This window comes from Podarcis raffonei, chromosome 6 (assembly GCF_027172205.1).
Source record: "Podarcis raffonei isolate rPodRaf1 chromosome 6, rPodRaf1.pri, whole genome shotgun sequence".
NCBI lineage: Eukaryota > Metazoa > Chordata > Lepidosauria > Squamata > Lacertidae > Podarcis > Podarcis raffonei.
Genome location: NC_070607.1, coordinates 62,391,449 through 62,535,627, shown reverse-complemented (window position 1 = coordinate 62,535,627; position 144,179 = coordinate 62,391,449). Strand labels below are relative to the sequence as shown.

General features: G+C 44.0%; 3 protein-coding genes across 5 annotated transcripts; 1 reads left to right on the top strand and 2 right to left on the bottom strand.

Moving 5' to 3' along the window:
- The first annotated feature begins 30,500 nt into the window (after nucleotides 1–30,500).
- LAMB3 (laminin subunit beta 3) lies at nucleotides 30,501–81,650 on the top strand. The gene is made up of 23 exons (XM_053393455.1): nucleotides 30,501–30,618; nucleotides 32,103–32,159; nucleotides 33,553–33,707; nucleotides 49,167–49,281; nucleotides 49,546–49,619; nucleotides 51,095–51,277; nucleotides 52,301–52,364; nucleotides 53,059–53,246; nucleotides 54,818–54,938; nucleotides 55,952–56,140; nucleotides 56,735–56,890; nucleotides 60,411–60,607; nucleotides 61,556–61,667; nucleotides 61,940–62,312; nucleotides 63,802–63,962; nucleotides 65,597–65,805; nucleotides 67,197–67,400; nucleotides 68,847–68,991; nucleotides 75,990–76,197; nucleotides 77,705–77,846; nucleotides 78,696–78,872; nucleotides 79,525–79,678; nucleotides 81,312–81,650. Exons 1-23 carry the CDS (start codon nucleotides 30,570–30,572, stop codon nucleotides 81,449–81,451), a joined length of 3,573 nt encoding a protein of 1,190 aa, XP_053249430.1. The 5' UTR covers nucleotides 30,501–30,569; the 3' UTR covers nucleotides 81,452–81,650.
- A 311-nt stretch (nucleotides 81,651–81,961) lies between these two features.
- CAMK1G (calcium/calmodulin dependent protein kinase IG) lies at nucleotides 81,962–123,300 on the bottom strand. 3 transcript variants are annotated; one of them, XM_053393454.1, is made up of 13 exons: nucleotides 122,991–123,300; nucleotides 112,991–113,108; nucleotides 99,365–99,493; nucleotides 97,661–97,735; nucleotides 95,516–95,654; nucleotides 95,000–95,123; nucleotides 93,654–93,729; nucleotides 90,749–90,861; nucleotides 88,464–88,542; nucleotides 86,817–86,904; nucleotides 85,620–86,044; nucleotides 83,363–83,495; nucleotides 81,962–82,745 (listed from the first exon to the last, which is right to left on the bottom strand). In XM_053393454.1, the coding sequence occupies exons 2-12, from the start codon at nucleotides 113,080–113,082 to the stop codon at nucleotides 83,405–83,407; spliced, it is 1,431 nt and encodes a 476-aa protein (XP_053249429.1). In that variant the 5' UTR covers nucleotides 113,083–113,108; nucleotides 122,991–123,300; the 3' UTR covers nucleotides 81,962–82,745; nucleotides 83,363–83,404. The 3 variants fall into 3 exon arrangements, with proteins under 3 accessions (XP_053249429.1, XP_053249427.1, XP_053249428.1); XM_053393452.1 differs by lacking the exon at nucleotides 122,991–123,300 and adding an exon at nucleotides 119,480–119,779; XM_053393453.1 differs by lacking the exon at nucleotides 122,991–123,300 and adding an exon at nucleotides 103,531–103,682 and having other exon boundaries at nucleotides 112,991–113,097.
- A 17,536-nt stretch (nucleotides 123,301–140,836) lies between these two features.
- On the bottom strand, nucleotides 140,837–141,829 carry LOC128415134 (olfactory receptor class A-like protein 1). Its single transcript, XM_053390997.1, has one exon. It carries the CDS (start codon nucleotides 141,827–141,829, stop codon nucleotides 140,837–140,839), a length of 993 nt encoding a protein of 330 aa, XP_053246972.1.
- Nucleotides 141,830–144,179: the final 2,350 nt, after the last annotated feature.

Sequence of the window (144,179 nt, the reverse complement as noted above, 5' to 3'; positions counted from 1 at the left end):
TGTAGCTATGTGAGGCAGTTAACTGCAGTTCTCAGAATTCTTTGGGTGACCCACATGCTTCAAATATGCTTTAAATGTACAGTGTGGATGTGCCCCATGATCCTATTGTACCACTTCCTGTTCCATCATTTTGTGTGGCCATAAGACCCACTGAGGAGCAAGTGTGAACACTCAATGTATAAGAGGGAAAGATTTTGTATAGTGGCTGAAACACAATAAGAAATCTAATATATTATTACAAGCCCAGACACCTTTTTTAGCCAATCCATAGAATTGGGTTGCCTAACCATATTTCCGTTTTATTGGTTGTTGCCGATATCTTTAATTGTAGAGTTGGAAGGAACCACAAGTCTCATCTAGTGCAACCCCTGGCAATGCAGGGATCTTTTGCCCAATGTGAGGCTCAGACCCACGACCCTGAGATTAAGAGACCCATGCTGCTGTGAAGTTTCAAACAATATTACTCTGTCCTTTCCCCTTTCCTCTCTTTCTTGCATCTCTTTTTCTTCATGTTTTGGAGAGATCTGACTGAAGTGTTTAGTTATTCCTTTTCTCCAGAAGCATTCTAAAAATTCTTGTTCCCAAGCAGATTGAGTTTGATCAGTTGGAGATGTAGAGGGAGATGTGTTTTAAATCTGAATACAGACATAGGTACAGACCCACATTTATAAAATATCCCCTCCCGGCAAAACTACTATATCTGAAAAAGAACACAGCAGTGAAACTATTAAGAGGGATTTAAACTAAAATTATGCTGCATGCGACTATTTCCTTTCCCCTTTCTACAAAACTTTCCTTATGCAATGGGCTTCCCTTCTCTAATAAGGAAACTATGCAGAAACCAACTGTCCCCCAGCAGCGAGTCAGAATGACCACTCCCCACATTAAATTGGGGGGGGGGCGCCCTTTGCGTGGCCACGCGCAGCCCCGGGGACTCTATGCAGCACCATTAGCACAGGCTTGGCTTGGCCTTCCCCAGGTGAGATACCTGGAGGTCTCCGCCTACCTCAACCAGTTGCCCAATCCCGCCTGGGGAGGCGTTGCCAAGGTGATCAAGCCAGGTAGGAGGAGGGACCACCATGCCCACACAATAGGGGGAGGATCTTACCTGGGAATCCTCAGTTGGCTCCAGAGCTTCTCCCGCCCTACACACCCTCAGTTAAGACTTCTTTTGCAGGTTAACCTTTTATTCACAGGTATGTGGGTGCTGCTATGTCAGGGTCACTGTTGAAGGGCTGGACACAAATTCTACTGCATTGGCAGGTTTGCCCTTCCCGTAGCAAACCGTCACAACTTTGGCGGTATCAGGCCTTGGGTGGAATCCTTTATCTTCCCTAAATAGGGGTGGGCATGTAGGCGTGACCACGCCCCCCTCCTCTTTGCAGCGGCGATTCCAGGGTTCCCCGTTAAAGGGGTTGTTTTGAGGGGAGGCTTTAGCCATATGCCTAGAGGTTGTCATTGCTCTCCCCTGCAAAGGCGACGTAATGGGGGTGGGCTCTCTCTGCTTGAACATATGTTCTCCAGAGCCACCCCATCCCCTCCACACACTCTGGATAACCCTCATGTTTCCCAGATCCCCGGCAGGATAAACCTGGGAAGGATAAACGCCCAATGCCTGAGCCAAGGTCTACTCACACCTGAAACTTAATAAAGTTGTGGCCAATTTTAACTCCATAGCACATTGTCTTGAGTTGTTATTCCACACGGGGCCACCCAGGGTTTGGGGGACTCTGCCTGTCCACGCAAATGGAAGGGATGCACATTCTGTGAACGTGATAGTGAATCTCTCCCTGCCACTTTCACACTTCTTCACCTCCATCTCCAAATGAGCATTGCATCAGCAGCATAAAGCAGGTTACATAAACTTTGGTAATACATTCTCTAACCTCAAGCTGCTATTAACCCATTTCACATAAATAGTAAATACGTTCTATATTTTGAAAGGCTGTGTTTCTGGAGGATGGGAAAGATGCACAATCAACTCCAGTGCTGACACAAGGCATTTTCTCACAATTCCCCCCCCCCCCGATGTGACTGTCAGCATTTGTTTTAAGGGCCAAACTGGGCAAGATGCAGTTAGCATTGTGTGGATGGCTTTAAAAAACTAAATAGCAAGTGTAGGAGGAAGCACTGAATCCCTTTGATCACTGTCTCAAATAGCCAATCCACTTCTAACCCAAATGCAGCAGCTAGGTAAAAAGTGAGCACACTTCCCAGCATTCAATGTGCCCTGGTCTTGTGCTTGCCCTTTGCCCTCAACGGCTTGCACTGTTTTCAGTTGTGCTTATACACCCAGACATTTTTCCTGCGGTTGAGACAAGGATCTGATTTCAAAACAAAATTTCCTTGCTAGCCTCACAGGACTTAGCTGGGCACTCTGCCTCTTATCAGTGTGCTTGGGATGTCTAACTTTACTAATAGGGAGAGTGTTTCTACCTTGCTATTCTCAGACAGCAAAGCATTGGGGTACCTAAGGAACAGGCATATATAGAAAAATCCTTTCTCCTTGAACAGACCTTCTTAAAGAATTAGCATGGGCTTTGCCACATCAGATGGGTTACATCTCTAAACCACCTGTCTGACACTAATTATATTGTCCTCAAACTTTCCCTACTTAATTTCCTATCCCTGGAAGTTATCTTCTGTGCTAATGCTCACTTTTCAGTCCACAAAGAGGAAAATATACTTTAAACATGTTAATCGGCAGTAACCTTTGGTGTCAAATTGGAGCCCAAGATAAGAGTTTGGTTTTTTTAATCAAGCAGTCAGACCAGAAAGCTGTTTACATGCTGCAGAATGTTTCAGCTGTGTCTGGGAACCAATGTAACCAACCTGGAATTTAAAGCATTGATTGCAGCCTGTTCTATTTTAGGAGGAGTTCTCTGTTTCACACATTATCCAGCAGCAAGGGTAGGGAACCAAAGCCAGTCCTGGCCACCAGTTGCATGCACTGGAGGAGGAAGAGGAAGCGGGGGGAGCACCCCGCCCCTGGCAGCGCGATCCCGGCAGGGTGCCATCGTGGCCGCCCCTTGACCATGCTGGGTGCCATGCCCCCGCAGGTGGCACGTCCCGCCTCAGGACGTGCGCCCTGCTCCTGCAGGCAGCACACCCTGCCCCCAGGATGTGCTGCCACCCCCACCTACTCTCCGCCTCCCGGTGCTGGAGCATGAAGCTCCACCACTGGTTGCATGTACCTGCGTTGCACATCTTGTAAAACATATGCTTATTGCATCCGTATTCCAACTTTTTGCATGCACATTTTAAATACTTGAATGTGAGAAATAGCCATTGGTTTCACATCATTTCCATCTGAAGGTCCCAGGAGTGGGGAACTGATTTGGATGGTCCACCCCTAGAGACTAATGGAATATGGTAGATGCTCTGGGGAATTTCCGGATGCTCTGGGGAATTTCCCAGGAGACAGACCAGGTGCTCCATGTTTCACTGTAAAATGGCTCCCAAGGGTTCTCTTCATTGCTGCAGAGCAATGTGGATTGCTGCTTGTTCTGCTGAGGAGCTGCAGACAGTGAAGCATGCTGGAGTGCAGGTAGTGGAAAACTCACTCTGGTTTTGCTAAATATGATTAGAAAGGACCAAGAGGTTAAAGGTATATAAGTGGGAGCTAAACAGTACAAACTGAAAGCATTTGCTGATGACTTAGTATTGACTTTACAGGAGCCAGAACCTAGCACTAAAAGGGTATTGGAACTGATTCAAGAATTTGGACAGGTAGCAGGTTTTAAGTTGAATAAGATGAAAACTAAGGTTTTAGAGAAAAATTTAACTGTGAATGAGAGAGAGAAGTTTCAGGAGGAGACAGGACTAACATTGGTTAAGAAAGTGAAATATTTAGGGGTTAACATGTCTGCCAAAAATGTGAATTTATTTAAGGATAATTATGAAAAATGTTGGATTGAAGTGAAAAAGGATTTAGAAGTTATCATTGTTAGGCCGAATTGCTGTGATAAAAATGAATGTGTTGCCAAGGATGTTATTTCTGTTTCAAACATTGCAAATTTTGGATAAGATGGATTGCTTCAAGAAGTGGCAGAGAGATATTTCCAGATTTGTTTGGCAGGGCAAGAAGCCTCAAATAAAATTTAAGATATTAACTGATGCCAAAGAAAGAGGTGGATTTGCCCTGCCAGACCTTAAACTTTATTATGAATCAGCTGCTTTTTGCTGGCTGAGAGAATGGCTGCTTCTTAAAAACACTGAAGTGCTGGATCTAGAAGGTTTCAATAATGCATTTGGTTGGCATGCATATTTGTGGTACGATAAGGTAAAAGCACATAAAGCATTCAAAAATCACATTGTTAGAAAACCATTGTTTAATGTTTGGATAAGATATAAGGATTTGTTAGAAAAGAAAACCCCAAGATGGTTGTCACCAATGGAAGCGAAGGCACAGAAAAAACTCAATATGGAGGCCAAATGGCTGAAATATTGGGAAATTCTGGAACAAGATGGAGACAGAATAAAATTGCAGAGCTTTGAAAAATTGAAAAACAAAGTGCGAGATTGGCTCCATTATTATCAAATAATGGAGGCATATAAATTGGACAAAAAAGTTGGTTTCCAGGTGGAAAAATCAAAATTGGAAACAGAATTGTTAGATCCAAAAATCAAGAATTTGTCAAGAATGTATAACTTGCTGTTGAAATGGAACACTCAGGATGAAATGGTGAAATCAGTTATGATTAAATGGGCACAAGATGTTGGACATAACATAATGATGGCTGACTGGGAACAGTTATGGACCACAGGTATGAAATTCACGACATGTAATGCCCTAAGAGAAAATTTAATGAACACCAGTCAAGCTTGAAAAAAATTACCATCTGCCCGACAATAAATGTTGGAAATGTAATGAGACTGAAGGTACATTCTTTCACCTTTGGTGGACATGCCCAAGGATTAAGACATTCTGGGAGATGATTTATAATGAAATGAAAAAGGTATTTAAATATACCTTCCTGAAGAAACCAGAGGCCTTTCTCCTGGGCATGGTCGGCCAATTGGTGCTAAAGAAGGATAGAACTTTTTTTATGTATGCAACAACAGCAGCAAGAATACTCATCGCGAAGTATTGGAAGACACAAGATTTACCCACCAGGGAAGAATGGCAGATGAAGTTGATGGACTATATGGAACTGGCGGAAATGACTGGCAGAATCCGAGACCAGGGAGAAGAGTCGGTGGAAGAAGACTGGAAAAAGTTTAAAGACTATTTACAGAAACACTGTAAAATTAATGAATGTTAGAAGAATGTTGGAATGAAGTGATATGACTTTAGTAGAAATGTTATAAGGAATTAAGTATAAATAGATTAATAGAATATTAAAGGAAAAATAAGGTTAGAATGTGTTAAGATAATTATAGGATAGAATACAGAGGAAGCTGGAAAGGAATTGCTGAAACAACTAACAGAAGTGGAATACAAAAAGGGAGGTGTGAGGAGGTCGTGGAAATAAGTGAATGAAAGATAAGATACTGAAATTGTTTGATGTGTTTTAAACTGTTTGTGTTTGGTTATGTTAGTTTAATGTGTCAGTGTTATGTAGTGTTTTTGTATTGTATTGTATTGTTTCTTTTTTTTCTTTTGTAGTGTTGTGTTTAAATTGTTGGAAAAGTAATAAATATTATTTTTCAAAGGAAAACTCACTCTGAAGGTGTCTGGACACATGTTAGGTTACATATTTTTGTTTACCAATTGACAGTGAAAGCTTCAAAGGCACTTCAATGCCTTCGCTGGGTCGTACCAAAAGTGGTGGATGGGCCCCTGGAGCATAGCGCTTTGAGCATGAAGTCTCCCAGCTCCATAGTGCGTTGGATGTTCCAGAATTGTGACTCCAGTCAAGGCATCCAATGCAGCACCTTCCAACATTTTATGTTATTGAGCTCAGTTTATGAGGACTGATGACTATGGCCAGCACTGTTGCGATAATGTGGCCAGCTTCCTTGACGCCCATCCAACCCGGCTGGTAATAGCCAGCTGGATGGTCAGGGGTCTTGCTAAGGTTGGTTCAGGCAAATGCATCTCTATGTGATGGATTTGTGTCTTCTTCCACAAGAATTCTAAAACGTTCCTGTACAACTGGGCATTTGTGGGTGAGATGTTTTCAGTGTCCCTCCCTCTTAGTTTCAATGTATCTGTGTGGGTTCTCTGTTTGTTTCTATGTTGCTGTGGAGTGCCTTGGGCTAGATAGAGCGACCAACAAATGCAATAAATAAAAATAAATTAACAGCAAATTGCTTCCCCTTTGTGACAAACAAAATCTGCTGCCTTGCTCTGCCTTATCCTAGGGCCAGCTTTGGAGCTGGTAGAACACCCTTACTCTTCAGAAGACTCATTTTAAGAAAAACAGAAACATTTGGGGATCTGTTGACGTATTTCCTACATCTTATCTAGGTTGGTCCTCAAGTGTCTCATAGAATCTGAGTGACCATTTAGGCCCATTTCTGTATATACCTGCACATGAAATCCCTTCATGTTTAGGAGGCACCTGAGTACATGAGAGTTCCTGACCATAGAATCATAGAATTGTAGAGTTGGAAGAGGCCCTGTTGAGTCATGATGCTTTTTTTCTCTTCCAGTCAGACCCTTATATGGATTTTTAATATGGATAGTTAATAGGAATAAGCATTAAAGAGACACTTTGCATTGGTATCAAATACTGTACCAAATTCTAACCTAGCTAGATACAGCCAACCATTTGAGCCACAGAGTTCAGAACATAACCTGAACAACTTGCAGGGTTCAGAGAAGCATTTCTGCCAGGCTACTACAATAACTGGTGGCTGGGCAGGGTTCTAATCTCCTCCTGTGTATTTGCACCAACCATAGGGGTGTGCTTATCAGAGGATAAGGAGGCTGATGGTGGCCAGATGGCTGCTATTGTAATTGCCCACAATGTCCTGGAATGACACAGCACCTCTTTGGAGCATTGTAGGCAGTTGCCGTGGCAACCACATGGCACTCAGAACTGTGGAACAGAGAGTCAGAAGAATCTTTCTTTGCATCAGCCACTAGCCATAGCAATAAAATAAAATAAAATGTACTGAAGACAGAGGTGAAAACTTAACTATACACAATACATTCTGGAGATTTACATCAATAATTAAATAATAGATCTTATTCTAATTGCCCCGGCTAATTTTTTTTTGCAGTTTTTGCTGCCTCTTCTGGCATACAATATCAGGCCTGCTGGAGAATGCTTGTAATGTTCCAGTGTGTACTATCGGACCCAATGAATGGATGCAATATTATTGTTCACTCGATATCATGCGCAAAATGATGAGGTCAACCAAACAACAGATTCTTTGGAAAACTTACCAGACTGGCCTCCAGTATCTATAACTGAGGTCAATAACCTTATTTCACAGTTAAAAAATAATAAAGCACCAGGCCTAGGGGATCACATCAGAAATATACAAAAGGGAAAAGCGCCTCAAAGCACCAAGATTCTGACACGCTTTTTTCCCATATAAAAGGTGGCAATCACATACCATCAGCACCTGAAGTGTTTAAAGCTAAACCCCCAGCACAGTTATTGTATGGGGCTCAGATTTGGACAGGCGCTCACCTTGAATCTACAGAAACTGTTCAATCTAAAGCAATTTTTTTCTGTTCCATCCTGTGTTCCAAATGCTTCATTGCACTTGGAGGTTAATTTGTTGAATTACAGATTTGGTGTAGGATATTTAATTATTGGCTTCAGCTAAATTTAAACTCCACTGGTCTACTACCCTTAGTATCACAAGAGTTATGAGTGCGCTTGGTCTAAAATTGTCAGCTGTGGAACAGGTGGCTGAAGGCTGTGGTGTCAGCAGCACAGTGCCCTTGGCACCTGCCTGTGGATTGCCACCTGCTGTAGCTCCAGCCCTGCTTTCTGCATTAATGTGCTTTGCCAGGGAACCTCTGGGCATAGCAGAAGACTTTGTGGTTTGTTGTAGGGTGCACATAAAACCCCGGCCCGATTCCTTGGATCTCATCATTGCCTAATATGCACCAAGCATACTTACAGGAACACCACATTGCAGGGGAAGTGAGTATCAAGTTGCCTTTCAGGGGAAAGTTGCCTGCCACCACAATATTTCTTATTGAGCAAGTCTCAGGCTTCTTTGAAACATAGCCTGACCGCTGTGAGGATAAGATGCTGAAGAATTCAAGGGAGCTCATACGTAGAGTTTGTAGTCAGTTATTGGAAGTGATTTCTCTACACTCAGCCTGTTGAGTAATGCCCAGTCCTAGAAGTAACTTGTGTCAAAGCACACATGTCTGTGAGGGAGTGGGAACTCCTTTTGCTACGTGCAGTTTGGGTGCACAGGGTATGAATGACTCAGAATTTAGCAATAATTGGGAGGGTGGCTTTAAGTCATGAGAAAGATAAGACACTGGTCTTACGAAGTTTACCATGTGAAATCCTTAAAACTGCTCTGTTTGCACAGTGAAAACCCTTCTTTGCTCAACTATTACATATCGTATTCACAGAGTAGTAAACGTGTGTTTTCACACATAGTGATCTAAATGCACTTACTGTACTTTTCTCTCTGAAAATGCCTTTCTCATTAACAAAACTGTTCTCTCCATATCCCTCCAGACAGCTGTAGGTGCGTTTGGTCTTGGCTCTGGCCTATCCGCTGCCTCATGTAGCCCTTGGGTGTTCGAGTGTAGAGTCTGCTTTCAACACCAGTGATCTTACATTCAAGCTAAAGTTAGAAAGAAACATAATATGAAAGTTAATTATCCAGTGGTGGGGAGGGTAGAAATCCAAAACCTCATGCAATACACTAGTGCAAGAAGCATAATGGCTTCTGAATAGAGTTGCCAGGTCAGGAGCACCCCAGACCCTTAGGATGGCCCCCAGTGATGTTGCAGGGTGGGCCCTGGAGATGGAAGTTAATTGGGAGAAGGGAGAAGAAAAGGGAAGACCCCTCAGAACATCTATGTTATAATTTGTTGCCAGCTGTTGCTGGGCTGAAGCTTGCAAGCTACATGCACATTCGTCTTCTTTTTCTGCTTCAATACTTTATTATGAAGTTAAAACAATCCAGTAAGGAATATGAAATAAAATAAAGAAAAAAAGAGAGGAAAGTACAAACCCTTGACCATAAAAAATCAAGGTTCACAGCCAGTACATCATAAAACAAGGTACATTCTCTAGACACTGCACATTGAATTACATGTTACAACATAAACCAATCTGATGCAGGAAGAGTACAAAGGAATTTCTGCCCAAGTAATTTGGGACTGAAGTGTTCAGTCATGAACACTCAGGTTGACAGACTGTGCCTTAGTAATGAACTGGACCCCCATCATCAAACTGCCGTGAAGCCCCCCTGAAGGACTGATGCATTACCCAGTTATTCCTATTTATCAAGGGTTAAGGGCTGCACCAATTTGGGTTAATTGCCCCCTAGATACTGTCTCACCAATTGGCATTTGCAAGATTACACCAGCATGCAGGAAAAGACTTGAAGAATAAGAGAGTCCCTCAGGCTTTGTTAACAGCTTGTAGAGCATGCAATCAGCTAGGAACCTCTCATGAATATTATTAGGTTTTTCTTTTCTTGCAGAGCTAAAAAAAGTTGGAAGGCAAGGAAGCAATGGGGAGCAAGGGGTCACCAATGTGGCCCCCATGGACACCCATGTGTCTGCAGATGCCTCCACAGGGTCCCCTATGAAAGAAGAGTTATTGAAAGAAGAGTTCTGTTGTATCCAATAGAATAGGTGGCAGTGTGGGCTTGGTGGTGGTACATGTGGGAGTGCCCACCATGGTTTTTTTGATAAATCTTGGTAGTGTTATTCAGATCTGTTGCTTTCTCATTCATTACTTCCAGTGATGATACTTTTAATCTCTTCCAGTAGTCTTCCTCAATTGCAGTCCTGGTTGAGGGGCTGCACATAGTTAAAGAAGGGCATCTGACAAAGGGCATTTCAATCATAGGTTGAACACAGGATTGAATGAAGCTGAGATGACATATTAAACGTATTTATTAGGGAGCAAGTTCCATTGAATCCAGTTTTTTGAATCCAGGGCCTTACATAGCATCACACTGTCATCATGCTGTTAAGTAGGGCAAGTGATTCTCAAGTGGGGGGTGACACACAAGAGGGACGGAAATGTGCTTGTTGAAACATTAAGCAACTATGATAATGTATCAGTTGATTTATGCCTGTTGGGAAGGAGATCCCATTGATTTCCCCTTCTCTAGAAGTGGCTTACCTGGCGAGGTGGAGCATGCAGCGCATGCTTCCTGGCAGGTGAGTTGCTGCTGCTTACTGGGAATGACCAGGCAGTGGGTATGTTGCCATGGCACAGGTGCACCAGTGGAAGTGCCAGATTGACTCCACTGGTGCACCAGTGCATCCTCTCTCTTCCTTTGCCCGTCTTTTCCCCGGTAATTGACAGCCACACACCTGCCAGAAGCTAGTGTTACGGCTTTGCATCATTAGGCAAGCCACTTCTGCCTCTCTCTTAGCCCATGATATCAGAGCAAAGACTAATAAGGAAGCATTTGGGTAGAGAATCTTCATTATTGCCCAGAAAGCCCAGTCCCATTTCTGGGTGTTTGCTTACTAGAGAAAAGGGTGAGTGGAGTGCTAAGAGATTTTGATTGTGTTGTAAGGCCCGATCATTCTTCTGATATATTGTATAGCTGTTCTTCTGTATATAAGACTTGTGAGCAGGACTCAAACAAGGTAGCGAGGTAAAAAGGAGGACAGAGGTCATGTACCATTTTTGTAGTTGAAGGGGCAATTGATTCACTCAAGTGCAAATCAAGAGCTCAAGGGTAGCCAATCAAATGCAAAAAGCAATTGCAAAAGAAGTCTGAAAAATCCTGGGATAAAGGGGCAGAAGAAGTGAAATAACTACACATTGGTGAGTGTGTGTTGATCATGACTCATGAGCAGCAAGAAGCAGTGATACTGCAAAACAACCACCCAACTAAACAAAAAACCCTAATGTGGATCAGGCACTGCTGAAATTCCCTCTCTTACACAACTTTGTAAAGTACGTGACCTCTGTCCTCCTTTTCCCTGGGATGCTCAAAATCCAACTGAGTGTATCCCAAGCTTGGAAAACACAGCAGTAAATGTTCAATAAAACTGGAGTCCATTCTTGTCGCATTCACTCTTAGTTTTCAATCAGTCATAGTCTACTGTCTCATTAACTTTTGTAGCAAAGTCCTTCCCAACTTTACTATCTGCACTTCCATTTTATTGAATTGCCATTGTAGCTCTCTGAAAAGAAGAGCTACAAGGTTTTTTTTTGGTTTTTTTTAGGGCATTCTACCCAATTATTTGCGCTGAGGAGAACAGAAGTAGTGGGGGGAGAACCATAACCATTGCCACTAGTAGTAGCCATCATTAGCCCTCTCCCTCCATGAATTTGTCTAATCTTCTCTTGAAGTCACCCAAGTGGTGGTCTTCACTGCATCCTGTGGCATCAAGTTCCATAGTTTGTGTGTGGAAAAGTGCTTTCTTTTTCTCCATTCTGAATCTTCCAATGTTCAGCTTCATTGGATTGCCTTGAGTTTTAATATTATGAGAGAATCTGAGAAAAATGAATTATGGCGTCATGCGTATTATAAAAGCTTTCTGAGATGGAACAGCAAGCCAGTAAAAGATTGTGCCTCTGTGTTTTTTCTTGAAGTCTGTTCCATTGTCTCTGGGTACATGCTTGAGTGCAGAAAGAAAAGAGAGTACAATATATGAGTCTGAGAGGTTCAGGATCTGAGGATAATACTTGCCAGAAGAACATTGTGTTCTTCAATGCAGTGAACACCGAGTCACAAAAATAATCACCTGCACTGCTATCCTAAACATATTTGCATTGTTTGCAAACAGGCCTGTCATAGTAAGGTCTGCTTCTGTGCTTAGTTGTTCTGGTGTGGTGCAGTATTGCTGCAACCAACTAATGCCTGCCTTCATTCCCGCAGCTGGATCCTATGTAAGTTTACTTGGAAGTATTTCCCACTGAGTTCAGTGTATGTAAGATTGCTGCTTTACTTAGATAAACATCATTGTGAGGTTGCTGCAAGAAACAGGTAAGTAAATTTGGCTCACCAAGGGTGGCATATTTTCTCACCTTAAGAGCACAGATTAAGACAGGGTTCTCATCCCAGTTTTTGGCTGCAACCACAAGGGTGGTCATTGGGATAATAATAATAATAATAATAATAATAATAATAATAATAATAATACCCCACCCATCTGGTTGGGTTTCCCTAGCCGCTCTGGGTGGCTTCCATCACATATAAAAACATAATAAAACATCAAACATTCAAAACTTCCCTGATACAGGGCTGCCTTTAGAATATGCGTACTAGCTGCAGATGCAGTCACAATGAAAAATATTATACAAGTCATCAAAACAAAATGATTCAGTGTTTATGTTTAAAGTAGTTTATGATCAGGTTTGAGCAACTGTGGCTACAATGTTGGTGAGGTGAGCAAATTTCTTTTTGTTTGGTTGCTTATATTTTTCGTGTGGTCACAAGATACAGAAAGCTCCCTTATACTGAGTCAGACCGTTCAGTTCATGTGGCTCAGTATTTGTCCACTCAGCTTGCAGACACTCCAGAGTTTCAGGGAGGGGTCTCTCCTAATCTGGAGAAGCCAGGAATTGAACCAGGAGCCTTCTGCATATCTTCCTAAAGAAGCTAGATGAAGGGTCAGCAACATAATGCCTTCCAGAAGTTGCCCCTCACTGTGGCCTCCCATCATCCCTGACCATTCCTGGAGTCCCAAGACATTTTCGCAGTGCAGATGAACAATTGGCTCACTCTTTGAGGGCCACTTTTGATTTCAAACCACAGAATGAGGGAAGCAACATAGCAAGCCAGTATTTTATCACCAGAAATAAACCATGGAAAAATCCTCACCCTATTTAGCCTTCATATTTATCAGAAGGTTTACATCTCCACAAAAGCCAATAAATATGTACCAATCAAAACCTGATTGTGTTGAGTACTCAGGTGGCTAAATAACACAGTCAGTTTAGTGCTGGACCAGCAGTATAATGCAGGTGACTGCTGAATTTAGGGAGCTGCTCAATAGAAGGTCCTGCCTTCCCAGCTGCATCCTCTTTCTGATGTGCACATGGGCTGGTTGTTTGGAAGAGGCTTGTCTCATTGCTGAGCACAAGTTCCCAGGACTGGGATAAATGGCACAGCTCCTTATCAGCCACCTTTGCGAACAAAGGCCCGTGGTGAGGAAAGTGTCCTTCCATAATCTTTATAGCTGCAATAGGACCTGGAGCTGCTCATGTCTGCAGACCCATGAGCGGAGAGCAAGCACTTAGCTGGCTGCTGATCTGTTGTTTCATTAAGGATTTTGTGTTGTAAAGTTATATGGCCCAGCCGAGCTCCTTACTGATCTTTAGTGTTTGTAAACATTCCATAGTCTTTAGTGTAGTCCTGGTGACGTGGGGCATCCTGGTCAGGCCATCAGCCACCTTAAAGAGACATTGACAAGCATATGAGCCATGCTATGCCTTTGCTTACAGTTACAGTTACACCATGGTATTCAGTTCTCACCAGGAAGGCGTTATTTAAGGCAGGCTTAGGGGCAGACGTGGGTGGCGTTGTGGGTTAAACCATAGAGCCTAGGACTTGCTGATCAGAAGGTCGGCGGTTCGAATCCCCACGACGGGGTGAGCTCCCGTTGCTCGGTCCCTGCTCCTGCAAACCTAGCAGTTCGAAAGCACATCAAAGTGCAAGTAGATAAATAGGTACTGCTCTGGCGGGAAGGTAAACGGCGTTTCCGTGTGCTGCTCTGGTTCACCAGAAGCGGCTTAGTCATGCTGGCCACATGACCCGGAAGCTGTATGCCAGCTCCCTCGGCCAATAAAGCAAGATTAGCGCCGCAACCCCAGAGTCGGTCACGACTGGACCTAACGGTCAGGGGTCCCTTTACCCTTTACCTTTACAGGGGCAGAAGCCCTGTCAAGCAAGTGCAAGGTTACCTTTAGATGATTGGTTTGGGGTCCATCTATTCTAGAGGAATCCTTTCCCAGTTTGTGTCAGAGTCTGTAGTCAAATACCCAAGGTTCTGCAGGTGCTCATGCAGGACAGGAGGGAAGCTGTGGACAAAGGATTCCAATAGCAGAAGGATGGAGTGGGACAACCTAGGAGTATTGTGAAAAGAATTGCAGTGAGCAGAAGTCCAAAAAAGCTGTTGTTTCTCTTGGCCAGATTGAAGTAAGAATTTCAGTAGGGAAAATTCCTCAAAAACAATTATTTATGGAGGCTGCAAAAGAATAGGGAACATGAAGGGCAGAATTTCATATCTTGTCAGTGCAAGGATTTCTGCTTGTTCAGGGGGAGTTTCTCTTCTACCACTATGCATACACCCTCCCCAAATCTGCTCCAGGAGGGATGGGGGAACCTCTAGAACAGATTTGGGGGGATGTTCAGGGGGAGGATATCCTATTCTGCAGGCAGAAATCCTTGCGCTCTCAGTGCTACATTGGATACATCCTGAAATCAAGAATGCAGTGCTTTTTTTTGCTGAGCCTCAGAATATTTCCTTGTGGGATTTTCAAAGGGGTTAGCCATGGCTCAGTGGCAGAACACACATTTTGCATGCAAAAGGTCCATTCTTGGCATCTCCAAGTATAGCTGGGAGAGTCACTCATCTGAAATCCTGTTGTGCCACTGCTGATCAGTGCAGACAATACAGTGGTACCTCGGGATGCGAACGGGATCCGTTCTGGAGCCCTGTTCGCATCCTGAACACAACGTAAGCTACGACGGTGCATCTGCGTGTGCGCGGGTCACGTTTTGCTGCTTTCGTGCATGCGCATGACATCATTTTGAGCGTCTGCACACACACAAGCGGCAAAACCCGGAAGTAATGTGCTCCGTTACTTCCAGGTTGCCGCGGAGCGCATCTCAAACGCGCACAACCCAAAGCACATTCAACCCAAGGTATGACTGTACTGAGCTGGATGGATCTCCCCAACCCCCCCATAACTTTTTATTAATTTTTCAACAATAGCAAAAATAAAGCAAACAACAATAACAAATCAAAACAAAACAGTTTGACTTCTCCCTATTCCCTTTCTTAATTTCATTGTGTATCAACGTGCTGCATGCCCATTGTGAAATTTTAACCATTTGAATTACTTATTGTCAATTCATAATAAAATTACGAGTAATCTTAAAACCCTGCTAATGTATTAACCTGTATTTGCTTCTGTATATATGCAATAAAGTCCTTCATTTTCCTTAAATTCCTTGTTGTCTCTTCCTCTTAATTTCATTGTCAATTTTGCCATTTCAGCATATTCCGTTAATTTAATCTGCCAATCTTCTTTAGCTTGGGACACTTTCTTCTTTCCAATGTTGTGCTAATAATGTTCATTTGGCTGTAGTTGCATACATAAACAAATTCTTTTGTGATCTTGGTAAATCCACTCCTGTAATGCCTAGTAGGAAAGCTTCTGGTTTTTTTAAATAAAGGTTATTTGAAACATCTTCATTTCATTATAAATCATTTCCCAATATTTCTTAACAATTTTACAGTCTAACCACATATGAAAAAATGTCCCTTCTGTTGCTTTACATTTCAAACACTTACTTTCTTTAGTTTTGTACATTTTTGCTAATTTGACAGGAATTAGATACCATCTGTACATATTTTCATATAATTTTCTTTAATTGCCACACATGCATGAATTTCATCTCATTCTTCCATAGTTTTTCCCATTCCTCCATCTGGATACTGTGTCCCACATCTTCTGCCGATTTAATCACGACTGATTTAACCTGTTCATCTTTCGTTTCCCATTCCAGCAACAGATTGTACATTTTCGATATTAGTTTCTTATCATTTTCTATTATTTCTCTCTGAAAGGTTGAAATTTCATATTGAAATCCTAACTTTTTATCATTTTTAAGTATTACGTTGAGCTGGATGGAGCAATGGTCCAACTCAGTATAAGGCAGCTTCCTGTGTCTTCAGATATGCTTGGTGCCATTCCTGTGCATCTCCTAAGATCACATTGTTGGGGGCACACATTGTGTCTAGCAGCTCTTTCAGCCAGACAGCAACACTTTCCAAATATTGCACAGTGTTATTTTTACCCTTGTCTATTGACAAGGCACAAGAGATCATTGCCACATCTCCCAGTTCCACATGGTTTCAGTATGGGCAAAGGTCAGCAGTACGTGGACTTTGGTTCCTGAAGGATAATGACTTGCTGGTTACTAGCATGGAACAGAGATTACATAACACAGGTGGCTGATGCTGCAGACAAAAAATGACTGCGTTCAGAGGAGACGGGAAAAGAAAAGGACTCTGGTTATTCTGATGGTTATTGTAGGGTTACCAGACATCCCCAGTTCCCGGGGACATTCCCCAGATTTGCAATCTGTCCCTGGACAAATTCCGTCCCCAGAATGTCCCCAGATTTGCAAATCTGTCCCTGGGAAACGTGGCAGCGACAGCCTCCGCAGCCCGGAGACAGCTTGGTAGTGCAGTTGGCTCTGGATGGCTTCAGGAGCTGCTTGCTGCCGCCGCCACTGCCAAAGGGGAACCAGGGACATCTGGTGGTACAGATCTCCTGCCCACTTCCCCCTTTGTTTTGACAGATTGGGGGAGGCTTGGGAGTCACGAGTGGGTGGCTGTTGTCCAGGAGGGGCACAAGGTGCCCAGTTTCTCTGCCAGGCAAGGTGCAAAGCCCTTCTTTCGCACCTTGTGAAACATAAATGCGCAGGGTTTTTTAAAAACTGGGCAATGGCGTGCCACCCACCCACAACTCCTGAGCCTCCCCCGATCAGTCAAAACAAACGGGGGAGAGGGGAGGATATCAGGGGAGGCTCAGGAGTCACCGGTGGGTGGCACGCCATTGCCGTTTTTTTAAAACTCTGTGCATTTATGTTTCACAGGGTACGAAAGAAGGGCTTTGCACCTTTGTACAATATGCATGTGTGCTTGGGCCCAGGGTCTTTTGCCTCACCATCCCCATTACTGACTCCCTATTGCTACTCAGCTTCAAAAGGGGGGGGGGGAGTGTCCTGGGATTCATTGAAAAAAATCTGGTAACCATAGGTTATTGGGAGGGTGGACACTTAGTTCAGGGATTCTGTTTTAACCAGCCAGTGCATGCTGATGCCATCCTCCTGCAATTCTGAGGGTCTCTGGTTACCTGTTAGCTAGCATTTGAAATTCACCAGGCACCAGGTGCATTTTGCAGCTAGCTATCGACCACTTGTGACCAGGTGAAGATGCCTGGGCACCAGGATGTCGCCCAATGTCTTCACTATTTGGAGTTGCATACCTGGGGATCCTTGGATCCTGGCTCTTTTCACACACTAGCAACACATCCAGTAGAATTCTATCTGCTATATTTTATTATCTGGACAATCAGAATGAATTTCAGGAACCCAAAGGTTGTATTGAAAAATACAGTTTTCGAGCCATCTGACCCCAAAATGGCAACTAGGCCATTTGGGCAACTGTAACTCTGGTTTAAGGAGCCATTTGGCACCTAGCTTATATATATATGAGTGTCTAGCTGCATGTGGATCCTGTTAGATACCCAACCATGCTGACTGCTGGTTCCTTGCTCACAATCAGCTCCTGCATATCTTCTTACAGAAATTGAAGATATGGTTGCTTTGCAGCTGTTGAACTTCATTTCTCTAGAGATCTGAAAGAAGCTGAAAACTAGTGGGTGGGGGGACACTTGCATGCATCTCAACCATTCTTTTTCTTCTGTTGCCCAGTTTTCATTTCTCTCTGAATTCTGTCATCTTGTTTCCAGTAAATGGAATGTTGTCATTGCAGCAGACATTTAAATTCAGCAATGTCAGCCTTGGCTGTCACTCTGACTGCAATATTGGTCAATAACCCCAAACAGGAAACATTCCAGTCCTGTTTGCTTAGGGTGAGGTTTTTTTTGTGTGTGTAAATGTATAGACAAGCTCAGAATGGTGCACCCTTCTAGTCAGATGGGACTTTAACCGTGCAGCAATACATTGGTTGCCATGCAGAGTCCCATATTGCTAGACCATGGTCAGCTGATCTCCAGTAGGCGAAACTTGAGGTCATTTGTCCAGTTAAGAGGTTCACATTTTCCCTCAACACAGATGAGATGAAGCAGCAAGAGAATATTAAAAGAAAATTAGAACACATGGCAACTTGCAGAAGATCACTGCATATCCATTATAAAAATGCGTTAAAAATTGGCCAAACCCGCCCTCAAGAAAACAGCTATTTTCTGTTTTTTGTTTTTGTTTTTAATATTGATTGTGAATTGCATGGAAATTGCTGAAGGCTAAGGCACACATTTTACAAGCAAACAAACAAATAGTTCTACATTGTTGTAGCCCGGCTTCAGCTGGGGAGGGCGGGATATAAATAATTTTTTTATTATTATTATTATTATTATTATTATTATTATTATTATTATTTATTATTATTATTATTATTACAAATGAATAAATCTCCATTGCTCAGTTCAGAAGTTTTGCTTCATGATTATCTCCACCAGTAATCAAACAGTTCAGGGCAGAGGAGCCAATGAAACACCTATGATTTCCTCAAGTAGAGATGCCGCCACAAGAGAAAAGGGGTGGGGTGCCCTTAGAGGTTCTCTGCCTTCTGCATAGAGAGACCTGCATAGAATTGGACTGTTAGCAATTCAGTATATCTACAAAGAACCTGATCATACTGAAGTAGCAGTAGTTATTGTTATTATGATTATGATTATGATTATGAATATGATTTATTTATTTACTAAGTTGTAGAACTGTCTCTTCCCTCCTTACACAGCTTTAAGCGAATGCTGAAGATGAAGCCCCTTACCCTGGTTTTTGGCATTTAAGATGCACATTTTAAGGACCTGCCTTAGTCCTGTGATTGTAAGTTGTTTAAAACTCTTTTTAATATTGTCTTTTTAATGTTGTGACCCACCTTGGGACCTTAAGGAGAAGGGTGGATTACTAACAACAACAACAACAACAACAACAACACTTTCCAAGATAGCATTTGCATCCTCTTATATCTTGTACTGAAGAGGCTATATAGATGTTTTGCTTCTAAATAACGATTTAAAAAATCATGTTATTATCTTAGGTACATTCGAAAGCACGTCAAAGTGCAAGTAGATAAATAGGTACCACTCTGGTGGGAAGGTAAACAGCGTTTCTGTGTGCTGCTCTGGTTCGCCAGAAGCGGCTTAGTCATGCTGGCCACATGATCTGGAAGCTGTACGCCGGCTCCCTCGGCCAATAAAGTGAGATGAGCACCGCAACCCCAGAGTCGTCCGTGACTGGACCTAATGGTCAGGGGTCCCTTTACCTTTACATAAGGGATTCTCTTTTCTTTATGTTATATTAATCAACTGAAATGTGTCTTGCCATTTTAAGCTGCACAAATACATTTTTAAAAAAGAAACAACTCAAGCCTGCTGTGTATTATTTAACAGGCTTGTTCTGTGAATAATTGTATTGAAAGGGTTAATCTCAATACTATCTGCACCTAAGCTAACTTCTGCAGTTGTGGTTAAGCAGCTAGCAAAAAACCGCAATTGCAAGCTGGGAGCTACTTCCTCTTTCTGCCGGCTAGCAGGAAGCTGCAGAAACGCAAGAGACAAGGAGCACACAAACAAGGGAGGGAGGGGGCTTAGCTAGCTATATGCCATATTAGGGAGTAAGCTAAAACTTGCCAGCTGATTGGAGAAGGTTTTGGGGAAGCTTGGGGGAGGGAAGGGTGTTTTCAAGGTATAAGAAAGTTTGCAAATGTGAAATTGGGCGTAGCCAGTCTTTGGAGAGGACTCCACTGGCTGCCTCTGCGCAGATCTCAATAAATCTCTTTTCTCTGACCAAGAAGTCTCTGGAATTGTTTTTCCCCTCTGGCCACGGGGTTGGCGGACCGCTGGACCTCCGGGTACTGCTAATCTAAGGCTTCATTTTGGGGGCTCGTCCGGGATGGGTCCCCACCCCACGAAAGGTGGACCGAGGGGCCAGACTCGACCGGGTGAGCAACCGGGACCAGCGCTCGCAATCTCCAGCGCGCACCCTGCCAGTTTGTAGGGGGAGATCGCCACGCTGTGCCTGAGCCGAGACACCCAGTCGGGAGAGAAAAGAGGACGGCCGAAGGAGGGGTCCGCAGCGGAACAGGTAAGCCCAAGGGAAAGGGCGTGGTAGGAAGCCTGATCAGCTTCCTCTGGCTGTGAGCAGTAGAGTGCCGCCAGAAAAGGGATAAAGGGTCTGGCTGTGAGCAGTAGAGTGCCGCCAGAAAAGGGACAAAGGAACTGGCCGTGGCAATAAGGTGCCGCCCCGCCAGACAGGGACGGGAAAAGGGAAAAGGGGAAACAGAGGTGGCAGTAGAGTGCCGCCAGTAAGGTTGGGGAAAGGGGAAACAGAGGGAAAATTATTTTGGTGTGTTTTGTGTGTTGCATGTTGGAATTATATTGGGGTGTGTTTTGTGTGTTGCATGTCAGATACTCCAGTGGCTGAATTGTCAAGTGTGGGCCGGGGCTTAGCGTCCCCTTGGCCGAGCGATTGCAGGGCTGTGCATTTCTTAGCAACGAGAGTTCGCCAAGTCACAGTCTGTAGTGGTTGGTGTGTGAAAGGATCTTAAGCCCGGTTAGGAGCGGAGTATCTGAAAAAAAAAATGGGGTCTGGGGCAAGCCAACGTAGTCCTCTGAAATGCTTTTTAACCAACTGGAAAGCAGCTACGAAGCATGATGATTGGGTTCAAATTGAGAAGAGAGAGGATGAGGACATTATGTGAGGTTGATTGGCCCACCCAAGGAACTAATTGGCCCTCGGAGGGCAGATTTAATTTGCAACTAATCAACCCACTATATCAAAATATCTTGAACGTCCACCCAGACCAGATCCCTTATATTTCTACCTGGAAAACCAATGTAGAAAAGAATCCACCGTGGCTGAAAGCCTGCCGAGGCGACGCCCCACAAAATACAATTTGTGCAGTCCGACCGGCAGGGAAGTCAGAAAAGCCTCCGGTGATATCAGAGCCGGAAGGAGAGGAAGGAGAAGAGGGGGAAGTCATTAAACCGCCGCCACCCTATGCTCCACCAACTGCCCCTCTAGCGAATCCCCCAGGCCCAGGGCCCCAGGACCAGGGAGGAGCTGGCCCTCAGCCTGAACCCTCCAAGGTTGATGAATTAGAGAGCAAAGAGGAAGAGGATGATGAGGAGTTTATGAAGGGACTAATTGAGTTAGCAAAGAAAGGAAAAATGTGGACACAGTATCAGACAATTGAGATTGCAACAGTATGTACAACCCTATGCGAAAGAAGTAGATGTTAGTTCCCATTTGTTGGCAGCAGCAGGATGTTCCCCAACACAAGGGAAGAAATGGCAGAAGGAATGAATAGAAGCAGCAACCAGGGCGTCCCTCCATAAGTCCCATAAGGCACAGAAAAAGGGTGGGACTGCAATGATGCCTCTACGCAGAGTGTATGACCCACCAGCCCCCCAGGACAGGGTGGGGAAGCACCACCATGCACTTATACAGTCCAACATGTGCCTTTTTCAAGTGCTGATGTGTGCAATTGGAGAAATTAGAACCCTACCTTTGAGGAGAACCCAGATGATATTGCCAACGCCCCATTATAAAGGCTGCCTTTGTAGCTCAGGCAGCGTCCGATATTCACCAAAAGAAAAGAAAAGAAAAAAATCCAGAAGCATAAGGGGTGCATCGGCCATGGGCTGGAATAGATGTTGGAAATAGCTCAAACCACTTACAATCAGAGAGATGAGGAGGCCCAGAGAAAAAAGGAGAAGTATCAAACAAGGAAGTTGATGGCATTACAGGCCACCACACCCACCCCTCAGGAAAGAGGAAGTGCCCGGGGAGGAGGGCGAAGCCGTCTTGGACGGAATCAGTGCGCCATCTGCCGACAGGAAGGGCACTGGAAGAGAGAGAATGCCCTATTCTATTATTAGGAAGAGATTTGTTGGTAAAGTTGCAAGCCCAAATTACTTTTAAGCCATCGGGAGAAGCCACATTGTCCACTATGTCACTTGGGGAACTGGTTGTGGAGGCACCCCTGAGGGAGTACTGGCGCCTCATGATGATAAAAGAAGAGGAGGGACCCATCCCCGCCAGTATTCTGGAACAAGTGAACCCCCCAGGAATGGCAAAGAATATCCCACCAATAATTGTGAAGCCCAAGCCATTTGTCAATCCTGTTGCAGTAAATAAGTATCCCATCCCACGAAGGGCGGCTGAAGGAGTGTGGGTGCATCTAGAGCGACTGCTCCAACATAGGATCTTGAGGCAATGCCAATCACAGTGGAACACCCTTTTGTTACCAGTGAAGAAAGGAAGCAGGCTATTATCCTGATACCAGAGCCAAAGAACTGCAGAGAACTCTGTGGCTTTCTGGGGTCTGCAGGATTTTGTAGGATATGGATATTTAATTACAGCATCATTGCCAAGCCTCTACATGAGTCAACCAGAGGAACTGAGAGAGACCCCTTTGTTTGAGGCACAGAACAACAGCAAGCCTTCGTGGATTTGAAGAGGGCACTACAGCAAGCCCCAGCGCTTGGCATCCCAAACCCTGAGAAACCCTTTACTCTATTCGTGGATGAGGACCAAGGGACAGCGAAAGGGGTTTTGTGCCAAAATTGGGAAGCTGGCAACAGCCAGTGGCATACCTATCTGAGCGCCTGACGCCTACAGAACAAGGCTTACCGCCGTGCATGAGAGCAGTTGTGGCAGTAACCACCCTACTGAACAAAGCAGACAAATTTATTTTTGGCCAAGACACTGTTTGTGTGACCCCGCATGCAGCCCCAGCTCTGCTTGACATGAAGGGTACCTATTTTCTCTCCCAAGCGAAGATGAGAAAGTGCCAGATGTTACTGCTGCATCCGCGTTTGAAGTTTCAGGTCACCACCGCCCTCAACCCAGCTACCCTGTCCCCGGTAGGAGAAGATGAGGAGCAGATGCACGATTGCATTGAAGTAATGGATGAAGAATATTTTAGCAGGCCTGACCTCAAAGAGGAGGCAAACCCCTATTGGCCTTCATGGTTTGTGGATGGAAGCAGCTTTGTTAAGGCTGGACAGCGGAAAGCAGGCTATGCAGTGGTAGCCTTGGAAGACCAAGTGATCGAAGTGCAGCCACTCCCGCCTGGAACGTCGGCCCGGCTGGCATAAATAACAGCGCTCACCAGAGCCCTGACCCTAGCAAAGGGACAGAAGATAAACATTTATATTGATTCTAAGTATGCCTTTCTGACTTTACATGCCCATGGAGCCTTATGGAAGGAAAGAGGTTTGCTTACCTCCAGAGGTAACCAGGTGCCTGCTTAGGGAGATCATTCCCCGCTATGGACTACCTAGGTTAATAGAATCTGACAATGGACCAGCCTTTGTCCACTCAGTTTTGCAATAACCCCCCATGCTAGTCAAAATGTGCAGTTTGATAATTATGTGCAGTAACTCTCCCGAGATTTTGTCTCTTTCTTAACAGGTGGACCCAGGCCCACTGCTGTTACCTCACCCCTTGGGTCCACCACACTTAAGTGAAGAAGGCTATTTTAGATTGGACAGTTACACCAAATCCTGATGATCCTCTGAAGCTAACCATCTCCAGAAGAGCGCCAGACGGCTGGACAAGTGGATGGGAGGGACGCCCGCGGGCAGCGTCCCCAACGTAGAGACTTTTTTCCCCAGCAAATTTTAAGGCACCGCCAGGACTTTTGATATTGGGGTCAGAACTCTTTGATATAGTCACTCCGTATGTCAGGCCTCTGCAAGGGTGGATATATATTCCTGTGGGTATATGTTAATATATGTAGAGGGAGAAGCCCCTTTCGGATACAGTGTGTTGGGAAGAAATCATGAGAGTATTAAGCATCCACAAGGACAGGTGGGAAAATTGGTTAAGATAATAGGCTCCTCCTCAGAGAGGTGGGACACAACCTCCCAAAAAGCAAGGCAGCTGATAGAGCACGAGTATCAGTGGGCCCTTCAGCAATAAAATAGATATGTCCCAGATAATAATGTCAGCATTTCAGCCACCATTGATCACATGGAAACAATGATAGCCAGGAACCCGCTGAAAAATACAGGAGGTGATCTATGGGGTTGGTTATATTTCTGGCTGCCTCATGGCAGTTGGCTCAGGCATATTGTGGTATTATTAGCAGGGCCGCTGTTAATCCTTCTGCTTCTTTGCCTCTGTATACCCTGCTTCGTGCAATGCTTACAAGGTGTGATGCAAAAAAATAATAAAAAAATAAAAATATCATGGCCCTTATTGTTCTCCCCCAGGATTATAAACCCAAGAGACCAGGACGAACCTAGGAGATAGGTTGTCCAAAAGAAGAGGAGGGAATTGAAAGGGTTAATCTCAATACTATCTGCACCTAAGCTAACTTCTGCAGTTGTGGTTAAGCAGCTAGCAAAAAACCGCAATTGCAAGCTGGGAGCTACTTCCTCTTTCTGCCGGCTAGCAGGAAGCTGCAGAAACGCAAGAGACAAGGAGCACACAAACAAGGGAGGGAGGGGGCTTAGCTAGCTATATGCCATATTAGGGAGTAAGCTAAAACTTGCCAGCTGATTGGAGAAGGTTTTGGGGAAGCTTGGGGGAGGGAAGGGTGTTTTCAAGGTATAAGAAAGTTTGCAAATGTGAAATTGGGCGTAGCCAGTCTTTGGAGAGGACTCCACTGGCTGCCTCTGCGCAGATCTCAATAAATCTCTTTTCTCTGACCAAGAAGTCTCTGGAATTGTTTTTCCCCTCTGGCCACGGGGTTGGCGGACCGCTGGACCTCCGGGTACTGCTAATCTAAGGCTTCAGTATCAAAAGCTATGAACTTAAATAATATTGTTATTTAACTGTCTTTCTTGGTTGCTCCTTTGGGGAGGGGATTATTTCATATTCATCACCAACTGCTGGCTTTTATTACTGAAATCTGCATCCAGGGTCAGGAATATTTTTTTTTTAAAAAAACACTACACGATTGAATTAGTCCCAGAACAATTTATTTTTGAGGAGGAGGAGATGTTTGGCTCAATAACGCTTTCAAATTATTTCATGGGAAAGACTGTGGAGATGATGATGATGATGATGATGATGATGATTTTCTATACTACTTTATATTTTAAAGAAGAAAAAAACTACAAGAAAACAACCCAGAATCAAACAGTGTGAAGGAGATGAAGTGCAGAATGCACATTTAATGCAGCAAAGTTAACCCAAAAAGAAAATTAGCTATGCCTTTCAAAAGAAAACATTATTAAAGGAAGTAAAATATAAAATGCACATTTAAAATATCATAATTGGCAAGAGAATAGAAAATTATGATGTTGGCATCCGTATGTCTCAGGAGACAATGAAAGAGTGAACCTTCAGGGGCAAAGTCAAACCATTGGAGAGTTACAACGCCTGCTGTGACTGGAGAGACAGATAAGGGAGAGACATGTTTTATCACAGATGGGGCAGAAGAAGGCACCGGTTTTTTGCAGAAGCATAGAGCATATCTGCTGCTGTTGCTGCCAATCCTGCCAATAGTGGTTCATGGTGGGCAGCAGCGGTAGAAACTCAGGCTTGATGACCTGGATTTGTGCTAAGATACAGCCCAGATGGTCTTTGGCCTCTTCAGCAGCCTCAGCTTTTGTAGCTGGAGTCAGTCCTGACTCTTCCCTCCCAGGCCACATGGGAAAAAGTCTGCAAAGCAGGGAGCAGGTCTTCCATAGCCAAGATGGTACAGAATAATGCTACATTCCAGCACAAACCTAGCATCTATCAAGACTGGTTGACATAGAGCTTTAAGTGATAATAGGAACCAAAGACAAGCCCTGCTGGACCAGGCTAAAGACCCATCTAATCTATCTTCCTTTTCTCACAGTGGCCATCCTGATGCCTGTGGGAAGCTCACAAGCAGGACTTGAGAGCCACAGCACACTCCCCCCGTGGGATTTCTATCAACGGGGGTTCAGGGCCATGCTGCCTTCCTTGTGAATGGAAATGGCAGAAGGGAAGGAAGACAAAGTTGAGAATGAACTTTGACCTGCAGGTGAGTGTCTACTTAGTGCCACTGAACTGCAACAGGAGATCATTTATAGCAAGTTGGCATTTTCATGTCGGCTTATCATCTTGTGAATCTCCTTAGTGTTTGATGGCTAATTCTCAAAACAGGAAGCAATAATTTAAAAGTACTGATTCATACCCAGTGTGATCAGAAACTTGATTTCTCTCAAGGTCTTTGTTCACATGCATTGGGTTATATTTGGAAAAGTGGATTGCTGCAGGGATAAATGGGTATGATTTGTTTTTCTTAGCTCCTCCAACAGAGTCCTTAAAAAAAAAAAAAAGGCAAAACAGTTGCAAACACATGAATGACAATCTCATACTGCCCGGGTTCTGAGATCTTCTGGAGAGACCCTAGAGCATCCTATTAAATTGCAGCAGCTTAGCCTATGGGAGCTCAGCAAAGCCATGCCAAGTTTCTAGCCCATTTTGTGAATATGTATGAGATGGTGCTATGGGTTGATATGCAAGTCTGCTGTTTAGTTGCTGCTTCCGCCCTTCAGTTTCCTGTATGACTAGGTATTACAGGGAAGAGAGGCATTTTCTTATTTTGCACTGAGTTTTTGCAACTGGTGTTTGTAGATTAGATCTCTTTATTAAAATTCCTTTTCCACATGTACATCTGATATTCATGCACCAAGTTGAAAGAAAACAAGCTCCTCTCTCTCTCTCTCTCTCTCTCTCTCTCTCTCTCTCTCTCTCTCATTTTCTAACTGCTAATCTTTCCTGACAAGTTGAGAGCTGTTGACTGCAAGGTGGTTTGTTGAATCAAGATTCCACACTAAAAAATTTGGCGCCGCAGCATTAGTAATTGGAGTCTGAGCAAGCCCTACAAAAGCAGGCACACCCAGATTCTCTACCCACTTACCAGCATTCTTGCCACACCCAAGAGCAGGAGAAAACTCCCAACCAAGCCTTCAAATCTTGTAGCTTTAGGAGACAGTTCACCATCTTCCCTTTTTTTAAACCCTGGAGCTATAGATCTTGATTTTCATTGAAAATGGAGTTAGGTCAGGGTGACAAATCAATAAATGCTTGAGAAAGCACTCTGGTCCTGTACATTTTGGAAATGAGAACAGAGAATGGTTCTTATGTGCTGTAAAATGTGGCTCAGATAAAATAATACACAACAGCATCTGAGAGTAAAGCACCAGTGTTTGCTAGTTGCTGTAAATGTAGTGCTCGGGTTAGGCAATGGTCTCATATCAGGTCAGGCTCCTTGTCCATCTAGCTCAGTATTGTCAGCTCTGAGGGAAGGCAGCTCAGCTCTCCAGGCTGAGAGTCTTTTGCGTGTTTAGACCCAGAGACCTCCCCCCTAAATAAATTCACACAAATTTTAGTTTTGGTTTTTGGCAGAATTTAGGCCACAACTTTATTGATTACAGAAGGTGAGTGGTTGCACAGGCTCTGGTTCGACTAGCTCCCTGCAGCCTTGCAGGCAGCGCTGACCCAGGGCACCAGCATAGGTCAGCCAATGGTGAACACCTGTGTAGGCGAAAAGCTGGGAACAGACTATGTTCACCACCCAGATGCTCCCCTGGACTCAGGCATTGGCACAACCCCCTCTCGAGGGTTGACCAAACCAGTTGAGTCCCTGGATTCCTTTAACGGAATACCCTTCACATAGGGATGGCAAGAGCGCTCTCCCATCCCTATCACCAGAACCAGTGCCTATCCACAACCTTACAAGTTGTGACGATTTGCTACACTGCAGGCAAAACCTAAATGGCAACAGCCAATCAGCCAAGTGGGGAAATTCCTGCTGTGCCCCTGTCCCAGCGACAGACGACACATGACGGCATAGCAAGGTCAGTCGCACAATGCCCTAAAATTAGGGAGAGGTAGGTGGGTGTTCTGAATGCATGAGCTGAAAGAGGAAGCTCTGGGTCACATGCATGGGTATATATAGGTCCCTCAATCCATTTAGACTGCGCCCCATTGGCCAGATTGAACCCAACATCAAGGGACCTTCCAATCGGGTGTTGTGGCTAACCCATCCAACCCACCCACAACGCAGGAGGTCCGTCTCCAGGTCTCACCACAACACGTGCCGTCTTTTAGGGAGGACACGATCTGCCTCAGAGGTGGGAACATTTACTTTATTTCTTTTATTAGAACACCAAGATACACAAGCTAAAACTATATGCAAAAGACATCCACTTAGAATTAACAGGGTGCCTCTGAGCACATTCTGAGCCTAGAAATTTGTTTTCAGTGCCAGACCTGAATTGAACTCACAGTCTGAATTGAACATACTACTTCTTTATATATCCTCAGAGAACTAGAGGGCCGTTTGATAAGCTATTTGAAGTTCTGTTCCTATCCATGTTCTATTCCAACTGCTCATATATGGGAGGCCCTGATTTTTTTTAGAGTAGAGGTTGTTGTTGTTTGCTGGTTCTCCTCCTGTGCCTTTTTCTGTTCTGATGTGACACCCAGAAACCTAAGCAAGTACAGCTGTTTCCAGCACAAGATGGAGCAGTGGGAAAGGTTATCTTCCTATGCTTAATTTTTGCATATCCAGCAGATGCTTAAAGGCAAAGGAGCAGCGACAGTAAGAAGTCGTCAACCCTATTTGAAAGCAGAAAAATGAACTGAAATGCGGGGCTTTTCCAGACGCTGGCTTTTCAGAGGGTGGAGTGGGGAAAGGCCACACAGTCATCAGTAATCCCTCAGTTATCCTACCTGATGACCTAATAGGTGCAGCTGTTATGAGGAAATCAGAATATCCCAGCAATCGGACCACAGGGTGGCAGAGCGCAATGTTTTATAGGGAGAAGTCCCTGGTTTAATACCTGACACCTTGCTGCATGTACAAATGCTCTGACTGGGTATAGGTACCTTCCTAGGTTCCACAAAATGTAAATGTAATTGTTACAAAACAGCTGACCAGTGGCGGAGCAAGCTGATTGGGCGCCTGGGGTGGCATGTGTGCCCTGTGTCCGTGGGGGCAGGGTCAGCCACCCATGGGGTGAGCCGGGGCAGGATGCTCCAAGGGGGCCTCCAAGGAGTCCGCCTGTCTCCTCCCACTCAGCAGCCTTACAGCTGAGGGGGAGGTGGCGGGCGGACCGTTTGGGGCAGCTTGGAGCCTGCAGGCGCCCAAGCCACTGTGTCACTCCCAGGAGAGACACTTGGCTTGGGCGTGCTGCAGACCCGCGGTGAGTGCCGCCCGGCATTTTGTAACCCCCCTCAGTGGTGACACCCGGGGTGGACTGCCCCCACCGCCCCCCTTCCTCCGCCCCTGCAGCTGACCCCCTTTTTGCTCTAGAAAGCACAACTGCTCCCCATCCACCCAAAAATGCTTTTGGGTTATACAGTGCTATTTTTCTAGAAAAAGAGATGCCAGAACTCACCATATTTCTCCACAGGAGAAATAAATGCATGCTGGACACAATAGTGCTATCTGACCAACTGAATATGCAATAAGAGGCAGAGCTTCTTTTTCAAAGAGTTGTGTGCCATTAGCCTGCGTAATTCAAATGAATAAGAAATGAAATTCAGTCTAATGAATACTGAGTAAGTCACCTAAAGAAATGCACCTTTTTATTTTCACCATATCCATTGCTCTTTTCCTTGAATGAACTGGACATTTGAATGAGATTGCCAGAAAAAATGTGGCTATATATTTTATGAGCACTGTTCACATGAAATATTACTCCTAAATAAGTGAAATGTGACCCATCTCTCATTTTGGATCAAGAGTTACTTGACTCAGAGTAACCTTGTTGAGACCAAACTCCTGAGGACATAATTCCTTTTCATTTATTTCATTTTGGACCTTTCACTCAAAGGAAGAGCCTTGGATAGGGATGCACAAATCTGTCAGTTTTCTTTTCTTTCACTTTCTCATCTTTCCAGTCTTAGATTCAGTTTTGCACATTTCTGCCTCAGCTTGTGATTTTATTTTATTGAAAACTTCCCCCATCCTGAAAATTCACCAGCCTTTTTGTTCAAATTTCTCCTGTTTATACAAGCAGTTCCCCCTAATATAATGCATGTTATATATGGTTTTCACTAATATGTGCATTTTATTGTACATATTCCCCTAACAGACACATTTTTGTATAATGCAGAACTGCATTTTGAGAAGTGTGACTTTAGAAGGAAAGCTCTGCATTCTGGAAAGTGTGAATTAATCCTAACTGCACCAAATTCCTCCATCTCTTGGGTGGTTTTAGAAAATCAATATTCTTTTGAAAAGATTTACTTTGGAGTTATGGATTCCCTTACTTATGGGTACAACAAAGCAAAACCAAACTGCTCTCTTCCTGCTGTTTTAAAAGTTACTGTGACATATTTTCTTGAATTTATGTCCTTTTCTTAGTGGATGAAAAAATCCATAGTTCACATCGGTGAATAAACATGTGCTCATTGTCTAGGAGGTATAATGAGTTATATTGTAAATGGGTGTGTCTGTCTGAAGAGATCATTGAATCACTCCTTGTATCATTATTACTACACCCACAAGAGCTTACTTCCCCAGGTGAGGCGTGTTTAAAATCGGAGATTCAAAGCAGAAGAGGCCAGGTGTGGGATTCATGTTGACCCCAGCGAGCAAGAGGAGGAAAAATCCCAGAGAAGAAGCAGGTATGTTCTACAGAGTGTGGGATTGGGAGCTGTACATTATCCCACTTGGCACAGCTTCTGTGGCACAACGGAATTCTGTATTTTAGTTGAGAAACTGCTATTGTGCTTCTAGCAGGCTGTCGATTCGTGATTGTGAGGATTTAGTTACAAAGCTTGCATTGTTTAGTCAAGTTTTGAATCAGTTATTCTAGGATGCTTGCAACATTTCCAGAAAGGTTAAGGGGGATTTTGCTATCCAGAATGAAGTAGACAAAAATAAAAATAAAATAAAATAAAGATAAACGCTGGGAACAATAGCACACGCTGCAGGTAAAAGTTGAGAAAGTAGCTTGCTTGCTGTGTCGATTGACATTTAAGAGTTATCTGTTTGCCATGTGTTTGTAGACTGATTTGTAAAAGAGAGCTTCAGAGGCAGCAAATTAGTCAGTCTCTGAAAAATAAGGTTCTCCAAAGTCCATGTGGAAATTTAGGGGTTTTTTTTGTTCCCCAGAGAGAATAGAATGAAAGAACTCAGCTGCAGTTGATTAGTGCTTCGGAGAGAGTCTTATCTTTTATGTATTCAAAGAGGTTTTATGCAAATGCAAATAGGCAAAAGGTGAACTGAGAAGAAGCTATTATGTCCCTAAGCTAAAGAGGGCATCTTTGAAATAGCCACATTTTAGAACCAGTCTCTCACACAAGCAAGCTGGGCAGTGAATATTAGGCTATGCATAACTTTGGCCTAGTTTTGCATAGGGTGCACAGAAATGCAGACGTGAGCCATATGAATTGCACTGTCAGTCTTAGATGTATGTCAAAGTGCAACTGAATGCACAGTCAGCACTACAGAAAACTTTTATTACTGATCCTATTGTTCCATTTGCATCTTCAGCGTTAGGAATGAGCTGTGTCCCATAAATCATTGTTTCTGAATTTAAAGGGGGTTAATGCTGATACGTTCCCAGGCAGCTGACAGTTTTTCCATGACTGCATTTCCCCATTCACTGCCATGAAGAAGGCATTTGTGTTATATATATGTGCTTGTCTGTCTATCTGTCTATCAAGTGCTTTTTTCTGAAAAAATGTTTAGGGGTACTCTCATTTTCCTACTCATATTGAAATACTGCCCCTCAATGAGGCCAAACCCACAATATGTTTAGGGATATGCCCCCCCAAAGCACTCTATCTATCTATCTATCATCTATCATCTATCTATCTATCATCATCTATCATCTTGCACAAAGCTGTCTCCACCACTGAAGGGACTAGATAGCGGTCTTGGCTAGAGGAGGCCTGTGTGACAATGTGCATTTTACCCCTTCCATCTGCTTCCTTCTGCATTGAGTTTGCACTTCTTTACATTGCAGAAGCAACCACAGTGAAATGGCATAATTGCAAACCAGTGGTGCAAAGCTGGTAATCAGAGATAAGTTAATGGGTTGAGGGATTGTCCTTTTCTGTGTCTTCATCTGTGCCACTGAATTTATGCTTTACATTCATTTCAGGTGAATTTTTAGCGTTACGAAATCTCAGCATCATGTGGATATTTCTTTTTTTTCTGGGTAAGTGTTGGCATTCTAAGCATGCATCTACCAAAAAGAAAATGAAGTCTTTGAGATTTGTTTTTCGTGAAAAGCACAGAGGGAAAATCAGTTGTCCAAGATGGTTGGATATAATCTCTAACTGAAACTGGTTAAAAATTGTATGCATTCTACTAAAGACCACTCACAATAAGTACTTGGTGTTAAGATAGGGACAACCTCATCTTTGATATCTACCAAAATCAAAATATGCTACTGAGTAGTAGGCTGGGGCAGAAATTATAGCTGTAGCAGACTGTGTAGCAGGGCAGAGGCGCTTACCTGACCTCCTGGCAGGTGAGTTGCTGCTGCTTACCAGGAGGGGGATGCAGGTGGTGCTGTGGTCTAAACCACTGAGCCTCTTGGGTTTGCTGATCAGAAGGTCAGAGGTTTGATTCCCCGCAGCAAGGTGAGCTCCTGTTGCTCTGTCCTGCCAACCTAGCAGTTTGAAAGCATGCCAGTGCAAGTAGATAAATAGGTACTGCTGCAGCGGGAAGGTAGACGGTGTTTCCATGTGCTCTGGTTTCCACCACAGTGTTCTGTTGTGCCAGAAGCGGTTTAGTCATGCTGGCCACATGACCTGGAAAGCTGTCTGTGGACAAACACCAGCTCCCTTGGCCAGAAAGCTAGATGAGCGCCACAACCCCATAGTTGCCTTTGACTGGACTTAACCGTCCAGGGGTCCTTTACCCTTTACCTTTCATTTACCAGGAGGGGAAAGGGGGCTGTGAGGTTGCTGTGGTGAAAACACGCAAGAGAACACGCAGTCTTAGCGGAGGGATAGCTCAGTTGGTAGAGCATGAAACTATTAATCTCAGGGCCATGGGTTCAAGTGAAATATTCCTGTATTGCAGGGGTTGGACTAGATGAACTGAGGATCCCTTCCAATGCCACAATTCTATTAATCTATGAATGATCAGCATATTACTCGTATCAGTTAAAAAGATGGGTGGCTGTTTGACATAATAGCATAAATAGTGCTTTTGAATATTTAAGGTAGATACATTATCTCAGTAGTCCTTACAACAACCCTTTAAGGTGGGTCAGTATTGAAGAGACCTGCATGTATTGCAGATTAGGGGCAAATGTGTGCAGTCCTGTACATGTCTACTCAGAAGTAAGCCCTGTTTAGTCAACTGGGGCTTACTCCCAGGATGGGTGTCTGAGTGACCACCTTGATGCCATTGAGTCCACAGCAGGAAGTGAGATTTCACAGAACCGCTTCTAATTTCTAGTTAATTCACAACCATACTACACCAGCTGTTACGTTATCTCTGACGGCTTCTGGGAAACCAGCAGGTTTTACGTTGCTATGATGATTTTTAAAATCTCCTTTGTCTTTATTAACTGAAATTTTGTTCTTGTTTCATTCTAGCTTCACCACACCTCCTGGCTGCCCAGTCTACCTGCTCACATGGGGCTTGTTACCCACCTGTGCAAGACCTCCTGCTAGGAAGAATCCATCACTTGAAAGCCTCTTCCACCTGTGGACTTGTCCAACCTGAAACTTACTGCACTCCATATGGGGAAGTATGTATGGCATAAGTATCTTTTATTCACATAGGAAAGGTACACTGTCTAGCAGCACTGGCTGTTGTTTTGTGTTCGCCACTGAACAGAAATGGCAGTATTTAAACACGAAGGGGCCTCCTCAACTTCCCGGAATATGCAATGCCTGGTTGCAGAGAAGTATCAGAATTTTAATCAGGCTTAAAGGCAAGGAGTAAAAACGTTAGATATTTCCCATAGGCTTCAGTTCTCCTCCATAACACATCCGACAGGGGCCAAGTTACATGTTGCAACAAGCAATAATGTTCTGTATGCCTTTTCTGTTTTGATTGGTGCCCTTATTTGGTCAGTCCCTATGTGCCTCAGCATCAGGGGAAATTTAGGCTCCTCATGTTAACTGTATTCATATCTTTTTGTTTGTTTGTTTTGCCCTTGCTCACTGAATGTCAGAGACATTCATTTTTTACCTGTAGGAGTTTCTTGATTTAGGGCCTATGAGCACAGAGGTGTGTTTTTTAAAAAACAACAATTACGTATCCTGTACATTCCTGTACATGGATAAATTATGTACTAGGGCCCTATGTAAACAAGGCCATGCACTTGTGGAGTCTTGCACCTTCAGAAAATCAGATGATCTCACCAAGGCTATAAAACCTTTACCTGTGTTTAGGGTGTGTCCATTATATTCCCCTGCCACCACTGTTATTCCATGTCACCACTGCTAACCCAATAATTCTCTTACCTTTTATTTTGATTAAGTGCCAAACAAGTGGACAAAATGTTATTGGCGGGAAATGAAACTGTGTTGGTGGCAACTCTAGTTTTTTCTCTAAGCATGTATTGGCTTACAGGGATATATGGTTAAAAATGGATACGACAGGAAGGCAGAGTTATGAGGTGTTTCTAAGGAGGCCTGAATCAAACGTTGCAGTCATGGCCCATCTGTGGCTGAGGAGGCAAACTTGTTTTACCTTTGTGCATGAGAAGACTTTTTGCGCAGTGATACCCAGGTGGTTTACAAGGAATTTGATCACCACGGCGCAGCTGACCTGTGTTTTAGCAGTTCAGTATTGTGCTCAGGGCCGGATTTAGGTTTGACGAAGTCCTAAGCTACTGAAGGTAATGGGGCCCTTTATATATCCAGCTGTCATTTGTCAATAACAAATTGTCGCTGTTTTTTGTGTTGAATATATGCTATATGGTACCCTATATATAGAAATGAGCAAACCAGTGATATTTTAGGGAGCAGGCTAGCAGGTGGAACCCATTACTTACATCATAGGGGCCTACACAACACAAAACACTGTTGCTGTTTGTAGGTTTTATTTTATTTGTTTTTTTATCTTTGATTTTGGAAATGTGCATCCAGTTTTTTCCCCTTTAAATTTTTTTGGGGCCCCCAAGAGAGTGGGGCCCTAAGCTATAGCTTGTTTAGTTTATACGTAAATCTGGCACTGATTGCGCTCACGTTCAGCACTAAAGATGACTCATAAAAGGAACTGTCTGGATGTTACCTTCAAATTTGGTCTCCCAAACACACACACACTTTTCTGTGCTCTCAGTGAAGAAAAGTACAGTGGTACCTCGGGTTACATACGCTTCAGGTTACAGACTCCGTTAACCCAGAAATAGTACCTTGGGTTAAGAACTTTGCTTCAGGATGAGAACAGAAATCATTAGCTAAAGTGGTGCTTCAGGTTAAGAACAGTTTCATGTTAAGAACGGACCTCTGGAATGAATTAAGTACTTAACCCCGAGGTACCACTGTAGATCAATAGGAGAGAAGCCACTTTTTCCATGAAATGAAGAAGTCCATCAGGTACAATTCCACTTTGCACGCATCCAGCTTTTCTGATATGTACCAGGAGCAGCCAATGCAAAAGCATTGGGCGGAAAATGCCCAAATGAGCGTGCTTGGTTGGCTTAACCATAGAATTGGAAGCAATTTGCGTAATATTCAAATGCTGCCACCTGGATTTGGGAGGACTGGGACATGGCAACCGTCTTCCGACTTGGCATGTGCCAGTCACTTGCTCTGTATCAGCTCTGCAGCTTAATGGGTCAGTGCTGTGAAGACAAAGTGGCAACAGTTTCATCATCCATCTGCCCTTCCCCCTTGTTTTGGGCCCCAAGCTTCCTGGTGTACTGTTAATGAGGCTGTGTATCACGTTCCTCACTTTTGTGCCAAACGGTGGAAAAGTTTTAAAGTCCTTTTTTTTTTTTGTGCAACCTCTGCACAGGGTATGGGAGGAGGGGCTGCATTAGCTTACTTGCTTTCCTCACACTCTGCCCTGCTGGCCAATGTGCACTGTCTGAGTCTGGTGCCAATCAGAGAAGTGTCCCAAAGTGTGTGTTTTGTGTCCCAGAGTCTTTTGCAATCCTGGTAAGTTCCGTGCTGATGGAAGCACTCCAATCCCGAGCCTCTCGTCTGCTGCCTTTGCTTTGGCTGTGATTCCTTCTAACCTTTATACTTTGTACCCCCACAGAGGCAGCCTCTCGCCCAGGACTAGGCAAAGTGCAGCCTCCACTTCCACTATTGCAAATTATGCAAAAGGGGGCATTAATCCTGATCAGTGATTTGGAGGTGCTTGACCTCAGATTCTGGCTTGCCAAGAGATAAATCTTGGGTCCTATTAGAATCCTACATTAGTTTCCATCTCTTTCTCATCCTGGGTCAATAAAAATGGGTTGCCAGGGTTGCCACTGGTTTTCCTGGCAAGGCTGCTATGCATTTAACAGCCATGGGACAGGCAAAGGTTTAACTGGTGATGTTTTTTTCTAGCACACAGATGGAGTCATGAGGAAGTGTTCTTCAGTTGAAATTCTGTCTGTTTTGCTCCTTAATTAAGGAAAAAACCCCTTTAACTGCACTTTTTAACAAAGGTTTTTAAAGCAGTTTCTAATCTTAGAGAGTAGTAAAAACCAGTCAAATATCCAGTTTAAACGGTAGCTGGCTATAACTTAAAGTGGATTTGTTTTTATTGTGTATTATGTGTTAAATTGTTGTGACTCATCCCAATGCAATAAGGAGTGGGATAAAAATCTCCCTTATTTTATCTTCACAACAACCCTGTGAGGTAGATTTTAGGCTGAGAAGTAATGGTTGGCACAGGGGCATTCATTGTGGATTGTGGCTGAACAGGGATTTGAACACAGGTCTCCTCAGTCTCCACTCAGCACTCTTAACTACTTAGGGTTAGGGTTAAAGGGACGAGAGCCTTCCCAGAAAAAAAGTGGCAGCTCTGGGGGCAGATTATCGAGCTGACTGAAATCATATAATTAACCTCCTTCTGGTACCTGCTGTAATGGTGCCTCTGTAATAGGCATGGTGCCTCTGATTGTCTTTCAAATAGTGGTGGGAGCATTAAAATATTACAGTATGATACTATTTTGGATAGTTTCAGCGGCAGGGAGGGAAAACAGCTAAGTGGCTGGTTGAAATATTCCATTTTCAATCTTTATGTGAACTGCTTTCCACAGTTCCAGCTTTTTTATGGTGAGGCAGATAATCTTGGAGGCTTATACATGAACTCACCAGTCTAACTTTCCTCAGTGTTTATTATATGAGAAGCCTTGGATATTAAGACTGCTGTTTGCCTTAGGTCAAGGACATCAGACTCTCTCACCATTATCTTGCCTGGCAGTGAGGGGGCTATTAATGCATGATAATCACAAAGAGTGAGAAGATGCTTTTATCATCTGAGATATGGCAGGATAAGAGAACTATGTCCGTGTACACACACACACACACACACACACACACACACACACACGGTAAGCCAGGGAAAGTGTAAGGTACTGTCTGTGGGGCCTAACATACTTCAGTTACTGCTAAGGGGTCGGCAAGGTTTATCTTGCCTGGGCTGGATCGGACCTGCAGAGATCTCTCTGTGGTCCGGATTGCATGTGTGTGTGCGCACCCACGATTTCCGGCATCTGCGTAGACATGACTTCTGGCGCCGTAGAAGTGAGTCCCCATTCCGCCTTGCGCCGGTTTAGTGCAGCACGTGAGCGGGTGGCTCGGTTTGGGAGCAGCTCGTGGGCTGGTCAAACGACCTCCGTGGGCCGCTCTCAGCCCATGGACCTTAGGTTGCTGACCCCTGGTTACTGCCCTAAGCCTGCTTACTCAGAAACAAGTCCTATGGAACTCAGTGGAACCTACTTCTGAGTAAACAGGCTGAGGACAAGATTATAAATCATAAAAAGAAACAGGTGAGTTACGGCAAAAGAGTTACAGCAACTTTTCAAGACAGGTAGAGGTGGTACTATACGTAGCTATTAAGCAACTAATCATACTTGTTCTTCTTCTTCCTTGGCTTTTATCATAAGTCAGAATGGTATAGTGGTTAGATTGTTGGTCTAAGACTGGGAAGAGCTGGGTTTTGATCCCCACACAGCCATGAAGCTCAGTGGGTGACCCTAGGTCAGTCACTCTTTCTCAGCCTAACCATCTTTGCTGGGTTATTGTGAAAAGAAAACACGAGGGGGGGAGGGGAGCATGTGCACTGCCCTAAGATGCTTGAAGTAAGGGCAGAATCTAAAAAAAGTGTAATGTCAGAGCTGGGTGAAAGTGACCTCAATTTCTCCAGCCTCTCCAGAAGCCACAAATTTGTGGGTGTCAATTTTGCTGGATATTATCCAGAGATAACAAGACATTTGAAACATTCAAAACACCCACTTTTATAAAAAAACAAACAAACCTGTGTCTCATGAAACCTCATATAGGTTATTAATATTTCCATTTTATGAATATTGAACTGAGGCATGTAGATAGGGATATTCTGAAGGCCTTTTCAGGTTTCACTTGTTTTGTGGGAAAACATGGCTTCGACTGGCATACTCCAGAGCACAGAATTGGGAGCTTCCAGTAACAGCAACAAACCTTTCCACTAGGGCATTCCTTGCTTGCATCACCTTTTTACAGGGATGTGCTCTAACCTGTACAGTTCAAATCCTTGCCAGCCTTTCCTGGCCTTTCCGTTTATGTCATCTGTTAAGGCTGTTGGTCTTCTGCAGAAGCCCATAATCTTCATGTGTGTTTCTTTGCAGTGGTAAGGAGACAGCACTGTTCAGCCCAGCATTCACATAAGAATGGCTGGCTGGTGTGTTGTGGTTTCTCCAATCTGTTGCTTGAGCAGTTTCCCCAAAAAAAACTTCTTATGAAGAAGGGGGAGAAAGGGCTGAGTGAACAAGTCTCTGAGACAAGCACTTGCACGTTTGCCAAATGAAATAGGAGTTAGGGTGACTGCTTCATCAGATTCAAGTAGCACCACTCTCTAGATTTTGATTGCAACTTGCTACTAATTCTTCAGATTCTGTCCAGTCAGGGAAAATACTAGGGTACACACCAAAAAGCTGCTTTTGGCATTGGGTGGTATTTGCTGATTGGACTTACTGTGGTTGGATGTGGATGATGAGGGATTCATTGAGTGATTGATTATATATCTATGCTGCTTTTCACTCAAATGAATCCCAAAGAAGCTTACTATGTGATAGAGCACATAGGTTGTGAGCGGGGGGGGGGGGAGCACCAAGTTGGCAGCAGTGGCAGGTGCAAGGGTGCCAGAGAGTGGTCCCAGAGAGTGGCAGCACCACTGCAGCTGGAGGATGGGGCAGCGGTGATGCCTCACCTCATGCAGCGTGACTGAACCTAAGTTGATACTTTGCAGGGAACCAGGACTGCTACCTTTCTCCTTATTTAAGTCCCATGCTTTGCAGCTGTATGACTTATTTTATTTCAGATAATGCCATGCTACCTTTCAGGGCACAGCCCTTCTGAGGTGCCTCACACACCTAGCAAAGTCTTTGGGCTAAGATATGGCTGTTTTTAAGCCTGATGCCAAGCAAATTTACCTTTCGAAGTTCATACGGTGATTCTATATGCATGCACTGTTACAGTATGTACCGTGTGAGTCATTCCACTCTGGCACATCGATTAGCGGTTTACAGACACAAAGTGTGCACTGTTACTAATTTCCTGCTGCCCTCAAATGCTCCTACCTCGTATATGTTTGTTTAAGGCATATGCTGTTAACTTGATTATTAGATCAGCTGGTAATTCTGACTTTTAATCAGGGGAAAGCAGGAAACTAAATGGTATAATGCTGATTTAAACAGCTTGATTTATACAGTCCATTGCTCTTGAAAGGATGGCGCTCGTGTCCTTGCACGGCATCTCTTAAACATGTCAGCCTATAAATCGCATAACGGGGCCCTCATGGGATTGGTTCCAGATGGAGCTGAAATCATTACGGCATGCAGAGTTAAGATCAATTCCAGCATTTTTAAAGGTACTTGAGTTAAGATTACAGGCTGTTTCCCCATTCTCTGTGCAACATACTGGGAACGGGCCAAGCTCATTCTTCTAATTTAAGTGAGGTCTTGTCAACATCACTGTGTTAGAGGCAGTATCTCTAAATGGGCATGCCAAGGCTGCAAAATAAGTTTCCCACAGGCACTGTGCATGAGCGATATGTTTCAAGGTGGGGCTGAGACAAGACTGTGTGGCTACAGGTATGTGTCAGGGAGTTTAATCTTTTTGACGGAAGTGGAATAACCAAGAATGCATGGTGTATAGTTGGTGAACAGAAGAATAGCCTGCTGGATCAGGCCAGTGACCCATCTGGTCCAGCATCTTGTTCCCACAGGGGCCAAGCAGATGCCAGTGGGGCGCCTGCAAGCAGGACAACAGCGCCCTGCCCACCTGTGATTCCCAGCTGCTCATATTCAGAGGCATGGCTGCTCTGATAGTGACAACATGGAACTAGATCTAGAACTAGAGGGCAATAGGGAGCTTGTAGTCCTCCAGTTGTAGCTGGACTACATTTGTAGACCCCCTACCACCCCTGGCCATTGGCCGTGCTTGCTGGGGCTAAGGGGAGCTGGAGTCCCACAACATCTGGAAGGCCATAGGTTCTCCAAGGTTGGATCCGGGGGTCCCTCTGGACTGTTGTTTATTTGCAGGAGTATTCTGCAACATGTCATTGATAGAATGCAGCAGTGGTGGAGTGTTTAAGAGGTTCCTGTTAGAATGGTTCCTGTTCACTCACTACTTGGTTTTGCAGTTTTGGCTGACAGCAGGTGAACAAAGAAACATGGCTATACATTTTGCACAGCAATAACTGTTTCTCTCATGCTCCAACCTAAGAACTCCAGCAACTCATGATATATTTTTTTTTGGGGGGGGAGGCTTCTGCCATTTGTTATGGTGAGCTTTTAGGAATGCATGCTTATCACTGAAAGAATATTTCAAATTACTCAGTATCACTTTATAAGCACCCAGCTATATTCAGGGTTGAGCAGATATTTTAAATTCCTGGGGCTAGTATCAATTTCCTGGAAATCTTGTGTGTAATTTTCTCTCTTGTCTCTAACCATTTCATACAGTGAGAACTGCTTTTGTTGCCACATGACATTTTTCCTACAGGGATATAATTTTCTGTTCAGCGAAAAGTATGTGTGCATGATGGTACACGCGTTTTATAATAAACATGCATGCTGGGAAACTAGTTAGTACATTGACTTTTGGTTTTTTGTTTTTTTAAAGCAATGGTGGCTATGGGGAAGGAATTAATGGGATAATATAACATCATCTTTGACACCCTGGATGGCGTTCTTGGCCAACACTCCCCTTTGCTCACAGAGATGCAAAGTGTCTGAGAGCTCTATTTTTGGAGCTGTCTTGTATGATGCGACTTGATGCTATGTTTTCACCGGACTTAGGCATATAAAAAGAGCATTGTGTAACCCAGCTTTAATGGATGACCTTGCTCTGAGCTGAAATATAATTCCTCACAGTCCCGATCCTGCCAATTCTTGATAGATCTTTTCACTCTCTTTTTTTCTGAAAGTCTTAAGTAGCATCCCAGCTTCTCCCTGACACATTGAAGCCAACAGTGAACAGTTCCATTAATAGCACAAATGTAAGGCCATAGAAATATTCAACTTGAGAAGCTGGTTATTGACAGGCTGGGATTGAGAGATAAGGCCAAATACGTGACCATGAAGTGCCCCAACCAAGCACCAAAGGTTTATACATGGGCTTTCTCATGCTAGAGGAAGCAGGATGGAAGGGTAGCTTTGCTGAGATGTTGCAATTCTGCCTTTGGTTTAATATGCACCCACATGCTCCATTAACTGGAGAGGCTATACATATATTTACTCACTAAGTCAGCTTAATATTCTCTCCTTGAGGCGAATGACCTTCCTTCAGTTCCAAGGTCACTGGGATAAACAATGTGCAAGTTCATCTGAGGAAACAGGCCTCTGTGGAAGTGCACAATGTGGGTGGGGGTGAGTGTTTTTTGCTCAGCTATTTGCCTTGCATTATAATGCAAGTGATCAGCTGCAGAGAGGCACATAATGCAAAAAGCACCCAAACAGTCACACATAAAACTGCTATAAGGAGCTTGTATGAACTTTGTACTTGGGCTAAAGCTGCTTGCATTCATTCCTCCTCCTGCCTCTCTCCTCACTGCTTGACTGCATGTTTAATTAGGGTTTAATTGGGAAGAGCCCCACTTTGGTTTGGGATTCAGCCAAATTGGGGGTACAGCCCTGCTGTTTTATCCTGAGTATAGTTCTGCTGCTTCATGTCCGGCTTTCAGGAATTTCAGCTTTTCCTGAAATGTTCTTACCTTACTGGGTATTCATTTGCCACATTTTTACACAGGATGTTTGTTTGTTCTTTAAAATATGCTTTCCTCTTGGCTGCCTATTTTGCAGTACCACAGCAATTGATTTGCCAGCTAGCCAGAAAAGAACAACAACAGCAACCCTGGCCTAGTCTGTCCCTCCTGGGCTTTTTGCTGGCATCTGATATATAGAAAATCAGCCCTGGAGTCTTTTCATAGCATGGAGCTAAATATTATCACAGGCTAAATTGCTGCAGCTCAAATTGCAGTGTAAAAACTGGTAAAACCCCACAGAGCTCTCTTTCACCCCCTGCCCAATTTGTTTACATCTCAGATGCTGGGGAGCACGGCTATATGCCCCGCAGAGCCCTCCTTTTGAAAGTTCCTCTATTTGAAGGGCTGTCCAATCCATGTCCACCTTTATAGAAAAAGAACCTGAATCCTGGTCAGACCAAAGTGCTGGGGGTGAATGGGGCAAAATATGCAGCCATTCAACTTGCTCAGTGTTGAACTTGCTCTAAGACTATGTATCTTATGATGCAGTGTTATCTCAATGCAAAAGAAAAAATTAGGGGCCCAACATTCAGCTGGAAGACAAAGTAGTGAATTATGAGGGTGGAGCTGGATGAATTCCATGGATCTGTCCATGGTAATCCACTCCTTGCTGCAAGCATGATGATCTAACTGTCTTGATGGTTCTGACTCATCACCTCACAGACATTTATCTGCTCAGCTGGACATACAACCTAGAATTAAGGTACCTGCATGAACAAGAATACTTTTTCACAGTTTCCCCCCTATTCAGAAGTGGACTCTATACGTGGAATTTATAACCTTTGAAAACCAAGCCTTTTACATCACTTTCAGATCTTTAAAGCCTGGTTGTTGCCCCCCCCCCCGTACTGCAAATTAGAGCTGTGATTTGCAACTGGGGAGGTTTGGGGCCTGGGGGAAGCCCTCCTTCTCCATGCCATTTCCGTCTCCCTTCCCCTGATTGCTTTCCCTTGAATTTAGGTTCAACACTCAAGCCTGCCCTGAAAACATGGATCTAGAGTGGGTGTGGGGAACCTCACCCTCTGGGTGCTGCTGAACTACAACTCAACTGGACATACAACCTAGGGTCAAGGATGAGCATGAATACGTTTTCACCCTGGCCATGTTTGCTAGGGCTGATGGGTGTTGTAGGTCAGCAGCATCTGAAGGACCAAAGGTTCCTCACTCCTAAAAGTAGGCTGGTAGGAGGGAGTTCCTCTCCAAAACTTTGTTACTGCTAGGTCTATAAATTTGCATAGGAGAAACAAATAGCCTGGCATGAGGCTCAAGTGCACTGTGCAGTTCTTCTAATCATAGGTTAAATCTGAGATGGAGAACCTGTGGACCACAGCTCCTGTCATCCATGGCCACTGGCTGATAGGAGTTGGAGCCCAGTAACATCTGGAGGGTGTCAGGTGCCCCATCTCTGGGTTAGGCAAACACTTGGAGAGAAAATAGGCAATGTAAAGGACTGAATAGGCAATGAGTGAGATATTATATTGCACCCTTCCCATGGGATCTCTTGGTTCCAACTGGTTACCAAAGGCAACAGAATGAAAGAAGTTGACAAATGTTCCCCACTCTTCCTTATCTCCTGGTGATAGGGAAGAGTAGAGGACATTGGTTCAGGAGATCTCCACCATTTTTCTCATGAGTAGGCCCTTGCTTCTCTGTTCCTGGCAAGGGGACTAGCCGGCAGCTTCATGTCCTCTCCTTCCTGGTCAGCTGCAAGAAAAACACAACTTTCTGTGGCCTCTGTGGTTAGGCTACTGAGCCCTCCACAGTTTGAGTTGTTTCATCTCCTTGATCCTCTTGCCCTCAATTCCTGTGTCCCATAGCCTCAGTACAGTGGGAATACTGTTTCCTGAGCCTACCCTTCATATGCCTATATTCTTGATCATAGAGATTGTGCCCTGTTCATTTAGCCACAACCACACTTGACCCCGAATAAGTGGCGAGTAAGGGATTTGTGCATTTCTGTCAAATGTCAGCCTTCCCAATTGTGATGTGTCCATTATATCTGGCAGCCAAAGCGCTTGGTAGAGATCTTCCAAAGCAGGGTGACCTTCAGTTCAGCCAAAATAAAATCCATAGTTTTAGTTTCTGGGGCAGGGACCCTATCTTCCCAGAGGAACTTTGAGACACACACCTCCTCATGAAAGCTGCAGTTTCAACAATGGGCAGAAAATACCCTCCAAAGCAGTGGAAAGGTTACACAGCTTGCTCAAGAAAGCAAACGTCCCATGTGTCTGCCCCCAGTGTTAATTTTAGCCTCCCCAAATATTGAAAAAGAGCACAATTTCGACACTGTGGTGGGTTGCCACATGAAATGATTATTTCAGGGTCCAAGTGTTTCAGTGTCTGGGTGTGAAGGCATCCAAACTTGGTAGGCAGCACATCTGGCATTAGCGTGATCTTGATTTGAGGGAACGCAAGGTCCTGCTGGAATTCTAGCAAACTTTTTGCATAGTATATTGTGCTAAGCAAAAACGGGCAAGATTTTGAAGGGTTCCATCTTTCTGAGAGAGCCTGGGAGAAGGACAATCTCCCTTGGTGTTTCAGTACATACCTTATTCACGTTTCCTTGAGGGAAACTCATACAACAATGGCAGGAGCAGGGATTTAAAACTGTAAGGAGAAACCAGTGGTGGGAGCAATCTTCAGCTATTGTCCTGCTCCATTTCCTCCAGCCGGTCTGTGTTTCACCTGTGGCCAGGTGAAAGCTGCTGGCACCAGAGGAAGAGATGAAGCATTGGAGGCTGTGCTGGATGGTACCTGCACATTTCTGAGCTGATTGCACATCGTGCTGGAATGCTGGAAACAGCATACAAAACCCTGGATCATCAAGACCACGTGCAAGCTAAGAGTTGCATCCCAGCATCCTCTGTGATATTATAGGACCAGAGTAGACAACATGGTGCCCTCCACACACTGTAGAGTCCAACTCCCATCAGCTCCAGCCAGCATGGTCAGGGATGGTGGGATTTGTAGTGTGGCAGCATTTGGACAGTACTATGCTGACTATCCTTGTTGTAGGGGATGCTGGGGTATATCACCCCTAGCTAGCAAGGCCAGAGCTCAGGGATGATGGGAGTTGTAGTCCAACAACATCTGGGGACCCACAGGTTGAGAACCGCTGCTCTAGTGCATAGAATGTGGCAAAAAAATATGTTTATAGCAGATGTCCGTCTTTCCTTACAGGAAACTCCATAGTATTGTGGGACATGTCATGGGTATGGAGATCAGAGGGAACTGGGGCAGCTTTGATAGTAAATTAAAATGGATTAGGTTAGATAAGAGTATGCTAGATGAAAGGTTCCTGTCCTAAATATGAACCTTGTAACAGGTATTGCTGAGCAATGATGAATGAGCTGAGAGTCCATTATATTGAACCTCTGCACCTGTGTAAAGGCCATGGACTTCTATAACTGCACTCTCCAGGTGTTTGCCTCTGCCTCCCCTCTAAAAAAGCTCTTTTTAGAGGGGAGGCAGGGCCCACTGTGTGACTTTGGGCCAGTTTCAGTCCCTACCTCACAGGGTTGCTGTGCAAATGAAATGGGTGGAGAACTTTGAGCTCCATGGATGAAAGGTAGGATATAAAAATGTAATAATCAATAAATAGGCATCTGCTAAGTCACCAGATAGCCTGGTTTTTGTTTTTTTTAAAAAAATTCTTTAAAGAGTCAGGACTTAACCGGATCTGTCATCTTTTAGTATTTGTTTGCCAAGTTGGGACTGAAGTCTCTCTAAGCCATTTGTGCACAAAACCATTAGGGGATATCCAGGCCTGGCCTGCTTCTTGAATTACTCACTCCAGCTGAGGGATGACATTTGCTCGGCTTGACTTTCCACCTAGTAACTTTTCACCCACTGAAGCTGCCTAACCTCTGCTTGACTCTTTTTTGGGGGAGAGGGTGTTAAAGGGTCTAGTTTCAAACTATCTTGAGATTTAGATAAAGGTTCCTTTGTTTGCCCAAATGAAACATCCCACCACAAAAGCCTGACCAACCACTGCAAAGTTGGGTACTTGTGGCTAACCTGCTGCTGCATGGCAAATATTGTCACAGGGACATTTTTGGTGGTCTGAAGACTTCTCTGATTAAATTGAAGGTGCAAATTTAATCTTGTGTACCAAACAAAGGATATAAACTGGTGAGCCAGAATGTACTGTTCTCCTTTGTGTTTAGGGGGATCTGAAGTTGAGCAAATACTAAGTGGCCGCATGTGAAACTGGGGGAAAGAAGTCCATTTTCACCATAGTTGAACAGTGGGTGTTCACCCCTTGACCTGAAGCCCATTCTTTTTCTACTCTGTCATCCTTTAAACTAGGCAACTAGTAAAGTGGCTCTATAACTTCAAGGCATGTTCTGTTTTTTGTTTTAAAAAATCTGTTTCTTGACAAGTGTGACATTTCTTGACAAGCTGTCCAAATTTCAGAGTGTAGCAGTGGTTACAACCCATGTCTTTCTACCCTTTTGCTCATGCCCTTGGACCTCATTCTCTGCATCAGGGATAGGGAGCACGTGACTCCCCTGATGTTGCTGGACTACAATTCCCACATCCCTATTGGCCATGCCACCTGGGGCTGATGGGAGTTGAAGTCTAACAACACCGTGAGAGTTGCAGGCTCCCCTTCCCCGCTTTACACTCTAGAGCAGCCTTTCTCAACCTGTGGGTCCCCAGATGTTGTTGAACTACAACTCCCCTCACCCCTAGCTAGCAAGGCCAGAGCTTAGGGATGATGAGAGTTGTAGTCCAACAACATCTGGGGACCCACAGATTGAGAACCGCTGCTCTAGAGTTTCCTTTATCTCTACTGTACAGTGGGCTATAGTATATTTTTGGCCAATAAGTAACAAACCTTAACCCCCAAAGCATCCTGTAATGGTTCTAGGGGTTGCTCATGTGTAAGTTGCCGCCACTCCTGGCTGGGTTACCTGGTTGAACCCTTTCTGTCTGGACAGCCTCAGTTTCGTGGCTGTCTCTGTCACTGGCAGAATCCGTCAGTGGGCGTTTCTTGAACCTTTTCCAGCATAAAAGCTGTTTGACGCCAAGTCTCCTCCTACTCTCCCTGCGCGGAAGTCTCCTGCGCAGGGAGGGTGTGGGCAGCGGAGTACCCGTACTCTCTCCGCTGGTCTCCAGTGAGGAGTCCTGGAGCCTCCCCTCCGATTCCCCCATCTGCCCCCCTTCTCCACTGCTGTTACGCTGATTTTCTTCCCCCGCAGATGGGCTACCTCTCTCCCTGCTAGGACCCTCTCCAGCATCCCTCTGGAGCCTTCCCTCCGCCTCTAGCTCCGATGGCAGTTCCCTGACACATCCCATGAAGAAGGATGTCAAATCTATCTGGCATAGCTTCAGCTCTTAGATCTACTTAGCATTGGTCTCCTGAATCTAGAGTTCCAGTAACGCAATCTCAGAGATATTGAACAACCCAAGAAGAAGGACATAGTGCCTAATTGGTATTGATTTTTATTTTATTTAAAACATTACTATACTGCCCTTTATCAGTCAGGCAAGGATGGTATGCAAGAAGGGAAAACAGTTCCAGGAAACTCGGCTGGTTAAAATACAGTAAAAATACACGAAGCGCTAAGATCTAATAAACTAAACTCTGCTTTTCTTGAGGTTTGAGTGGCATCCTTACTTGGACTCTTGGGACACCTTTGTTATGTTCAGTTTTAAGCTTTTTTATATGGTTGTGTGCACCTCTCTCTCTGTGTGTATGTGGTCCTCAACCTTCTGTCTCCAAAGTTTGGTGAAATTTTGATTTTTAAAATGAAAAAAAAATCCAAAAGACAGACATCGCACACACCTTTGTGAATCAAGAAAACCTTTAATAAAAATACATTAAAAAAAATAATGGAGATGAAAAGGAAAAGTTTTCCACAGTGCAATAGAAGATTCCACGCTTTGCCTGCATGAAGTTCCAGGTTCAATTACTGGCATTCCCACATCAAAACAATATCTGGTATCAGAGCTAGGAAACAAACACTCCTGCTTTGCACCCTTGAGGGTCCTCAGCAGCAACAGGAGACACCACCACCACTAAGTTTATTAATTCAAATTCCCCACAAAAACCAAATGGCAGGTAAAAATGATAGAATACATGCAATTGGCAAAAATGACAGGGAGAGTTAGAGGATATTCGATGCAGAAGGTGAATAAAGAATGGATAGTATTTAAAGAGTACTTGAAAAATTGTTGTGATAACAAAAATCTCCGGGCAGACCTTGAGTGATTCTTGTAATATATTGATGACAAATAATAGAACTTTTTGTAAAGAATTGGAAAAATAAAATAATAACGCATTGTGGGTAAAATAACAAAATAATAAACAGTACAATGAGAATAATCGGAAGTATATTTTATATATTCCATCTTTTGTCTTCTATCTTTTGTTTTCTTCTTTTTCTTCTTTTTTTTGTAAAGTATGTGTATGTAGGTTGTAGGTTTTATATTATTGTGCATTGATGTGTAGGTTGATGTTGATTGTTCAATAAAGTTCTATTTATTTATTTTTTTAAAAAAGTTTATTAATACAAAGTGAACATTTTCTTCCTTTCTGAATTATTCAAGGTGCACTGTATGGCCATGCACCTGACTTCTGAATTTACTTAAATTGAAATAAAGGTTCTTATGTTTATATCCCACATTTGCTGTATCATAGAAGCCCATCACACCTCACCCCCCACAATGTCTTCTATCCAGGCATTGGCCAGACACAGACCTGCTTAGCTTTAGCAAGGTGTTGGCTTCACGGAAATCCCTTTTCCTAGGCATCCTAATCTGATAGTCACCTTTTGTTCTTTTTTAGTGGCAAATGAAATGTTGCCGATGTGATTCCAGAAAGCCTCATGTATTCAACAGTCACCGGGTAGAAAATGTCCTCTCTTCTGCAGGAAATACGCGCTGGTGGCAATCTAAGAATGGTAAGCCTCTGCCTTGCTTAGTGGGCCTTCAAGAAAACCAAACAAACAGTGTGGACGTGCTCTGAACAATGTCTTGGTTGGATAGCACAGAATAGTAATGATAAGTTGAGTGGGGCAAGGGTTGTGTAGATTCAGCAAACAGGGCTTGGGTTTCAGTGGATTAAATGCAAAGGGGAAATGGATGACCTGACTAATGGGAAAATCCATTTGCAATTTTGTTTTCACAACCTGCTATTCTAAAAACTGCTCTTTTCTTCTCTTTAGATGAGAATCCTGTCTTTCTCCAACTAGATTTGGATAAAAAGTTCCAACTTGATAGCATCCTGATGGATTTCAGGGTATGTGAATAATAACTCTTACACTACAGTGGTACCTCAGGTTACATACGCTTCAGGTTACACACGCTTCAGGTTACAGACTCTGCCAACCCAGAAATAGTGCCTCGGGTTAAGAACTTTGCTTCAGAATGAGAACAGAAATCGCGTGGCGGCGGCACAGCAGCAGTGGGAGGCCCCATTAGCTAGAGTGGTGCTTCAGGTTAAGAACAGTTTCAGGTTAAGAACGGACCTCTGGAATGAATTAAGTACGTAATCAGAGGTACCACTGTATTTACTGGGTGTATAAACTTGAATTCAGATGGCCTTTGGAAGCTTAGCTGAATATTATCAGGACTTCAGATAAGTTACATGCACCAGTGGTTTTCAACCAGTGTGCCATGGCACTCTGGAGTGCTTTGAATGGTGGTCAGGGGTGCCGCGGGCAACACTGCCCTCATTCCTTCTTTCCTTCCCTCTCTCTTCTGATGCCCTCTCGCTTCTCTGCCTACCAAAGGCTTGTGTAGCTGTTTGTTGCAGCAGCCCTGGCTACAAGCTCTGCAGGCGAATGGTGTCTCTGGGGCTGGTCAGGGGGTGCTGGTTGCCAGGAGCTGAGGCGGCATCAGAGTAAGCAAGCAAGTTGGGCAAGGGAGCCCAGCCAGCCAGTCCACCAGCCCTTGCTTTTGTGAATGGACAGACAAGTCCTATGCCCCTGTGGGGCAGTGTGAGGAGGCACATCTCTTTGGGGCAGGGAGGGATGCAACTCGGAGACCAGGGGTGGCAGCAGAGATGCCCATAGCACTCCCAAGGAGAGAGGAGAAGAGGTTGGGGGAACACCTCACAAGGGGACGGTGTTCGAAAAAGCACGAGAGGCTACCAGCTCTGCAGGCAAGGGGTGACATAACTGGGTTCCTGAGCCCCATAGGGGCACCACAGAAAGGATGTAGTTTACCAAGGGAGCTGTGGATTCAAAATGGTTGAAAACCTCTGGCATACACTATTATTGTTCTGTTGGCTTAGGCTGCATTCAATTCCAACCCATTGTTTGTTAACGTTTTCAAAAAGATACAAGGAAAGGAGGAAAAACTTACATTAAAGAAACTGCAGATTTTCAAGAAGAAAATCAATTGTTAAGTTCAGAATGAAGCACAACATTAAGCATTTTTGTTCCATGTACAATTGCACCAAGTATATTGTGATGTGTTCATTTTAATTTTATGGGGGAGGAGGCACAATAACTCTGAGGGGCACTGGAAAGACCCTTATGTCAGGTCTGACTATTTGTCCATTGAGCCCATGTCATCTGTTTCTTTGGCAGAGATCTTCCCAGTCTTTTTATGTGAGCCTTTTTAACCAGAGATGTGAACTAGGGATTTCACTTGGGATGGTTTGCATGCTCTGCCTTGGAAAAGTGGCCTGCTCCTTTGACGTATATCTTCCTCTATTTTGGCATGTCCAGTCCAGTCTGCTTTGATACCTCTTTCCCTCTGTCCCTCCAGAGTCCTCTGCCCACTGGCATGGTGATTGAGCACTCTACAGACTTTGGCAAATCCTGGAAGATTTATCAGTACTTGTCCACAGATTGTGCCACTTCGTTTCCACGGATCTCTAGAGGTCTCCCTCAGACCTGGAAGGATGTGCGTTGCCAGGACATCCAGACTCAAGTGCAGAACGGGGGGAAGGTATAGCAAATGTGATGCTTAATGGATTTCACCAGACTTAAGACTTCTAGAACCTAACTAGTTTGACAACAGCCATCCCCAGAGTGACTTTGCAGCACTGTGAAGGCACCTGCCTTCCACTCTTCCAGGTGCAGATCAACCAATGTCAGAGGGCCCAGCAAGCCCTTTTTGTGGAGAATTGGTAGCTCCTTCCAATGTAGCTGCTTTAGGGAACAGAAGGCTTCAGGTCTCTGGGGACAATTTATTAAGAGACATGCTGGAGCTCAGGAATCCACCCCCTGACTTGGAAAAACTGCCCTCTGGTGTGTGTGGGGAAGCTGTTGAGTAACATTAATGAGGTGATATTCTGTGTTAGAGATGCTTTCCCTCCAACAGCGGTTTCAATGAAAACGTTGGCGGGTGGGTGTGACAACCCACTTACCAATCATCTGACATCATAACAACATCAGGTGATTGTCAGGTAGGTCTTCCCACGTACTTATCAAAGTTGGCCTGTAGGGCAGGGACAGATCTGCCCGCCCTGGGGGTGGGGGAGGTTCCCCACCCCTGCTCTAAATCATGCAGGGAATCTACCCAGACAAGGCTTCTCACTCCAGAAGTTATCACATAATTCAGTCTGGAGGAGCTGTACAATTTTGTTTAATGTGCAGTCCCACAAGTGCTTTGTTTCAGTGCTGCTTTTCCATGTGAGTAATGCATGAAGAGGGTTTGTGTTATGGCTTTCTTTAAAAGGAAAAAAAGTATTGTGGTTTAAATCTGTTTCATGGGATTTTAATTGTTGCTGCCACTTTTTGGCAAAGAGAGGGAGGGAGGGAGGGAGAAAGTATCACACAACCCTCTTTTGGTGGGTGAAGAGACTATAGTCTTCCTTGTAGCAGTAATTCGGTGCAAAATCGCCATTTTAGTGCTAATGTAAATAAGCATTTGCCTAACTGGGAAGTGCCGTTGATAGTTTTTAGAATGACAGGATAGAAAATCCCATGCTTTGACTGCCATCATTTTTTCCTCCTCTGTTCTTCTAAGGTTGAGTTCAACCCCATTGCTCTTGCATCTGGGATGAGGACACCTCAAAGTCAAAAAATCAGCAGTATGTACATATTATTTTGTGTCTGCTGGGGTGGGGTAGGGGAAGCTTTTCAGGGAGCAGAACTTGTTTATGCACACAAGTGGATGGTTTATAAAATCCGGTGCCTGAGCTCACTTTCCTGCTCCTCCTTCCTCCTTCCCTTTCCCTTGCTTGTATTATTTTTTAGATCTTCAGCCTGAGGGCAGGTCTTAGAAATGAGCTTTGTAAGCTGCTCTGGGAGCCTTTTAAGCTAAAGAGCAGGGTGAAAATTATTTAAATAAATTTGACTCCTTCATATACCAATGGGGTCAGTGATTTAAGGTTCCTGTGTCTTTTGTGCTGATCTGCATCTGACTCCAGTCCTGACAGCCTCACTCAGACTTTGAGTGTGCTCCTCAGTGCCAGGTGGCAAGTGGTGTGAGCTTTTTAAAGGTCCACCTGGCCTGGCAGGTGCCAGTGATGTTTGGTCCTGGGAGGCCCAGGCACTTGCCCAAGGATCACAGTTGCTGATGCTGGGCTCAGTTTGTTAAATGTGGTTATTGGGACCTAACAGTTATATTGTTTGTACTTCCATGTATTAAGAGGAAAACCACATCCAACGGAGTTTGCATCTCCCTTTCTCACTTGGTCCTTGTCCCAGGAGCTAAAGGCTTTAGGTCCCATCTCACTGTGTGTGTGTGTTTTCCTTTGTTTCTCTTTCTCTTGTCTCCAAAAGATCTGGGCCAATTCACCAACTTGAGAATCAACTTCACCCAGCTGTCGCGTCCTGTGCACCAGGGGTACCGCACGCCCAGTGCCTTCTATGCCTTGAATGAGATGCAAGTGAAAGGGAGCTGCTTCTGCCACGGACATGCAGACCGCTGTGCTGCCCCGGACGCTGCTTCTGCAGGACACAATGTTATGGTGAGGGTGAGGACGGGGAAAGGTTGCTACAGATCTATGTATATCAGTTCTATTCTTCCCAGTTCTATTCTTAGATTCTCGCAGGCCTGCTCTGCAACCTGACCTCTCTCGATGGTTAAATTTGTCCTTACAGGTTTGTAGCGATACACCAGAAGCCCTCTGTGCTTTTGGAAAGCAGATAGTGTTTCCTTGTATTATGCAGAGTGCAAGTGACCGAGATGATAAAGGTCTTGCCATCTTCTCTGCCTTAGCCACAAAAAGAAGGTATTTGGCATAGCACAAAGGCCAATCAGCCTGCTTCAAATTGCATTTCTGACTATCTTTAAAAGGTCAATTACCAGCTGCCCTTGGGCTTAGTAAGGCAGCTACTAGCTTCTTTCTAACTGGGCTTCTGGGGCTGCCCAGAGGGCTGAAAGGGAGGGCAGACCAGAGAGTGGTGTACATGTTCTCCTTTGCACATCCTTCATTCTGTAGCTCATTTTCCCTCCTCATTGTAGACATCATAGCTCCTCATCATAGCTCTTGGAGAGGAGAATGGGCAGAAGCAGAGAATGGGGATGGTGGAGAAAACCATTTTGTTCACATCTTGAGGCGAACCTATCTACCATTTCACGCTTCACACCAAATCACAGCAGAACGCAGCAACCGTTTGAAACGTGCACTTCTCTGAATGTCGCAAAGCTGTTTTCCAATCAAAAACCACCTGCAAAAAGGCACATGCGAGCAGAAAGTGTGCCTCAGACTTGAACACATTAGTGAAAATAATGTACCAAAGTGCATTATTATATTAGAGAAAATGCAAGCATGTGCATTATTAGACAAAATGAGGAGAAATGCACACAAATATGTGCTTTAATTTTTGTGTGGACTTGAAAGGAAAATGCATTGTTGCAGAAATGAGGCAAACTGAACCTAAGACTGGGGAAAAAAAAGAGCAACTGAGACAGAACCACCCCTGCCTAGCAAAAAGGACTTGAGAAAGAAAATAATGCTCTGTCTCTGTGGTCCCTTCAGATGGGATATGGCTCCATTGGGTCACAGAGGAATGTGTGCAAAGGGCAGATGAGAGGGAGTTTTCTCTTGCTTTTGTGCACAGGAGAGTGCAAATAATATTAGCCAAACAAAGTGACAGGCTTCTTGCAGGGGGGAGAGGGTGGCACACCCCTACACCTCGATTTATAGGTGGTTTGCATCTAGATATAAAAGCAACATAGCTTCCTTTATTATCTGACCTGGAGCAGCTTGGAATGAACAGGAGTTTCCAGATAGGAACTTCAGAGTTAAGCCTGAACTGTGAGAAGCAGCACCCACAAAGAAGAGGGATTACACAGCATGGTTTTTTTAAAAAAATGGCAGCTGTACTCACTTTGATAATCTTCTGTTCAGCCCTGGGAGTGGCAGGGACCATCAGTATAAGGGTTTTTCTTTTGCTTCTGACATTTGGCATGAATGCAGAAGAATATGTCCCTCCCCCCAGTCAGAAGAGACACAATGTGAGAATTCATAGCATACCGTAGAAGAGCAGGCTGATCTATGACACCCGCAAACAAAGCTTTCTTTGCATCTTCTAGGTGAACGGACAGTGTGTGTGCCAGCACAACACTGCTGGAACAAACTGCGAACAGTGTGCGGCTTTCTACAATGACCATCCATGGAGAGACGCTGAAGATGGCAACCCCAACGAATGTCGCAGTACGTATGCCTCTATCCAGCTTCCTAGGGAAACAGGCCACACTTTAACTGAGCAAAGCTGTCTTGGAAAGATAACTGGAGTTTATAAAATACAGTGGAAGCTTGGTTTTCAAACGTAATCTGTTCCGGAAGTCCGTTTGACTTCTGAAACATCTGAAAACTGAGGATCAAAGGGCTGTCAGCAAGTTCAACGGGGAAAATTGAGAAACACACCTCGGAAGCCGTTCAACTTCCGAGGCGCGTTTGAAAACAGAAGCATTCACTCTCCGGGTTTTCGATGTTCGGCTTCTGAAATGTTTGGCAGCTGAGACATTCGAAAACTGAGGTTTGACTGTACATACTTTGTTCATTGTAGCCACTGGAAATATTGTGGTTTCTCCAATGCTTTTTTTTATCGGGGGGGGGGGGGATGCAGGGGTAGACATACCCCTAAACATTTTGTGAATCTTTGTACTTTTGTCCATTAACTGTATTTAGTTTTCCCGATTTGAACTGTAAAATGGTGATTTTCTTGAGTCAAAATGAGAAAAAAAAAGTCCTGGGTTTCTCATCAGTTATGGGATCTGCAGATTCCTAAAAGGGTGGAGGTGATCAGGGAAAGGGGAAGCTGAGGTAAGAAGTACAGGAAGGTGTGTTTAAAAGAATCTACTAGCAAACACTTTTAAAAAGGCTGAGGCAGATGAGAGGAGAGCTGTGATTTCCATTTGCAAAGAAGCTAACTGTTTCTTGTCAAACTTCCTCCATCAGTTTGGAGGAAACAGGCAAGTTTGGGGAAATTGCAGTGTGTGTATAGAACAGTGCTGGTGAATTGATGTTCCCTAAAGTCCTAAACCTTGCACTCTGGCTGTTTTGCATGACCCACAATGTGATAAACCTTATGGATTTATACACTTGCTGTAGAACTAACTGAAGAGGGAGGCCCAAGCGCCACCCAGTGGTGAAGTTGAAAAGTATAGGCACTATTGTTTTCCTTGAACTTCGTTTCAGAAATGGCTTTGTCTCTTTTCTCCTAGGGTGCAACTGTAATGGCCATTCTAACAAATGTCATTTTGACCCAGCTGTGTACCAAGCCAGTGGGGGTGTGAGTGGGGGCGTTTGTGAAGACTGCCAGCACAATACGGCAGGGAGGAACTGTGAACATTGCAAGACCAAGTTTTTCCGTAATAAGCGTTTTGAACTTGATCACCCAGAAGCTTGTCTCCGTAAGTGGGTGCTTAAGCATTTTCTTCATGAGTTTTTGCATAATCTTTTTTAAAAGATAATATTTGAATATGTGGTCTGCCTTATTCCAATGGTAGAGAGAATTCCCCTGTAAGATTGGTGCTCAAAAGAAACATTTTCTGTATTTTAAGTTGAATCTGAAGTGTAGATACGCCTCCAGATTCTTCACGTCCTTCCTTGTGTCCCATCTTTGGAACTCACAATTCTTTTTCTGAGTCTCTATTTTGGTAACTGGAGGAGATGACGAGGCTTTCCTCTTGCTCCCCCCTGAACTAGAATCCTCAAGTTCCAAGTGCATTTTCCTATGCATTTAAAAGGGAGGAGAGCAGTAAAGCTGCCTTGCAGCTGACCAGAGAAAAATGAACGGGCTTGTTTTCCGAAATCTTTTGTGCCAATTTCAAGTGAGAGAGAGGAATCCTGAATGGGCAACCCTGTCTGCAAATGAAGAGTGGGAGAAAGAAATGATGAGGAACAAGGCAATGCTAAACCCCTACACAAAGCTCAGGTTTTGATGACACCTTTTTGCTTTGGCCTGTACCTTTAAAATTTGTTGATTCCATGTCTTCTCTTTTTAGCTTGTGAATGTGACCCAGATGGCACTGTTCCTAACTCCAGTTGTGACCCCCAGACGGGCCGCTGTGTCTGTAAGGACAACGTGCAAGGAGGCCGTTGTCATTTGTGCAAGCCTGGATTCACCCAGTTAACCCACTCTAACCCCCAAGGTTGCAGAGGTTAGTCAAATTTCAACCATGCCAAGCTAGATGTGGGCATGGTGGAGATAGCCACCTCCTGCTGTTTATTAACAATCAAACGTTTATTTCTTTGGGAGGGCCCTTTATACACTGTGATAGAGATAGATAAATATGTAGATTAAAGCTATCTAAACTAGTAGCGATCACTACATCCCATTACAATTCATTCCATACATGAAAACTGTACAGTGGGTGAAGAAATTCTTCCCTTGTGTTTGTTTGGAACCTATAGCCATTCTCATGTTTTGAGAGACAAGCATTTCTTTCTCCACTGTTCATAATTTTATAAAGCTCTCACATGACCCCTATTTAGTTACCTCAAAGGCCCCAAATCAGTCAAACACGTGTCTTCATGGGGGATCCACCCTCTTTGGTAATCCTTTCTCTGTAACTCAGGAGACCATAATATTGGTGAAGCTCTGTTTGTGCTGTTGCACTAGTATGAATGCAGCACATAAGCTGTGAGAAGATCAATTCAATGTGAGCAAAACCTGGACCATTTTCACACAGCCACCACCAGCAAGCCAGCAGTCAATCACACTGGGCAAGTTGAGTTAACTCTTTATTAGCAAAAAAACAGGATCTGCACAGGGCTGTCAGGTCTAATGAGCATAGAAACTCATCTCTGGTAGGTCTTGCCACCTTGAAGCAGTTGCCGAAACTGCTGCCCAAGTCCCCTCCTTTCTGGGGTTTCCCCTAAGCAATCTGAGACTGCACCTGTGTGAAGCTATCTCCTGGTTCTGGGAGACCAGGGGTGGGGTAGGGGGTGGGGTGGAGCTTGTTGCAGCAGGAGGGGGAGACACTCCTGCCTCTTCACCAGCTGGAGTTCTCTCTCTCTCTTGGCCTCCCTGCTTTCCTGCTTTAGAGCCAGTGTGGTGTAGTGGTTAAGAGCGGTGGACTCGTAATCTGGTGAACCGGGTTCGCGTCCCCGCTCCTTCACATGCAGCTGCTGGGTGACCATGGGCGAGTCACACTTCTTTGAAATCTCTCAGCCCCACTCAACTCACAGAGTGTTTGTTGTGGGGGAGGAAGGGAAAGGAGAATGTTAGCCGCTTTGAGACTCCTTAGGGTAGTGATAAAGCAGGATATCAAATCCAAACTCCTCCTCCTCCTCTTCCTCCCCTGATAAAGAACTTCTCTCTGCCACAGACTCTTCCTGCTCACAAAACCCTGTTACCTCTTCACCTTCCAACACCTCCTCCTCCCAGTCTTCTTCCTCTTCTCCCTCTAACCACTCATTGTTGTCCCACCACTAGTCCCCTGGCTCTAAGCCGCCTTCCCCTGGGGGTTCCCCAGCTGATTTCTCCCATCATTTCTCTGCATTCAACCAGTCCACAACAGCATACTATGTAAGGGCAATCTAGCCTTAAAAAAATGTTTTTTTAAACAGAGCAGGTTGAAACATTCAAAACATAGCCCTAGGAAGATGGAAGAAGAGGGAAAGAGTTTTTCTTTCAATTTCACACAGATTTGAAGATCTTAACGCTTATCCTCCAGGCAGGTCCCTTGTGGCATATGGTTTCAACTGAGGCTTGGCTTACATAACCAATCTCACGTCTCTAGATCCACCTTCATTTATCCGTCGCAATCTCTTGGGCAGACCTTGCCTTGCTTTAGATTAAAATGAAATGTAGCCTCTGCAAGTGGCTATACTGATGGGTTTCAGCTGCCTCCCAGCAGGTGGCAGTAGCTGCTTTGCTAAGCTTGATCTTGGAGAACAGCCGCAGAACATAACAGCAATAGCTGGACTGAATCACCTTGGGGAAGGACCGTAGCCTAGAGGCACAGCAAATGCCTTCCATGCAGAAGGTTCCAGGTTCAGTCCCCGGCATCTCCAGCTGGGAATGTTCTCTTCATTGAACCTTGGAGAGCTACTGCCAGTCAGTGTTTGAGGTGGACTAGTTTGCTGGCTCAATAGAAGGCAGTTTTGTACGTTCCTGCCATTATTCATTAGAAGCCTAACCTCCTGTGGTCAGCTGAGGGGGGGAAGGGTCTGTGCTGAGGAAACAAATCTAAATTCATGGAACAATATCTGCTTGGATATGACTAGTATCTGGAGTGGTAATGGGCACTGTCTGTCATAGCCTCAGTTCAAAACTGTAATTGATTAGTGATGTTGCTAAAGAGTGCATGTCCTTAATTTGAAATGCAGACCTTGGTGTCTCATGATGCTCAGCTCCAGTCTGAGATGCATGCTTTGATAATTGCAATGTCTGTGGTGACATCAAGCATGAAGAGCAACCAGCCTTCATTCTTAATTTGATGCTGAATAGATTTAGTAAATTTCTATACCACCCTTCATCTAAGGCTCACAGGGGGGTTTACAATATAATAGTACAAAAATGGATAACAAATGAAAACAATACCCCATCCGTCACACAGTTTTAAAAGCCATAGATTGTTTAATTAGCCAAAGGCCTGGGAGAAGAGGAATGTTTTCCCCTGGTGCTTAAAGATGTGTAAACTAAAGATGTGTAATGAAGGCACCAGGTGAGCCTCCCTGGGGAGAGCGTTCCTCAAGTGGGGAGCCAGCACCCGCCCACTGCCGCATCTGCAGATGTAAAGGAGAAGTAGAGCTGTGTGTTGTCAGCATATTGCTGACAATGTACTCCAAAGCTCTGGGTGACCCCACCCAGCAGTTTCATGTAGATGTTAAACAGCATGGGGGATAAAATTGAACCGTGATGAACCCCACATTGAAGGCTTCATAGTGTTGAAGAGCACCACTCTCTGGAAATGTCCATCCAAGTAGGACTGGAACCACCGCAAGTGGTGCTGCCCTCAACTCAGACATCTGCCCCAGATACAGTGGCCAATGGTATTGAAAGCCCGTGAGACATCAAGGACACATTGATGAGAGGTTGAGGACATGAGGATACATTTCCCCTGTCTCTCCCCCAACAGAGGTGGTCATGAAGGGTGGCCAAAGCAGTTTCTGTGCTAAAACCAGCCCTAAACATTGACTGAAATGGTCTAGAAAATCAGTTTCCTCCAACAGCACCAGGATCTGGTCTGCAGCCAGATGGGTGGGGATCACCGACACTTCCAGGGAGATCCTTTCCTTCTTCCAGATCAATGTGTTGCAGGAAGTCTAGAGCAGAGCTGGGGACTGGAGGCGAATCTGCCCCCAACACCCCTCCCTATCTGGCCCTCTGGACGTTCCCCTTGCTTGGCTGGATGGAAGACAGAGAGGGGTATATAGAAAATAGCCTACTGCAGAAAGGTCACATTTACATTCATTGGCCCACCTTCTTTTGCCCCTGGCTCCACCTGCCATTGGCATGATTTTCAAAACCTGGAGCCAGCACTGAAGGGAAAGCATTTTAGAGCAAGACTTTGCTACTGGCGGACTGAAGGGTTTCATCAGCTTTGATTTTATCTATTTAATTCTATATCACCCTGTACCCACAGGTTCACAGGAGACCTGATACCTCCTGTGCACACCCCAGGAGCATCCCCCAGTAGTTCCGACACAAATGCTGGCTCCTTTGTTTTCCAGATTGCGCCTGCAGTGTTTTAGGCAGCCGCCGCAACGTGCCATGTGACGACGAGACGGGCCGCTGTTCTTGCCTCCCCAATGTGGTGGGAGACAAGTGTGATGAATGTGCCGCCAATCACTGGAAAATTGCAAGTGGGCAGGGCTGCCAGGCTTGCAACTGTGACCCTCAGCATTCACGCAGCCCTCAGTGTAACCAGGTACTGCCCACGAAGCAGCAGTGCAGCAGCTTACAGCTCTAGAGGTGGGCGGGAAGAGGGAAATTCTGGGCCATTGCACTTTGTAGCACCACGATCAGGGCATTGTCTTCTTAGTCCTGCAGAGAGAGGGGGAAGCTGTTTTGCTCAGTATCTAGGCTACCGTTGAGAGTACTTAGTACATTCGGTGGTATTGGGTGGTAATGCTTTCTGCAGATTTTACTAACTGAGGCTGTATATCTGGGCATGGGGGTTGCTGTTGCCTGTTTGAATTAGGGATGGAGGAAAAATTCATTTTAAAGCAAAGTGGCCTCATTTGCTGTTCCCTGATGGCCATGTGGATTAAAATGCAGCTGTCCATCAGATCACACATTTCTCTGGATTTTGCGAGGCAGTTTTTAAAAATGCACACGAAATTTATGTTTTATGGAAAAATGCACACAACAATGCATATTTGTGGGGGAGCATTAAAAAGCATACAGGACTGTGGCTGGTAACCAATTGACTTTTACTCAGAGTAGATCCATTGAGATGAATAAGCCTGAGTTGGTCATGTCCATCAATTTCAATGGGCCTCCTCTGAGTAGGAATAGCATTGGTTGCAATCCCATGTATTTAAGGGGAAGGATGAGTACAACATGTGTACCATTTAAATGTAATTTTTCTTTTGCATTAAAAAACCCCAACACTGTAAAACTTAGAATGTAACAGACCTAAAACTGAACATAATGCTCAAATACATGTGAAACTGACCTGTAATGGTAATAGACTGATTTTTCCATTCCTACCACGAATGCTTTCTCATGAAAAACAAGCAGCTGAGGCCGAAGTTGGAGCTTTTCTTTGTAAACCCCTTCTGGAACTCAATTATTCTCCAGACCAACAGGCCTAACTCTGCAGTTCTATGTCAAAGTGATTTCATCCCTGGCATCCTTCTCTCTTGTTCTGCAGTTTACAGGGCAGTGTCCATGCAGAGAAGGCTATGGGGGCCTGACATGCTCTGCTCCTGAAGTACGTGTTTGTCCGGACCAGTCTTATGGAGATGTCAGGACAGGATGTAGAGGTAAGGAATGCAGGTTGCACCCACCTGTAAACCACTGGGTATTTAAATGGTTCTTGCCATCTTGCTGTTCCATCTAACTCAGGTCTGGAGGAGCCTGTGGCCCTCCCGATATGGTTGTAGTTCATCTCCCACCTTCTCTAACAGCTGGCTGTTGGGGAGAAGAGTGAGCAGCCAGAGGGATGCACTGTGGAAATGTCAGCCTGTAACCAGCAAGTAAAGCCTGTGACTATTTTTGAGGGATCCAGACCCTTCTTGTTCTCCTCTCTCAACAGCTTGCAACTGCAACTTCCAGGGCACAGAGGAAATGGGCTGTGACAAGCTGACAGGCAGATGTCTTTGCCGTCCCGGCTTTACTGGAGACCGCTGTGACCAGTGCCAGCGGGGCTACTGTGGCAACTATGACCACTGTGAGGCATGCAACCCTTGCTTCCAGGCCTATGATGATGAGCTCCATAGGTTTGGCTTGCGCCAGGCCACCTTGAAAAATTCCACCCAGCGGCTTCCGGTGGGGACAATGAGCTCCGGCTTCAGCACCCGCCTCTTAGAAGCAGAAGGCGAAGCACAGCTCATCCAAGGGATCCTGGGAAACCCCCTCTTGACGGAGCAAGGGCTGGATCAGGTGGCCAACGCCATTGCTACGATCAGGTGAACAGGAATTGCATTCTACTTACTGGCAGCAAGCAAGCATTGTCCAAAGCATGCAGATAACAATCTCTGATGCTTTGCTTTTAAGCAGTCTCTCTTCTACTTAATGGGTAGAGCATGAGATGCTTAATCTCAGGGTTGCAGTTTCAAGCCCCACCTTGGGCCAAAGATTTCATTGCTGGGGACCTAGAGAGGGGCCCTAGTTCCTTGCCAATCCTTCCTTGGGTGCCTCCAGACTGCCACTGTTTTGTGAGAGGGATTCAAGTGCATATTGTAAATGGAGGTTTGCGAAGTTGGATTAAAGTGCTCTGTTGCTCTAGCGAGACAAATCCAACTTGAAAAAGAGTGGCTAGGAAAATGACAAGGAAATGTACTTAAAAATGTGGGTAAGACATATGAATGCCAGGCAACCAATCAGGATGAAGGCTCATTGTTACATTAAAAGGTAAAGGTAAAGGTACCCCTGCCCGTACGGGCCAGTCTTGACAGACTCTAGGGTTGTGCGCCCATTTCACTTAAGAGGCCGAGGGCCAGCGCTGTCCGGAGACACTTCCGGGTCACGTGGCCAGCGTGACAAAGCTGCATCTGGCGAGCCAGCGCAGCACACGGAAACGCTGTTTACCTTCCCGCCAGTAAGCGGTCCCTATTTATCTACTTGCACCTGAGGGTGCTTTCGAACTGCTAGGTTGGCAGGCGCTGGGACCGAGCAACGGGAGCGCACCCCGCTGTGGGGATTCGAACTGCCGACCTTTCGATCGGCAAGCCCTAGGCGCTGAGGCTTTTACCCACAGCGCCACCCGTGTCCCGCATTGTTACATTACTGCCCTGCAAACAAGATAGGAATGAATACTCAAGAAAGACCTTACATAGTCTAACCTCTGTGTAAACTTTGTGCAAACAAAGTGGAATGAATGTTCAATAAGCAGATCGTCTGCAGGAGCCCCTTGATTCACTGGCAGTCTATGAAGAAGTCAGTCTTTTAGTCTCTCATAGGGGCACAGAATACTAATGACATGCTTTCATTTGTTTCACAGTATAAAATCTGTGAAACACTGTGCACATTCAAGGTGGTATCCAGCTGCCCATTCAGTGATTATATGTTTGAATCAATTGTTTTAATTACTTCATCCACTTCAGTCCTTGTCTGTTAATTATTATAAACTGCCCTGTGATCCTCAGATGGAGGGTTGTATAGAAAATTAGCAAACAAATAATAGTATTAAATTAAAATTCTGTTCTGTCCCTTCCATTACATTTGTTGTCCTACATTTGATACCAGTAGGTACTCGGCTGCTGATATATGAGTCAGAATCTTCAAGCTTTATTTCAAAGAAGTGCCACTGATTTCATGGGCGTATGTTGGCATGAAGGTTTTAAGGGCAGTAATCACTGGATGAAAGAAAGAGAATAATTACAAGATGTAGGCGGAAACCAAAACCAACTATCCTGTTTTGTTTTGTTTTGTTTTGTTTTGTTTTGTTAATTCCAGGCAGACCATTGAAGGTTTAAGACATGAAATACCTTTCAGGGATGAAGCATCCTCTTTATCCATAGATATGGATAATCTTGATAGAAGCCTGATTCTGATCATCACTGAGTACCAAAACAAGAAGGCTCAGTTTGAAGCCAGCCGAAGCACAGATGTCTCAGGTATAATACCTGTGTTTCAACCACTACATTCATCAGTTCATACATAAGTGGCTGTATCTCCTACTGTAAATACGGACAATTATCTGATTAATGGGCGGCTTTGCCATATTGTGGATTTTGTGTCCTGCCTGAAAGAAATTGAAGAAGAGAGATCTTCAACTTAAGTCAGACTTTCGCAATCTTTCCCACTTCTCATTTTTCCTCTTCCAACCCTCCCCCCTTTGCATGTAAGAGTGGATCCAAGCACAGGAGCTTATATCAGAGACAACATTGCACTTTCACAAAAGCACATTTCCTAGTGACCCTCAGAGGAAGCTTTGGTCATTTGCACACAGCACTTTTGTTTTCAGCTGCTTAAAAATGGCAACCTACTGTGGATGGAATATATTTCTTCTTCTTCCCCCCTGTGTTAAAGGTGTTATGAAACCGGCCCCACTGCTCAGGGTGTGTAGCCTCATCCCACTAGCATATCTAGTAAACAGATTTTGCAGTGCAGTGCTTCAAAGTAACTTAACAACTCTACATCAAAAAGAATGACTTTCAGTTTGTGAATTGACCCTGGGCTCCAGTCTCGGGCAGATCTGCAAGGCGTTTCTAATTATTCTTCTCACTCACATCACACAGCCTATAGTTCTTACCAGCAAAGTGCTGCTCTGAGGCTTTCCAGACACACCCCAGTGGTATTAGTAGGCCATTTCAAGAAATGTATGTTTTGTTTCTGTTCCTGCTTGGTGATCTAATTAGAAGTGTGCAGAACATCCTCCCCTCCAGGGAATTATCACCAGTCTGATTGAAACTTTTTTTTGCTTCCCTTGAAAATCACTGGATGTTTCCCTTGATTAGGAAGCTCCAAATTAGCTTCCGGATTTTGCTGTAGGTGAAGTGTGATGGCAACTCTCGATGTACAGTGGTACCTCGGGTTAAGTACTTAATTCGTTCCGGAGGTCCGTTCTTAACCTGAAACTGTTCTTAACCTGAAGCACCACTTTAGCTAATAGGGCCTCCTGCTGCTGCTGCGCCGCCGGAGCATGATTTCTGTTCTCATCCTGAAGCAAAGTTCTTAACCTGAAGCACTATTTCTGGGTTAGTGGAGTCTGTAACCTGAAGCATATGTAACCTGAAGCGTATGTAACCCGAGGTACCACTGTAATATATTTACTCTGGAAGGCTAAGGAGGATGCAGCACTGATCCTCCAGCACTTTCTCAAACCTACATGTTCACTTACTGCAGTAGCTTCAGTTTTGCCTCCTTTTCTGAACCTTTTCTGAACCCTGATGGAAGGAAGGAGGTGTGTCGGACCACATACCTCAGCTTGCTGAGTTCTGATGTGAATCTTGGAGCTGCAGGTGGCAGAGGCACATCTCTACTATACCATGTACAGTACAGCTTAGCTTTGTATAATACATTTTCAAAACAAAACACTAATGCAAGAGAAAAACAGCCATTAAGCAGTTTCATGTGAATGGCGATTGGCAAGTGCTTTTCAGCTGGCGTCCTTGTGATTCACTGCTCTGGCAGATCCTCCTTCCTCCTTTTTTCAAGGTAGAACTCTATACCAGGAGGCCTTGGAAAGGAAAGCTGCATTGTGAGTCACTAAGCCATCTAAACATAATTTTTTCCTTTGTTTCCCTAGGAGCATTCAAGACACTCAGCTCTGCGCATCAGACATCTTCCAATGCCAGCTTGCGCATAGCTGGCTCTTCCAGGCTGCTGGCCCAGTCTGTGGAAAACAGGCAGAGTGCTGAGGAGCTAGAGCGTGATCTTGCAAGCCATGGGTCGGGACTGGAGGCTCTGCAGGCTGAAATGGCCTTCTCTCCAAACTTGACTCCTGCCATTAATAAGGTGAAGCTAGCACTTAACCTCTGCCAAAGGTGCCACTGCATAGCATCATTGCTCAATTTGCCTCATAAATTGTTACCCAGTGAACACTGCTTCCTATTGTTCTGACTGCAGCCCAATAATGGCTGCAGACTAATGAGGTGGAAGGTTGTTTGGGGCCAAAGTCTGTTATTGTTATTGGGGTTTTTTATTCCTCTTTTCTGCAGTTCTACTATTGCCATGGAGACTGATGCCAGCATCTCCAGTTTCCATGAAAAATCACCCATCTAATCTTGCTGCATTTCAGCGCAAGTGCTCTCAAATGAAATCTATGGGTGTGGAGGAGTTGGGGATATCAGGAATCTCAGCTGCCTCTGGATCTCTTTCTCTCCTGTGAACCCTACAGTTGTTCGTAGTTGGGGTGGGGAGAGGATGTCTGCTTTCCTCCTGGAGTAAGGGTGAAGGACCTCCAACCCAAATACCCAAGGCAGCACCCATTGACTCTCTGTCCCTTGAGACACTTTCCAGGCCATGTTCCTTCACCAGCCAAGAACTGCACCCCTTGAGTGCTTTGGCCTGGCCTGGCCTGCCTTTTGCTTGCCAGGATGGAGGAATATGTAGATATAGTGTGTGTGTAGAAATCTCTGGATTTTGTGTGACTGGAATGTAGTAAGCAAAGGTAGGGCTTACAACAGTTGCCCTGTCCATTTGTGGCTCCGTGGGGCTGCAAATGGTTTCTTTTAGCTTGCTGCTGTGGCAGTGCTTTTAATCCCTTTCTGGGAAATTTTACTTAATATTTATGAGAATCCAAAGCATTATTTGTGTATGAAGTATTAAAGCAGAACAGCAATGTTCAGCTCTCTCTTTGGGGCTGCCCTTGAGGTTGACCTGGAAACTGCAGCTAGTGTAAGATGTGGAGGCTGCTCTGGTCACCTTTTGCTATCATGTTACCCCGCTGCTGGAAGAATTGCACTGGCTGTCAATTAGCTGCAGGAAATTGGATGGAATGGACTTAAGAATGAGCAGGTGCAAAACGGACACAGACTGGAAAAAAGTGACCCGCCCTCCTCCCTTCATGTATCATTGTGACTCCTTTTCCCCTTCCCCATCCCACCCCCACTGACTCCCAAGCAGTCCTTTGAGCTATCTGTGTGCCCCTCCCAGTGGGAAATGTCTTCTGGGTCATCTCCAACCAGCAGTGAGCTCTCTACATGTCAAGGGCCTTGGCCTTCCCATAGAACTTTCTTCTTTGATTGCCTTTTATGTTGTCTCCATTTGGGCATCTAAAGCTGGGTGCTGTGCATCAGTGGATGTGCTGTACCATAAGTGCATGAAGATAGTAACTCCCTGAATCATTTTTGGGTTTTGTATTATTGAAGGCATAACTTAACTGATTGTGTGGCTTCTATGTTTAGATTTGCAGTGGCATTAGGTCAGAGATTTGCAGCCCTGGAGAATGTCCTGGAGAAGTATGTCCACAGCAAAACACAACTGGATGTGGCCCTGGTCGGAGCTGTACTGGAGTGTTCTCACTTTCTGGAAGTTCCATCCAAACTGCCACGAAAACCTCCCAAGATATCCACAACTTAAATATCCGACTTCAGGAGACTACACAGATGGTGTGTGTGTGTGTGTGTGTGTGTGTGTGTGTGTAGAAAGGAAAAGGAGAGCTCCTACCTTTGCTTTCTTGGGAGACAAAGAGTGAAAGCTCTTTTGCAATTGCCAAGGAAAATGCATGACTTGTGCTGTGCAGCTTTTTGTGAACATGTGAACATGTTTGTCACGACACCCAACATCAAACAGCATTCCTTCAATTTTAAACTCTGCCCAGGTAACTTTTCAGTTTGGGAGATCCACCTGGCGAATATTGCTTTGTGAGGGTGCCCTGTCTGACAGGTACACTGCACAGGGCAGGGTGTCTTCCAGAAGTTGTTGGACTCAGGCTTTCATCAGCCCTAGCCAACCTCGTTAACATTCAGGGATAATTGGAGTTGTCATTGAGAAGCACCTGGAAGGCACCAGGTTGGCTGTCTCTGCACCAGCACAACAGCAGAAAGTGAAACATCCAAGAAGCATCTTGGGTGTGTCCTCTTCCTGAACAAAAATGTGGCGTGTGGAGCAAATGAGAACCTGCTTGTGCATGTGCATAATGCATGTTGTTGTGATGCCATAGTGGGATTGTGCAGAAACAAATATCTGTGTTCTGAGTGCCTGTTGGTTGTTGCAGAGAAGGCAATGGCACCATTCATTTTCTTCCTCAATGTCTACATTTTTCACTATAAGAACACATTTTTTTGTTTCTGAAATACTAGGAAGCACTGTGTACCGTATTTTTCGCCCCATAGGATGCACCAAGTTTTTTTGGGGGGAAATAAAGAAAAAAAAAATTATTTCCCCCCCAGGCGCTTGCGGGGCAGGCAGCGGGGAGAAGCGCTCTTCTCCCCGCCGCCCGCCTGCAGACCAGGTCCGGGGACAGCGGGAAGACACGCTGCGCCTCCCAGCTGTCCCCGGAGCTTGCGGGGCAGGCAGCAGGGAGAAGCACTCTTCTCCCCACCGCCCACCTGCAGACCAGGTCCGGGGAAAGCAGGAAGACGCACTGCGCCTCCCAGCTGTCCCCGGAGCTTGCGGGGCAGGCAGCGGGGAGAAGCGCTCTTCTCCCCGCCGCCTGCCTGCAGACCAGGTCCGGGGACAGCGGGAAGACGCGCTGCGCCTCCCAGCTGTCCCCAGAGCTTGCGGGGCAGGCAGCGGGGAGAAGCACACGTCTCCCCGCCATCAGCCTCCAAACCACATCGGGAGACAGCGGGATGGCGGCGTTCCGCCTCCCCGCTGTCCCCTGACCTTGTGGGGCTGGCGCTGCGGCTCTCCAGGCTTCAGCGAAAGCCTGCATTCACCCCATAGGACGCACACACATTTCCCCTTCATTTTTGGAGGGGAAAAAGTGCGTCCTATAGGGCGAAAAATACGGTAATTAAGAAACAGGGAGATTGAAAGTATGGATGAATGACACTCTGGAACCAGTTTAGGATCTTAGAAACTGACTCTGCCTTGCATGTTGTTTGACATAGATCAGAGCTGCAGAAATAGCTGTTGGCCAAATTCAGACTAATGCCCAGAGCCTGGGAGACCAAATGACTTCAACTAGGGCCCAGATAGAGGGAGACATCCATCGCACCCAGCAGTTCATCTACCAGGTTCGCAACTTCTTGTCAGGTAAGTCTATGCATGAAACTTCTGTCTTTGATTACTTGCCATTACATTATCTTTAAAATGGTCAGCTTTCTCATAAAACACACCTACATGAAGCAAATGATCAAGTGCTATTCATTGGACCAATTCATTGATTAAAAAGTTTCTTGCTTACAGGAATATGAATAGTTCTAAAATGTATGCTAAGGTCAGATAGATAGCAGCTAGCTGTTGCTGGGGAAAGGAAAAAACATTAGATAGCAGGCAAGACTTCCTCCAAGCCCTTCAGAGACAAATATAGCAGATGAAAAGCATACAGCAAATTTGCCGCTATTCGAGGATGGCTGTTACAAAACCATTCTTCCTGCTTGTATTTTCCTTGCTCAATATCTTTTGTCGATTGTCTGTGTCTCCTGCCTGCTGGTACGGAAATAGAATCCATTGTGCATCATAGTGGTTACGCACAAAAGCTTTATCCAAATGGTTATGAGCTGGACTGCCTCCCAAGCTATGCTTAAAACATGTGGGAGTTTACTTTTGAGTAAAGGGCATGTGGTAGAAAAGTTGTACTGGCAGTGCAGGAGTGCATTTAAGAGAAAGGATATGCCAGCCCAGGATCTAGTTGCAAAAGTTTGGTCAATGGGGGCCTTACCTTCAAAGATAACGGTGGCATTCTGACATTACAGTTTCACACAACTTCGGGCAAAGCAGGAGGGTTTGACTTGATGCGCTTTGAGGTTCCTACCAATTCTAGGATGCAAATGCTGACAGTAATTCAGTGAGGTAACTGTAGACAAAGAAGGGAGCCATGCATATTTTCCCAGGGAAGCTGTTCCAGGGATCTGGGACCATCACAGAGAAGAGTCTATCCCTGGCTCTTCCTTCCCACCCACCCCTGTTCCCCAGCAACACATAGGTGCTACTAACCAATCCCATGATAAGGAAGCTGATTTGGTGCCATGGCTTATTTTTTTGTTTGGAGGTGAACATTTTCACATTTGAGCTCCTGGGTGTATGCGAGTATCTGGAATTTGTGACCTGCTAATTTGTCTTGTTTTGCTAGAAGTTCCTCTCCTGTCATCTCTAATTGACTTAGTGGTTCTTCAGTTGCCCACCCCTGAAAAAAATAAATTCAGACATGGGTATCTGCCCAGCATCTTCTTCAGGGGAGACCAATGTGTAAAGAAGAAGAAGAAGATATTAACCACTAGTCCTACTCAGACTAGGCTCACTGAAGTTAATAGGCATGACTAACTTGCGTTCATTAATTTAATTGGGTCTAATCTGATTAGGCCTTAGTTGACTTCCTCAGGCTACAAACCTATGCCAGCTAACTTCAATAGGTCTTATTCCTGAGTGGATACATATGGGATTTCACTGTTAGGCTTTAGCCCTTGGGACTCTTACTTTAGAGTAAGCTCTGCTGAATACAGTGGACTATATTTCTGAGTATTTAATCGTCCAATCATCTTCTTGGGTGATTTCTTCCTTATGCATTTTAACACATTTGTTTTTAAATTGCAGGCATTATTTAGCATGAAAATGTGCTCCCCAATCCTTTTTTTTTAAAGTCATGCGTTATCATTAGTTAATATTATTTTGTTAGAAGCCTATATATAACAACTTGCCTATTTGAATAGTGCTCTCTCTAAATCCCCATCTCTTGCTTGAGACTTCTCCCTGAGCAGTGCATACTGACAAGCATGAAGGCTGTGATTTGACAAGTATCTAGGGGAGAATACTGAGAGAGTGGGATACTTTGGTTGTGAGAATAAATCATGAAATGTTGAGACATCTCAGATATGGCAGATGCAGAGAGTGATGGACCAGTTAACTCCTGCTGCTTTGAAAAATGTCTACATGTAGAGAGAATAAGAAGTGCTGCTGACAGCTAGGGTGGCCAGATTCAAAAGGGGAATGTCTACACAACTGGAATGTTAACTAAGAGCTCTTCCAGACAACCTGTTTATTTAGAATTCACCTGGATTTTCTTGCACAAAGCTTATGCAGAGGTTAGACTCTATGCAGTCTTTACTGAGCATTTGTTCTGATTTGCGTGTGAGATGGTTATACAACATTGAGAATTTGTCCTGTGTTTATTCTGATTTGCTTGTGGGGTGTTTTTATATCCTCCTGTTAATCGTTCATTCATCCCACCCTTTTCATTGCATTTCCTTCACTTTCCAAACTGCAAAGAGGCTGATTCTTTTATAAAGTCGATTTGTTGCACTAGGGTGACAGAGTGTGTTAATCCAATTGGATTGTGTGAACTTAAATGTACAGTATGCGCTTGAAACCCTCCCGCAAAATGGTGACAGTTTGATGTCCATGCCTAGTTTCGCCCTTAACTGTTAGCTTCTGACGCTTCCTGAATTTCTTCTTAGCACCCTTATGTTCTCTCTTCAATCTGCTTGCTTGTTTTTTTGAACATTTCTGACTTTGCTAATATAAGGAACCAGTGGGAACCTACAACACATTTCCCGCCTAGTGTATCACCCACATCCTAACAGGAATGCTCCTTGTCAGTGCTTTGTACAGTCTAGAACAGGAACCCTTTGAGTGTTGGTTGGAGGTGGCAAAGGACCTACTTTTTCTTTCCACCCTCCTCTCACTGTGCTATACAGTTGCAAAGGAGTCAGGATTGATAAAGAGCTTGGAGGAGTATAAAATAGAATGGAGAGGGTCATTTCCTAATGCTGAGCTCAAGGATACTATAAACAGTTTGACACACCCACACAGGCCAATTCTCATTCTCTCCCTCCATTTCCCAGCCCATCAACATCCCATGGCTTAACTGGCCTCAGTTATGCCTTTAATTCCTAGACTCACACAAGCCCTGTTCAGGAGAAAAAACCTTTGTGTGGTTCTAATAATCACAGGAGAATGGAGCCATGCTCATTAGCCATGCTCCTTGCATTGTGTCCCCACTGCTCTCCAGGTGTCACAACTAGAAGGTCTGAATCTCAGAGTCTGCTTTATGCCTTTGGGCTCCTTGCATGATTTCAAACCCTGATCACACAGAGCTTTAGCCTGTGTCACATGTTGTGGAGGCGACATGTTGTGGAGGCTCCCTTCTCCAGACCCCTTCCTCTTCATATGATGGAAGCACAACACCTGAATAGGGTTGTGGCCTGCCTGAGTTCAGTTTCTTCAGATTGTTTTCTGAAATCCTGGGCAAATCCTGGATTTTACCATAGCCATGATTGGACAACAGTGTTTCCTTCCATCTCCAAGGAAAAAATAACAGTAAGGACAAGAGTTTGGAGTGAACATAGGTGAAGATGAGATGTGTGTGTCTTTGCACCAATATTTTATTCGGGGGGGTCAAGTTCGTCCAGGGGGTCCGGCACACTTCTCTGCGCAGCTCTGGTCTTCCCCCTTGGAACCTTTGACTCCAGCAGAGCGTAAAACACAGCGGAAGTAGAAGCTTGAACGTTCTGTCGTGTGGTAGCAATAACTCAGGCTGACACGCAGCAGTGTCCTTATCTTAAAGCTTTATTCCTTAGCAAAATACAACAGCTATAAATCTCCTGCCAGGCGAGAGTTCGCCCATGTTGCTTGCTCTCTCCTTGAAGCAAACACGCAGACTGAAAAACACACAGAGAAATCCACGCCCCTTCCGTGTTCTCTGCCCGCCCTCAGAATGTGAGGCGTCATCACTCAGAACTCTTAACCCTGTAAGTTCTGAGCCCCCTCAACACCCCCTCTCGAATCACATTCTGAGAGGACTTCTGAGTGTTCAACACCTTCCCAATTGCCTTCCGCCCCTTCCTGGCATCGTTGTTAGGCACCTGTTGAACCTCACAAACCTCAGGTTCACACTGTGCGAAACCAACCCACGCATTTGTGACCTGAAACCTCTCAGGTGGAATTCCCTTTGTTGCCCTTGAAGACCGCCTGGGCACAAACTGGGGTGCTCCTCCTGACCCACTGGGGCCAGCTTGTGCGTCTTCCTCATCAGAAGACTCCCCCTCTGACTTGACACGTCTGTGAGCTTTCTCCATTATGCGCACAGGAGATGAGGGCTCACTCTTGGACACTCCCTTAACAACCTGTGGAGACGCCCTACTCTGTTCAGGGACCTGGTCTCCACCAGCAGGTTCAGGCTCTGGCTCTCTTTCCTCCTCAGAGTCAGACAGACAATCTGAGTGAACGTCAGAGCGCACTTTGCGCTTTGCCCAGCCATCCTGTTCAAAGAACTCAGCCTGTTTACTGACCAGAAGCTTGGTCTGATCACCTTCTGGGTATGCGAATCTCCACCCCTTGGTCGCGGGTTCGTACCCACAGAAGATCATTTCCTGGTACTTTGGACCACCTTCTTGCTGCAACCACTTTGGTACAGGCACCATGGCCCTGCAACCAAAAGTGCGAAAGAAATGCACAAGCGGCTTCTGCCGATGAAGCAGGAAATACGGGGTGTCACCTACCACTGCATTGTAGCACCTGTTCATCGTGAAATTGGCCGTTTTTACCGCCTCCCCCCAAAAACTGTGAGGCAAACCAGAGTCATCCAGTAGAATCTCGGATGCTCGAACCAGGGCTTTACTCCTCAGCTCTGCCACGCCACTCTCCTGAGGAGAAGTCACCTTGTGACGTATCCCCCTCTGGCGAAAGAAACCCTTTAGAGCAGACCCAGTGACCTCAGAACCACGGTCAAACTGGAAACCTTGCACCTTGGTGGAGAACCTCTGTTCCACCTCTGCAACCCAATCTTTGATCAGTTGCGCTGCTTCCTCCTTAGCTTTCAGCGTGAAAGCCCATGCGTTCCTAGTAAAATCATCTGTCAGCACCATCAGCCACTTGGCCTTGCCCAGACTTGGCTGTGGCATACCTAAAAGGTCTGCATGCACAAGCTCAAAAGGCTTTGTGGTGACCCTCTCTACACTGGGATCATTAAATCCCTTCTTTCTGGCTTTCCTGCAAGCCTTGCAATTCAAAGGTTTACCACATTCTTTTACCTTGCAACCTTTGGTGCACTCTGATAACATCTGGACGTCCTCACAGGACCCATGTGACATCCTCTTGTGCCACACGCAAGCACACGACACATGAGTGTGGTCAGTGGCTTTCCCCTCACCCTCGAGAGGTGATTCCAGAACAAAGAGGTTGTTCTGATTTTTTCCAACACTTACGAGCTCCTTCCCATCTCTGGAAATGGTGCAAATATTTTTTTCAAAACTCACAGAATATCCCTCCTGTAAAAGAGAAGGTACAGACAGCAGGCAGTGTTTTATCTCAGGGAGAACATAAACCTTCAATTCAGCCTGTAAAAAAGAGACAAACACGTTAGAAACATGGGTTACACGCCCCTGTGCCCCTGTAGCAAAACTAACAGTTTTCTCAGTTGAAACAGCTTTGCAGTTCCACTTTTGTCCATCAGGTGGCGCTGTGACCAGATGGGCATTCGCAGCTGAGTCAACAACCCAACGTAGGACCCTCCCCCCTCTGGAGTTGTCCTTCTTTGTTGCCTTAGCAACTGACTTCCTGCTCCTCCCGACCTTGGAGCTCTCGCTGCAGGTGGTGTTGCTGTCCAGAACCGCCATCGCCGCAGACAGCTGATAAGCGCTGTCCTCCCCTTCCGGCCGACCCTGGGACTTTCCTGCCCTTTGTCTCGCTGTGGACAGCTTCGGCGCAGGTGCTCCGGAGAACCGCAAACAAAACATCTCCGAGTGGAAAACTTTTCAAACTTGCCTTTGGACGTCAGCGCCCCCCCAACCTTTCCAGCAGCCCTCCTCCTCGAGGCTTTTCTGCCGTTGGGAAAATGGCTTTTGGCTTCTGCTGTGGTTTCTCTGCAAACCCCTCTCAGCTCCTGCCAAACAGCCTGGGCACTCTCAAGACCCTTGGAATGGCCTTTCTGGCCTGCACCCCCAAACTTGGGTGCAAAGCCTCCAGAGGAACAGCTTGCCTCTGCTTTCCTCTTCCCAGCTTCCAGCAGCTTTCCAGCACACGGCTGCCTGTCTCTTTGGCGTGTCAAAGCATCGCAGCAGCTTTCAGACACGGCTCCAGCCCACTTTGGGCTTCTAGGGCGTCCCACAGCCCCTCCTTGACTCTCTGGGCGTTCCCCAGCTTCTGTGCAGCTCTTGGCCCCCTCTGGGCGTCCCTCTGGGCTTCTTGGGCATCCACCAGCCCCTCCTGGGCATGGTGCTTCCTCAGAGCAATTCTCAGCCCCCTCCAGCCTGGCTCCCACTGCTTTCTTCAGTGCCTGCCTTCTCTCGGCCCAGGGCTTGCTCCCGTCCACCTTATCAAGAGGGATTGACGACTCCTGGCTGTCTGCCATCTCTCCCCGGGGGCCCAGCTTACTTACAGGTACCTCCCGGTCCGGCAGATCCTTCCCAGCGAGCTCCCTTCGCTCCAGCTGCTCCTTAGCTGGCCTTTGGCTGCTGGCCTCTTTGCCTGCAGTTTCTCTTTCCCAGCGTCTCATCGGCTGGCCTCCTCACACGCACGAACGTTGCTTATCTTTATTGCTGATCCCCATAACCTGTTCGGGGGGGTCAAGTTCGTCCAGGGGGTCCGGCACACTTCTCTGCGCAGCTCTGGTCTTCCCCCTTGGAACCTTTGACTCCAGCAGAGCGTAAAACACAGCGGAAGTAGAAGCTTGAACGTTCTGTCGTGTGGTAGCAATAACTCAGGCTGACACGCAGCAGTGTCCTTATCTTAAAGCTTTATTCCTTAGCAAAATACAACAGCTATAAATCTCCTGCCAGGCGAGAGTTCGCCCATGTTGCTTGCTCTCTCCTTGAAGCAAACACGCAGACTGAAAAACACACAGAGAAATCCACGCCCCTTCCGTGTTCTCTGCCCGCCCTCAGAATGTGAGGCGTCATCACTCAGAACTCTTAACCCTGTAAGTTCTGAGCCCCCTCAACATATTTGTCCTGTAATTTTATTTGGAAGAGCAGCAGATCTGGCTTTCCCTAGCGACCCAGTGTTTCATTTGCTTCAAGGAAACTTCTGGTTTGTTGAATAAGATATATACTCTCACTTGGCCTCGACTTGACTTTTTTCCACTCTTATCTTTGCAGATCCAGATACTGATGCTGCTACTATCCAGCAGGTCAGCGATTACGTCCTCTCCCTTCGCCTTCCCGCTGACACTGCCACAGTCCTCAGGAAAATGAATGAGATTCAGAGCCTGGCAGCTAAGCTGCAGTGCCCTGAGACATTCATTTCCCAAACGGCTGGGGATGTTGCTAAGGCCAGACAGCTTCAGCAGCAGGCAGAAGAAGCCAGGTAAAGAGGCCTTTAGTACCGTTGGATCATGTAAGGAGAGTGAGGGAATCTGTAGTTTCAGTAGCATTTGGGCATGAGCCCACCTAAGATATTGTTCAGAAGAAGAAAGGTCCTGCCCTATAGCTAGTACAAGATTCTTTGCCTTCTTGAGGCTTCCCGGGGACATGTGCTCAAAACCTCAAGTTTTTAAACTAATGCAAAGAAGACACTATATATGTGATGTGGTTTCATTTAGCACCCACTGAGATCTGTTGGTAAAAGCATGCCAGCCACATCATTGAAGCATCACCCCACTCTATTGGTTGAATACAGGAACATTGCTCTCCTTTCTGGACAGACATTAACCCTGCACCCAATCCACCTACACTAGTGGCCAAAATTGTGGAAACCTGTTGGAAAAAGTGTATTTCCCAGGTTTGGTGGCTCTCATAACACCACTTTCTTTTAGAGTAATACCATAAAATTATTTATCGATGGAAAGATAATTTAATGAAGAATGTAATGCAACAAAGTTTGTTCAATTTTCTGTATTCTATCAAAGGTTATATAGCCAAATAACCAAAAAAGGTGGTGTTACGAGCCACCAGACCTCGAAATTACACTTTCCCCAAAAGGTTTCCACAATTTTGGCAACTAGTGTACTTGGGTTTAGTGCTTGCTGTAGCAGCATGGGGAGGTAGCTCCGAGTTCGTATTCTTCACTTAATTGCTGCTGTTGTTACTATGTGCACAATTTTTGTATTTGCACTGAATTATTTGTATAGGATTCCCCCCCTAAACTTTTCAATTACTTGGGTGGGGTCAGAGGCAGCTGAGTGAGGCACAGTGACTTGCTTCAGTGAAACTTATCCCCAGCCAGATCCAGTGAGTTAAAGGTGGTCAGTCCCCCACTTCCTCGTCCTTTTTGATATCTCTTGGCAGCAGGGAGGCTATGCTGAGAGTATCCCTGCAAGTGTGGAAGGTTAGCATCTTGCAGAAACTTATCCTTGGAATGGAGATGGGAGCCAAGGATTTCCTGGATGACAGATCATATATTGTAGCTGCTGTACATTACGTTATTAGCTCTCACCATGCTAGCATAAAGTGATGGGATCTTTTACACAGACAGCATTTTTCACTAGCACTCACTTCAGTAACCACCTAAGATTCTGAATTAAAGTTTGCTGGCTTATCTTGCTTGAACACTGCTCAAGGTTTTGTCCCTGCTGCATATATATACAATATGTCCAAAGCACCTCCAAGCATCATGGGAACTGTAGTTTACCTCTCACAGAGCTACACTTCCCAGCATTCTAAACAAACTACAGTTCCCAGGATCCTTTGAGAGTAAAATGTTCTTTACATGTATGGTGTGGATGCAGCCTTTGTTTATAGATGCTTGTTGTAGTCCATCCTCTCTGGCACTTCCGACTTCTTCCTGGCCCAGTCTGTCTATTTTTCATGTAGCAATATGTGATGGGAATTCAGAGGGGTTCTTTTTAATAAATATATATTTAACATTTTCCTAGGAATCGGGCCAATGCTATTGGGGCCAATGTGGAAGATGTGGTGGAGAATTTGAAGCAAGCAAACGCAGCACTTCAGGAGGCCGAGGACACCATCAGTGGTTCTGGCTATTCCCTCCGGCTCATCCAAGACCGCCTTAATGAGGTGAGTGATGCTTGAGTGTCTGGCTCTGAAGCCCCCAAATGAATGGTTTACTCTAAGGCAAGCCGGCAGGACTTGTGATCCTCCAGGCCCAAATACATCTTTATGGTTCTGTCGATGACTCATGTTAAAAAAAGAAGAAGTTCTGTGAAGGTGGAACACGTACACACTCCCCGACAGAAACAATAAAGCACATTACCTATTTAAAGGCATAACATTATAAAGATTGATTTCAGTCTCAGAGCATCATAACTTCCCTTCCCTTGCCCAGTCCAGGTAATGTCAACTATTCTAACCCTAAACAGTTAACATAAAAATATTCAGTCCCATTTCAAGTCTGGATAAGCTAAGTGTCTTCATTATTTCCTGCGACATGGATTGCCAACTGGGAGGACATGGGCAGTTGTTGGCCGTCTTGCATTTTTTCGTGCAAGGGAATATATTTTTGTACACACATATTTTCCCCAGTTCTGGGGAATGCTCTATTTTTATTAGACAACAACAGCATCATTTTTGTGTGTGTGTGTACATAATCAATATTGTGCAATCTCCACCATTGAGATTAGCAGGGCATGAGTGACTTCCTATGGCAAGCAGGAGGTTGTTGGGGGAGCAGGAGGCAGAAATCAGCAATGACTGGACACGCTTCAATTTTGTGTTCTGCCACATCCTTACAACCACCATTTTGGAACTAGCACCCATAGCAGTCTAAATATTTGAAGTGTGCCTGCTGGTCCAAAAAAGTTGGTGATTTCCATAGATTCTTGAGTAGAACAAAGTTTTTGCAATGAATATATTTTTTTAGGGACAAGAATTTTCATTGCTAAATGTTTCCTCTTTTGGGATGCTCAGATCCAGGCTGTCCTTAATCCAGCTGAGAAGCGTGTGCAGGACATCACTGGTCAGCTGGATGGCTTCACTGGGAGACTTGCCCAGTTACAGCTTAATGCAAAGCAGAACCTGTTGTTGGCTGCTGATGCTCAGCAAAAAGCAGGAGAAGCCAGTGAGCAAGCAAGGAGCACTCAGCAGGTATGGGAAATGGGAGCTTCCAGACACTACAATGTTTCTTCCCCCCTTCATTTTAAAGCTGTCACATTGTGATTCAAGGAAAACATATCACTGTGTTTCCTGTAGTTGTTTGCATGCTCTGGGGTGCAATATTAGTCAAGCAGCCCTGGCCAATACCTTTTGGGAGCTGCTTTGAATTCTGCTCCCAGTTTGGTGGTTATTCATGACAATGACATGCTGCCTCACTATAATATAGTGTCTATATCATACATACCTTCTCTCTTTTGCTTGTCCAGCTTTCCATGCTTGGTTCAATTATAGCCCTAAACAACAGACCACTGAGGAACTGATGGAATTCATAGAATTGGGTTGTTTAAAGAGCATTTTACATATCACATGCAGTTGTCAGCCTCAGCTCATCTTTTTTCATAATCCTTTGATCTAGTTATACAGGGGTATATTCAATGCACTTGTTCTATTAGTGCAAGGATTTGTGCTTGAGCAATGGAATTTCCCCCTTCCTCCTCTTTGCACCCTCTGCACCTTCCACAGATCTGCTCCAGAACATTGGGGGATATTGTAGTGGAGGCTGGGATATTGGAAATTCTATGGCATCCACATGATAGAGCCGTCAGATGTGTGACTTTAGCCTGTTCCCTCAATTTCTTCACAGAGATTTGAACAGGTGAGACAAAAATATGCAGAACTTAAGAGGAGGATGGGACAAGGATCAAACCTGGGGGAGCAAGGGGCTCGGATCCAAAATGCCCACAAGGAGGCCAGCACATTGTTCACAGAAGCCTTGAGTATGATGGCCAAAATGGGAGGTAAGGAGAGCATGACTTATAGCTGACCTCACAGTAATTTTCTCTGCCTTGCCTGACCACACAGGATTACAGATTTGTAAAGAACTAAAGGTTCTCTTTGGATTAATTTTATCTCTAGAATAAGTAGAATCCTACTAAAGTCAAAAGCAGTATTGAAGGTGTTTCATTTTGGGTACAAATCTGGAATGGGGAACTTTTGGCCCTTTGGATGTTGATGACATCCAACTTGCATTAGTCCTAGCTGGTGTGGCCAGTAATCGGGGTGATGGGAGTCTGCTGAAGACTATAAGGCCTTGTGAGCATGTTCTCCAAAATGGAGGCTGTGTGCATTTCTGGAGTAGCAAAATCTCTGCCAGTCCAGTTTCAGGGTTTTGTGGAAAGGTGAAACGAACGGCGACTGCAATAACCCCCATGTATCTCCACTCTTTCTTTTGATGCTATGTCCACTGAAGGGTGGGGTGGGGGTGTCATGTAAACACAGTGTCCTATAGAGCCACTCACAGGCTCGCATCTTAACAACTGGTTGCCAAGCCAAGTGCCAGATTTTTCGATGCTTCATTTGAACACTTCAGTTTGAAGCTTTCAAACCTAATGACTTTGCTCGACACGCTTTGGGAAGCAGCCAGTGCGTAGACTAAATGCCTTGGCCCCTGTAGCAGGTGGAGCATGAGTAACTGGCTGGCTCAGAGCCAGGGATGTTGCTGGAAAGGGGAGTCGGCATTGCTTCCATTGATAAAGCTGTGCCTCTAATGAATGGCTTTCATTGAAGGTGCCTCTCTGTGCCAGAGACTTGGCAGCTGGCTGCTGCCAGGCAGTTACTCCTGCTCAGAGTTTGCTAAATGCAGCAAGGAGTGTTGATATTACTAAATAGAGCAGCAGGCAATTTCCTATGCAGAACACGAAGAGCATATTTTACCAGTGTCTGCTGACGTCAATGCCAAAACTTGTTTGCCCCTAATCGGAAGGAACTGATTCAGGATGCTATGTGATAGAGCAGCAAATTTTTTTTAAAAAATTGTGGTTCAGATCCTGCCACTGTTTTAGGAAGGCTCAGTGGGGGGTGTTAAGGATAGGCAGAAAATGTGGTCTGCAAGGCATCTATGGGTGTAGACTCAAGCAAAAGTCAGCTGCTGAATTTGTCTACTAAAATAGATGTACTACTATCCAGAACTTGCAGGAATGCTTGCATCAAACTGTGGCAGCACTTAATTGATTTGTTGTGCTCAAGGTCCTTTTTCCCTCATTGAAACCTGTCTTCTGCTGTCTGCATACATATGCCTTTCCTCCTCTTGGGACTGAAGCTTGTTCTTTGCATTAGGAAGTTTAAAAGTAATGCTGAATTTGTGCACAAAGAGCTGTGCATGCTTGGTAATGCAAGCAAGGGGGAGGGTAGGATGCAAGGAATCAGCCAGTGATCTCCAGAGATAAAGTGTGACCTTGAGAGATTAACACACACTCTGCAACAGGGGGCATATTATATAACAGCTTAGTTTCACTCTGATCAGATGAATGAGAAACCCATGGCTGCTGCTGAGCAACAGCCTACACACACATATATAATGTTAAAGAACTGGAGATGAAACAAAAACCTTTCTTTTCCGTGCATGTACCCTATTTCTTTTTCAACCCACAGCTATAGAAACAGAGCTTCAAGTTAGCAACAGCGCATTTCTCCTTGAATCAGCCAAGCTGGCAGGCCTGGAAAAAAAGGTGGAAGCCATTCGCGATCATATCAGTCGTCGAGTTGAATATTACGCCACATGCACGGACTAGCACAGCCCTTCCTGTCTCCTTTCAGATGCTTTCCTCCCTCTTTACAAATAAAACAACTTTGTTCACTTTTATCAGGAGGAGAAGCTAGCTGTGAACCAAAAGAGCCCTAGCTTTTAAAGAAGTCAGTGGGTTAATTTATTTGCCTTTCAAGGTCTTTTTTCATACTTTAGAATTACCGTTTTGAATTAAAACTTGCAGATGGTTCCTTTTTATGTAGAGAGTGTGCTTATTTTGGAACTTTTGCACTACAGAAACAAGGGGGACTGAAGCTGGATTTGGATTAGGGAAGAAACACAGTCATGAATAGTGATTGTGAGCAGCAATAATGACACTGCTGTATCTTGGACTTTATATTACAAGGACATCTTGTCTTATTAGCCACCACCTGCTTTATTGACAGCATAACACTCTGCAGACGGCAGGAAGAAAATCTGCCCTTGGAGTTCAGGTGAGCGCCCTCCAGAATGAATTAACAGACCGCTTCCTTTGCCATCAATAACCAGCAAGCACTTAAAAACCAATCAGCTTTATTAAGCATGGTACATATTGTAGAATCACTGGCTTGGAAGCAGAACTTGGCTTCATCAAGAGAATAGGAATGCTATGTATGTCCCCTCTGCATCCATTGGAAGATGTACAAGGAATATGGAAGTTTTTGCCCACCTACAGCTGGAGGACATCTCGTTGGCTACCACAGCTGTAATGAAAGCTACACAAGCAAGCCAGCATAGAATGCATTCAGACTTGATCACCTTTTCCACATGGGCTCAGCACAAAAGAAGAACTCCTGGCAAGTGTTCTGTTATTCCACTGGACAGCTACAGGCTATAGATACAAAGCAAACATGCTCCCTTCTTCCCGCCCCCGCATAAAAGATAGCTTTTTGCAAGGATGTAGATAAGTACACTGAAATGACTAGCAAAAACCTGCCTTCCTTTCATATAAATGTTTTCTTGTTGGTATTAATGACCCCTCTAACATTTCAAGTCAATTGCATCACAGAAATCCTCAGGCCCAGTGCTTCCCCCCACTAGAAAAATAGGTGCCAGTACTCACCATGAAGTTGTTACAGTAAGTGCCATATTTTTTAACAACAAATAAGAGGTGCCGGTACTGGAGTACCCCCTGAAAAAACACTGCTCAGGCCTATGAATGTGTAGCACTTAAATGAACGGCCACAGACAACTGAGAACTCACTTCGGCCTGGCAGAGCTCAGACCAGGCTCCTCTTCTCTCTTCTTGCACAATTGATGTTTGATTTTGTGGCTTTGAAGAGATGAATCCAACAGCCCTTCTGAAAAGAGATGAAATATAGTTTCCCATAGTTGTAACATAGTTCCCCAAAATTTAGAAGTGCTACAGTTGTTTATCTTGTGGTTGGTGTTTTAAAAAGCTCTGCCCACTGAAACAGGGTGCTGAAATGGAGGATAGTGGTTCAGCAAAAACTACACAGTAATACCAGTGATAAAACTAAGTGTTTGTCCCCAAGAACCAAAACCGCTGCTGGATCTCAAACTGCTTTGGCAGAGATTATATACTTATTAAACATTAAGGATCTCTCAGAAGGTGGCACACTGGCCATAATCCAATATAGAGTTAAGCATGCTTTAAGGTGTGGGGATCTTTTTGATCCCAAAGGGCACATTTCCTCATGGGGAACCTCTGGGAGCTTCATGCAAGCAGTGCATGGGGCAGGCACCTTCATTCATTAGAAGTCAGAAGTTTCTCTACACCCATCTCTCTAACCACCATCCAGGTACATGCACATTTAAGCCAACTTCTCCAGCTAAACAAAGACACTTTTCACCTAAGCATTAAGCAAGAACAGGAGAGAATGGAACTGCAACTGGATCATCAAGGTTTCACCACTAGAAAGGGCCCTGCAATACGTCTGGATCTAGACACACTTACCCGGTAAATGTATGAGAAAGACTCAAATGGCTGATTTTCCAATCACATCACCAAACAAACTCCAGTTTGCCCAGTGCCAAAATAGGAGTGGTTACTGGCTTTCACTGGAACAAGGACTTCTGAGTTGAAATGACTGAGATTTGGAAGAGAACATTGAAAACAAAACAAGAGTGAATTATATGTGTGGAAGACAGCAGCAGCATTGTTTAAAAATACTTACATATGAATCAGCTCATCTATAGGTCAGCAGCTTTATGGCTCAAGGATCTATTCACCAATAAAGTGTGCAATAAGTAAACTACTGCTTTCCCCCCTGCATGATTTTGAAACTCACATCAGCATAAAATCCTTACAGCAGATTAAATGGTTAAGAATCAAGCTGACAGTCAGTTGGGGTAATAGTCTACTGCTTAACTTGCAACAATTTGGGAATCCTATCAGACACATTTCATACAAAACTGAGGTTCCGTAGAGTGTAGTAACACACTGACATCCAAATTACAGATGTATCCAGCCTGTACAAGGGAGTTTTGATGAGTGTTGCAGTTCAGATGAAGTTACACACCCATATGCTTCACTGCATACACATAAGTCACAGGTGCAGAAGCCTACCTCTGCTAATTAACTTCCCTTGCTAGATTTGGATATTTTTGGGTTGTATCCAATGTTAATCATACTTAGAGTAGACCTACTGAAATTAATAGACAAGGCTAATTTAGGTCAACTCATTTCAGTGCAAGACCATAAAGTACATTTGAACATCTCATGCACTGCTTGTTCTATGTGGGAGTCTTGTTAATCTGGGATAAAATATGGATAAATTTAATGTGAACATTCCTGTCATTATAGGCTTTATATCCACCTTATAGAGTAACCTGAGAACAAACTAATTTAAGCTTCTTAAAGCTGTCATACTTTTAGGAGTTACTGTGAATCTGATGGGTTTTCATGATTTGATGACACCAAATCGCAGCACTCTACTTTTTAAAGCCATCAGTGCATTCTGGTTTTGTCAACGCATAGCAAAGGGAATCATTTCCAGCATGGTCTCCTAACAAAAGCAAATATTTTTGTGGGGTTCTGTGTGTGAAAGCAAATTACTTCAAGCCTGATATTACACCCTCAGGAAATTTTCAAGGCAAGGGAAATTGCCTTTTCATATTTTCCTTTGAATCAGAATCCGTGAGTTTTGCAATAAATCTCAAGATACGCCAAAGAAGATAAAGCAAAAATGGTTAGAGGTACAATTGTTGCTCTGTGGGAGCACATGCCAGCATCTCATTTGGGACCTGGTGGAAAAAATGCAATGGACAAAGCAAGGCTCCCTCCTTCTGTATCCAGCTGTCCTGAACTGGTTTGGCAATCACAACCCATCTACAGCATAATGGAAAGGTTCACACAATGTATCAGGGAAGGCCGAAATGGTTGAGCACATTTAGCACCGAGGTATAATGCATACTGAATGCACACTGGATGTTCAAAACCTGACCCCACCCCCCTAACACCCTACTGGGCAGAATTACCCACAATGTGCAGGCTTTGGACTTTATTAAAGTTCTCAAAAAGTCTCTCCAAGGTTCACATGGATTAGGCAAATGTTGCCACCAGCAAAGCTGGCCATTAGAAAGAATAGGGGGGAAACTGTTGCAATGGTCTTTCTGTGACACTTCTTTTTGTACAGTTGGCTTTAATATAGTGTTCATTTTTATATTTGCATTGTGCGTAACATTGGGTGGCCTTGTAGTGCAAGAGCTAAGCCTTTGAAAAATGAATAAAAGAAGCATCTCTCTCAAACAGCTTGCCCACAGTAGACATAACAGTGGAGGAAAGCTCTACATTCCCATACCCCCCCCTTTTTGGCTTAACATTTCCCCTCCCATTGGAAACAATGGAGGGCAGGAAGTGGAGGGAGAGATGTAATCACATTCAGGAGCATAACTAAATTATTCCCCAGATAGAGGATGCATCAGAGAACTAAAGCAGTTCAGGAGCCTTTGGGTCCAAGCCCCTTCCTGGCATGTCCTTTGTGGCCATGCTGAGATTGGAGCTCTGGTGTTTGGAGGAGCCAGCAGTGAAAAAAGGGAGGATCTAACATGAGATCTCCTTCTCCTGTGTTTGAGGTCTCCAACACTGAGTAAGTTAGACCTGATCTATTCCATGACCCCTGGCATGCCCTCCCACGAACCATAAGATTGCGCCCTTACTGACAATTAGGGCCTCCTGTTCAACAATTCCATGTGGTGGAATGGACACTTACTGGGGTTTGGCACCTCTTTTGAGGAGCACTGACTCTGAGCAAAAAGCCGTCTTCACTTTCTCATGTGTTCCACATGCTGTGTTGCAGCTAAATGAAGGTCCGTTTGGAGAGCTCTGGTGGTCTTCTGTGGCTGTGCTGGAAGTGACAGGGAGGGGTGTGGTAGCCGGGTGATCCAAACACTTGCTGTCTGCCATCTTGCTTTGCTGATTAGAAAGCTCCAAAGTGTTCTGGCATGAAAGCACAGGCCCCAGCATCTTGGCCTCTTGATTTGGTTCTTCGTGGCTGGCGACTGATGGAGTATTGGGTCTTGATGCATTTTGCACTTCTATGAGTGGGAGGCTGCTTTTGGTTTTGGTATCTGGGTGGTGGCAGTTCATATGGAGCTTCTTCATGTGGTGTACGACAGCTGCAGCATTGAAGGCTTGCTAGCAAAGAAGAAGATAGCAAGTTTTGTACGAGTGCCTACCAGACTACGGAACATTAAGTCTGTTCAGATGCTACTCTGCTCTTGGAATTCTTTCTGGAGTGACATTGGAAGCAGACATCAGGTTCCTGCTCTCCCCGCCCCATTCCCTCAAGTACAGGCAGAAGTAACAGGAAAACCAGGAGATCCCATGTTTATTTGAATATGGCAGCTTTGCCAACCCAGTGCCCTCCAGATGTCTGGGCTACAGTTGCCATCAGCTCCAGCCAACAGAGTGTGGATATGGGGTCTGCCTCTCATGTTTCTTGCAAAAGTGCTCAAAGGTTTATAATGACTAAATGTTTTATCAACTGTGTTAAATAGAACAAATAAATAAAAGGTAAAGGTTACAAACCACTTTGCACAAGGGCAATGCAATCCTATGCAGACATGTTCAGAAGTGAAAAGTGCATTTTGGATGCCAATCTAAAATTGGTATATAGAGCAGCTGCCATAAAGGCCTAACACAGGGGAAAGTTAAACTCCTAAAATGAATGTCCGTCCTTTATTTCTCTGGTATGACAATTCTGCCATTAATGAGGGACATTGTACAACATGGCAGGGCCAAATCCATATTAAGTCTTCTGGTATACCAATACTAATGCTTAGGGGAGTTCCAGGAGGAGTGTCTTAGCTGGGAAATCTTTCTTTGGGGTATTTATTCATTGCTAGACACCAAACTGAATGTCCTTGGGTATCATAATATGCTTGGATAGCAGCACCAAGCAACTTACCTTCCACTTGCTCTTAGCAAAATTTTTCTGGATCTGTGCACTGACAGATGGATATATGTCACGGTGGAGAGCTGTGTTTCCATTAATCCTGCAGACAGAGGGAGAGGAATAACAGGCAGAAAGGCAGATGGTGTTTGTGAGGCATTTTGCATTCTTGCAACAGTTAGCTAATGCCTTTGTATGTTCAATCAGTAGTAATTAAACCCCAAAGGGAAAAGGCAATAGAGCACAATATAAACAAATCCTTCAGTGTTTGAGCATGGTCAGAGGAGGATGTCCCCTCCCCCTCCCTGGCTGTCCTCACAGTGAACAGCCATGCCAAATGGTAGATCTAATTCAAGGTGACCCACCTTTTCATACCAAATGGGCCACAAGAGTACTTTGACATGGAACCCATGGGCCTTGTTGCACCAGGGGATGGGGGAGCGAGGCCAAAATTTGACATGCCCTCATCCCAGTCCTTGAATTGCCTTCCTGAAGGTGGCTAAGTGAGGCACTGGGCTTTGGGAAGGAGGCGTGAAGCTCAGGCACGGTCCAAGAGCCCTCCTACCTCCTTCCCAAAGCTGGAAAACCACTAACTAGGCTTTGGGAAGAAGGACTCTATGACCCTGTCAGAGCCCTCATACCTTCTTCCCAAAGCCCAGGATCCCCCTTACCAGGCTTTGGGAAGGCAGCATGAGGGCTGGGCTGGGGGCATCAAATGTTGCTGAGGGCCACCCAAAAAAGGCCCTGAGGGCCACAAGTGACCCTTGAGTCACGCACTGGACTACCCTGATCTAACTTATAGGAACTAGAGCAGAGAATGACTGGGGCTGCTTCAGTGAAACTGTACAATCTGTGGAGCTTCTGAACTATAGAATCATAAAACCATATAATTCTTTTTCAGTTTTTGACAAACTCAGGGAGGTGCAATCAACGTACCTTATTTTGTGTGAACACGCCCCTCTCAAAGGATTTGGTTTGAGCAGGAAGCCACTCAAATGATCATTATATTCCCTTGAATTATTGTTTCATTTGTTTTTTCATGCTTTTATATTCCTGTTTTATTGGTTTTAGGTTGCATTCTTGTGTAAATTATATTGGCCTTTTTAAACGTTGTATACTGCTTAGAGGTTGTTGAAATATTAAGCTGTTTGTAAATGTTTTTAAACAAACAAAACTGCTCTTTATATTGTTCGGTACACAGGGCTGATGGAGTAATTCTTAGCTTTTTGAAAGGTCTACTTGCTTTAATGGTCATCCTGGGGAGAACTTAGAACACACCACAAGCCTGTCTGCCCCTGTGAGGCTCAGCTCAATTGCTCCCTTGCTTGAGAAGGCTCACCATAACAACCTCAACAATCTACACTAAAAGCTAACACCAGTTTTATACTATTTTAATTGCCAGAATCCTCAGAAATGAAGTTTAGTAAGGCGGTAAGAATCCTCTCCAGTTCTCACTTTACAGCACATACTGTACTACAATTCCCAAGGTACAGCATGTACATTCTTAAAGAAAAACAATTCCCTATCCATATTTTCCCACTTGCAGGTTCCGGCAAACTGAGATCTCATAGAAGGTAATTTTGTCTTATGAGCCATGACCACTACGATTTCTCTACGATATGGAGTTGCATGTTTTTATTCTACTAGCAGCACTCGTCTTACCAGGGGTGCCTGAGGGCCTTCTCACAGGTAAACCTCTCATTTGGATCCTTCTCCAGTAAGTGACAGATGAAATCCTTGGCTGTTTGGAAGGAATGAGGAGAGGCAGGGTTCAGCACAAAGGCAGGAAAGCAAAACAAAGCACCACAGAGCTCATCGTTTCAGGGTTCACCACATGTTTCATGGTTCATTTGGTTTGTAACCAAATACATGGCCTGTGTTGGATGGAATGCTAACTTAGTTGACAAATTCCTTACACGTGTAAAATATTTTATGTGAATGTCTATGAAGCTCCCTTATAACCAGTGCTTTTTTAAAAAATAAATGTTTAGGGGTACTCTCATTTTGACTCAAGAAAATCACCATTTTATAGTTCAAATCAGGAAAAATAAATACAGTAAATGGACAAAAGTAGAAAGATTCACAGAATCTTTAGGGGTATGCATCCCCCTGAGTCCCCCCTGAAAAATAGCACTGCTTATATTGATCAAACCACAGTACAATGCTGGTTTGTTTCGGTTGTCAGAACCTTTCCAGGACGTTTCTGAGCCCTGTTTCCGGAGGTCCTTCTAACTGGAGATGGCAGGGGTTGAATGTGGGACATTCGACTTACGAAACACTGAACTATGATCCTTCCACTAAATTACAGGTTATAGCAGCCAAAATGCATATATTCTTGGGGAACTATTCTATAGGCAGGCCTCCTAAGGAACTGCTGAACTCCATATCCTGGAATTGTGACCAGCTGTATCCTGAGGAAATATTTTTATTAAAGTCTTCTTCCTAGCCTACTATTTTTGAATTTGATTAATATAGGAGTGTATTTGATCTGGTGTGCCAGATCAAAAACTGGCCACTTCTCCAATGTGGCATCATATACTAATGTCAGGTGAATTGGAGCCCACCAGAAGACGACAGGCTTTGCATTTGGTACTGAATTTAAAAAGCATCAAGTGCATACCCCATTGCAAAGGAACAATTGGAAGCGCAACCTAAACCATGTGCTCCCAATTGTTCCTCAGCAGTAGGTCTTGATTTTGATGTTTGGCTACAAGCCAAGTCCTGCTCCTTGACTCCCAGTGGGGCTTGCATTCAGCAACAAATTTAGATGGCATCAAATGCAAGTTCTGTTGCACAGGTGTTCTCCCAATAATTTGTTGGTGGCTATGACTTTATCTGCTCTGCACCTGTTGTCACATGATGCCAAGTGAGTGACAAGTGGAGGGGGCTGTCCAAAAATGGCTGCACAGGCCAAGCTGGCTAGCTTGGAGAGCCTAAATTTGCCCATGAGCTAGATGTTCCCATCCCTGATCTAGAACAAGAGCCCTGAAAATGTTGAACTACAATTCTCATCCCCACCCCAACTATTGGCCATGTTGGCTGATAGGAGTTGGAATTTAACATCTGGAGGGCAACAGGTCCATCCCAGAATATCATAGGCTGAACTCTTGGCCAGCTGAAGTCAATGAAGCTTTGAGACCGAAATGTCTCTGCAAAATTGCCTGGTATTTCATTAAGTATCTCTATGTTTCCTGGCCACAGTAGCACTGAAAACCCATTGGTAAACAGGTTAGAGAATGAAAAAGGATCATCTCATTTATCCAATAATATTTGGAATTCTCAGTCTGAATTTTAGAAAATAGATCAGTTTCACCTAATAAATGTAGCAGAACATTAGTAGCAGCTGATGCATTCCAAACTGTGTTAGATTTTAGAAATGGAGATTTACCCACTTTACTAAGAGATAAGAAAACTCCAGGGTCTACAGGATTAGATTCCAGGACAGCAGTGTATGTGTGTGTGTGTGTGTGTAATTTGTTTTAAGCTGTTTTTAATGCTGTATTTTACATTGCTGTAACCTATCCTGGGACCTTCTGCTGAAGGTTTATAGGAGAAGAGTTTGGATTTGATATCCCGCCTTATCACTACCCGAAGGAGTCTCAAAGCGGCTAACATTCTCCTTTCCCTTCCTCCCCCACAACAAACACTCTGTGAGGTGAGTGGGGCTGAGAGACTTCAGAGAAGTGTGATTAGCCCAAGGTCACCCAGCAGCTGCATGTGGAGGAGCGGAGACGCGAACCCGGTTCCCCAGATTACGAGACTACCGCTCTTAACCACTACACCACACTGGCTCTCAATATAAATATAAAATCTTATAAAATATAAATCTTATAAAAGTCAAACAATAACTACAAGAGATTTACAGAATCCTTATAGCATACAAGTTTTTGTTTTTATTATGAAATATACGAGTCGGTCATAAGCAGATTCCTAAGGGTGGAATGTACCTGATTCAGAGATATCATCCCAAAATGGAGACTCAAATTCATAGTATCCTTCTCTGATCTTCTCAAACAGTTTGGACTCTGTCTCTTCATAGAAAGGAGGGTATCCACACAGGCTAAAGGGGATTGGAAAAAGGAGAAAGGCCACCTGGATTAGATGCTGCTACTGTACACATGACTGACCTTTAATGTCTATTCAAGGAGGAATGGGTGATGAAGAAGAAGAACAGAGGCCTGTGCTGGCGACACAAAAGCTTCATTTTGTGAACTGGTTTTCAGGAGCCCTTACCTGTGGTCCCTTTATAGCAGGTGTGTCTTCTCTGGAGGGGGGGCTCCAGAGAAGAGTCAGAGCCAGATTTTTATGAAAAAATATAAACAATCATTGAAAAGATTAGTAGGGAACAGACATTGTCATGTGGCGGCAATGGGAGCTTTCCTTTCATTATGTATGGCAGGTGCCAGGGGAGGATACGATTTTGATTAGGACCATGATAGGGGCAAAGGGTTACAGCTTCTCTCCACCAGGCCACAACCTCAATCCAGCTCACTTACTACCCCAGTGCAGTGGCTGTGGACACCATTATTATTATTAATAATGGTGTAATCTTCGACACCTCCCTTTCCATGGAGGCGCAGATTGCAGCTATAACAAAGGCGGCATTTTTCCATCTCCGCCAAGCTAAGCAGTTGGCTCCTTACCTCTCTTGCCCTGACCTAGCCACTGTGATCCACGCGACGGTCACCTCCAGACTGGATTATTGTAACTCGCTCTACGTGGGGCTGCCCTTAAGACTGACCCAGAAACTCCAGCGGGTGCAGAATGCTGCAGCGAGACTCCTTACGGGGTCTTCGCTGCGAGATCACATTCATCCGGTGCTATATCAACTGCACTGGCTCCCGGTGGAGTACAGGATCAGGTTTAAGGTGTTGGTTTTAACCTTTAAAGCCCTATACGGCCTAGGACCCTCGTACCTACGGGACCGCCTCTCCTGGTATGCCCCACAGAGAAACTTACGGTCTTCAAATAAAAACATCTTGAAGGTCCCAGGCCACAGAGAAGTTAGGCTGGCCTCAACTAGAGCCAGGGCTTTTTCGGCTGTGGCTCCAACCTGGTGGAACACTCTGTCACAAGAAACTAGGGCCCTGCGGGACTTGACATCTTTCCGCAGGGCCTGCAAGACAGAGCTGTTCCGCCAGGCCTTTAGCCAGGGCACAGCCTGACTCCCTCCCTCAGCAATCTTCGCGGAGCTCTGGCCCAATGGTGGCCAGTGGCTTGAATTTAATTAATTTTATAATGAATGATTTTAGAGTGTTGTTTGTGTTGTACTTTTGTATTGTTTTATTGTTGTTAGCCGCCCTGAGCCCGACTTCGGCTGGGGAGGGTGGGATATAAATAAAATTTATTATTATTATTATTATTATTATTATTATTATTATTATTATTACTACTACTACTACTACTACTACTACTACTACTACTACTACTACTACTATAGAAGTACCTGCTGGATTAGGCCAATGACCCATCTATAGTCCAGCATCCTATTCTCATAGTGGCCAACCAGATGCCTGTGGGAAACCAGTAAGCAGGATTCAAGCATGAGACCACTCTCCCCTCCTGTGGGGCAACTGGTATTCAGAAGCATTGCTGCCTCCAGCCATGGAGGAAGAACATAGCAATTATGGCTAGGGGTTTAGCCTTCGTTTTCTTTGGTTGTGGAATGTGGTTGCCTGCTCTTTTTTGTCTGTGCTTTATTTATTTAGGGTATGAGCATCTTGCCTTTTTTGGGGGGGGAGGTGTTGTTGGGGAGTTCTGAGCGTAGCCCATTTTTCTTCTGTGAAATGTATATTTTGTGGTGCACATCACCATTTCTTTGGGCCCTCCTGGACCCAAAAGGTTGGGGTTTACAGCTTTTTAGCTTGTAAGCTTCTCAGCCAAGGTCTTTTGGAGATGGAAGAGAGCAGAGAAAAAGTAAAGGCAGAACAGGAGAATTCCAGGCCAGGGCTTTTTCAGTGACGGCTCCGACCTGGTGGAATGCTCTGTCCCACAAGACTAGGGCCCTGCAGGACTTGATCTCCTTCTGCAGGGCCTGTAAGACAGAGTTATTCCGTCTGCCCTTCAGTTTGAATTAGCCTGATCCTCTATTCCCTTTTCCCTTTCCTCTTCTATGAAGAAACTCTTTCTGGGACCCCACATTTAAATTCTTCCCTGGTCTCCTTGCCGGCCCTAGTAGGACCAACTTGGCCAGTTAGCCCTGGTGATCATTTGATGTCTACTGACTGGGGTCCCCCCCCCATGACCCCTGAATTTTTGAATTTTATTGATATTGATGCTGCATTTTATATTGTATTGTTTTATATTTGCTGTTAGCCACCCTGAGCCCGGTTTTTAAACCAGGAAGGGTGGGGTATAAATAAAAAATTATTTATTTATTAATGTCCTCAGTTTTTAAAGAGACCTATATCCAAAGCTGATGGTGCCATTGTATTGTTTTAGTATTTGAAATTATAAAACTGCCTTGAATGCATTCAATGCACACAGTAAGAAAGAAAGCAGATTTTTAAAAACCCCTAATAAGGATGAAAAACCTGTGTTTATAATGTTGGCTTGTAAATGTTGGTTTGTAATGGTGGCTGTATATCTGTTTATGGTATATCTGTATATCTGTATATCTGTTTATGGTGAGTATTAGAGCACACTAGGCTACTGAACAGAGTATTTTAAAATGGGAAGTGGATTGATTCTTCTTTTCATTCAGGTCATCAATGAATCACAGATGCTTGCTTATGCTTTTTTCTCTGTCTCTGTCAGCCAAGCATGCAGGCAAGAAAACATCTTGTGGGCTAAAAACTGTGGTGGACATTTGCAAACTCATTGGGGTAAAGACTATTGGGGAATGACACTTACAGGATGTAGGTAATGACTCCGATAGACCAGCAATCCACAGCTTTGCTATATGGCTTTTGTTCTAGCACCTCCGGAGCTGCAGAAAATGAAAAGGAAAGCCGGGTTAGCAATAAAATGAGCAATTTAACTTTGAAAGCAAACATTCCTCTAATCAGCACACAAATCCCTTTCAATGATGCAGAGTAGAATGGAAAAATCCAACACCTGAAGCAGGTGATGATGCAAGTTGGAAAGTCTGAGGAGGAAATTATAGACCATCTGTAACACATCTTAAATTATGTGTAGAATATAGGGCAGCCTTGAATCCCCTGAAATTACATTTGGCTCAGGAGTGAGACCGTAACTTTAAGCAGCGTATCTTCAAGCTGCCTACGGAATAAGGCTGCAGTTCTATGCATGTTAAGTCTAAACAAGATTCTGCTGAAATCAATAATCCTCTTCATTCATGAACTAAACACGTGGAGCTGGGTTACCTATGCTCAGCATCTAGGCACTGAGTATGTCTGAAAGAGAGTCTTCAAGACTGTTACTATTTTGTGGGTGGGATTCACTGGTATACTGGCAAATTTAAGACTGTAATTGGAGCTCCTGTGCAGTTCCATTTCTTTCTTTCTTTCTTTCTTTCTTTCTTTCTTTCTTTCTTTCCTTCCTTCTTTCCTTCCTTCCTTCCTTCCTTCCTTCCTTCCTTCTCTTCTCTTCTCTTCTCTTCTCTTCTCTTCTCTTCTCTTTTAAATTGACTTTTTACAGTAAGAAAAGCAACAGGATAATGCAGTGGAAAGTATGGAATGAAATTCCATTGATGCAACATTAAACAACCTCTCTACCAGCAAACCAGAATTAATGTCCAATAAGCAGCTGATGTTGTAGAACCGCTCACAAACTTTGTGCAAACAGATCAGGACGAATGTTCAATAAACAGAATGTTCAATTTCGAAGCGACTCTAGTATATAAAACTGTAGAAAAGAAGACTCAATGTGACTGATCTTCCAAAGGGTTCCCAATCACAAAGAGAACGCCCTCGAGGCTTCAAACATGCTGTTATATGTATGGGGCTGTGGGGGCCAGACACGTGGGATCACTCTATGCATTCAGATAACATACACACAGGAGCAATGAGTTGGAGATCAAGATGTTGTGTATGCATCAACCTGCAGGTTGAGATAGCAATTTTCATTTTAAATAACTGCTACACACAAAGGAGAAGGAAGTAATATAAAAGTGGTTAGGCACTCAATATCATATTTATGTTCACCACACTCAAATAGATAAATTTGCTGGCAGGAAGTGAATACACTGTTGTCATGCATGATGACTTCAGTGATAGAGAGCAAACATACTTGCTTACCGACATATCCTGGAGTCCCACACGCTGTTGACATGATGCCATTCTGCTCCATTTTAGACAAACCAAAGTCTGTGATCATGATTTTGGAGTCCTCCTCGGGAGTTAGGTAGAGCAGATTTTCAGGCTAGGGATAAAGGTTGAGAGTATAAAGCAAAGTAAGATGTCTAAAGAAAGGGTTTCTTCAGTGGTTGCTCCCAAGTTCTGGAACTCCCTGTTAATGGAAACCTGTCTAGTCTCTGCTTATCTTCTGCTGGCAAAGACATTATTATTCACAAAGACATTTAGCCTTGTTAGATGACAGTATGCCAAATGACTGTAAATATGCAATTTGGGGCTTGGGACTGTTTTTTTATTAAAAAACACACCCCTACCCGCTTTTGTGTTTTGTGTTTTAATTTGTTAGCTGCCTTGAGCATCATTTGGTGATGTTGAAGCAAAAATACTGTAGTAAGGATTATACAGTATATGAATGACATTGCCAGTCAATGTAGATAAAGAGTATCTCAAGGAGTTTACCTTCAGATCTCGGTGTACTATCCCATTCTCATGAAGATAATGCACAGCTCCCAGGACTTGCTGAATTACAATGCTTGCATCCTTTTCCGTGTAAACACCTCGTTCTAAAATACGGTCAAATAATTCTCCTCCAGACACACTGTGGAGGAAGATAATTAGACAAATCATAAAACTGCTGTTACTGAACTGCATGCACATTCGGTCTGATCACATATTCAGGCTGCTCCGTTTAAATTCTACTTTCAAGTTCAGCACACCATGCCACTGAATAGCTTGGAAGCCAAATCAGTGGGGTAGCAAAAGAGTTTTGGACCTGACTTGCGCTTCTTCAGGAAAATTCAGAGAAGCAAGATTCAACGTTTAGATGTGCTGCATAAGAAAAGGAAAAGCAACATATCTAAATGAACATTTGGTCACATCCACACTGTATTTTTAAAACACATCTCTCCACCCACAAAGAACAGATTGTAATGGTGCTGGGAATTGTAGCTCTGTGAGGGTAAACTATAGTTCCCATGATTCTTTGGGGGCGGAACATGCCTAAAATGTTTTGAGTCACTAAATATCTATTTCTACTATGCAATTGCTTCCGTTTCCGCTTCCTTCTCAGAGTTCCCATTTTTGTTGCATTTTTCACTGATCAGCCTATGATGAAGAAACTTGAAAATGAAGCTAGATAATGGAAGTTCTGCCTCCCATTTCCTGGGTCTTGATAGGGTTTGTAAATAAAAACCCAGTCAGTAGTAATCAAAACTGGATGTACTAACATACTGAACCTAGACCATGCATTTTTCTGCCATATTTTCTTTGAAGAACAAGGATCAGTTTTCATTTAATCCTTTCAGTGCTTGAAATCCCTCGTTCCCAACCCTTTCCTCTGTAGTTTTGTTGGAAGCTGCACAGACTGGCTGGTGCAATCCAGTCATACAGGCAGATTATAAGAAAATAGTAACAACAACAACAACAACCAACTTTGCTCACAAATCTCTTTCGAGTCTTCTGTGAAGCAATCTGATTTACTAGTACTTAATTGTCACAAAGTACCTTCATTAGAAGAATCAACCTTTAATCCAACAAGGCTTTTGGAACCTGACTGCTGACACACTAACCTATTTTCTTTTTTTAATGGTCATGGTATGAAATCAAATCAGAAATCTCTCTCTTAATCCCTCAGGGTTAGGTCTTTAAGCAGAGGCTTGACAACCATATGTCAGGAGTGCTCTGATGGTGTTTCCTGCTTGGCAGGGGGTTGGACTCGTTGGCCCTTGTGGTCTCTTCCAACTCTATGATTCTATGATTCTATGATTCTATGATTCTAGGGTTGCATCCAAGCAAATCATTCCGTTCGCACGAGGACTTCTGCTTGCACAACGAAAGTTGTTCTCCCTCTATTCTCCCCATGCCCCACAAAATCTACTCCAGAACAAATTTGGGGGAACTGCAGGGGAAGGAATGGGAGGGAAAATTCCATTGTGCAAATGGAAGTACTTTTGTTAATGGGATGACTTCATTGGCTACAATCCTTAGTTGCCTTTTTTAAAAAATGGGGGTGAGGTAGAGTCTGAATATTTTCTTTAGAATTCAACTGCCCACTTGTATTGAAGAAGACACTCCCACAACCAATTGACCAAAACACTTCAAGTGGAATAAAGGTGAAAAGTGGCTTGCACATGGATTTTAATGTCACTGGGATCAATCTCTTTGAAGCTGAATAGTTTTTAAAAAGTGCTCTTCTCCCTTCTGTTCCAGATCCCTCCCTCAATCCCACCTACAATTTTCTTTTTCCTGCTCTGAATATCTCCTTATCAAGCTGCTATTAATGGAGGGGGGAGAAGTGGACTTATGGGTGGGTTTATGAAAATGAGGCTCACAATTGTACCACCTGCAATTCTGGGATATTGTGTGGATTTCATGGCAAAGATGTGTATGATGGACCTCATTCATGTTGTCACTTTATAGCCAGAAGCTACTGAAGCAGTGTGCAATAAGAGAAAATACAAGACTCAAAATAGAAAAACTGTAAAACCATTTCTATAGTTGCCCAACTAATATTCCATAAATTGACTGTCAGACTTCAGAGAAAGCCTTAAACAAAATGTGGTAAGATGCAGCTCTTATAGCACTCACTGACATTTCTCTACTTACAGCTGCATGACCAGATAATAGTGGGTCGTACTCTCATAAATGTCCTCCAGAGTCACTATGTTGTCATGCTTTATTCTGCAACCAAAGATAGAAATGTTTCACAACATAGCAAGTGTCAGAAAATGTCAAACTAAAAGCAATTCCTCTCTTGTGCAACACTTATTCCATTCAGAATGAAGCACCATTACTTCAATGTACTTATTTCGATCTACACAGGAAAGTGGAAAGCATCCTTTTTTTCTAAGCACTGTGAGTCTCTTCTGTTCAAGAAACAACAACAACAAAATTGTTTGAAATTCTAAGAGCAAGAGAAATTTTCTCCCCAGCTATAACCAAAACCCCCCACAGTACATTCGTAAGGGAAAGAGTTTATCTGTTTAGAAACCACACTGTTTCTGAAGCCTGTTTTGCTATGTACACTCAGTCTTTGGGAAGCATACCCCCATTCTTATTTATTACCTAATTTATATACTGCTTCTTAGGGCAGAATTGCCCTTTCAAGTATACAATACAATAATCACCACCACAAAAAATAATGGGTTGCATCAAATGATTGCATAACTGGCCTTCACTGCCCTCTCCTGTGCCCCATAACCCTTCCACATGCCCTCAAAATCGACTTTGGGAGGTTGGAGGAACCACCAGAATAAAGGAGGAATGCTGAGGAAGGAGAGGATGGAGAAATTCCACTTGCAAACACTAGATTCCACCCAATAAAAATAATCATTCAAATAAAAACCTCATTGCACTTATCTCATTAATGATGCAACTAAAGGTTGAATTCCCTAGAAACAGCTCTTATATTTCCCTCCCTTACCACGCCTTCTTAATAGTGTAAATATTTATTTGAGGGATCAGAATGAAGGTTGATATAATCCACCTTTTTGTTGCAATCATTGGATGAACAATTGGAATGAGTGGCATGAAAGAAATAATTATTTCCCACTGATTGACTATGCTATATAATAATTCAAGGAATACTGCCTCTGAACATAGAGTTTTTATTTAGCTATCATGGTCCACCCACCCTCATTTGCAAAAGATCATCAAGAAGTCCATTCTGCATAATGCTAAAACCAGGTCTTTAGTGTGGTGGCACATGCTCTTTGGAACATATCTGGTGCTGTCTTTATTGCCTTATAGCTGGATGCTGAAGATTTTTCTCTTTCAAAAAGCCTTCAAAGTGGATCCTACCCTCTACCCCAGCTGGTATCTGCATGCATGCAAAATTCCTTTCTTATACCCTGCCTGTAGGGCTGGGTTTTCATACATGATATTGTTTTGCGTGTGGTTTGAATTGTATTGCAAAATCACTCTGAGATTTAAATTATTCCATTTATGAACCACAACAAGTCTATGGTGTTGTTAAGCCCTCACAAAAGCTTGTCACCCACTTTGAAAACCATGCCACTAAGCTAACATGTGCCATCTAAAGGCTGATTTAAATTTTAGCCGTTATATCTGTTGGTTCCTGGATTACAACATGGCAAGAACAGATCAGAAAACATATTTAAAGCATTTCTTTCTTTAGTGCATTAAATCAAATATGAAACTTCACTGTTTCAGCTATGACTTCTTCTGTCCCTCATGGGACATGTTTTTTGTTGATGCCCTTTAGTGCTTCATATATACATATCTAGTAGCCTTTTTGCGAGGCTCTGGAAACAGCACCTGGTTTTGTTTTGGTGTCCCAACTATACTTACTTCTTCAGCACAGCTATTTCATTATCTAGGCTGCTGTCCCGGATGACAGGTGACTTTTTAATGCATTTCAAGGCATAAAGCTTGCCAGTCATTCGGTGCTTCACCAGGAAAACTTCTGAAAAAGCACCTCTGTGAGGAAAGCAAAGATTGAAAGGTAGGCAAATCAATTTCAGAGGCATTTTTTAACTTCTATCACAGAACACATGCAGAAAACACTGTCACATCAATAGCCAGCAAGGAAAATGGTAATAAATCAACACTCCTTTCATATGCAGATGGCATTAGTAATTAGACCTGGGGGGTTGGCTGCAAACTCAAGTATATTAATTGCATAAATACACAGTGGGATTTGAAGTTCTCTATCGAGTGATTGCATAGGAAATGTAGAGAGAAAAGAGCAGTGTAGAGTGATGGTATTTATGAGGGCTGGAATACAACAGCTGCAAAGATTAAAAAAAAACAAAAAACTTAGTAATGTATCATTGCAATATATAAACCTAGAATGAAGACTTGGATTGATATGTTTGAAGATGGCATCAACATGGCATCTTTCAATGAGGAGGAAGGAGGGGTTGGATGCATATCTAGAATCACAGAATTGTAGAATTGGAAGGGACGGTGAGAGTCATCTAGTCCAACTCCCTGCAATGAAGGAATCTTTTGCTCAAACCCACCACCCTGAGATTAAGAGTCTTATGCTCTACTGACTGAACTACCAAGGCAAATCTAATACACATCCAACCGCTGGTGTCTTGGCCCTTTGCTTTCCCTTGCTATTTTCTACTCCATTGATTCAGAAAGTGACTATAGGACTAGAATGGGATGGGCTTCAGGTTGATTCCAGCACATCACACTTTTGGTCAGGCATTTCAGTACAGCACACATCCATTGTTGGAGGTAAAGGCTTGGGAAATGGTAGGAACTGTTTTTCTCTGGACATCCTTGCGTTAGTGGTCAGGCTGTGCTGAGGGAATAATGATAGAATCTGCATGCTCATTGGCAGAAGGGTTCCCCAAATTCAAGGGTTCCCCAAATTCAAGGGCATCTTTACTACACAGAGGCTGGGATGGCATAATTCAAGAGATGTCCTCTCTCTCTCGCCTCCTGCAACACTAGAAGCATCACACCCATCTAGTCTCTCTTGCACATCTTCTGACATGGCCTGCTCTGCAAAGAAGCTCAGAATAAAATACCCTATGATCTTTGGATGAAGGGCAACATCTACACTTAATAAATAAATGTATAAACGCAGGAAATTCAACAGTAATAAATATGACAGGAGAGGCCACAGATTTGCATAAAATTAGCTCATGTCAGATGCAAGAGTTGGCGCCCCGGGACAGAGCCCAGGTTGAAAACTCCTTGTCGTGGCTGGAGTAGCTCTAGGATGATGCAGTTTGTATTTCTGCTTGTGTTATCTTATACTGTGTATGCCAGGCTGCTCACCTATATGGATCATGCACCAGCAGGTTCATCAAAATCCTGCAGTCAAACAATGGGTGGGAAATGACCAGTTATTTCAGCCACAGCAGAAACTTTCTTTTTTGGCCTCTGACCTTAGTTGTCCAGTTCTTGATCAGCCTACTAGCTGGGCTTAATTAAGACCTGATAAATGAACACCCATTGCAGCTTTCAGGTCTATGGCAGGAAGTGTATTTTTAACTTTTTTAAAGCTTGCAATCTTATTAAAGGCTTTTTTGCAGGCAGCTAAACACATGAGCAGCCGAGATAGTGCTGTCTATTTTACAGGTCAGTCGTGATTTATTCTCACCACCTGAGTAGCCCTTGCAGCTGGTAATGGCTACTTTACCGACATCTCCACAGGAGCTTCACCCTTCTGAAGCAAGATTCTCCCAGAGCTGTCCTTCAGCCATGAGGAAATGCATTCTACAACTCGCATGGTGCATTTATTGGGAAGGGATCCCTAATGTTCTCTGGGAGACAAAGTCAGCGGTTTCTCCAAAGCATTTTTAACGTTACATTGATGGTTAACTTTTTGCAATGTTTGTGGTTTCTCTTCCCCCATTCACAGACCTGAGTGTCATTTTCAAAGAGAAACATAATTCAAAGCCATCTGGATAAAAAATGTCATATTCTTTATCCTTCAGCTTCATTTTCCATTCAGTATGCCCACCTGCCTATTTACCTCATCTTGATGCTTCAATGATGCAAAAGTAAACTGAAGTTTAAATAAGCTAGAGACCTTAAAAAAAACCACCTGAACATGTTTTTTTGTATGTTTGCAGTACCTTCTTTGTAGTCCCTCTGTCTCTCCCTGCAAGCAAATACACACACTTACACACACACACACACACACACACACATTTAAGATTGCTTTTTCGACCAAACAGATCCTGTCTATAGGCCCTTTTATGAGACATCTTGAACTCCTCAGGTACTAAACTTTTTTATTCTGCTCTTTGGCAAAAGGGCCCTGGAGGAGATACTTAAGAGCAATAAGAATAATATCATTAACCAGGTTATGTAAAAAGGTGGTGATAGGGACTGTCTCCTTCTTAGTGTTTTTCCACTAACAGTGGAATCTGTGAGTCTTAGCCGGTGAAGGAGCAGCACTTAAAGACGATGTATGCCTTGTTGTCTTCTTCATCTTGTAAGCATCCCAAGACACCACAGTAACTCAACCACTGGTGGAGAGAGGCTAATTTCTTTGATTTCTAGGCTTACATGACATCACAGCAGTTCAGCCAATGGCTTGGGAGGTCTTAGAATGTGCAGCCTATTCCTACTTCCTTTTTAGTGATCACACTGGTTAGTGATAGTGGTGTGCAGGGACACAACAAAGCACAGCAGATTCTTATCCACTCTCTATTGCTCCTCCCTTGTTGCATGACTCAACAAGAGCTCTCTTTAAGCCATCTCCATGGATATGATCTTCAGAGAAACCCTGAAGTTTCTTTCAGCAGCGCTTAATCTGCTGGGCTTGTGGGTTGTAGTCAGATGGGCTGGTAGAGACAGAGGGTCTATCTGGGAAATATCTGCATGGGGCAACTTGCATTTGGTATTCCTTGCAGGTATTTCTGTTGCCAATTCGAGCTGTCCCAGAAATACCAGTGGATGGCTGAAGCTGTGACTAGCACTGGCATATGGATGTTGTGCATAACAACAAAAAAAAGGTATATGGAAAGAAAATAGGATGTATACTCATTATTGATTCACTTCTTTGGCTAAACCGTTCTTCATGGATCTCAGGATGCAACACATGCCAGTTCCTAGATGATACTTGCCCTCAACAACCCATAATTTGCACAGCACAGCTGAACCTTCCTCTAACGTAAACAGTACTTTGGGGGGGGGGTTGGCATAATGTCTGCTACCAATACTACTGTTAAGAACTGTGCAGAATAAGCTATATTCATTCCTGTTTCCTTTGGGTATTTGAAGGCAAGGCTAGACAAGATGGTATCCCCACAATTAGCAATTGCACGAAGTCATAAGCATGCTACCCCACACAATCTAAATCAAGACTGTGGTGCAGCGGATAGAGGCCTCTAATCTTTTGCCACCTTCTAGGGGTTGCACCCAATGCTACTCCTACACAGAGTAGAACCATTGAAATTAAAGAACACAATGAACTTGGGACCCATTGGTCATAGTGGGTTTACTCTGAATAAAACTTCGTTGGATACAACCCTGTGATCCCAATTGGCTACCTTGTGCCTCATATTTGCATTGGAAGAAAAGTTCATAGTCACACCAAGGGAAGTTTTCTCCTAATGCAAATAGTAGATATGGGGGCTCTGATCTGGATCAGGACTGCATCTGTGGCAAAGGCCCCCTAACAGCCCCATAGGCCAGATGACTGATCCACCACACCCACTACCAACTTTTTTAAATGCTATGTATTTAATGGCTAATTCTGAGAACGTTGTCTAATCCATGTTGATCCTCAGCATGGCCTGCGCTCAGCTCACTATGCCTGGTTTCTTTTTCTTTTTTTATGAGGTCTGGAAAACTAATGTGCTGCTTTTTTTAAAAAAAGAGAACAGAAGCCTATTAACTTAGGATCACAAATGAAGAACCAGCAGGTTCCACGGTTTCACAGCGCACCTACACACATGTGGCGTGTGAACAGCTCGGAATGGTGGCGTTTTGATGAGATTCTGGGTGCTCTTGTCTCCATCTTGCACTTTATTTTATTCTCTTACCTGCCCTTTCCAGTAACGCTTCCCCACCGAAACGCCCACTGCATCGGGGAAGGAGTCAGAATTTCTAGCAGCATCTTTCCTCGTAACTGAAGACAGTAGGAAATCAGCAGCCCACAGCTCAGATGCTCCGGCATCTGTTCTATCTTTCATTTCTAAACAGTTTAAGATAATTACAGCCCCACATTTAGACTACTTGAATCAACAAGCTGGCGCAGAGGAAACAAAAGCTTTCTCTCGCCTTCCTTCTGTATCGCACTGCAGGGTACTGGCTCTGGATAACTGATCTCATCCCTGGGGTGACTAACCATGGATGCATCACCAGCTTAGAACATGTGTTCATGAAAGCATAAGTGAAAAAGGCAGGCTATACACCCAATATATTTTAAAAGCATTTAAAGGAACAGACCTCTGTATATTCTTTTGAAAACCAAAGCTCCAGTTCCATCACTATTCAAAGTTAGGTAAATTTATCAGTTTCAAATCCTTGAAATAGGGTTTTGCTTTTCTCTCTCTAGCAAATGAAGCTTTCATTTAACCGTATCAATTATATTTCGGTTTTGCTCACAATTCTCGTATCATTTTCCATTATAGACCCACACTGCCACTGGCTGTTTATAGCTTTGTTATAAAGTGGAAGGGAGGCTTGGTACTTTGCGCAAGGGCTGTTTATATATTTTGGGCATTTCCTTCACCTCTTGCACTTCAGTTGCCTGATGCAGCAATGTACAAGCCACAATTGATTTCCGTAACAGGAGAGTTACAAGCCGATTTCTGATTAGCCAGAAATAACAATAAGCTTTTAGATATAAAACAACCTATTTGGCCCTCCAGATGTTGCTGAACTACAGCCCTCAGCAGGCATGGCAAATGGCTTGGGATGATGGGAGTTGTAGTTTCAGGAGCGTGTGGAGGGCCACAAGTTCCCCATACTTGACCTGCAGTTACATAACTCATTGCCAACACATGAAACTTGACTTCTTTGCATGGTTAAGGGTTGGTATTAGAAGCGAGCAGGACTTTTATGCCTTTAACAGCTAGGGGACAGAAATATATTAAGCGGAATAAGCCTTTTGGAACTACAAATATGGGGTAAGCTTCACCTGTTCCATACCCATCAAGCACCCCAGAAAAAAAGGGACATCAATTTTTTTTCTTGCGAAAGGACAGTGGCCAAAATGGCCACCACAGTCTTTTGCAATTTCAAGCTGCACTTTTTTGGGGTGTGGAGCTGCTCCCAAAAGTGCCTTTGGGGGACAAAAGTGCCTTTGGGGAACAAAAAGGGTTTTCTTGTGTGAGCTGCTTTCTCTGTGCAAAGGTCAGAGGGGGCAGGGCTTCTGTTGAGGTAGGGGATTAGCTGTGGGAGGAGCTTGTCAGAGCTTGTAGGGCAGCGGCTGAAGAAGGAACAAAAAGGGTTTTCTTGTGTGAGTTTCTTGTGGCTGATTAGCTGCTTTCTCTGTGCAAAGGTCAGAGGGGGCAGGGCTTCTGTTGAGGTAGGGGATTAGCTGTGGGAGGAGCTTGTCAGAGCTTGTAGGGCAGCGGCGCGCGCCTAGCGGCGCGCGCAGTTTGATCCATCTTTTAGATTTAGGGGAGCTAGTCTCAAACGTTTGTTGGGGGAGATATAGGTTTATTTGGGGGGATTTATTTGTCCTGTCTTCACGCTTTTTATGATGGAGGACCGCTGTAGTCACCCCCAACGACACCTTCTCAAGATGGAGGGTGAGGGAACAGCTGCAGTCGCCTGTGGTTCCTGCGCAATGTTTGCCATCTTGCCAAAGGTTGCAGGCAGCTTTACCTGCAGCAATTGCATGTTGATTGCCCTCTTAAAAGACAAAGTCCAGCAACTGGAGGAACGTGTAGCTACGCTCCAAAGAATTAGAGAGCTGGAGCTCTTCTTGGAAGCAACAGAGCACACCGTCTCCACCAAGGAGGAGACAGGGGACTCCCCTGAGAAGGAGGCTAGTTCACCAACACAGGAGCCAGATATATGGAGAAATGTGACTCAAAGAAGTAGGAGGCCCAGGGTTCGCTCTGATTGTTTAGAAATACGCAATCGCTTTGAGGTCCTTTCCCCTAGCATGGAAGACGAAGAGCAGACTCCATTTGAGGATCTCTCCCTCATTACAGTCGATCAGGTATATGAAGACGAGCAGCAAAGGCAGTCTTCAGGGAATGTGCAGGCGACCTTGGAACGGACAGCTCACGGAAGAACCCCGACCAGACCTAAGAGGAGGCGTGTAGTGGTGATAGGGGATTCCCTACTGAGGGGAACAGAAGCAGTGATCTGTGGGCCTGACAAGATGTCTCGGGAAGTGTGCTGTCTCCCCGGGGCTAAGATCCAAGATGTAACTGAACGACTGCAAGGAATCATAAAACCCACTGACAAATACCCCTTCCTCTTGGTTCATGTGGGAACCAATGACACTGCAAGCAATAGCCTCCAGAAGATCAAAAGAGATTATGAGGCTCTGGGCAGGAAATTGAAGCAATTAAATGCACAAATTGTCATCTCATCTGTCCTCCCAGTTGAACGACGTGGCCCAGGGAGAGAGGGAAAAATAGTGGAAGTGAACAACTGGCTTCGCAAATGGTGTAAACAGGAACGGTTTGGATTCTTAGATCACGGAATGCAGTTTCTTGAAGATGGACTTCTGGCAAGCGATGGGCTGCACCTCACAACGGTTGGTAGGAATGTTTTTGCAAAAAATCTCAGAAACCTCATCAGGAGGGCTTTAAACTGACTAATGTGGGGGAGGGAGACAGTGCTCCTGAAGGTAGGAGTCTATCAATTGATGAAGATGATCATCCAAATGTCATAGACCGAATGGAGCAAACAGCACGCAGACCTAGTGGTGGGAGGAAAAAATCCTTAAATAAGAGACACGGGGGAATGATTAATGGACTTCAATGTCTGTACACTAATGCGCAAAGTATGGGAAATAAACAAGATGAGCTTGAGCTCTTGGTACAGCAAACTAAATATGACATAATAGGCATCACTGAAACCTGGTGGGATAAGTCCCACGATTGGAATGTAATAATGGAGGGATACAATCTATTTCAGAGAAACAGACCAGACAAGAAAGGAGGAGGAGTGGCGTTATATGTCAGGGATGTGTATACCTGTGAAGAGATCCAAGATTTAGAACCTCAAAGCCAAAGTGAGAGCATTTGGGTCAAAATTAAGGGAGAGAAGAATAACAGTGACCTCATTGTGGGAGTTTACTATAGATCCCCAAGCCAAACGGAGGACATAGATGATGCCTTCCTGGAACAGATGGCCAAGCATGCAAAAGGAAGGGAGATAGTAGTAATGGGGGACTTCAATTACCCGGATATTTGTTGGATGTCAAACTCAGCCAAGAGCATAAGGTCAAACAGATTCCTCACTGGCCTTGCAGACAACTTCATTGTCCAGAAAGTGGGAGAAGCTACAAGAGGAACAGCCATTTTAGATCTGGTCCTAACCAATGTTGATGACCTGGTTAGTGGGGTAGAAGTGGAAGGATCATTAGGCGCGAGTGATCATGCTCTTCTGAAGTTTACTATACAGCGGAAAGGAGCAGCCAAGCATACTAGGACTCAATTTCTCGACTTTAAGAAAGCCGACTTCATAAAACTTAGGGAAGTGCTGGGTGAGATCCCATGGACAGTAATACTAAAAGGAAAGGGAGTTCATGATGGCTGGGAGTTTGTTAAGAGGGAGATAGTAAAAGCACAACTTCAGGCAATACCAATGAGACGGAAACATGGAAGGTGCCTAAAGAAGCCAGGGTCGCTATCTAAAGAACTTTTAACTGAGTTAAGATTAAAAAAGGATGTGTACAAAAAATGGAAAAGGGGGGAAACCACCAAAGAGGAATTCAAACAAATAGCCAGCACGTGTAGACACAAAGTCAGAAAAGCTAAAGCACAGAATGAACTCAGGCTTGCTAGAGAGGTTAAAAGCAACAAAAAAGGCTTTTATGGGTATGTTCGTAGCAAAAGGAAGAACAAGGAAACAGTGGGGTCACTCAGAGGAGAAGATGGTGAAATGCAAACAGGGGACACAGAAAGGGCTGAACTCCTCAATGCCTTCTTTGCCTCAGTCTTCTCCGATAAAGAAAACAATGCCCGACCTGAAGAATTTGGAGCAAATGATTCAGCAGAGGAAACACAGCCCAGAATAACTAAGGAGATAGTACAAGAATACTTGGCTAGTCTAGATGTATTCAAGTCTCCAGGGCCAGATGAACTGCATCCAAGAGTATTAAAAGAACTGGCAGATGTGATCTCAGAACCACTGGCAGTCATCTTTGAGAATTCCTGGAGAACAGGCGAAGTCCCGGCAGACTGGAGGAGGGCAAATGTTGTCCCTATTTTCAAAAAGGGGAAAAGAGAGGACCCAAATAATTACCGCCCAGTCAGTCTGACATCAATACCAGGGAAGATTCTGGAGCAGATCATTAAGCAAACAGTCTGTGAGCACCTAGAAAGGAATGCTGTGATCACCAATAGTCAGCATGGATTTCTGAAAAATAAGTCATGTCAGACTAACCTGATCTCGTTTTTTGACAGAATTACAAGCCTGGTAGATGAAGGGAACGCAGTGGATGTAGCCTACCTTGATTTCAGCAAGGCATTTGACAAGGTGCCCCATGATATTCTTGTCAAGAAGCTGGTAAAATGCGGTCTTGACTATGCTACCACTCAGTGGATTTGTAACTGGCTGACTGACCGAACCCAAAGGGTGCTCATCAATGGTTCCTCTTCATCCTGGAGAAGAGTGACTAGTGGGGTGCCACAGGGTTCTGTCTTGGGCCCGGTCTTATTCAACATCTTTATCAACGACTTGGATGATGGACTCAAGGGCATCCTGATCAAATTTGCAGATGACACCAAACTGGGAGGGGTGGCTAACACCCCAGAGGACAGGAACACACTTCAAAACGACCTTGACAGATTAGAGAACTGGGCCAAAACAAACAAGATGAATTTTAACAGGGAGAAATGTAAAGTATTGCACTTGGGCAAAAAAAATGAGAGGCACAAATACAAGATGGGTGACACCTGGCTTGAGAGCACTACATGTGAAAAGGATCTAGGAGTCTTGGTTGACCACAAACTTGACATGAGCCAACAGTGTGACGCGGCAGCTAAAAAAGCCAATGCAATTCTGGGCTGCATCAATAGGAGTATAGCATCTAGATCAAGGGAAGTAATAGTGCCACTGTATTCTGCTCTGGTCAGACCTCACCTGGAGTACTGTGTCCAGTTCTGGGCACCACAGTTCAAGAAGGACATTGACAAACTGGAACGTGTCCAGAGGAGGGCAACCAAAATGGTCAAAGGCCTGGAAACGATGCCTTATGAGGAACGGCTAAGGGAGCTGGGCATGTTTAGCCTGGAGAAGAGGAGGTTAAGGGGTGATATGATAGCCATGTTCAAATATATAAAAGGATGTCACATAGAGGAGGGAGAAAGGTTGTTTTCTGCTGCTCCAGAGAAGCGGACACGGAGCAATGGATCCAAACTACAAGAAAGAAGATTCCACCTAAACATTAGGAAGAACTTCCTGACAGTAAGAGCTGTTCGACAGTGGAATTTGCTGCCAAGGAGTGTGGTGGAGTCTCCTTCTTTGGAGGTCTTTAAGCAGAGGCTTGACAACCATATGTCAGGAGTGCTCTGATGGTGTTTCCTGCTTGGCAGGGGGTTGGACTCGATGGCCCTTGTGGTCTCTTCCAACTCTATGATTCTATGATTCTATGATTCTATGACTGTGATCTTGCACAGGTCACGTGACTAACACAGGGGTGTGGACCTGGAAGCTGGTGTCCCAGATTTGGGCCACATTGTGTTGGAAAGTATGCTGTTGATATTCTCTCTGTTGGACATCTTGATGTGGAGGTAACGCTCCGCTTTGCAAAGGCAAACCTCGCACCAGACATGCAACAGTATGTCAAGGAGTGTTGCACCTGCTTTCCCTGACCTTTGCCTTCTTGGCTAGAAAACAGGGTTTTTTCCCTGACTGTTTGTCCTCTCACAGATTTGTTTACTAGACATAATGCTTGGCTGGAGCATGACCGGGGACGCAGACATAATCAAGTATCGGGGAACATTTTAGGGAAACACCTGCTAACACGTGTATTTGCTAATGCTAGAAATGTGCTTAGATGGAAATATGTTAAGTTCAGGGTGCTTTCACTACTGTTTCCAATTGTTGACCTGCTAATAAAAGGAGCCTCTACAGAGCTAGCCGGCAGCTTGCTTGGAGCATGCTTGCCAGCGTGCTTCTGCACAGCTCACCTGCAGCCAACCTCCTGTCATCTCCATTATTCCTACATCTTACTACTTTGCTCGTGACCCTGGTGTATTTGGGGTTGCTCCCCCCCAACCAGCAAAAGAAGCTACAACATTGCATGTGACATAAAGCATATGCAACTTTTATGCAAACTTGCATCTTCTTTCGTAAGTGCCACAGAGGGCCCAGTCTACGTACAACCCAACCATGCCTAGACCCTGTTTCTACATAAGTATTTCAAAACAACAGATACTTTTCAACCAGTTGATAGCTTTTAAGATTAAAGTGCCTCTTGTTCATTTTAGGATACATCCAAATGCAAATTTTGCTCACGGGGAAAATCAGCAGTTCAGTAATTTGTCCTGGTCGAGATGCAAAGGTTTTTATAAGGGCTGGGGCTTTCTAAAGGCAATTTGGGACATTGTTGAGACACCTAAAAAAAAGGAAGCCTGTTGGGAAAATGTAAATTGACACAGTGGCAGTGAGTAAAGTGTTTTTAAAAATCCATTATGAGCAAAATGAATATTGGTAGGCAGGGATAATTGCGAAGACAAGCAGACCCCTCACGGGCTTGAGGGAGGAGAAAAATGACACTTGTGGCACAATATTGGAGTCACTTAAATGCCATGGCAGAATTAAAGAGGATGTAATGTGTGAAGGAGAAATCTTTTGACCACTCAGCCATGTAATCATAATCAAGAGGCTGTGGCAGCTGCAACTGGGGCACAGGTCCTTATGAAACTCACTGATTGTGTTTGTCAAACAGAATGGAAAAGGGGGAGGCAAGAAAGGGGGAAAGCAAGTAAAATGACTCTGTAAACACTCAGCTGGAATGAAGCAGGCAGTAAGAAATGACGACTGCAAGTTGTACAAAAGATTTCTACTGCATCTTATAACTTAACTAGACATCACACAGGGAGGGGGGAACCTGTGGCCCTCCGGACTCCTCCTCCTCTCATCTGTGACCATTGGCCATGCTGGTTGAGGCTGCTGGGAGTTAGGGCTGTTCTGAATTTATACTGGTATAGTTGCTTTCTGATCCACATGGTTTTCAGAGGGAATTTGTAGCTGACTGTCTGCCTCTTTGGTCATGTTTGTTGTTATCAGAGAGTGAGAGTGGGGTTTTCCTTTCCACGCTAATGGTGGGTCATGCTCAAATTGAGGGAAGTCCGGTGGCCATATTACACCCATTATGCACTCTTATGTTCCTCCATGGAACTCTCCTTAGGGCACCCCCTTTCCCCAGCCATACTCTCTCCTCCCAGGTGACACCCCACACCAGCCTTCCTTCTTTTGTAATATATAGTTACAGACTCGCACTTGTGTGCATGAAAGGGTTAATCTGAAGCCTGATCTTAAATTACCAGAGTGGGTGTGGTTTAGCAGGTTATCAGCAGCCTCTGCTCCCCCCCCCCCTCAGTCTCTTTTTCCCTTTCATGGTTCCTGGAACAAGCAAGAAACCATGCAGCCATGGCTCCCTGTAGGTGAACTGATCTCTCCAAAAGGAGATTTAACAGCCTGCACTCTAAGATTGCATGATGTTTTTTGGAAGTAAACCATAAACTTTTCTTTTAAGTCATTTGGAACCCTTTTCACCTTCATTTTACTGCTGACCAATGGAGAAACTTCTGGAAACTCGTTTGTTTGCTGAAATTTCTGGAAACTCATTGAGCAAAACATTCACTTATTTGCAAAGCTCAGTGTCTGATTTATTCTAGCCTAAGTTATTTGTGGGACATGGGTGGCGCTGTTGTGTAAACCACTGAGCCTTGGGCTTGCCAATTGGAAGGCCAGTGGTTCAAATCCCTGCAACATGGTGAGCTCCCGTTGTTCAGTCCCAGCTCCTGCCAACCTAGCAGTTCGAAAGCATGTCAAAGTGCAAGTAGATAAATAGGGAAGGTAAACGGCATTTCCGTGTGCTGCTCTGGTTTCATCAGAAGTGGCTTTGTCATGCTGGCCACATGACCCAGAAAACCTGTCTGCAGACCAACGACGGCTCCCTCGGCCAGTAAAGTGAGATGAGCACTGCAACCCCAGAGTTGTTCGCGACTGGACTTAACTGTCAGGGGTTCTTTACCTTTTTAAAGTTATTTGTGGGGGACGTTTGCTTGAAGGTGGATGAGAGCAGATGTAAATCTAACCATGTTTTAATGTGCTTGGAGTAATTGCAATTGTACTAACTCTGCTACAAGAAAGTAAAAAAGATCTCTTCCAAACCCCTCTGTTTCCAACAGCTTGGCACCCTTGAGTGTTTTTTTCTCTTTGAAATGTGTCTATGAGCTCTGACAATGACTCTTGCTTGTGTGGAATGAGGCTAGAGTGGGGCATGTTAATTTGCAGAAACTTGCCTACTATAGGTAAAGGGTAAAGGGACCCCTGACTATTAGGGTCCAGTCGTGGCCGACTCTGGGGTTGCGACGCTCATCTTGCTTTATTGGCTGGGGGAGCCGGCGTACAGTTTCCGGGTCACATGGCCAGAATGACTAAGCTGCTTCTGGTGAACCAGAGCAGCGCACGGAAACGCCGTTTACCTTCTCGCTGGAGCGGTACCTATTTATCTACTTACGCTTGGATGTGCTTTCAAACTGCTAGGTTGGCAAGAGCAGGGACCGAGCAACGGGAGCTCACCTCATCGCGGGGATTCGAACCAGCGACCTTCTGATCGGCAAGTCCTAGGCTCTGTGGTTTAACCTACAGTGCCACAATGTACTATTTTATTATTTACAATAATTGCTCTACTAAGTTTTGCCTCTGGCTCTGGATGTGGTCCTCAGAAGATTACCCATAAGAGAATGGGGGCTGAAAAGCATTTCCCACCCCTGCTGTACTGTGTGAAGTGATCTTTTCTGAAAATTCTTTCACTGTGGAGTGAGCATTATTGTTAATTATATCGTGCCAACTGATTTGTTTTTAATTGGTTTCATTGTTACTGTTGTTGTTTACCTCAGGTACCTTCAACCTTCTCAGACCCAGTACTCACTTTTAACCCAAACATGCATTTAGGGACCCATTTCTTAATATTTTACCCCGTATTTGCATAGTGGTAGTACTCCTGTTGCAACCCACCTTGGATCAGGCCATGACCTAACAGTGGTCTACTTCCAGCTGGGTGCTGACTTGCACCTTGAGATGACTGTGCATAAGTGCTTTTAAAGATAAAAAATAATAATAACGAACACTTACGATCCAAGTGCTTCCATGAAAATGAATGTTTTTCTGATGTTGCTGGTTTGTTTTTTCCAGGAACTGCCCTCCTCCTCTTGTTGGCAGCCCATTTTCTCCAGAGTTGAAGCTGAGAGTTCTGACAGGAAATCAAAATGGTGTCAGAGAAGTAAAAACTGTTACAGGGATTAAAACAAAACAAAACCTGGTCGCTGCTTTTGCAGCTGGAACACAGTTACTAATGCTAACCCTCCAATACATTCTCATCTTTGTGTGGCAGGTCTATTTCATTTTCCAATAGGCTCTGGTATAGCCTGTGGCCCATTTCTGTAATTCAGTCCCCTTCTCTGCTCTGTAGCCTTTCTTCAAACCACATGCCTGAGGAAGACTAAACTATTAGAAATTATGCGAACCCACAAAGGACTCTGTACTATCATGTGATGAAGTCTAGCCTAATTTGGGCAATGGTGATTGGGCTGCTTCTCACATCAGTGGTACTCCAAGGCAGGGATGGGCAAAAAGTAGATCCGAATCTACTGGTAGATCCCCTGGCGAGTCTGGGCAGATTGGCAAAGGTTTCTGACTTCTGTTTAACAATAGCAATAACCCTTTCTTTCTCTCTGTTGAAATTAAGAAAATGTGGGTGGGGGTGGAAGCCAAATAGGAGGGATCTTTGTGTGAAAATGCTGAGTGTTCAGTTCTGGTAATGAATACAAGTTCCTGGGCCTAACACCTAGGCTGTGTACACATTACCACTTACTCCAGATCTAGCTCATCCTACCCCTGGTGTTTGAAGCCAACTGAATTTATGTGACATTAGCCACAACCCATAAGTATCCGATAGCTGCTGGAGAAAAACTCCTATTTGATTCATTTCCCTTCAAACCAGCTTCTATCCAATTTATAAAAAAGAAAGAAAAAAGGAAGCCATGCTTAAGCTGAGATGTATACATTTCAGGCAGCTGTAGTACATGTGCAGATGTTATTGTTTAGTCGTGTCCGACTCTTCGTGACCCCATGGACCAGAGCACGCCAGGCACATGTGCAGATAGCTTCAGTGAATTAGAGTTTAGTATGGGGAAACAAAACAGGTAATACACATCAGATGAAGACATTTCTGGCTCCTCTCTTGTGCAAACAGCAACATATAATAGTAATGAAATGCATTGGGGATGGGGTAGGGCAGGAAACAACCTCTCTTGAGTTTCAATTCACAGAGCCTGTTTAAATAGCCTCTTTGTGTCCCACCTGCATCACTATGGCTCAAACCAAGCTGATGGATCTTGGGGATCTAGTAAACAAAAGACATCCAGTAGATTCCACAAGCCTCAAGCATGCCCACCTCTGTTTTAAGGTATCGTGCTTCACAGCCATTGAACTTAATGTGTAGGAATACTAAGTCATTCTTCTTGAGCAGGAGACTCCACTTTTTTTAATGGCTGGTCTCCCATATCCACTATAACATTAGACTGGTTATGGTAAAATTGACCTTCACAAATTTTGTAAACCAGCAGTCTTCAGCATTTCTCAACCCAGGATTCCTGCAAGATGGGACTTGCTTTTGTTAATTTTAACCAGACACAAAGGGAAGAAAAATACATTTTGCTAATGCATGAGGTGAATTATCATGGCAACACCTAGTTATGGTGAATAACTACTTGTAGCTATCACACACCAATATTTTAAACCAGGAATTGGTAGGTAGCTGTGGCATTAAGACCCACCGGCCACAGCAAGGTACAAAATGTAAATTTAGGAAGAGACAGTTTTCCTCTACCACATACATTATTTGCTGGGGTGTTTTGCAAGTCTATGGACTCAGCTACATTAGCAAAAGGAAAAAGAAAAAGAAAAAAAGCCTAATTTTTAGAGAAAGCATTTTGCTGTTGCTACTGATTGTTAAAACATTTGAAAGTTAAGGCTTGCCAATCTGCCATTGTGCCCATCACAATCAAGATAAACAAAATGATTGTTTCTGAAGTTTAGTAGTGCAGTAGGTCCATCCGTTACTGAATTCAACAATGGTGTTTTGCTCTTGAGGTACCCTCTTCTGCTGTTGTCTTCAGGCTGAAAGAAGGCATCACACACTCAGGCTGTGCTCTGGTAAGTTTTGACTAAAATAAACCCAAGCAGGGGTTTCAGCACAACTTTGAAAGCTAAAGTTTTAAAGAGAGATCTGATTCTTAGCCGAGTTGAGAGCCTACAATTCTTACTGAAGACGCACATCCTTCAAGAAATGAGCCACTAAAAACGTACATGTGAAACACAAGCATAATTTCTATTAATGGCTGAGTCCTATTATTCACTGTGATAGACAAGGTTGGATTCTCATTGCAAAAGATATTAAACCTGTTCATTGTTTATACGCAGAGAGCAGGACATGTTACAATTACCATACTGAATCAATTTTGGAAATAATCACATGGAAACTGTTCCCTTTCAATCCCATCACAATGCACCATAATGATTATGCTTGCTATTTCTATTAGGGTGGCTGCCTGCACATCTTCATTTTAAATGGAAAGCTTTGGGATATTAGATGCTAACACAGTAGTTTAGATGCTAATGATGGTAGTTTATAGTTGCTCTTAGAGATGTAGGATCTCATTCTGACTACGCTCGTTTAGTTTAATAGCCTACCAATGGAATTCAGAGCAAGCACACAGAAAACCAGACAAGTTCTACAGCCATCAGAATTGATGCCCCTGTCAATTATTCCAAGATACGAATTAGTGGAAACAAACCTTAACTTGACAGAGTTAACACTTTTCCATTCAAAGCAGGAATTAAAGAAAGATACTGGCCATGAATGCTCCCAAATGCTTAGTTTATTAAGTTAGCAAATAATTACTATATGACCCAATTGATCAAAAAGGTCCAGAATGTATCAAATAATTAGAATATGAATGGGAAACACACGTCTAGATGTTGTTGGACATCAACTCCCATCATCATCCCTGAACATTGGTTGCACCAGCTGGGCCTATGAGAGTTGGTGTCCAACGACGTCTTGAAGGCCACAGGCTCCCCCATCCCTGCAGTAGGAGAATTCACAAGACAATATTACTCTGGCATGAAGCTGGGGCAGGACATAAAACCCTAGAAGGAAATTTACTCTTCATGAGAACCCTTGCCAGGATTTGGATAACAGTATTTTCCTTTTGCATGAGCATGAGTTTGACCAAACTGCGGGAGGCAGTGGAAGGCAGAAGTGCCTGGCGTGCTCTGGTCCATGGGGTCACGAAGAGTCGGACACGATTAAACAACTAAACAACAACAACATTTTACTTTTGCAGATGGTGACAGCAGTCACAAAATTAAAAGACACCTGCTTCTTGGGAGAAAAGCAATGACAAACCTAGACAGCATCTTAAAAAGCAGAGATATCATCTTGCCAACAAAGGTCTGTATAGTTAAAGCTATGGTTTTCCCAGTAGTCATGTATGGAAGTGAGAGCTGGGCCATAAAGAAGAATGATCGCTGAAGAATTGATGCTTTTGAATTATGGAGCTGGAGAAGACTCTTGAGAGTCCCATGGACTACAAGAAGATCAAACCTATCCATTCTTAAGGAAATCAGCCCTGAGTGCTCACTGGAAGGACAGATCGTGAATCTGAGGCTCCAATACTTCGGCCACCTCATGGGAAGAGAAGACTCCCTGGAAAAGACCCTGATGTTGGGAAAGATGGAGGGCACAAGGAGAAGGGGACGACAGAGGACGAGATGGTTGGACAGTGTTCTCAAAGCTACCAGCATGAGTTTGACCAATCTGCGGGAGGCAGTGGAAGACAGGAGTGCCTGGCGTGCTCTGGTCTGGGGTCATGAAGAGTCGAACACAACTAAACGACTAAACAACAACAAACCTCCTTAGACAGCACCTATTTTAAGAACTATGTCCTTGGGCAGTCTTTGCCAACCTGGTGCCCTCCAGATGACTTGGGACTGCAATCCCCATCAGCCCCAACCAGAATATACTGGCTGGGGCTGATGGGATTTGTAGTCCAACTCATCTGGAGGTGACTGCGTGGGCAAAGGCTGCTTTAGAGTATCCTGCACTGATATCTAAAAACTGACATTACTGCACCAATATCTGAAAAACCCCAAAACATAATTGTTTGCTAGTCAATAAAAACTGGGGGTTTCTGTATCATCTGGGTTTACAATATACCTGCTTATGTGGGAATTCTGCACATTTTGAAATGCAAACAGATGCCTTACAACCTAGATCTATAAAGCACTGATTAATTAGAATTCCCCTCTTTCCCAAAAAGAGGTCAGAGCAGCATATGTGGTCCCATTCTTTTTTCTTATAATCTTCACAACGACCCTGTGAGGCTACAAGAGAATGAGAAGCCCATGGTCATCCATGGAATTTCATAGCTCAGTAGATAATTGAATCCAGGCCTTCTCAGCAATCTATCCACCACACTGAGTCAATGAGCCCATAAGTACAAGTGGCACCTTATATGATAAACAGAAAATGTAAATGTACCAAAAAAATGTTATACCTTTGCTTAAGAAGTTAGTGTCCTTCAAAACAGATTTCTGGGAGCACTATTAAGCGCAGGCACTTGAGAATTCTCTCTCTCTCTTTTTCGTGAACCAAAGACTAGGAATTGATGCTAAGAACAATATTGCCTCAAGGACTAAAGCACACTCCATTTCTCACTTTCCGAACCAAGGAAGGAGAGCCTCCAGGTCCATGGCTGAAATTGCCGGTGTCCTAATTGAATCTTTTGTTAAAAGGAACGTTCTGAACACGGAGAAATAGCTATAGCTAAAGAAGCCAAAAGTTCACTTCTTGTGACAGGTAGTTAAGATTTTCAATTCCTACTGAAACTGTATTTGCCACCTTTAATTAATGGGGTGACATGATTTTCCAGTGCCCCAGCATTGGGTTTCAAAGGTTAATTCAGGTGTACTGAAAGAGAAATTGACTCAGCTGCTAAAGAATGACAGCTTCAGTCTACAAACTCCTTAAAGGCCAAAATGTGAGTTGGCCTTTATCCACTTGCAAGTGTGCATGTTCCCCTGTGAGCTGTTAACTTGCAAGTCTTGGTAAAAGATGGCTTTCTGTGGCTGTTATCTGCATGCTGATGGACAGATTCAAAAGGGAAATCTTTATTGTCAATACTTGCAGCTGTCTAGTTTTATTTGGCATTGTCCTTGACCTACCTAACAATCTGCACAAGAAACACCACAAATTGTAATACTGCATGGCTGAGTCACACAGTCACTGGAAAGTTTGCCGTCACTGAAATTTGAGGCAATTCAGATATATGGAACCTGGATTTTAAAGACACAATCCTACTCAGAGAAAATCCTCCTCACCCTGAAAACAGGGCCACATCACAGAACTGTATTGCAAAAGTCAGTGTTCACCTAATCAAAAGAACTTTGACAGGATCAAATGAATGTGGGGGGGTAAAAGTCATCCGATGGTTCATTCCTCAAATAGTTTAATCAGTACTGAGCCAAAGAGCCACTCTGAATGCAATACTGTATTTTGTTCTTATTTGTTGGCTCTTGGGCAAGATTGAATTGGTTCAGCACTTCTTTAGAATAATATAACTTGTTGGTTCAATGCAAAAATATAAAACTTGAATCTGGCACTGTCAACATTGTACATTAACAAATTAAAATGCAGTGCCTGCACAATGAACAGTGTTATTTTCCAGAAAGTTCTGGCAATTCTTTCTGGGCTGGCCAAGATAGACCTGATTGACAGGTGCATAAGAATGAGATAGCAGAATGAACCACCTGAAGTGATAAACTGGGTTGTACCACCTGAGACTCCAGGTGAGGGGGTATCATGTCTGAAGCCTCTCTCATATCAAACCCAAGTCACAAAATAATACTTCTTGCTAGTAACAAAAAAACCCTTAGCACACAAGGTTAAAAAGCTTTAGTCCCGTCTGTTCCTTGCATACAAGTTTCTTACTTGTATTGAACTTATAACTTTACTGAAGCATAGTGTATGTTCTTCTACTGAGATACAGAACCACCTCATATTCACTTAACTCCCATTAAACTCAGACTATACCTCCAAGTCAATGTGCATAGAATTGCAATGTAAGACTGCAAACTCTTCTCAAACAGATATGCATGTCTTTTTTATTATTGCTATCCCCATGAAACCTCAGGAAAGACTAATATTTATCAGTAGACATGTAATCCACAATGAAGACTGGGTGAAACTAATTTTTAAAACTGACTTTCTGAAAATTGTTTAAACAACTCTGAGGAAAACAACAGCAGAAAACTTTCAGCAATCATGTCAGTGCTCAAAGCAGTATATTCAAAACAAACAAAGTCACGACAAGTTTCTTAATCATTAGAACGTTGCTTTCAAGAGATTGAACTATTAGATTTCTTATCAGTACCCAACCTTTTTTAGGTGGGCAGCTGATGGGTCATAAAATGACAAAGTCTAAATTTTCCCTCTCTCTACTCTCTCTACAAGACTTCTGAAGCACAAGAATAGAAGCATGAAAATAGAATCTGCCACACCTGAAGTTTCATTCTTGTATATAACACCTTTTCCAAATAATGTGATGATTTTGTCCTTGCTCCAGAAATGGGGCAGGGAACCATGAAGTTTGCTCCTCTCAGGCCATTCAGTCAAGGAGCCTGACTGGTCAGCAGACAGCATAAATCAAACATACAGCTGAGCTGTTCCAGTCAGCATGCTTCACCTTGTGATCAGTGAATTCACATGGACACCATGTGAAAGCTAAGCTTCCAAAAGATAGCTTGAATAAGCCACTGAAATGAACTGCAGTGACATGAGGAATCAAGAAGCCACTGTCATCAGCAAGCAAACAGGGAAGCTGTGAACCAAGCTGATGGTGCCTTGAACAGTTAGGAAGGTCCACACGATCCCTCATTCTCCTTATTGATATTACAAATGCGTAATGAACATGTGATGGAATGTGATAGGGTTGCCATATGTCTGGAATTTCCTGGACATAGCCAGTATTCAGCCATTGCAAACAGTACCCAGGCGGAAAAATCACTGAAATGTCTGGGGAAATCTGGATGTATGATTTTGGCATTCCCCCCCTCCCCATAGCGCAGAAACATTTTTTTCCCCTCTGAGATTTTGCAAAAGAAGCTGAATAACTTTGGACAAAATTAACTTTTGTGTCCGGATTTTATTTTTTGAAATAGGGCAACCCTAGAATGTGATAGCAGATCACATGGGAGAATCTCATTTTCCATTCCACCAACAATTTCTGTTGTCAACCATTTTGCAAATATGTGCTACATTCATTAATGGTGCTTGGGCACCATCAAGTCTCTCTGGCAGTTGGAGGCCTTTTTTTCTTTTTTCTTTTTAAAGGAGCTTAAGGTAGTATGATTGAGCCTTTGGGTGGAATTCAACGTGGCACTATTATGAGTATTTGGTTAGTGTAAGCATTTTTGCTTGCCAGATGAAACAATATCTCCTCTGCATGCTGTTCTGAGGTTTCTTTGGAGCCTCCAGAGCAGATTTGGAGAGTGCATGTAATGAGAAAAGATGTGGGAGCCCTGTTGCACTAACAGAAGTTTTTGCCTGGGCTTTAGCTTCCACACTGGGTTAGTTAAACCATGCACAAAGCCAAAGATTGAAGGACATGATGTTGAATGAAAGCTCTGTCACACTATATTCAACTCTGGGGATGGGGACTTCTTGCAGATGTTCAAACGGTCCACTGAACATACAGTGAGGTGGGAGAACAGTCTTTGCACTTTCAATTCAATCTACAGATTGCATGTATAGAATTGAACCTGCATAGAGCTTCACCTGCACAACAGGAACTCTGGTAAAGCGGTGTTCTCTAATTGAATAGAGAATGCCCTACACACAAACTGTACACACATATGCTCTATGCAGATGTTCAACTGAAGAAATGTAAAATGGGGGCCCATCCTCACAATCCCTCTTATGTGTTCACTGTACACAGTTTGAACATCTTCATCGGTTGTGGGGGGGATCCCAAAGCTAAAATATAAAGTCGTTAACTGAATAGATGCCCCCTTTGCACCTAAATTCTACCACTTCCCCTTCTTTTCCTGATGTTTGCCCTCCTTAGGCTACCCATCTGTTGGGTAACATGAAAACAGAATAACCAGATTTTAAAGTGTTGATTTCTCTTTGCTCAACCTCCTGAGGTTAGTGTATGCAGGCTCTTCAAATAACCTAATGAAACATGTCCAGTATGCAGAAATTTAAGAAAAAATACATGCTTACCAATGTCTTTAAAGTCTAGTGGTGCAATCTCTGTAACTCTCAACTTATTCTGTTGCAGATTTCTCTAGCGTTTACATAGTTTTGGAATTTCTAGTTGTGTTACGGTAATTTAGGAGTTCTTTCCTGAGATTTGCTTTGCAACCAGATGCCATGCATGTTTGCTTTTAGAAGTAAACCTCATTGAGTTCATTGGGGCTTACTCTTGTGTACAGTATAAGTGTATATAACTGCATTTCTTCTAGAAGCCAAATCCCATGGCACTCAGTGGAGCTCCCTCAATAATAAATAATAATAATAATAATAATAATTACAAGACACCAGACAGTCCCATACTTTTTTTTAAGTGAAGGGCTGGAGGCTAATTCAAATTAAAACCCATTCTTCAAACTTCTGTGATTATGAAGATGGTAAATGATGGGGTCACAGCTTTTGTTTACTTGTGATGTCAAGGCAACTTTGCACAGCTACAAGTACGAGTGCCCATAGTTGTGAATATTCCCTCTACCTGCTCCATGCTTCCACTAAATTGCTCTAAAACCAGTCTAAATCTTAAAGACTACTGATATATACTATTGGAGGGGGGGGGGAAATCAGATGCTCAAAACCACAACATAAATTATCCTCTTCTGTCACAAAAAGAAAGATGAATGGAAAGAAAAACATGAGAGAAGGGAAGAGGAAAGACTTTCAATACAGTGCTAATGAGACCTGTAAGTCAGAGGAGACACATACAATGTATGTCATACATCTTGTAAAATCAAATGCTTGTAAAGCACAGGAGTGTCTACCCTTGATTTACAATGTATAAAGCTTGCTCTATAAAACAAGACAACTGCTCCCTGGAGAGCCTTAAGCAGGTAAAATGCATCACACATTTTCATAGGTTTTTGCCACCCAACAATAAGAACATGCAGAGTTTGCTGAATTGCTCTCTTCTGTAGCTTAACCAATAGATCTATTTGCTTTGCAGACAGAAAGAAGTTGCATTATTTAAGTCTAAGGGGAGTATTACTTCCCCCCAAAAAACCCCCCCAGATAAATATAAGCTAGACCTGTTTTCTTCTCTTTGATCCACAGAATGATGTGCCATCCATTACAATCTAAGAACAAGTGTTACGACCTTCATATGAAAAAAATGTGCTTGGTTTTTATATATTACAGTACTGGCAGAGCCGTTTGGGTCTGCTGCCTAATAATCTATTAGAAAAACTGCAGGAACATTGCTTGAGAGACAAAGTTAAGATGCAAAGGAAGGGAAAACCATGCCTCTTAACCTCAGCCCGTATAACCAAAGAGAGAGAGATGATGCATATAATCAGAACTATTTGACAATATAATTCAGCTCATTTCCTGCTTCGTTCAAATCAAGCTCTTCTAGCAGTCATAATCATTGTTAAGAGAACAGAACAAGAACAGGAAACTTAATATAGCCTTGCTAATTGCATGTTAGAAGACGACGACGAGCTATGCAGTAACACCACTGATGCCAAAGGAATACATTAGACTGACAGTAATGAAATGGCATTCAAAATCTCTCTCACTATTAATTTTCATATAAACACAAATGTTTGCAAAGTAAACATGCACCCCATGCTTAAGTTCTCCCAGAATAAAAGTATCAGGTAAAGTATGACACCAAGCAACAAAATCTGCAAAGCTGTATGTTCATGATGAAGACACACAGAGGCAAATCTAGCTTGGAAATAGCCTGACCAAAATGCCCCCCTGTACTTTGGACAAAACAGGTGCAAGACAGAAATGGTTGTCAGGGAAATAGAATCGGCTTACCCCTCAAGACCAAAAAGGAAGCAACTTCTCTTCTCTGACTCGGCTGCTCTGCTCTTACAGGTCTGCAGGGATTAAAGGCAGGCACTGTGCTAACAATAAAGTGAGATTAAAGGGGAGGGAAGCAGGAGGCTCCTTTCATGAGATAGTAGCTAGGCAGCTCTTAAAGGGGAGTGAATGAGCACCAGAATGCACTTTCTCTGCGAGTGCCTCTAAAACAGCAATGAAAGTGGTGTTTTACATTTCCGGAATACCTGTCATCAGCACACTCCAAGCTACATAGCAACAGTCATTAATTTATATTTCTGCATGCCAGTAGCAATTGGTTTAGCTGGTCCCTAGAATGGCACATTGTCAAAGGAAACTCATTACCTTTTAAGAGTCCTCTTATTTTTACCACCTGATTGTGAGGAACTGGTTGCTGTCAGGCAGCTGAAGTAGCACCAGATACTTAGCAGGTGGGGAAGAGCCAATACTGCTCTGCTACATTTGCTAGAGCACCTCTGGAGTCTGCTTTTTGCAGAGCTGCTCTGCACATAGTCAGAGGCTGCTTGAAGTGCCAAGGTGGAAGGGTTGTTTGTGTTCCAAGGTCAGATGGATCAGATTAAGAGGGGGGAAATCAGGTCCCAGCACAAAGACACCAAGATTATAGAGCTGAGCCATAAGAAAGATTTTCATAACAGAAAAGGAATGTGGACACCTCCGTGAAGTCCACCCCAGTTTTACACACACAGCAAACCTATGCAATTCAAACTAAAAGGTGCTACAAACAGCTGCAAGATATAAGCTTGGAAACAGTGGCCAGATAATTGTAGCAGCAAATATCTTGGCCTGGCTGCACAAGCTGCCATTTAGTTTCCCGGCCCAATTCAAAATTCTGGTTTTGACATATAAAACCTTCAATGGCTCAGGACCACACCTCAAGGACCACCTCTCTCCATATGAACTGACATGATGGTCTTCATTGTGTGCCTCCTCCATGAGAGCTCTGCAGAATAGCAACACAAGAATGGGTCATTTCTGCAGTGGCTCCCTGTTTGTGGAATGCTCTCACCAGGGAAGCTTGCCTGGTGCCACCATCATATATCTAGAGACACCAGGCAAAAACATTCCTCTCCCCACAGGCCTTTGGCTAATCAAACCATCTATGGCCTTTTAAACAGGGGTAGGTGTGGGTGTATTGTTTTCGTTACTACATTATGCATATACGCATTGTGAATTGCTCTGTGATCCTCAGATGAAGGGTGGTATAGAAATTGAATAAATAATAACAACCACCTCACAAGCATAATACTGAATTTCTAGCCCAGGGGTCAGTTCCGCAGACGCCGCGGTGGGCCGGAGTGTGTGCGCGCGCATGCGCAAATGCTATTTCCGGCACTCCTTCCGGCGCGGAGGAGGCGTGCGCAGCTTCCCATTGGCTGCAGGAGCTTCTGCGGCAGGGGTCACCAAGCAGGTGGGGTTTTTTTCCCCGTCGGCCGGTTAAACGACCCCCATGGGCCGCTTGTGGCCCACGGGCCTTAGGATGCCAACCCCTGTGCTAGTCCTTCGAAGTCTGGCATGCTAACTGCAGATGAAAAAGGGTGCCAGGAGGTGTTAGCTAGTGGTGAAGGAATTGCACTTGGAACATGCTCAAAGGCACCATGTGGTCAGTTTTCAGCTAAGTTGTACTCAGAGTCAACCCACTGAAATTAATAAACAGGGTTAAGTTAGGTCCATAGTTTTCCATAATTCTGTGGGTTAAACCACTGAGCCTAGGGCTTGCTGATCGGAAGGTTGGCGGTTTGAATCCCCATGACAGGGTGAGCTCCCGTTGCTCAGTCCCTGCTCCTGCCAACCTAGCAGTTCGAAAGCACGTCAAAGTGCAAGTAGATAAATAGGTACCGCTCTAGCGGGAAGGTAAACGGCGTTTCCGTGCGCTGCTCTGGTTCGCCAGAAGCAGCTTAGTCATGCTGGCCACATGACCCGGAAGCTGTATGCCGGCTCCCTTGGCCAATAAAGCGAGATGAGCGCCGCAACCCCAGAGTCAGCCACGACTGGACCTAACGGTCAGGGGTCCCTTTACCTTTACTCTGATTAGAACTTGGTTGAATACCTCCTTTGTTATTGCTCCACATGTGTCAGACCTACGTATATCCTAGTACCAGTATTTAAAATCCTGCATTACTGCAAGACAGTGATAACACGAACAGGGAGCATCTGTTTTCTTTCTTTCTCGGCACAAGCCAGTATGCTAAAGAGCTTCATGAAAAGAACTTGCTTGTGCATCTCACTTCATCTTCATGATGCCTATGGGGTTTTGCCATAAATGTGACTTTTTAAAAAAGACACAGCTGACTGGATTCCACTTAAACACAAGTGGAATTGCCCACATAAATTTCACTTCGCCGCTTAATACATTATACCTATGTCTCAGAGCTATAATCAAGATAGATAGTTTTTGGAATTTAAATTATATGATGTGTCCGCCTCCCACTTAGCTTTCTCAATGTATGGAGAAATGTTGCCCTCTAGAGGAAGATACAGAGTAGACTTCACAGAGTCTATGCCTGCACACCACTTCTCTGATAAGGATTCTACCTAAGGTTAGAATAATAGAGTCATAAGAGTTGGAAGGGACCCCCAGTGCCATCTAGTCCAACCCCCAGCAGTGCAGGAAATCTCAACACACAGTCTCCCATCCAGTTTCAATCTATACTGGATCCTACTTAGCTTTGCAAATGAGCTAGTGGTCTTATTGCTGCACCGCTAGGTTGAGTCAAAGTTTCTCAGAAAAGAATTTTATCTTAAAATAAAAATAACAATTGCTCCTTCAAGCACATCCTGAACTGTTAGAGAATTTCTAACTGGAAAGTATTTGACAAAATGGTCTACCCAGCTTCACCATCCATGCATTTTTGAGTGCAACTGTCAGATTTCAGTTTCAATTTCATCACCATCATCTTCTTTATCATCATTGTTAAATTATAACTCACCATCCCCCCCTTAATGGGACTCCAGTTACCTTACAAAAATTAAAGCAAACATGGATAAAACTCAGAAAGCAAAATAGAAAAAGAAAAAAGATAATAGTTTTAAAATAACAAAACTATAATGGAATTAAAATAATGCAAAACCCTCAAAGCATATTAAAATATAGATAGCAAAAACAGTAAACACAGCACAGCACTATTTAAAAGCCCTTTCCTTAAAAGTAGTCAGATCCCAAAGGCCTCCTGGAATAAAGTTGTTATCTGCTGCCAGGAGGTCAGTTAAGCACCGCCATTTCATCCTGCCAGTTGCTCCCGATTTCTGTTCTATTTGTATTTAACTTTTCCTGCTTCAGTCTAGGTTGCCTCCCAAGTATACAGCATTAAGGGGAAACAATAATGTATTAATCTTTCCCAGGTTTTGCTGATTGTAGCTTCTGGAGGGTGCTCTCAATCAGGGAAATGTCCATTTATCGATATAGGTTTTATAGGGCGTTTGAATATCTGGGGTGGTAAGACTGTGTCCCAAACCCCTGGCCTACCTGGCAGCAAGTCAGTATGTCAAGTTCAAAGTCCAGGGGTCAATCCACACAAGTCCAAAGGTCAGGAAACACAGTCCAGGGTCAATCCAAGTAAGCCACGTCTGAAGTCTAGCAGTCAGGATACAGTCCATAGTCAAACCCAAAGCAAAGTTCTGCAGAGGTCCAGGAGCATCCTAGCCAAGGTCCATCAACATGGGTAGTTGAGCAGACCAAGCACCTCACTGTGCTTCCTGTGTGTACTTTGCATGCTGATTGCAGCATCTGGGCTTGATGAGACAGGTGACTCTCACCTGCTCCAAGCCTACTCCACCTGAGGAATCACACCCCTCCTCCCAGAGCTAGTGAGTCACACCTGGGCTGGGCTGTGGGGCCTTGCTTGCCTCAGCTTTCTAAATCTGGCACTGCTGTTGGCATGGACAATTTACTGCTTTGTATGTGCAAAACTGGATGAAGGATATTTCGTCCTCCAAACCCTGTTTGTAGATTAATTAGAATAGAGCTCAGCCTCCTGTGAATGGGTTTAATTTTAGTCTTCTAAATGTGTTGAATTTTGTAGTTGTGATTACTTAGGAATGTTGGAAGCTGGCTTACAGGAAACAGGTCAGAACATTTATTTTGTTGTGGTCCATCTAGCCCAGTATTGTCTAAGGCAGTGATGGCCAAACTTGGCCCTCCAGCTGTTTTAGGACTACAACTCCCATCGTCCCTAGCTAACAGGACCAGTGGTCAGGGATGATGGGAATTGTAGTCCCAAAATTGTTGTCCCGAAACAGCTGGCGGGCCAAGTTTTGTGCACGCTCCCTTTTGTGGTTTCCAGCAACTGCTATTCAGAAGCATTACTGCTTCCAACTGTGGGGACAGAGCATGTGTGGTGTAGTGGTTAAGAGCGGTAGACTCATAATCGGGTTCACGTCTCAGCTCCTTCACATGCAGCTGCTGGGTGACCTTGGGCTAGTCACACTTCTTTGAAGTCTCTCAGCCTCACTCACCTCACAGAGTGTTTGTTGTGGGGGAGGAAGGGAAAGGAGAATGTTAGCCACTTTGAGACTCCTTCAGGTAGTGATAAAGCGGGATATCAAATCCAAACTCTTCTTCTTCTTCTTCATGGCTAGTAGCTGTGGATAGCTTTATCCAGGGCCAGCCCATCCATGACACAAGGTGTGGTGACGTCAGGTGGCAGGACCCACAGGGGCCACAGATCCCACATCTTTAGTCTCCCCTTGTTTCCGATTTAGATATTCACTCACTCTTTCTCCCCTAGCAGGGGGTGCCATTTTGTGGTTTTGCCCATGTGCCAAAATAAGGCCCTGGCCTTATCCTCCATCCAATCCTTTTTTTAAAAAACAATCAAGGTTGGTGGCCATCACTGCTTCCTGTGGCAGTGAGTTCCATAGCTTAACTATGCCCTGAGTGAAGAAGTCTCTTCTTCTAGCTGTCCTGAATCTTCCAACATTGAGCTTCACTGGATGTTTTAGTGTTTAGGGAGACAAACTTTTTGCTCTCTACTTTCTTCATGCCATGCATAATTTTATGAACTTCTATCATGTGACCTCAACTATTTTGACTGGTATTGGTTCTCTGCAAAAGACCCTTTGCATCACTGGCTGTCTGATCATACCCAGCAACCCAGATATACTGGGGTGGAGTGGGGGTTGATCCTAGAATTTCCTGCATGCAAATTCTGTGCACTGCCACCAAGCTACCCTCATCCCCAGAGTTTGCAAACTTCTGGTTCAGCTTTACTTCTGCCTTACATCTATGCAGTCTCTTTATTCTCCACCCCCACCTAATAAAATCTCCTGACTGTACCCATTTCACATGATAATAATTGCTAATAGAACTGAAGGGTTTATTAATCCAATTACTACACCCACATTTAAACACTGGCTTCCTGTCAACACAGGGAGCGCTAGAAATGTGATTTTCTGGGTGTGTTTTTTATTACTCTCATTCATCAACCATATTGAAAAAGACTTTTGCAAAGTGTAATGGTGTAATTTTTAAAAAGCCCCACAGTTGACTAGTTTTCCAATCCTGAGAATACTGAATTGTTTTTAATTAGGCTGATAATTAGCTGAAAATCTCCTCATAACTTCGTATTTATGAAGACTATGATAATTGGCTCATAAAGAAAGCTCACAGGGATTTGAAGTTTCCTGAAAACCAATATGAATTTGTTATAACGAAAATATAAAAGGGCCACGAGCTGTTAGCAAAAAAGGGGTATTGTTGGTAATAGCTCAATACTGCTCCACCACCATTGAGCAGTTGTTTAGTTAGATAATTTTGGACTCTGGCTTTAATGATCTCAGACCAGGTGTGGGGATCTTTATCTCTCCTGACCTTCAGGCCCCCTTTGACAGGTGGGCAGGGCTACCCACTCTTTGCCAGAGCTGTAGTGTATGGGGGTGCCGGAGATCTTTTGGTCAAAGTTTTGTGACGTCAATAGTATAGGCCTTGGTTTCCTCCTTTAATATGGACACAATAATGTTGTAGCCTTGAGCATCACAGTGTTTCAAGTGGCTTAAAACTCCACAGTTACAGGGCACTGTTGGCTATAAGGAGTTGTGGCTTGAAAAATGAGTGGATTCCGATTCCACAAAAACAGGAGATTTTATTCGTAATGTAACAACATAATGCATGTTATGCTTCTTCCAAATGACATCTTTGACCATTGGTTTCTATGGCAACAATTCACTTGTACTTGGCCAATTCTTTAGTTATACAAAGACCCATTCTCCTGACACATGGGAATCTGCAAGGCTATCTTCAACCCAACAACAACAACTGTTTTGACCGTGTTTTACAGCCCTCCTATTTTTGGGGACTTAAATCTTACAGCTATAAAATAACAGGACTGGTTGGAAGATGCATTTTTTTTTAAAAAAAAGTGGCTTCTAAATGCAAGTGTAATGAACAGTGCAAAAACAACTAATAGTTCTTGCCGTGTGTGTATGTTTGAGGAAGAACTTGTAGATAGGCTCAGGCTAGTCACCATTCTTTCAGCTACAGCTGCCGCCCCCCTCCCATCTGCAGTATGAGTACAGTAATAATATTGAACAATAAATCCAAAGTAGTAAATTTATGTCCTAAATTCCCGGTCCTCCGGCTCATGCGACATCTGCATCTGCTTTTCCTTGTCAGGTTTCCCCCCTCCCTATCATTGTAACATGGCAAATATGGAAACAAAGTTGTTTAAACGAACTCCTCCTCCTCCTCCTCCTCCTCCTCCTCCTCCTCCTCCTCCTCCTCCTCCCACCCATCTGACTGGGTTGCCCCAGCCACTCTGGGCTGCTCCCAACAGAATATTTAAAACATGATAAAACATCAAACATTGAAAACTTCCCTAAACAGGGCTGACTTCAGATGTCTTCTAAAAGTCAGATAGTTGTTTATTTCCTTGACATTTGATGGGTGGGCATTCCGGAAGTCAAGCATGTGCCTTTTGAAAAATCTAGAGTGTGGCAGATCAAAACTCCATCTTTCTATTTTACTCCCCACTATTGACTCTGTAGGAGTTTGGCATGTGGAAAACAATAGTGGCATTTCAAATCCAGTCAAGCATATTCAGTTGCGCATTATTTCTCTTGATCCCATTTCAGGCCTAAGCATACATTAGGCACACGTGAGGGCAAGACCCCAAGCATCACAGGAGACATTGTCTTCCCAGTTATTGGATGGCAAGATTCTGCTTTGTCCTTCTCATAAAGCAATCTCATGCAGCATTTAGAGGTGAACTGGGCAGCAATCTGAAAAGCAGCCCTACTGTGTGAAGCTAGCAAGAAGAGGAACGACTGCCCTCACAACAATAACAAAAGAAGGTGGGTGGCTTCGGATGCTAAAGAGAGCCTGATAATTTTCTTTCAATTGCCATTCTGAAATGGGGAGCAAATACTGATTAGTCATTTCACTGGGTTTCTGAAGACAACCCATCAATCTCTCTCACTCCTGCCTCCTCTATGTAACCTCTCCCACACTTAATGTATATATTATGCTTTGCTTTCTCACTTGAATGTGGGGTGGTGGGCGGTATCCTGCAGAAAACATTAGTTTTCTGATAGATGTTGTTGATTGGACTGCCAAGGAGACATGAGTTTCTGGATGGGGATGTGGGGGTGTAACACAAAGGACGGATAAATCACATCAGAAGAAAGTGAGTTCTTTTGAAGCTGAACATTGATTTCACTCTGGGTGGGATCAAATGACCACTTACCGCATGGTAATGACTTGAAAACTCCCTGTGTGGCAACTGTAGGCATACAAAGAGTTGGCCATTTGTAGTCAGGCATTGCAGTAAAGATTTAGAAAGCTAGGAAAGTGTGTGTGTGTGCAAGCAGTCTTTTATAAAGGTTAGAATCTTAATATTATTAGCTCCTCACACAGGTAGAGCTACTTCTTCAAAAGTGTAGCATGGGTATGTGCAGTTGCACCCCTCTCTATCTTCCATTCAGAAAAGCGGGAGGCATTATCAAAATTCTTGACAAAAACACTCAAGGAGGGTAAGATGGAGGGTCAGTTAGGGGTGTGATCCATAGCTGTCAACCATCCCTTATTTGGCGGGAAAGTCCCTTATCCCAGCGCCATGCCCTGCTGCTGTCCCTTATTGATGATGTCCCTTAAATTTCCTGGGTTTCAAAAGAAGCAGCTCCTCTCCCTCCCTCCCTGCCGGCCAGGGAGGAGAGAGGCTCCAACTGTGTTGCTTGGCTGCATTGCTCACCCAATAAGGAGTCTAAGAACAACTGGGGGGGGTGGAGCTTGCATGCCTTGTGCCAATCAAATCGGCCGCGTTGCCTGGGGACTCGCCTTTGCTCAGCGCTTCTCAGCGGAGAGGTGATGGTGGTTTTCCTTGCTGCATCCCCTTTACCGGGTTGCTGCGCTGTGGGAACCACCGCTTGAGGCTTCATTGGCTGCTGGCTGGGCTTTCTGCCTTTGGCTCGGAGGGGCTCAGAAGTTGAACATACCTGTGGTCACAAAATCCCTTATTTTGGCTGCTGATCCCTTATTTTCGAGGCTGCTGGCCCCTTATTTTCAAATCTGTAAGTTGACAACTATGGTGTGATCTGGGGACTCTGGAGGAAATGTGTGGTGTGGGAAGAGCCCCAAATAACTCCAAAGAGAGTCTTGGAGAGTCACATTTATCATAAGCTTCCCTGCCCCTTCTCTAAGTGAAGTTGATATTGCCTCCTGGCTACTTGGAGATAGCCTGAGGGATCTGTTCCCTCATCTCTGGTGGAGTTGTGATCCTCATGCCACTGTGGAGTCTGTGCATTGTGGATCATAGAGGCTTCTCTCCTCCTGGCTGTCCTCAACTGCTAGCTGTCGGAACATGCCTGGGGGGAGCAGGCACATGCACCCCCCAGAATGAGACAGACCTTTCCGGGCATCTTCCTGATGAAGCACAGCCTGGGACGTTCACAAATCAGTCCCAGTGTGCACCAGCAACACATATCTAAAGACTATGTGCACGCTCACTCAGCAGAGTATAGCAGAAACGAAGTGGAGCTTTGGTGTGTGCATTCTAAGTTTTTATTAAGCAATATATACAGGACAAAGCAACCACGACGTCCTCTCACTTCTCCTCTGAGAGAGAAAGAAAACAGTACAAAAGTACAGTACAGCGGAAGAGATAAGACTGGCTTCCGTTCTCACACTTTCCAAGCCTGGAAAGTAAACACTGACATGTGATGTAACAATCACACATCCAGCAACGGAGGAGTGAAATGCTAACACCAGTATCTTTGCTCCTGGCTACCCTCTCTTCCTGCTATGGTCAGGGCCCGCCTGCCCATGAAGCAGACTGAAGCAGCCACCTCAGACAGCAGCATCTTGTGAAGCAGTGCTCCCGTGAGCATCCTGCCTGCCCCTGCCACCTCTGTGGTCATGCAGCTATGGGGACTGTGGCTTCCGGCGAGATCTCATGAGATCTTGGGTAACTCTCATGAGATCTCGCCAGAAGCTGCCAACACGTGACTCCGGTAAGCAAGGCTTTGACTGGGGGTGGCACCCTCCCACTTCACCTTAGGTGATGAAATGGTATGGGTTGTCCCTGGTGATGGTCATGGATTATGTAGCACCAAAGGCAGCAGCAGGATGTCAGTGGTCCTGCACACCCCCAGCCTGGCCAATATTTACATCCAATTCCTAACACACAACTCCCACTCTCCAGACATGGCCACACTATTTTCAGCCTTTTAGAAGGGATTACTTTCCATGAAAATAACTTACAGAATGGGCACGTTTAACAGCTGCGCTCACGCAGGCCTTTTATAGTTATTTATTATAGTTAATTAATTAATATACCGCTTAATGCCAAGATAGACCTCTAAGCAGTTTTCATAGTATGAAAAACTCATTACACAGAGATTAAAATATAAACCTCTGTAATTAATATACATGATAAATCCTATTAAAATATAGGCATAATTAAAATATGCAATAAAATGGTCCCATTGAAACAACATCAAGGAAAACAGGAGGCTCAGGTTGAGAGATCAAGGGAATATTTGAGTGACCAGGTGCATCTTCAAAAGCCATCAGAATACCAACATGCACAATATAGTTTTGCATTTCAGCCGGGAGCGTGTGGTAAAACACTAGAACTACTAGTGAAAAGATCCATCCATCTATGTATTGCCACAAGCTAATAACTACCAGGCTGTGGCATGACTAATGGGGTTCCACTTGTTGATCTTAACGCCCTTTCAGATAACCTGGCCCAGAGTGGTTCTTACAGAAGAAAACAACAGATGACTTAAAGTAGTCTATCCTCTCTCACATGACAAACATGTTGTACTTTCATTGCTCCTCTCTGCCTTGAAGGAAATGCACTCCCCAGCCCCGTGTACTAGAATGACATCATCATCATTAATTTTTCCAAGGATCACAGGGTTTACAATATAAAAACACAAAAATACATACCATAGTAACAAACAAAATCATTTGCACCTCCTGCCATACGCACACAGTTTGAATGGTAATAATTGTATAATTAGCCAAATGCATGGAAGAAGAGGAATGTTTTCACCTGGTGTCAGAGGAGTCTCCTTGGGGACAGTATTCCACAAGCGGAAGCCACCAAAGAAAGGCCCGTTCTTGTGTTGCTCCACCTCTTGTGGAGGAGGCACACAAAGAAGGGCCTTAGGTGTTATATATTGTTGTCATCTTAGCTGAGGGGGTAGATTAGGGTGCTTTCTCCTTCAAGAAGACTACGCTCCCTCAACAATAATTCCCACCCTTAACATACAATGTGGCCAAATGTTGCACTACAGCTGAAACGTTGGGTCCAGTACACTGGTGATGTTGTTTCCAGTTGTTTCCAACTGGGCAGGCACCTTAAGTTCCTGCAAATGATGCCCATTGGTGGTGCTACATGTATCAATTAGTTTACCATTGATAGCACCGCAGAGAAGCCAGCGCCACTACTGTCTGAAAAGCAACTTGTATCCTGCCTATAAAACAAACCTGACTGCAGCATCTAAAACTATGCAGGTAGGAAGGCATAGCCTGGGCACCACAATTTTGGATATGAGAAGCAAACACAAAATGTTGTGAAGACAGTTGCAAACCTTTTCCTAAGGCTTGGGTCCGGAGTTCCTGTGAAATTCTCCCCTGCAGAACTTTACAGCCTCAAAGGGTTGAGGACCCATCAAAACAGTGTGAGAACTGGCACGGTGAGCTGCAGAAGGGGGAAGAAAAACAAAAAACAACAACAACACTTCCCTGTTTTCTACTGACTGGATCAAAATGGAAGAAACTGGGAATGGAAGGAGCCTTTCCATTTAAGGAAGGGGCATTTATGATCCAAGCCATAAAATATTACTGGATTTTAAAAAAATATATAGACATTAAATTGTATAAATCAAAACCACAAAAAACAAGTTGTGTGTGCGCACGCACACACACACACACACACACAGAAGGCCACCAATAGTACATGCACCTTACCACAGAACCACAGGATGTGTTGATGTAGCCACTTCTTTGAGGCTATAGCATGGGTGGGCAACACTGAGGCCTGGTTTGCTGAATGGGCCACTCCAAGCTTATCTGGCCCTCAAAACTCTCCTTGGACCACATTCCTCTTCCAGTTTGCTTTGCACTCTTGACAAGAGCTTGTGTCTTTTTAAAGTGTGTTAATGTTTCTCGCTTGCCTGGAAGGGCAATGGTCAGAGGTGTGTATGTATGCAGAAAGCTCTGCCCTGCCATGCCACTCTGCCAAGTTTTGTCTCTGGTCCTGCCCATGAAATAATGTGGCCCTCAGGTTGAAAAAGGGGGAGACGCAGCAAAGGATTAGTTTGGTTTGTGCTTTGGTTTCTCTAAGGTGTCTGTGGACTTGCCCAATTATGCCACCCGGTGAGGTTTCAAACAGGTGAATCACATTGTTATCATCTTATGCGCACAAATAGGAACAGAATGAATTATATCAGCTTGTGTTGGCTTCCCTTGGATTTTCGATATACACCTGTGTGTGCCTAACTTTAAAAAATAATACAATTTACCAGCAGAGGGCAGTGGACTATAAGCAATAAAGTGACGGGGACAAAAAAAGCCTGTATTTTACAGAACCAAACTAGATATTTAGAAGCAGTGCTTATAAGAATTTTAGGATGCTGGCAGTATGATTTTGATTTTTGAGTGAACTGCATTTAATCATCTTGTAGAGGTGTATTTTTTTAATTTTTAATTTGTTTAATTTGTTTTCTGATATTAGAGGCTTTTTCCCACTGGCAAAATTTACTTAGAAGAGAATGCTAAACTTGGTTTGCAATCACTGGAGGTGCAATTCTCAGCAGGCATAGTGGAACAGTTTGTTAGATTCCAGCTCAGAAAATACTCTGTGAATTTAAGAGCACAGGAAAAGGAAGAACCATAGGTACATGGCAGAACACATGTAAAAGGTCTTTGGTATCTCCAGATAGGACTGGTAGAGACCCTTTCCTGAAACCCTGAAGAGTTGCTGTGAATTGATCCTAATATGCACATTTTCCCCTATGCGAGTTTGCCTATTATTCCATTTTTTAAATGTGCAATTTATTCTAGTATATACATTTTTGTGCAGATTAGTTGGCTGGAGAACTGCATTTTGAAATTCAGAGAAGTTCTGCAACTTTTTATATCAGAAATGTTCTAGGGATGGTGGGTTGTCATGCATTTGTTGCATTACAATGCACAAGTGGCCCTCCTGGCAGCAAAAGTGTGATAATATTGGGGAAACATTGCAGAACAACGAATAAGGCTAAATAATTTGTGGATGGTCCAGTATAAATCCAGCACATGGCAGGAATTACCTTTCCCAAGGTGGGATGAAGGGGGGAAATATTATCTGAGGAGCTGCAGTAAATCAGGAAGTTGTCCCTAGCACTTGGGCACCAATGGTTACTTTAGGCTTCTCCAGATAACCTGTTTATTGTCATTCATCGTTTCCCAAAGATTACATAGCGGTAAAGTCTGCTAATCATTGAGTATTTGTTTGTGTGGAGGTCATTTGTCTTCCTGTCAATTAGTCATTATCCCACACTTTTCTCACTCCCCATCACTTTCTTCATTGTAAAAAAAAAAAAGAAGTCTGTGTTTTTGTTAAAGTGGATTTGTTGCACCAGAGGGTTTTAATCTACTTTAATAATGCAAACCTAAATTTTTGGCCTAAGATCGGATTCCTCCTGCGGTGGTTCCTTAAGAATTCCTGGGAGGAATGCCAGCTCTTTGATAAGGTATATCTTCTCAACAAACAGCCAGATAAAAGGCAATGATGGGAGACCAAGGGAAGGCTGAGTCCTCATAGGTTTCCTCGAGTCCCATATGGTATGAAATGACTTTTGCAATGAAGGGAGATAAGTACGCTTGGCAGCTGTCCTGGAGCCATAACTAACTGAGTATAAAAATAACAAAGACGGAGAAGAATTAGGGAACATTGGGAAGGAGGTGGGAAGGGGAACCAAACTATCTAGGAGTGGAACAATCCAGGCTGATCTGATGCTAGGCTGATGCAGACCAGGAATGAACAGACTAGAATCAAACACTAAGGTTTAGAAGTGGATAACTCTTGAGGGTTTACCATGAGTTTGAGGCTGCTTGAGTCCAACATTTCTGGGCATTGTTCACGTGATCTTTCCCTCATCCAGAACCCATCTATTTCCCTGTAAATTCAGATTTCCCCAACCCTGGGAGAATCTGAAGAGCAAAGCAAAATTCAAACCCAATTCACTGCTACCCAGCTGCCAGTCTCTGTTGTCTGAATTTCTTCAGTTAAGGTGGCACTAGGCAATCTTAAGGAAGGGGTGGGAGTGTAATCCAGAGTTTGTGTTTGTTTACAGAGTGGAAGGGAAAGGAGGACCTTCTCTATCCTTGCCCACTTTCAGCCACTTACTGAAGACTGCCGAAGGGACTCATATAATAATATTACCAGGGGGTGGGGGAAAGCATGGCTTTGTTTTTGATAGAGGAAGGCAGTTTGTGGGGCCATCTTAATATTTGCATTGGACCTCAGAATGCCCAAGGGAAGCAGTGGTTTTCTTAGGACATAAAGGGGCAACATCCAATTGGCTGTTTGTTTTTGCAAAACTATGGACTGAACTGTGGATTGAACTTGGTATCCTGCCCTTGGGTAAGCCTGCCCACACAGATTAGGTCACCTGAGGGAGGCACTTCCCAGAGAGGAAGACATATCTGGAGTTCAAGTAGGATATAAATTTACTCACCTTAGGTAATTGGTGCAAAGGTGTGTGTGGTCTTAATCTTGATGGGGAGCAGTGGATGTTCAAGTCCCTATAATGTGTTTACTAACACCCTCCCGTCAGATGTCAAGGAGACAAGTACCTATACAACCTTTAGAAGGCATCTGAAGCTAGACCTGTTTAGGGAAGTTTTTAATGTTTAATGTTTTATTATATTTTTGTATATTCTCGAAGCCGCCCAGAGTGGCTGGGTGTCAAGGCTCTGTCCAGGCTTCAGGAAGGCTATTCCTCCCCCAGTTATAGCAAGAGCAGAGAAAACAAGGTAGATTCCTTTTTAATGAGTTTTATTCAATCCTAACAGCGAGAGACAAAAGAACACAACAAGCCTTAACAATGGCGTTGCTCCAAACTGGGGCTCCACCCCCTCTTCCTTCCTAGCAACAGCACTTTCTCTTACGGTGGCCACCCATGATCAGTTGCCATTGATTAGGTTGTTCCTGCACCCTTAATGAACACCGAGTTCTGGGGGAAGGGGGATCAGAAATACTTTCCAGTGACAAGATGTCAACTGGTTCCAATTCCACATTTTCCTCCCCGCCCCTTCTTCTAACACTTGGCAACTATTCTGTTCACCTGTCTCTGAGCTATGACTTCCTTCACACTCCTCAAAGCCCTGCTGTAATTCAATACTGCATTCCTCTCCTTCTGCAGCGTCAGGGGGAGGGGGGGTTGATCTCCACCATTCCTCCCCCTCCCCCTCGTCCTCTTCAGTCCAGTCCCTGACACTGGGGCAACCCAGTTAAATAGGTGGGGTACAATTATTAATTATTATTATTATTATTATTATTATTATTATTATTATTATTATTACCACCAGTGTTTGGCAGGGCCTCTTTCCTCAGGTATGGAACATCTTCCAGCAGGACTCTTGAATAAATTGGATTAGGATGCGCCTTGGATGTCTTAATTAGGTTAAACCCCTCACAGAGAGGAAGGCATTTGGAATTTCTGTAGGTCTCACCCTACTTCTCACAACTAGTGAGAGTCAATCCTATTGATTAAGATAAATAGAGGGTGGTGCTGTGGGTTAAACCACAGAACCTAGGGCTTGTTGATCAGAAGGTTGGCAGTTTGAATCACCTCGACGGGGTGAGCTCCCATTACTCGGTCCCTGCTCCTGCCAACCTAGCAGTTCGAAAGCATGAAGTGCAAGTACCTTCCAGCAGGAAGGTAAACGGTGTTTCCGTGCGCTGCTCTGGTTCGCCAGAAGTGGCTTAGTTATGCTGGCCACATGACACGGAAGCTGTATGCTGGCTCCCTTGGCCAGTAAAACGAGATGAGCGCCACAATCCCAGAGTTGTTTGCGACTGGACATAATAGTCAGGGGTCCCTTTACCTTTACCTAAGAACACATTACAACTTTCTTGTCTTGTATGCCCAGGTTTTTGTCTTGCATACTTTCCCAGACAACCTAGAGACAACATTGACTCAAAGGCACTCAGTGCATACTTGTATAGACAGCAAGGCTGCGTTCCTTCACAGCAGACAAGATGAAATAGAAGGGTAACTATTGTCTGGTAGGAATGGCCAAACAAACTCAGATGCTCCAGTGCTTAGCTAAGACTATTTACTGCTACAAAGTGTATTGGAAATCCAGGGCAAAATTTAGAATGATGCTATTCATCTTCTTATTCTAGCTTATCTCTTGGCCAAGTTCACCACCTGAGATGATGATAACAGCTGCCTGGAAGCGATGTGTAGATTACTGACTCACAGCGCTGCAAAGCTACTGTGAAGTGCTTAAAGTAGGCAGAGAAGGCAAAAAAGCAGTTTGATGTGAAAGTCCTACTGCTGCTGTTATATATATATAAAGCAATAAGACACAGCTGTTGTACTGAACAGAAAGGGGCAAGGGAAGTTGCTTGTAAATGTAGCAGAAGATGAATGTGAAGAATTGCAGTTACATGGACTTGGGAGTGTTGGGGGTGAGGATGGACAAGGCATGGGTCAGGATTGGGGAACATGAGAGCCTCCAGGTGTTGGATTCCAAGGCCCATCAGTGCTGGCCAGGATGCTCATTGGTTAGGGATAATGGGACTCCAACAACACCTGGCAGGCCTAGACATGCCAACAGAGCTCATTAGATCCCAGCCACAGATCAGATAGGCTTCACTTTAGCCTCCTATGTCTGCCTCCCAAGCAAAAAACAAGAGAGATTTTTATATATATTATTTTCAACCAAAATGCAATTTATTGGAATATACAACAAATAGTATTGTGGCTCTACAAAGGCTATGTGTGTGTGTGTGTGTTAGAGAGTGCTTCATCAGATGCATGGCAAAATAAGTTCTAGTAGATAAAAGCTGTTAACACAATAAATAAAATTAAAATTTAAGGCATCACAAAAAACTTTACTTTTTTTTTTTGCTATAAAGCACTCCCCAGGATTGGTTTTGTTAGATAATGTTGACAAACTTTGGGAAAAGAAAACAACCCCACACAATAATTATTGTGTAATAGAATTCTAGAATTGACCCAGGAGCTATCCAGCTCCATTTCTGCCCCCAAACATGGCATGATCCTATGCTGTCGTTTGGGGCTTCATCCCTAAACAGTAGGAATTTCAGGGTCAAACGTCAGCCACAATGGCACCATGCATTCAAAGGACTGTGGTATCACTTTGAACAACCCTGGCTTTCTCCAAAGCATTCTGGGAGCTTGAGGTTATTATGGCTGCTGAGAGTTGTTAGGAAACCCCTATTCCCCTCATGGAGATATGGTTCCCAGAATTCCCTGTGAAGAGGGCTTGGTAGAGAAACAGGCAAGTACAGAACAGTCCAACCCCCCCTAACATCTCTCTCTGACAACTGGTATCAAACTTCTGTTAATCATCTCTCCATGATTTCCCTCTTCTAGGGAAATGTTAGTTTCGGTGCCCTACCCTGCAAGACAGTGTGATTCCAACTGCCCAGTTTGTGATTTTATTATTTTCAATGACAGTGTATTTTGTTATTAATTCTGATTTCTTTTGGGTAACCTGTCCTCAGCTTAAAAAGTAGAAATAATAATAATATCAAAGCCTAACTGAATTGTTGCAGACTGTTCATTTGTATTCTGTTCCCATTTAATGCTAACTTTTTGTTGTTGTTGTTGCTTTTACTTTCTCTTAACACCCCATAAACAAATCAGAACAAATGCTCAGTAAAGGGCAGGCAGAGTCTAACCACTGCATAAGTTTTGTGCAAGCAAAACACTCTCAAGCAGCCAGTTGTGTATGTTGATAGGGAGTTGTATAATTCGCAGCTAATAACATGATGGATTAGCTCATGCTATTTGGGCAACCATATGCCATATTATTATTAGTTAGGACTGCATGGATGAAGTATCATGTTATCTCAAGCACAAAATGCTTGCCCCAAACAGAAAGTCAACTTGAGACTTTGATGTATATCAGATACACACACACAGAGCACCACGGGACTCTGGCCCAATCAGGAAGAGCTCTAGACACATACATTGGTATGTGCCTAGAATGCCTTTCAACATATATCAGAAGCAGGTGTTGGGGGAGCATGGTTGCCACCATAACAGTAGCTAGCCCTCATGGTCCTGCAGCTCCCTCTATGTGTGGGGAGGATCTTATGAGCTGCCCCACACATATGCATTTAAGACCGAGACTTTTTAATGCACCCATTTGTTTCTCCACGACAGTTCTTAGACATGTCTGCATTTGGTAGCTCTCTCTTTCCAGGAATGTTCCCAATAGCACACTTCAGGCCTGCCTGAATCTTTCTGTTGGTTAGGATAATCAACATGGGACTTATAGCTGAGTAGCAGGAGTCAAAAAACATGCGGGCATCTGCGAACCTCAGTGAGACTGGGGCTACACAAAGGTTGACCATCCAGAAGACACTGTCCAGTCCAAAGCTGAGAAGGTACATGGCCAGCAGGCCCATGACTGATTTTGCTGCTCGGATCTCTGAATGCTTCAGCTGTAGCATGGGCAAGCGGCTCATCAGTTTCCCATGCTGCCAAAAAACAAAGAGGAGGTATCCATTTGAGAGGCTCATCAACCCCAGGAAGAAAATGTCTCGAGTGACAAATACCGCTCCATTTCCAAAGTACAAGAGTTGGTTAGGGAACACCACACAGCAGAAGTCATACACTACCGTGATCTCTTCCTCGGTGCAGTTGGTACCGGTGCGAGGCAGGGAGTAAAGCAAACGGGTACAGCAGACCAGGAGGTTGAAGCACCGAAGGGAAATCATGATGGAAGGGAGTTTTGCAAGGATGCTGTGCCTTAGCCGCAAGCATCTGAGAGGACATGGAGCAATGAGGAGGCACTGGAAGCAGCCCAGCATGGAAGTTAAGAAGATGCTCATAGCTCTGCTCACACAATAGATGTAGAGGGTGATGCCACAGGTCAAATTATCATGCATGGTGTGGATGCCAAATGCTTGCAAGGTGAGTGGGACACCCCTGGTCAGGATCACCAGGAGGTTGGCCAGTGCAAGTTTGCCCAGGATGATTTCACTGGGTGTGAAGTTTTGCCGGCAGGTGGCTTTGAGGAAGGCATAGAGGATGGCTAGATTTCCTGGGATCCCTATCATGTCAAGAGAAATGAAACCAAGCATGTTCACCACGAACCAGACTTGCATCACGGCTGCGTAACCCTGCTGGGAGGAAGGTTGCTCGCTCTGTGTATTCTACAAGACAAAAGTGTTGAAAAGTAGCAGAGAATTGGTTCCCCACCACAGCAGTCAACAAAGCCATATGTAAATTAAATTAAGTTCCTTTCATGTTGATTGGAAAACACACACACACCCCACTCATGTATTTATTTAGGCGTGCATCCATGTAAGCCCTTCTGTTTGCAAAATTATTGCATGCTGAAAAACTGAAAAGTTGCTTATGATGCTGAATTCTAAGATAGGGGGAAAAGTTATTCTACAAGCAGACATTCCTGCTTGAAAAAGTGAGAGGCCTTTCAGAGGCAGCATGGTGTAGTAATCAGAATGTTGGCCTAGAACCAGCAAGAACCTCCACTCAGGCATTGCTAAGTGTCCCTTATGACATCCGTTTGGCAACCACTATGAATGGGGCCTTTAGCACCTAGATTTGTATATTAGGCAGACATCCTCATGTGTTTCATTTTGGATTTATCTTCTTCTGATCTTTGCATTTTAATTTTACGTTGAATTCTTGTGCACCATTCTGAGAAGATTCCTCCCTTCCCTGCCACTTGATTTAGCAGTATCCAAGTTGTGCCCACCCTGTGGAATGCCCTCCTGTCAGATGTCAAAGAGATAAACAATCATATGACTTTTCATAGACATCTGAAGGCAGCCCTGTTTTGGAAGCTTTTAATGTTTCATGTTTTGTTGGGTTCCTTTGTATTTTGTTCGAAACATCCCAGAGTGGCTGGGGCAACCCAGTCAGATGTATGGGATACAAGAAACAGATTGGTATTAATAATGATTTTTATTATTTTTATTATCAATCATGATATAATAATAATAATAATAATAATAATAATAATAATAGTAGTAGTAGTAGTAGTAGTAGTAATAGAAGCTCACTGAGTGAGGTTGGGCCAGTCATTAACTTTTCTAACTTCCTGAATCATTGTCAGGATAAAACGGGAGAAGCATTTATATCTCCCTAAACTCCCAAGAGCAAGAGTGTGATTAACAATGCCATAAATAACAAACAAGCATGCAGGCCTTAATTTCAAGTGATGTATATCGCAATCATATCTTTGGAGGCATTGTTCCAACTGATAACCTTTCTGTACTGTTAAAAACTGGTGATTTCTTTCTAGCCTGTATCAGCCCCCTTTCCACCCGTTTGAGTTTGTTATGGCCTTAATATGCTAGATTAAAATGTTTCTGCCTCTGTAGGATGTTATAGACTCAGTGTGATGGAATCACTTTGTAGTCTTTTTCCTTGCATAAATGACATAAGCTTTCCACTCATGTCCCTAGATGTGTTCTTCTCAGTTACACTGCCAAATTCTGACAAGGGTATCTGCACAGGAGACGGCTTTCATTTCATGCTGGCTGATAACCATTTCTGTTTGACATCTACTTGGCAGCCTTTCAAAGACAGTTTGGTGATAACGGTTGCAGCCAATGCTAAAAATGTGTGAAAGTAGGTGGGTAATTAGATCTTATAAGAACTGAAAACTTTAATGATTATGTCTGGAATACAGTTTGGATCAAAGTGGATGGAGATGTCTATAGAAATGAAAAAAGAAAAGGGAGTGGAGGGGAAAGGAGCTGGAACAAATAGAAGGGGGGGGGGGAATCTTGCCATAACTTCAGGGAAAACAAAGCCATGTTTTTGTTTCATATTTTCAAAGGGACGTGAAAATTGTATACAAGTCCCTAGACTGCCCTAAATCAATTGTTCACAAAACAAATGTTGTTGTCACAGGTTTGCTTATGCCTCTATCGCTATCAGCATCCATTGCGAAAGGCAACATGGCACCTAAAAGGGAGCAATTGTATGCATTGGTTAATTTCCAAATTTAGGATGGTATCCAACTAAATAGTTGCACAAGCAGAAGAACTTCAACTTGTGCAATGGGACTTTCCCCCACTTCTCTTGCCTGTGCATGTCCTGCACCCTCCCTGAATCTGCTTTGGATGAGGGGAAACCCCAGAACATTTAAGGGGCATGCAAGGGAATGAGAGGGGGAAAGTCTCATGGCTCAAGCAAAAATTGTTCTGCTCATGCAAGGATTTACTTGGTGCTACTTTGGAAACAACCTAGAGAGGTTACTGAGGACTTCCTGTTGGATCCACCTTGCATTACCAAGTCATACATTGATTATTCATGCACTTGGGGAAAATGCTCTAACTTCTATAGAACTATAGAAACGGGAAGCATAGAATGTGTACATTTTTTAAATAAACAAGATTTTTGTAGTGCAAGAGAATCCCATGCCAGTTCTATGGGCTAGACCCAGACTAGCAGCACAATCCTAAAATGTTGACTCGGAAAGTC

Coding starts and splice junctions, on each gene's coding strand:
- CAMK1G (XM_053393452.1), bottom strand. CDS start 119,621: ATGCTGTCTGCTGACCAGTCAGGCTCCTTGACTGAATGGCCTGAGAGG. Junction 99,494..112,990: donor TTCATGGAAGCACTTGGATC/GTAAGTGTTCGT, acceptor CTTTCCTCACAG/AGGTGCTTTTTCAGAAGTTT. Junction 83,496..85,619: donor AAAAGAGGTGCCAAACCCCA/GTAAGTGTCCAT, acceptor TCCAAATCTCAG/TCATTTCAACTCAGAAGTCC.
- LOC128415134 (XM_053390997.1), bottom strand. CDS start 141,829: ATGCAAGTCTGGTTCGTGGTGAACATGCTTGGTTTCATTTCTCTTGAC.
- LAMB3 (XM_053393455.1), top strand. CDS start 30,570: ATGTTGACCCCAGCGAGCAAGAGGAGGAAAAATCCCAGAGAAGAAGCA. Junction 49,620..51,094: donor GCATCCTGATGGATTTCAGG/GTATGTGAATAA, acceptor CTGTCCCTCCAG/AGTCCTCTGCCCACTGGCAT. Junction 65,806..67,196: donor TGACTCCTGCCATTAATAAG/GTGAAGCTAGCA, acceptor TTCTATGTTTAG/ATTTGCAGTGGCATTAGGTC.